Raw genomic sequence first — 144179 nt, 5'->3', positions numbered from 1 at the left:
ACTACAATCAAAAGTTTTTGAACAGTACAATTTTTAATGTTTTTTAAATAAGTCCCTTCTGCTCACCAAGCCTGCATTTATTTGATCCAAAATACAGCAAAAACAGTAATATTGTGAAATGTTTTTTACTATTTAAAATAACTGTTTTCTATTTGAATATATTATAAAATGTAATTTAGTCCTGTGATCAAAGCTTAATTTTCAGCATCATTACTCCAGTCTTCAGTGTCACATGATCCTTCAGAAATCATTCAAATATGCTGATTTTCTTTCATTTCTTTTGGGAAAGAAATTCTAGAAATTAATACTTATATTTAGCAAGGATGTTTTAAATTGATCAAAAGTGATGACAAAGACACTTATAACGTTCCAAAAGAAACTGAAAGAAACTTGAAAAAATTCAGAATTTTTTTTTTTTTTGCTGTACTTTGGATTAAATAAATGCAGGCTTAGTGAGCAGAAGAGACTTTAAAAAACATACTGTCCAATCATACTGGTAGCGTACATTTCGGAAAATATGGTAAAATTCTATTTCTTGACAACTTTAAATAGGAACATATTTGGTTTTTACAAATCAGAAATGAATTGGATAGTAATAAAACTGTCTGTTGCATATTATAAAACAAGTCAGTTTTGCTAAAACAAATAATACTGGCTGACATTACCCAGTACACTACTGAGTCATGTTAGCATAAAACTAAAGATGTTTTTAGAGGAAGAGCAATTTACTACATATTTTTTCATATACATATTAATAACATAAACCATTCAAATAATCTCAGAAACATGCATGAAAAAAATAAAAGGGGACTGTTTATTTTGTTGCTTTTACTCAAGCATACATTTGAACATACTTTTTTCCCACTAGAATCTGGCTAAAATCATAGTTACTGACAGAGGAAACAGAAAATATTCATACATGGATCTGGTCAGAACTCCTAAGATGAGGAGACTGTCTTTACTCACAGGAATCACCTGGTGTGTACTGAAATGTCCAATCAGAAACTTAACAGTTACATCAGGACTTTTAGATAAAACTCATTTTAAATGTTTCTGCTGGGTTTTTCACTGCCAGGTTTGCTGTCGCCACTGTTGCCTACGGAATTAGTTTCAACATTTCAAGCTTTGGACTAAATATGTACTTAACTCAGTTTGTGTATGGGGCTATTGAAATTCCTGCTAAACTGAGCATCTATTATATGCTGGAGAAGTTCGGAAGACGCATAACTCAGAGTGGATCACTGATGTTTGTCGGGATCAGCCTGATGATTAACATATTCATACCCAAAGGTGAGAGACTTACAACTTACTGACCTTTAACATGAAGAATGAAATGACAATGTATACAGTTTCCCCTTAAACATTTAGGCATGACAAGATCTAGTGCAACAATGCTTTCTTTCTCTTGCCATTCAGATAAGTCAGTGGCTCGTACGGTGATTGCTGTGCTGGGAAAAGGCTGCTCAGCCACATCTTTTGGCACAGTTATTTTGTACACCTCTGAGCTTTACCCCACTGTTGTCAGGTATGAATACAAGTTTTGTTCTCAATTATACTGTGGTAAAAATGAGATCTAGTGTCAACAGCTACTTTACACCTGAAAGCTTTGGAGTGTCTTTACTGTCTTGCTGAATAGAACAGAAGAACTTGTGAACAGGAGCAAAGGTAAAGCTGTTGTTAAATTTAAAAAAAACATCTGTGCAAATGTAGGCAAAATGGGGTAGGCTATACCTCCTTTTTGGCACGTCTGGGTGTGTCTGTGGCTCCTCTGATCCTGCTGTCGGATGATATATGGAGCCATTTCTCTCAAGTCATCTTGTCTTCTCTTGGACTTTCTGCTGCTTTTGTGGCGTATCTGTTACCTGAGACACGAGGCAGGTGTCTGCCGGAGACTATAGAAGATATTGAGGGAATCAGGTAAGATTATGTGGAAAAACCATCAAGTTTATGTAATGTGTGTCTGGAAAACTGAACCCTTAAAGGAGAAGTCCACTTCCAAAATAAAGATTCACATATAATGTACTCAGCCCCTTGTCATCCAAGATGTTCATGTCTTTCTTTTTTTCAGGCGTAAAGAAATTATGTTTTTTGAGGAAAACATTTCAGCATTTTTCTCCATATATTGGACTGATATGGTGCCCCAATTTTGAACTTCAAAAATTCAGTTTAAATGCGGCTTCAAATGATCCCAAATGCATTTTTAAACGATCCCAGCCGAGGAAGAAGTGTCTTATCTAGCGAAACGATCGGTTATTTTCGTTAAAATAATAAAATTTAAGTACTTTTTAATCTCAAACGCTTGTCTTGCCTTTCTCTCCCTGAACTCCGTGTATTCTGGCTCAGGACAGAATTGTATTTTCTCCCTCAACTTCAAAAATCATTTCAAAATCATCCCACATCGCTGCAGAAGTACCGACACAGTCTTTGCAAAGTAAATATGCAAAGAAGAACAAACACCCTTAACAAAAAAGGTAAAACAGCAATATAGGACGATTCGAAGTTGAGGGTGAACATGAGATGGGAGTTTTTCGACATACCCTAACTGTCATGAACCGGAACAAAAACAGTCTAGGCAGAGTAAGACAAGATGAGCATTTGGCATTAAAAAGTATATAAATTGTATTCTTTTTATTAAAATTACCGATCATTACACTACATAAGACCCCTTTTTCTCAGCTGGGATCATTTGAAGCTGCATTTAAACTGTAAGTTCAAAATCGGGGCACCACATCAGTCCATTATATGAAGAAAAATGCTACAGAAAGAAGACTGAAGAAAGAAAGACATGAACATCTTGGAAGACAAGGTGGTGAATAAATTTATATTGTTGTTCTGGAAGTGCATAAACCTTTGCTATTCTAAGAATGTACATTGTGTTGTTTTAAATTACAGTAAAGGAACTGATGGTTCGCCACTACAAGATCAAAAAAAGGATGAAGAAGACGGCAGTATGTTGAAACTGAAAGACAATTTAATTGTGCAGAACAACTAAATGTAGTGTTTTTTGTTTGTTTGTTTTTTTTTTAACCATAACCCTATTTATGTCATCATTTAATTAAAACACTTAAAGATACATTTGAAGGGAGATGTTGGATGTTTTGCTCATTGTGATGTTTTTGTAAGAACTGTGTGGACTCTGTAATTCACATATAAAGAAATACTATCCACCTTTTTCCTGAACGCGGAGATCTTGCCCGACTGGAACGATTGTTTAGATTTCAGGTCTCTGGTGTGGCTTGTCAAATTAACGTATTTTCCCAAATAAACCAATGTAACTGGCTTGAAAAAACGTGTGGCGCCATAGTTTGATCACTTAACAGTATCACAATGACCGTCTTTTTACAGTAACTCACCTGTCATAGTTTAATGAGAGGAAGATGAAGTGAATTGTGGTTAACTGCTTTGAAATCAGATGAGGGGACATACAACTCCCGATCGAGATGAAGTTCGCGGGATATTTTCCACAAAATGATAAGAGCACATGTTATTTTAGTAGGCTTTTAGTAGTTTTTTTTCCCCCTTAAGTTTATTGCTGTTACTGTGGCAACCAGCAACAGTTCAGCTTAACCTTTCTTTATATTTAGTTATATAAAAAATGTTTGTTTAATTCAGTCATTTTAACCCCGTTTTAACATGGATTTCTATGAACACAAGAGCAAAACAGAAGTTCGAATCCATCATGACGATGCTCATCGGTTACTCAGGAAGAAGGTAGATAGGAGGAGCTCACAGGCTTTTCACACTCAGTTGTTTTTTTTTTTTTTCTGATAATTAATTAACATACTGTAATTTGCTTTAAAATAAAAATTGATTGGCATCTCACCACAGACGACCTGTATTAGTCTCATAGCAAGACAGTTCCCATGATAAATTACATTTTGCCCCGAGTTTTTACAGGACAAGAAATAATTTGTGCCTGGAAACGTTGTTGAGGAAAGTTACTTTTAAAAGTAGGCTAATGGATTACAATATTGTTACTTTAGCGTTACTTTTTGTCACCTAGGCTGTTATATTTTTGGCAACTGTAAAAGCGCTTTCACACCAGTAGTGAAATTAATAAGTGTCAGGCTGAAAGAAGTGTCTCTGCATCTGCACCTCATTGCCAGTTTCTCTCAATACAGGACAGCAGAGGTGTCAGAGAATGAATTGAAAAACAAAGTAACTCTGAAAAAGTAATTCAGATATTTTGTCATAATATCAAAGTAATGTGTTACTTTACTAGTTACCTGACAAAAGTGATCTGATTATGTAAGTCACCCAACACTGCCTGGAAATGTACACGGATAAAATCAAAGCCGGGCTTGGCACTGGTTTACTAACTTTATATGTTCAGTTTAATCGAGGTGTTTCATCTGGGATAATGGCTAATGTTATGTGACATATTTGATATGTTATGAAACTTGAAACCTGAGTTTACTGTTCATTAACCAGTGATCTGGAATCTTGCCCTAGTGCTTCTCAAACGCAGAATGTAAGTGTTTATGTTTGTGGAGAAGGATATAAATAAAGTGATTTCTGTCTTTGGGTCTGTGCAAACAACATAAAGTGTCAAAATAAAGGCATTTGATTTAATCCTCAATACAGTTTTGTGAACCAAAGATCATTGCACAGCACTCTAAAAAGTGATAAGTTGACTTAACTTTAAAAAAATTGAGGAAACCCATTGCCTGAAAATTATTAAGTAAATAATAATTTTAAAACGTTTTTTTTTTAAATTAATTAAAGTTTAATTATTATTTACTTAATAATTAAGGCATTTTTTTAAGTTAAGTCAACAAATCACTTTTTGCAGTGAATTAACTTGTTGGATACCAGCTGTCTGAAAGGTTTTCTGAGCCCAGATAAGTGCTGACGTTTGTGATTCAATGAACAAAAGTTAATCTGTATAAATGACCATACAGAAAACCCTATCTGTCAGCATCACATAAAATGTGTTTATACTTTTCCACTCATTCTCTAAAGTAATCTATAGGAATTTAGATGGCATATTTTGCTAGTTTTTGTCAAACATTTATGACAAACTTTTCTAGTTTTAGCTAAGAAAATCCTTCTTAACACTAGTCAACAACTCAACATGACAGCTCTAACAAAAGATGTAGTTTTATTACATGATCACAGCTGGAGCTTGCCTTTTTTCTACAAACTCAAGAAATTAGGTTCCTATAAAATGTTTAACAAGAGAAAACTTATCAAAAAGGGATTGAAACTGTTTATAATACACTATCAAAGTTTTCAAACAGTAAGTTTTATTAACAGTATTTTTAATATTTTTTAAATAAGTCTCTTCTGCTCACCAAGCCTGCATTTATTTGATCCAAAGTACAGCAGAAACATTAAAGATGTGAAATATTTTTACTATTTAAAAATATTTACTGTTCAAAAACTTTTGACTGTAGAGTATATTTATTTATCTTTAAGCAAAATTTATAGCCAAAGAGTGCTATGAAAAGATACCATCCGAAAGGTAAAAAAAGTGTCAATGTCCTTGTGAATTACCCACGTGAAATGCACACATGGTTAGACACTCTTTTACAACCAAATCACAAATCATTCACCCCTGCTGACAAGCTACTATGGGTAGCAGATTGAAAACATGAACACACACTTTAAATGCAGATAGACAACCAAAGCAGTTTTTTTAATGACCAAAGTACAAGATGCATCTGACTTCCAATTACCTTAACCTTTGATATCCCATAAAAACGCACCACATAAACAAGGGATTTTGCAGGGAGACACTAAGGAAAGTCTGCGTATCAACAAAAACCATGAAGTTTGAAGATCTAATTACGGAGATCAATGGCTTCGGCAGGTTCCAGAAGATGATTCTTTGCATCAGTTTTGTAGGACGATTCACTATACCGTGTCACTTTTTACTGAGCAACTTTATCGCTGCTATCCCATCTCATCACTGTGATATCAGCGCTCTGGATGCTGAAGGAATCTTGGGGAATCTGAGTCAGGAGCAGAAACTGACTGTCAGTATTCCAGTTCAAGATGATGGGACTCCTGCTTCTTGTCAAATGTTCAGTTATCCTCAGTTACATTTGTTGACAAACTCCTCCAGCAGGACAGATCTTCCAGTAGTCCAGTGCCAGAATGGATGGGAGTATGACAACAGCACGTTCATCAGCACTTTAGCCACACAGGTGAGATTTCAGTCTTCTCGCTAGAATGGGCCTGTGGACTGAAAAATTTCTGAAAAACTTTTTGATTTAAACTCTGTAGCTAAATCTTAAAGAAAAACATAAAATGAAAAATTAACTTGAGCAAGTCACTAGTTGTTAATTGTTAGCTAGCAATTCTGCAATTGCAATCAAAAATATCACTGCATGTGCAGAGTTATGGATTTTCAGTCACTGGTTTGGCCTCAACTTAACCTATCAAATGCATTAAGAAAAGTTTTTTTCTGTCAATTTTTAAGTGGGATCTGGTATGTGATAACAAAGGTCTGAATAAAGCTGTGGCCACCATCTTCTTTGTTGGAGTGATGTTTGGAGCAGCTTTCTTTGGAGGCATGAGTGACAGGTGATGTTTCAAAAACATTACTGTGTATTATGATAAATATTGTGAACGATTTGCATTTTATGAAGACCGCCACCACAAGCATGAAATAAACCTACCTTCTGTTTGGCATGTAGATTTGGCCGTAAGCCAATGCTGCTGGTGTCCTATATATCAGGAATGGCTTTTGCATTGGCCAGCATCTTTTCTTCCTCTTTCATCATGTTTGCAGTGCTGAGATTCTTTAGTGGATTCACCATCACCGGCATCGTTATCGTCTCAACCGTACTCAGTAAGACCCCTATCTCAGGTCCTCAGATTGAATGTGAATATAAAACAGTAAAATGCCTTACCGTATATGCATGTCTTTCTTCAGATGTGGAGTGGGTGGACATTCAGCATAGGAGGCTTGTATGTATAACTGACAGTATGGCATGGGCTGTTGGAGCCACCTCACTGGCTCTTATTGCGTTCTGTATCAGAGACTGGAGATGGCTGACAGTGGCCGTCACGTCACCTTTACTGTTGTGCACAATCCTCTGGTGGTAATGGACCTTGCGTATTCTGTCAAATTAAAACACAACGTTAGTCAATTAAGGGTAAGAATGTTCTATAGAGCAAATGTTTCTGATGTAGGTGGGTTCCAGAGTCAGCTCGGTGGCTGATAGCCAATGGGAGGGGGGAAAAAGCTCATTATTATCTTCATAAATGTGCTGTTATGAACCGCAAGGAGGAAGTTATCTCAAGAATCAAACCTGAGGTGAGAGAAAATTATGTATAATGTTGGACTGATCACTTTTTTTTTAAAACAATTGTCTGTCTGTAGGCTAGTAACTGTCTGTAGGTCTGTAACTACATCTCTGTCTTTCTTTAGGCTCTCTCTATAATAGTTACAGATGAGGGAAAGAGAAATTATTCGTACCTGGACCTTGTCAGAACCCCTAAGATGAGGAGATTGGCTCTGCTCACAGGAACCATATGGTGTGTAAATGAAAGACAGTTCAACTGTGCCCATCCACTTTTTCAGTGGCCTGGAAGTAGTTTCACCATTATTTTTTTCTATAGGGACTTTTAAAGTCTTTGTTAAAGAGTTAAAAGCCATGAACCAAACAACCAGCTATGAGGTGAATCACAACTTTGGTTTAAAGGAGTTATCAGATGCCCATTTTACACAAGCTGATATGATTCTTTAGGGTCTTAATGAAAAGTCTATAATATACTTTGGTTAAAAATTCTCAATTGTTTTGTAAAACAATACCCTTTTTACCTTGTCAAAATGAGCTCTGCAAAAATCATCCCATTCTGAGGGATTGTTCCTTTAAATGTAAATGAGCTCTGCTCACCCCGCCCCTTTCTTCTCCCTGCTGCTCTGAGAGATTGTTTACTTTAGCCGCGAAACTTGCAAACTAGCACGTTATTAGGAAAATTGATTGCAGAGATTCATAAAAAAAAACTTACACTCACTTCTGCTGTAAGTGACGCTGGATCACGAATGATTGGTGCCAACATATATGAATATATGTAGATCAGGACTCGGGAGGCGCATTCCCTTCACAAGCAAATGTAATCCACTGCATCTTCAGCAACTCACATGTCAGGAGTAAATGACGACCACTATGTTCATTTTTACATCCAGCAACACAACACCTCAAGCGCTCAGTCTGAGATGTTCTTATCTAACTCACATCCCTGCTCCAGCATCGAAACAATGGAGGTCATAAAACAACATGTAAAAGTGAAGTTTGCATCCGATGAGCCCTTTAAAGCAAAAAAGTATTTGAAAATCAGACAAAAAGTTACAAGGCTGTCCTTAACGGCTTACATTTTTACATTTATTGTAAAATATGTTTATATTCAGACTGCAGACCTTCAGCATTTGCTTGTTATGATTTGCTGATTGCTGAAGATTTAATTGCAGAATCATCTGCAATCCTGATGATGCTGCTATACAGCTATTTAAAAAAAAACAGTTAAAATTAAAGCTGCAAGCAGCATTGAAAGGACCCTCACACCTGGGCTCTCCGCCACCCGGTGGCTTTAGGAACACAACGAACGGTGAGCAATATGCATTTAAAGTGGCAAAAATAGAAGGAATTTGTCAAAGTCATTTATATGTGCCAAACTTCCTGCTGCCAGCTGGTGGCGCTATGACTGTAACTTGATATTGACGAGTCTTCAAGTCAGGACTTTGATCAAACATATGAAGTTTGGTGCAGACTGAACATGGTATGTTTGCTTTTTTTGTTTTGCTCCGATTCTCGGGAGGGGAAGATCGGGGCAAAATCAGGCAAAAAATCCTGTAGTGTGAGCCCGGCTTAGGTGTAATACAAGTCATTTCCTGTTGCCAGCAGGTGGCACTATGATTATAACAAAATAATTGGCCTTTTGATGTGTTCAATCCGGGACTCTTATGGAACATGTGAAGTTTGGGTCAGATTGGACATTGTATGGCTAATTTACAACAAAATTATTGATGCTCAGGCCCTAATAATGCAGGCTGTTGGCTGCACTAGCCTTTAGTGGCACTAGATTAAAGAACCTGGACTTTGTTTGAATAATAAATCACCTATTAAAAACTTTTTACTTCTTACAGGTTTTGTGTTGCCACTGTGACCTATGGTATAAGTCTTAACGTCACAGGCTTTGGACTAAATATATACCTCACTCAGTTTGTGTATGGAGCCATTGAGGTTCCTTCTAAACTGATGGTATATTACCTGCTGGAGAAGATTGGCAGACGTAAAACTGAAGCAGGATCTCATCTGTTGGCTGGAATCAGCCTCATGATTAACATATTCATACCCAAAGGTAAGAGCGGTAAAACCAACCAATGATTATGGTAACATGTTCAAAAGTGATGTTGTTACTGAATATCATGGAAAAGCAGCATTAGTGGGATGTCTGCAGTCTTAGTGTCTTATCCATCTGTTATATAAAGTAATAATGCTGCTGTATATAACAGATGGATAAGACGCTAAGACTGCAGACATCCCACCTTTCTCCCGCATTTTGATAGCAGCTCCCTGATGCTGTGACCATCTGTGACTGTAGTACGCGCTGTTGTCACTGTTCAGCTTTAAAGGAGGAGAAGTTCGCTTCCAGAACAAACATTTACAGATTTACAGTTTACTCACCCCCTTGTCATCCAAGATGTTCCTGTCTTTCTTTCTTCAGTTGTAAAGAAATTACGTTTTTTTGAGGAAAACATTTCAGGAATTTTCTCCATATAGTGGACTTCAATGGTGCCCCCGATTTTGAACTTCCAAAATGCAGTTTAAATGCACCTTCAAACGGCTCTAAATGATCCCAGCCGAGGAAGAAGGTCTTATCTAGCGAAATGATCGGTTATTTTCTAAACAAATTGACAATTTATATACTTTTTAACCTCAAACGCTCTGCGATGTGCATGCATACTCTGTGTAATCCAGTTAGGGTATGTCGAAAAACTCCCATCTAATTTTCCTCCCCAACTTCAAAATCACCCTACATCGCGTTTTTTTTTTTTTTCTAAAGGGCGTTTGATCTCCTTTGCATGTTCACTTTATAAACACTCGGTCGGTACTTCTGCAGCGATGTAGTACGATTTTGAAGTTGGAGGAGATGGGAGTTTTTCCACATACCCTAACTGTGATGACCCAGATTACACAGAGTTTGCATGTTCATGGCGGAGCATAAAACAATATCAGAACAAAATGCTTTCTGGGATATAAATAGAGGAGAGTATACTTTGGTTAACTACGATTGGTCATTTTAATAAAAATAATACAATGGACTTTTTGAACTGCCTTTTGGAAATTCAAAATCGGGGCACCATACCAGTCCATTATATGGAGAAAAATGCAGCATTGTTTTCCTAAAAAATAATAATAAGAAGAAGAATTTCTTTACAAATGAAGAAAGAAAGAAAGACAACATCTTGGATGAAAAATGAAAAAGGGGTGAGTACATTATATGTGAATCTTTATTTTGGAAGTGGACTTCTCCTTTAAAAATCCTTGTCAGATTTGGTGACCCTGCTGTTTGTCTCTTGCTGTTCATATCAGACCAAAATGCTTTCTACGGTATAAAATAGAGATTAGACATCACCAGAGTGAATTTGGAAAACATTAAAGCTGTTTTAGCCATAATTATTATTACATATACAATCTTGATAATGCACAAGAGCACTTGGAGACCTTGTCCAATAACCATTTATTGATAATTACTGAATTACCTTTACCTTTAAATTGAGTTAGTGACGCTACCTCCCTAAAATTAGTTTCTGCATGGTGGGATGTTTGAGATACGTCTCCACCTGCTGGCGTAATCATGTAACTGCTCTGCAGAAACATCTTGAGACGCTGCTTGGTCGATTAGATTCGTGGACCAACACTAACAGTAACAGTAATTCAAGTCGCATTACAGAGATCGCATAAGCACAGTACAACTTGAACTTACCAGAATGGCCACTAGAGGATGCATTTCATTTGTGTTCATTATTGTCTCTTTCACATTTAGATCAGTGGGTTGGTCGTACTGTGGTGGCAATACTGGGTAAAGGTTTTGCAGTTGCTGCTTTTTCTACAATTGTATTATACAGCTCGGAGCTTTACCCCACTGTCCTCAGGTAACAGTTAAAAAAAACAGTTAACGTGATATTTTTATTATTTGATATAAATGTAAAATAAAGACGTGCAATTATTCTTACAGTTGCATCCCTCATACATTTCCTCATTACATATCAGTGCACTGTATCTAACAACATTTATTTTATTGAATTCTTCAGGCAAAATGGGATGGGCTATAACTCTTTCCTGGCTCGTCTGGGTGTGTCTGTGGCTCCTCTAGTCCTGCTACTGGATAGTTTCTGGGGACACTTCTCTCAGACCATACTGTGTTCTGTGGCACTCATTGCTTCTGTGGTGGCCTGGCAGTTACCCGAGACACGAGACAGGTGTCTACCTGAGACTATAGAAGATATCGAGGGTACTGGGTAAGTCATAACCTATAGTATTTTGTCAAGGCAACTACAGAAGACTTGTATTTAGACACTGCTAAACACTTGAACAATTCTGTTGAGTCAAGGATGTAATACTGTAACCAAAACAGATGTGTGTTCATTAACCAAATCATTTTTCAATCATATTGAATAGGAAAAATCCCAAAAGATCATGACAAGCAGGTGGACGAGGAGAAAATGAGAATGAATAAACACACTGAGGACTACTGAGATTGTGTGTACATTCAATCCTAAATGGTTTAGTGTCATGTTCACATCCCAGGACAGTAAATGCGCACAAAAAAAATTGAAAGAACAAGTTCTTTTAAAATACGTTTTATTAGTTACACAAGGATTTACAACTTTCTCCAGTGCCATGTAATAATTACAGATATTTTCTAAGAGTAAGTTTGAGTGAATAAATGGAAATTGAGTCTGTGTTTGTGAAAGAGAAAAACAGAAAAATGAGAAAGAGCCTATGTATGTGTGCCTGTTTGTCTTTTTCTTTCTTTTTTTTTTTTTTTTTAAGATGCCAGTGGCCTACATGCAATATGCAATGACGTGAATATTCTGACTACGTGAAAATAAATCTTTACACCTTACAATTTGATTCATATGTAAAAAATATTTCTGTAACAAATAAAAAAAAAAAAAGAGATTTTCCTTTGAGACTTAATGTTCACTTGGCATTTCATTCTCTGCATTTTCTTTTTCGTAAATGTAACAGCCCACCTTTCCAATGTTCACACCTTTTGGTCCAAAAAGGTAGCCGTAGCAGGGCACATGGCAGTATGGGTTGCCCTCATGCTGCAGAAAATAGAGAAAATACAGCACATTATTAGGGAGCCTAAGCAATGATATAGCAATCATTATGTTATTATTCTACAAATATTACACAATATATCATTTACATTTTAGATTTAGCTACTGTTTTAATTGTGGAATTTAAAGGTGTAGTTCACTTCCAGAACAAAAATGTACAGATAATGTACTCACCCTATTGTCGTCCAAGATGTTCATGTCTTTCTTTCTTCAGTCGTAAAGAAATTATGTTTTTTAAAGAAAACATTTCAGCAATTATCTCCATATAGTGGGCTTCTATTGTGGGCGTGAACCCACCCGAGGGTTAAAACCTTTTTAACCTCAAATCCTTATTCCTCAACTGGGATTGTGAAGAGCCCATTGAAACTGCATTTAAACTGCATTTTGGAAGTTCAAATTTTCAGGCACCATAGAAGCCCACTAGATGGAGATAATTCCTGAAATGTTTCCTCAAAAAAAAAAAAAAAGACTGTACGACTGAAGAAAGAAAGACATGAACTTGGATGACAAGGGGGTGAGTGCATTATCTGTAACAACTTTTTCTGGAAGTGGACTATTGCTTTAATATTTAATACTATTATAACAAAAACAATAATATTTAATTACAAAAAAAATGCACTTGAAAACATCTTTATCTTAGTAGAGAAGTTGAAGCAGTGAAGACGCAGCAACAGCATATTGTGCTTTAAAGGATTATTTCACTTATAGAATAAAAATTTCCTGATAATTTACTCACCCCCATTTGATCCAAGATGTTCATGTCTTTCCGTCTTCAGGTTTTTTTGGGAAACATTCCAGATTTATCTCCGTATAGTGGACTTCAATGGGGATCAACAGGCTGAAGGTCCAAATTGCAGTTTAAATGCAGCTTTGCTCTACACAATCCCAGCCAAGGAATAAGAGTCTTATCTAGCAAAACGTCATTTTAAAGTTAAAACAATTAATGTACGTTTTTATCCACAAATACTCGTCTTGCACCCGCCTGACTTCAGCCGCCTGATGAAGAACTAAGTACGTGTGACCTATATATATATATATATATATATAGAATTATTTTTTTTTTTAGAAAATGACATTGTTTTGCTAGATAAGACTCTTAAGCTGCACTGAAACTGCAATTTGGACCTTCAACCCGTTGGCCACCACTGAAGTCAACTACACTAGAATGTTTTCCTCAAAAACCTGAAGACAGAAAGACATGAACATCTTGGATCACCTGAGGGCGAGTAATTTATCAGGAAATTTTTATTCTGGAAGTGAACTTCTTTAATGGAAGCAGTAGATTGTACTGTGCATTTGTGAGTACCTCTGCATGGCCACCAGGTGTCAGCGTTTTCTTGCACCTCACACAGCGAAGACAAGGCCTATGCCAGTTGCGACCCAGTGACATCACCTTCTCAGCTGCAGCATTAGACAATGACATCACATTACACCACATAAATACAACACAATGCTGTTTTTAACTGTTATATATTTAAAAAATAATATAAAAATGTATATGTACAATTAATTAGTAATTTTATATGGAGTATTTATGTATGTATTTTTTTTATATAATTATATTATTATTATTTTTATTTTTATTTTTTTACTTTTCTTACATAATTTAAGGCTGTGTGTGGCTAGAAAATAACTACAAAGTCTATAAATGTTACACTTGAATCTAAATGACAAGTAACCATCATAAACAACACACCTTTGACTTTCACCTTAAACTACTTAAAAAAAAAAAAAAAAAAAAAAAAAAAATGAAAAACACCTTTATTTATTTATTTACTAAAAATCTTGCTGTTCCCCTTTAAATGGACTCAGAAATCTCAGAGTGGTCAGACCGAATGCTGCGCATATACAGCAGCACAAAACCATACACACACCAACCACAGACATTCCAGAAAGTTCTCAAATGTCTGAAAAGTCATAGTTTTGATTCACTGCACTCACCGAAATAAACTGCTTTTCCACAGCCGGGACACAGATAAGTCTCTCCAGCAAACATGCGTGTAGGTGCAGTAGAAGCTACAAATAAAAGCAAAACCTTAATACCTTAAAACATACATATACATTTATATGCGTGCATGTTAAAAGCTGCTGAACTATGACTATAATTTCAGCCAAGGAGGACCATAATTCATTCAAACTTACATTAAGGTGCTTTTCTGACTTGTGTATTTTGTGTTTATTATATTTATTAGGAAGTTATTAATAAAGATCTGTCATTACAACATTTAAATAACTTCTGGTTTGATGCTTCTGAAGGCCAGATCCATGCTGGTGTGATAAAAACTGTGCTGTATGATGTGTTTTGATAAGGATCTGCGGCACTTCCTTTCCCAAACCTACAGACTTTAAAATCAACGTCTGTCTCACATCAAAGATGACAGATTGTTACCATTTTTAGATCATAATGTCTTCTCCTTTGTTAATTTTATCATGGTGCTTGCTCTCACGTGTTTAGGAAACGCATTCTGGGACATTTCTCCAGACGTTTCTACAACGGTCCTTAAAACCCTCCCCTAACATTCCTGCAACGTCCTGCCTGTCGGAAAACACCTATTAAGGGGAAATATTTCAGAAAAGGAGCCAATCAACGAAGGCCATTAAAATTCCACAGCGTAAAATCCCAAGGGGGTCACTTTGGAAAACCATCCTCCCACCCCTCCATTACAACACACACGTTTAAGTATTTTTGTCTCCCACTGTGTGAGAATCTGTGTGTTTGTGTGTGTGTTAAAAAGTGCAGAGGAAGTGTTAATGTATAATGGAATGCGTGGAACAATGCAGCTCGGAAGAGTGCGTCTATATATACAAGGGCTAAAAATAGCGTATGGACACATTTGGACAATTAGTCGCACTTAACTATGACTGCACGTTATTTCATTACAAGACAGATGCTGGACATTTTCTCAGGAATAACATCCCTTTTCTAGGCCATTTTCAATTACTTTTAACCGAATTATGTCAAGGTTATTTTAGTAGATGTATGAAGCCAGTTCCCTTCAAGTTCAACAGGTGTCCCAGCAGAGAAACCACAGGTGTAGTTCACCACATTATTTAAGGACATATACCACTAATGGTTGACACTCAAAAAGTGTCCAAATACTTTGTTTTAATGTTAACAGCATATTACGGAAAAGCTAAATTTTCTGCAGTCATTACTCAAGTCTTTAGTGTCACATGATCCTTCAGAATTCATTCTAAGATGCTGGTTTGGTACTCAAGAAACATTTCTTATTATTTGCAATGCTGAAACAGTTGTGCTACTTCATACTGATCAACTTAATGTGTCCTTGCTGAATGCGGTAATTTTTTTCTTACTGACCCCAAACTTTCCAACACCAGGCTGTGTTTAAATGACAGTACCTTTAGGTTGATTAAAGCTGATCTGTGAGTTGGTCCAAGGTGTGGTGGGCGATCCGTCTAAAGGGCTGTCACTTGATTTGCTGACCGGTGTCGGAGGAGGTGTGTCATATATGTAAGACCCTGCCCCTCCAATATTTACACCTACCAATGGGAGGATAGAACAGTGAGTACCATTCCATTACTGCATGAGTAAGTGTCAGTAGTCGATAAAGCCCATATCTAAGAGTTCAGACTCTGCTAATGCAGATAGCATTAGTCAAAAGCCAAAAATATCCTCTTCGGATCCTGATAAAATGCATCTCTCCTGAAATGCACTCTCACTGCAATAGTATATTACAACCTGAAGCAAGCATATTCTAAAGTCTGAGTGTACATTAACATAAGCCATACACCAAAACCTAGCATTTTACCAAACACTACAATTTCCTACGTTTAAACACACATACAGGCACAGACACAACTTCAGTCAGCCACTATGCATGTCTCTTTTATGCTGTCACTGGATCTGTTTTAACTCTTCTGGTGTCTGAAGTGTTATTGTGGATGTATGTGTACATGACCATATTGCATTTGGGCAGATGTTGTTATAACTATTAATGATTTGTAAGTGAAAAACGGACTATCTGCAAGTGTGTCCTCATCTATTCTCATCTGTATGGAAAGAATGGACACTTATCAGATTCCAAAGACTCCACTTCACTAACTGATTTCACTGTTTGCTCTCATGAGGAAATTTAATTAGAGTTTCAAATAAATGTACTGAATGAAATGTCCCTGTAAGTTCTGGTTCGACTTGAAAGACCTGCTTTAAAGGGATAGTTCATCCAAACATTTATATTACCCCATAATTTACTCACCCTGTATATGACTTTCTTCTTTAAGACAAATGCAATCAGAGTTATTTTAAAAAATGTCCTGGCTCTTCCAAGCTAGTGGCAGTGAATGGCTGTTGATATTTTGAAGTTCAATAAAGTGCATCAATCTATTATAAAAAAAAACACTCACATGGCTCTGGGGGTTTAACGAATGCCTTCTGAAGTGATTCGATGCATTTGTGTAAGAAAAATATCAATATTTAAAACTTTACAAACCATAATCTCTAGCTTTCACTAACTGTCATACGTGCATTTACAAGAGAGTGGCATTTCAGCGGATCTCACACAAACGCATTGCTTCACTTCAGAAGGTCTTTATTAAACCATAGGTTTCATTTTTGAGTCATCATGAACTCATTCTCTTGTTCTAAACCCCAAGAAACACCTAGTGATCTAAGGACTGAGCTCTTTAAATTTTAAAAATGTTCTGTAAAATGAAATGTAATTTTTTTTTAATCTTACAGCTTTTTACCTGGGCCGTCTTTAGGTTTTCTTTCTTTTTCTTTCTTTCTTTCACACATACAAACATACACACACACACACACAGGATAAGGTTTCTAGCTGTAAGTGTACTGTCTTTGGTTGGAAGGTTATTCTAAAAGTCACTGAGAGTCATATGTCACTAAATGAGCCCTGATTCAAACCTTTATTTCCTGTACAAGAACACACACCACATAAAGAGCAACTAGCATTAAAGACCACAAAAAACCCAAATACACTTCCCCAAGATTCTCACTCATCTTTGTATAAAAAACATTGCATTTTAAGTGTAAAATATCTCAGTTGTACACACACTCACAACATGGCTTACAAACTCCAGTTACAACTTATTGTACATACCTTTAGGTCCAAAGAGAGTTCCATAGCAGGGCTTATGACAGTAAGGCAATCCATCATGCTGTGTGTGAGAGAAAGAATCTCTTTATTAGTCCATTTCAACTCTATTTTACATACATAGCAGAATATCTCATTGCACTTTGCTGCATACATGAAACAAAGGCTTTATGTCAATAAAACACACTAAACATAATATAGAGAATATTTTTAATTTAAGCGCGTACACAAACTGAACAAACAGTAATATATTGACTTAGCAATTTTAATTATTTTTTTATTAAAACTTTGGAAAGGTTAAAATTTGTTCAAGGCACTCTTCTACTGAAACCTGCATTTTCAGACAAGGTAAAATGATCAGAAGTGTGTGTGGGAGATGGAATAAAGCGGCTTGTGTCGTGCTGGATTCATTAGAGGTCATTGTTTATCCTTCTGTTCCTTCCTGCTCCTCCCAGACTGCATAAAAAGACCCAGTCAGGCTCAAATTGGACTGAAATTCAAGCCTCCTTACGCACACACAAACACATACCTCTATTTTAGTGTGCATGCATTATAGTGTGTGTGTGTGTGCGTACAAAACAGTGCTCTTAAAATAAAGCCAAAATAACATGCTAAACTGAGTGAATACATATTAGGAAAATATGCATTTATTAATTTTCACATTTATCATCATCAGGGATTTTTTAATGTATATTTTATATGTTAAAAGCAACATCTGTCTCAATGTCTGTCTATCTATCTCAATATCTATCTTGTGGCATGAACTAAAAATACAGTTTGTGTTCCCACTGAGAGCGGTTTCCCAAAGAATAGAATTTAAATAAAGCAGTCGACACCTGCAGTTAGCGAACACCAACAACAACACAACCTCCTGCTGTTTTGAACACAATAAGAGAGAAAAAAAAAAAAAAGAGCACACACGCAGTAAAGGGAACACAATAGCTGTAATAAAAGAGTAACAAGCCTAAATATATCATTTAGTGAGACAATAAAGAGCTGTTTGTCCATCCATTTTTATCAACACAAATGAAATCGCAATAGAAAACAAAACCCTCCTTCATTTTAAGTCAGAGCTCACCTTATAATTAAACTAAAGCTGTGTGTGACTGCTCTGTTTGTGTGCATGCAGGCGCGAGCGTGTTGAGAAAGAAAGAGAGAAAGAGAAGGAAGGAGAAGGAGGAAAGAAAAAGAGGGAGAAAGGCAGACGATTGTTTTCTGGTTTGAATGAACACTTATCTTTGTCCCTCTATTGTCCCTGTAATAGTTCTGGTAAAGACCCACAGTAACACTGAGTGTGGGAGAAAAAGAGCATATGCTTACAGATATACCTACTTGTTCAGTAAAATTATTTGAACTGGCGTAACTATATTGGACTGAACATGCGTTTCTGAAAATTACAGATTACTGCCATTTCTCTAGGAATTTCACTGTGGTTAAGAATATTATGATTTACATTTCCTCTAACAGGCAAGTAGCAGTATACCCCAAGACTAAAAGAATCTGTTTCACTTCGTGTTACCACAGCCAGTCAGTTTTCATCCCGCTGTTCTTGTCAATCTCTTTTCTGTTTTATACTGTAAAACTGACTGGATAAAGTAAGGCATACCGGGGATATTTATTTGAACACAATAATTTATTTATTTCTTGTCCTTTCGTTCTTTGCTATTTTGATGTTCAGGGTTCAAAGAGAGTATGGGAATGGGTTTATGTAACAGTTTCAAGAAAACAAACATGCTTAAATGTTCCATCCAATATTAAATAGATAAATAATACATATATTTGTAATTGTAATCTCTTCCTGACAGTCAGAAAACATGCCAGACAGATCCAATGAGGTTACTATAAATACTAATTATCTGTGTTTACAGTTATTGTAGGACTTTCAGTTCCTCCATAAAAATCCACTTGTGATGAGTGACAAGTCTACGGGTGAAGGAATGGATGAATGGAATGAAAAGGAATGAAAGCATTTAACCCAAACAAGGAAACTAGACAGATCACCGAACTGGAAAATGTCCCCTAACGTATTAGACAGGACCCTCACACATGTCAGTTCAATATAAAAGAGAGGGGAAACAAGGAATGCAGAAAAAAAGACAATGAGGGGCACCCAAATGGAAGAGAGGGACAGGGATGACCTGCAATCAGTGTCAGCTCAAAGGACTGAGCTCGTGTGATCGCCTGCTAAACTATGACACTGTGGATGTGCAGCCTTCACTGTGAGAAACTCTGTTGATACATTTAGACCCAGAATTAGGACAACTAGAATCACAGTCTAAAATGTATCTGTCATCAGGGATCCTGTCTGTGCTGTCTGATCAAAGTCATCAGCACTCGAGTCAAACTGGCTAATTAAAGGAGAAGTCCACTTCCAGAACAACAATTTATAAATAATTTACTCACCCCCTTGTCATTCAAGATGTTCATGTCTTTCTGTCTTCAGTCATAAACAAATTATGGTTTTCAAGGAAAGCATTTCAGGATTTTTCTCCATATAATGGACTTCATTGGTCCCCCAATTTTGAACTTCCAAATGTAGTTTAAATGCAGCTTCAAAAGGCTCTAAATGATCCCAGCCGAGGAAGAAGGGTCTTATCTAGTGAAACACTCAGTTCATTTTTTCGGAAAATAAAAATTTGTATACTTTGCACGTTCACGACACTATGAATCACGTCTAATTTTATGTGTACTCCAGCTCAAAAAGGTAGAGTATGGCGAACAATTTTCTCCTACAACTTCAGAATCGTCTGACATCGTTGTACCTTTTTGTTTGTAAATAGCGTTTGACTTACTTGCACTTCCTTAGTCTTTGTGCATTCGCTTTGTGAACACTGGGTCTGTAGTTCCGCCTACGTTTGGCGTGACCTTTCGACGTAATTCAATAGTATGTAGCATGTGGATGCGCATTCCAGAGCTAGTGCTACACAAGCTTTTGTGCTTAAAAAGTACACAAATTTTTATTTTCCGAAAAAAAATGACAGACCCTTCTTCCTCGGCTGGGATCGTTTAGGGCCCTTTGAAGCTGCATTTAAACTACATTTTAGAAGTTCAAAATCGGGGCACCAGTGAAGTCCATTATATAGAGAAAATCCTGAAACGCTCTCCTCAAAAACCATAATGTCTTTACGACTGAAGACAAAAAGACATGAACATCTTGGATGACAAGGGGGTGAGTAAATTATTTGTAAATTGTTGTTCTGGAAGTGGACTTCTCCCTTAACAGATTTTTAAAGAAACTCATCAAATATTTAATGAACTACACACTGAAATTCAAAAGGAAAAAACTCTTGAAGGAAGGTAGAAAGAAAGAAAGAAAGACAGGGAAAAGCACAATGATTAGAGAGAGATTTCTTTAGTGTCATCTCAGTCTGCAACATCAGCAATATCAATATCTGCTTACCTCTGCATGGCCTCCAGGAGACAGAATCTTACTACATCGTTCACATTTCAGACAGAAACGGTGCCAGTTCTTCCCCAGAGAGCTCACTTTCTCAGCTAGAACAGGGAGAGAGTGTAATGGGTTATCTGATCATTGTGTGTGATATATAATGCTGAGAATGACTGCTTTTACTGCAGTAATGTATATCTAAATTACAACCAATTAATAAGATTGCAGTTGTCCTGTAGTGATAAACTTCTGTTTGGCTGCTTTGCATCTCAGTCAAACAGCCTCTTCCTTTCTAAGTGAATGGCTTTTAGAGAGTAAAAGTTGCTGGACCAGACCCAGTCTTTTTTAAATTAATAAGCTTTCTATTGATGTATTGTTTGTTAGGATAGGACAATATTTGGCTGAGATACAACTATGTGAAAATCTAAAATCAGGTTGCAAAAATCATTCAAAACATTGAGAAAATCACCTTTAAAGTTATTAAAATTATATTACTAATCAAAAATTATGTTTTATCTTTTAAATATCTTCATGGAACATGATCTTTACTTCATATCCTACACTGTAAAAAACAATTTGTTGAGTCAACCTAAAATAATTTGTAACCTGGCTGCCTTAAAATTGAGAGAGCCATACAGTTTATTTTTGGCTATTGCTACAAATATACCCGTGCTACTTAAGGCTGGTTTTGTGGTCCAGGATCACATATGTTGGTCAAAAACATGACTTTGTATAACTAGCTTTACGTGGTCTTCTTGTTCTCTAAACTGAAAGAAAGCAAGAAAAACGTATCAAGCATACACTATCATTTAAAAGTTAAGGGTCTGATTTTTTAAAAATAAATTAATACTTTTATTCAGTAAGGTTGCATTAAATTGATCCAAAGTGACAGATCTTTTGTAATATTATAAAAATGTCTTTACTATTTCAAATGCTGTTCTTTAGAACTTTCATTAATCAAAGAAACTGTAAAAATGTATCACACCATGAAAATATTAAGCATTATAACAATTTTCAACATTGATAATAACAATAATAATAATAATAAATGTTTCTTGAGCAGCAAATCAGCATATTTTGATTTCTGAATGAACGTGACACTGAAGACTCAAGTAAAGGCTGCTGAAAATTCATCATAGGACTTTTTAAAAATATATTACAATTTTAATATTTTAAATATATAGATATAATATTAATATAATATAATATAAAATTAAATATAATATAAATTTATATTATATAAAGAGCATAAGAGACTTTCAAAAACTTTAAAAATTTAATGGTATTATTTATATGACTTTTACAGTTACTGTTACTGTAAATTAACAGATCATTACAGCTGTGTCCTGCTCAGCAAATGCTAAAATGCAGTTTAATAAACCAGCTATAATTTAGGGTGTGTTTGTGCATTCATATCCAAAGAGATATCTATAAACAATATTTACAAGAGCTCTGAGAAGACTATCCACTCATATTTTTTTAGGGTGGAGTCTGTATCTGTGCATTTGCAGCTGAACAATTCAGCATCAAAGGAGAGGAAGAACAAACTGGACCATCCAAAGAAGTGCTCCAAATGGAGATCCTGTTTTAATCCAAACCCTGCTGAGTCGGATCTGCTCCTATCAAGCGGATGTCGAAAAGAGCATCTTATCTCTGACCTTTCTAAACTTCACAAGCAGTTTTTTTTTTTTTTTTTTTTGCACAATCAAACAAACAACCATTTTACTGATATTTAAAAAAAATGAGTGATAAAAAACTAGATGCACTACCATTTAAATGTTTGGGCTTAGCAAGATCAATTTCATTTATTTTGTTCTTTTGAACTTTGTTCATTCAAAGCCTGAAAAAAATCCTGGAAGAAAAAAAATATATATATATCACTGTTCTTACAAAATATTGAGTAGAACTGTTTCTAACATTGATAAGAAGAGGAAATGTTTCTTGAGCAGCAAATCTGCATATTAGAATGATTTAGAAGGATCATGTGACTCTAAAGACAGGAGTAATGGCTGCTGAAAATTCAACTTAGCCATCACAAAAATAAATGGCATTTTAAAATGTATGCAATTATAAAACAGTTATTATTATTTGTAATAATATTTCACAATATTACTGTTTTTACTGAATTTTTGATCAATTAAATGCAATCTCTTTCCCACCTCGATTTTTTAAACAATATTGTATGCTGATTTTCAGCTAGCTTCAGCACAAAAAAAACTGCTTGCTGTCTTATTCATAGTCTATCAGCTCATGAATTGAAAAAAAAAAAAAAAAATCAATAGTTGCTATAAGTAAACACACAGTAAACAGTCATGGACTTTGGAGCACAGCAGTGAGAAACACAAGCAATTCAGAGAAAAACACACTGGTCAACATCCCATCCTGCAATCAATCAATCAGCATATTTTTTTGTAGTTACAACATACCAATCAAAAGAGCCATGATATGATATAAAAGCATTTTACACTGACATTGTGCATATTGGGGGCTAAACCCACCTCCCCAAAGCCTAACAAGCCAACATTCTTAAGGTCTGTCTCTCACACACACACATTCCATCAGACAAAACTAGTCAGGTCAAACAGAGAGCACACTGACTCAGACATATTCAGAAGTCTAGGCTCAGCGGGGATATCAAATCATCAAGCTCCTCTTCAACGCAGCCAAAAAGAGAGTTACTCCATCCGCTAACCTGCAACAGTAGCACAACAGATCCGCTCACTTTGTTCAAGAGTCCCTTGCCAAATGCTTACGTAACACCGTCACCCAATTCTCTTTTCATGGGCTATAGCATTTACTAGCCCCACGGATACTGGATGCCGGGACAGAATACTAAACAGGAGCCGACAATAACGGGACAGACTAGAGAACATCCTCTAATGTGGTTGTGGGAGCGTCGGGGCCACTTGTGCTTGACCTATCAATAACAATACTTAGTTCTGCATAGGCTGCAAAATGAACACTCATCTTCTTCTTGAGACTGACAGTTTGAGGTCCCAGAAATCTCTATGCTGTGTGCAGGAAAAATTATAATAGTAATTTTGAAATTAACCTATTATTTTACCCTAAATCTTTTACTCTGTCCCAGTTAAACTCACTAGACACATGCATTTAACCATTTCACAGTCACACACTTTTCATGCTTATCAAGGACAGCAAGACCACATTTGCACAAAATAAAAAAAAAACATTAAATCTTATACAAATTCACTATTGGCATGATTACTGACGTATACAGCATACGAATATGGAAATTAATTACATTTATGTATATAATTCATTGAGATCCCAAAGTGAAAAAGAACATTCATGGACTTTTGTTATAAAGCATATAAACACACACACACACACACACACACACACGCGCGCAAACAACAATACCACATAAATCATAAAGTAATAATCCGATGTGTTTTTGAACTATTAAACTCGATTTAAGACCCCAAAAAGAAAACAAAGTGTTCAAATCACACTGCTTACAAACGAATGACTCTAAAACAAACAAAAACTCTTTTCAAACCCTTGTTATGTAACTCTGTCAAGATTTGCAGAGGATTATTCCTTTTAAAAAATAAATTACCTCTGACCTTTCAGCACATATTATAAATACCCTGCAGTTTAAGTCAATTAGTCCAGTCCAGTGATACAATAACAAACAAATGAACTTTGCTTGCACTTCTGCTGAGTGATAAATCGAGTGGGAAAACTCTCACCGAAAAACACAGTCTTATCGCATCTTGGACAAATGGACGTCATTCTCTAGAAGCGTCTTCTTGCCTCGCAGGTTCGGTTCGGTTCTGTTCGTCTCGTTCCGTCCCCTGTCCCTCAGCGCCGCTGCACACTGTGTGCAACACGAGTCGCGCCGCGGCGTTTATTTAACTTTAAACAGCCTCCGTGCTTGTCTCATGAATATTAAATACGTTGAGTGACGTTCGACCAGTAAACTCTGATTGACTGAAAAGTAACAAATCCTACTATGCTAAAGGTTGACTTGTAAATATTAATTAGGAAACGTGACTGGACGCCCCAGGGTTACCAAGCAACGTCAGCTTGACCTTGTTAATATTCATAGCCTTCGCAGTAGTGGGATGCTCAAAGAGCTGCGTGGCACAGTTACGTCACGCCTTTGGCTTGACCAATGAGGAATGTTTCTTACACGTCAATCAAAACAAAAACTCACAAGCTAACCGTAACAATTTACAATCTTGTCACAAAGTTGTTGTCAGTCTGTTATGTCTTATCAGCAGCTGATGAAAAGGATTTAAGGGTTTATGTGACAAGAATTAAACGAATGGTATTTTAGGCGCTATAATGGATGTATTTCAAAGATGATATGAGTGTGTTTTCATTTTTATTTTCATCATCTTGACAGGGTTTCATACTGCCACCTGGTGTTTTTAGATCTAAACCACAGCACTGGTCGTTCTTTTACTCTGAAAGATTTTTAGCAACTTAAATGAAGACGATACAGTCAAAAAAAAAATCGTTTTATTTATGTATTTATTTAGGTCGGTTTTGGCGTCCAAAAATGTCTTCTTTAAAGCTAGTGGAAAGAAAACATCCAAAATACACATTTATCACACTTTATCTATATGCAACTGTAGATTTTAATAACATTACAAATCTTTTTATTTTGAAAGACTGTTTTTTAAAAATGAGTTTCCAGTTGTTACCTTATTTTTCCCGTAAGGGTGGGCACGGCTGTTTGTGAATTTTATGGGTCTGGCTTCTGGTCTCATCCGCATCCAGCTATTTTTAGCTGTACAAAACAGTTTGTTTTGCTTCTTGATATTGCAAATTGGTGTGTCTTATCATATGATTTTGAATCATATTGAAACAGGTTTACCGTTTACTGCACGTTGTTATTCTTCTCCTTATTTCCCTATAGCGAATAATGAACTGGAAGTCTCACCCATAGGCTTACTTCCGCGTTTAAGAATAAGATGGATATTCTGAAGGGTTTTTTTTACAGAGGGGTTTGTTCATATGTGACCATGGACCACAAAACCAGTCATAAGTTGCACGGGTATATTTCTAGCAATAGCCAGGAATACGCTGTATGGGTAAAAAAAATTTATGCCAAAAATCATTAGGATATTAGGTAAAGATCATGTTCTATAAAAGATAGTTTGTAAATTTCCTACCGTAAATATATCAAAACTTAATTTTTGATTAGTAATATGTATTGCTAAGAACTTCATTTGGTCAATTTTAAGGGTGATTTTCTCAATATTTATTTTTTTTTTTTTGCACCAGATTTTGAAATATTTGTTTGTTGGCCAAATATTGTCCTATCCTAAACCATGCATCAATGGAAAGCTTATTTATTTAGTTTTCAGTTGATGTATAAATCTTAATTTCAAACTTAATTTGACCCGTATGACTGGTTTTGTGATCCAGGCTCACTTCCACTTTCTTTCTTTCCATGGAATACAAAAGGAAGTGTTAGGCAGAACAGGGAATGACAGCCTCAGGCAGCGTTCACTTTGTTTGCTACTATTTTCACATTGAATGGTGTCATTCTGTTAAAGGCTGTCATTCCACCTAACATCTTCTTTTGTGTTCCATCAAACAAAGAAAGACATATGGGATTGGAACAACATGAGATAAATAACTAACGAAAAATAAATAATTTTAATTTACGGATGAACTCTAGTAAACCCAAACTTTGTTAAGCTAATGTTTACTGGAGTAGAAACTCTGTCCATCAGCGCTCTCATTCATTCTTCAGACTGTTTATAGTAAAGATACTGTAATTAGTACAGTCTAAACAGATGCATGGAGGCATCAATGCACTTTCAGCTACTGGCATCACCACTGAGATAACAGATGATCTCATTCTTGCGTCCTTAGATGGGGTCATAGGTCACCTCATGAGAGACAGCAATCCATGGTACCAACTGTTTAAGACACAACTCTCACATGGTCTATTACATAACACTGTGCATGGACCTTATACTGTTAAATAGTGTTAATAGCCATCAGTATTACAGTATTAAACAAATAATATATTGTATTATAGTGTATTTTATCTCCTTGCTTTTTGCTTTATTTATTTGTGTTTCTTATTATTAGCATTATTGAAAACTGTTATAATATTTCATGGAAACACTGATACATTTTCAGAATTCTTTCATGAACAGAAAATGTAAAAGAACAGCATTTATTTGAAATAGAAATCTTGTAACACTAAAAAGGTCTTTACTGTTACATTTGATCAAACAAATGAATCCTTGCTGAATAAAAGAATAAAATCTTTCTGTCTTTCTTTCCTTCTTTCTTTCTCACTAACTCTCACTGACCCCACACTTTTCAATGGTGATGTACATAATTTTTTTCCGATACCACACGTACATCACAGAGAGACGTCTATTTGACGTCTGCATTTACATCTGCACCTACATCAATACGTCTATAGGAAGTTTCCTATCAGATGTCAAATAGATGTCTATTAGATGTCTTTAAGATGTTTACGATTTAGAATGTACATAAAACTGACATCTGAAAGACGTCTATTAGACGTTTGTACACAGCAGATGCTTTCCAGATCAAGAGATCTTTAACAGACATCTGCAGACGTATGTTTGCTATCTGGGTTTTAAAATATACGTTTTATTATGATACTTTAAGCAGAAAAGTTACCAGCTGCAAGTTGCAACACACTACTTAAGAACAGCCTTAGTTAAAATACTCAACGGAGAAGCAAGACATATAGGATAACTGAGAAATGCTATGCTAAAATACTGCTTAACTTTCACTCATTGAAACATTTCCTTTGGTCTGACATCACTGTGAAATCATTATGACGTCAGTGAATGGATTCATCTGTGGTAGGCAGTGGGATGAGGACGTTTGACCTCTGAATGAGCCTGTGTTGTTCCCCGCTCTCGCCTTTCACTGTATTATAGCGCCCCCTACTTACTATTTTAATATGTAGCTTGTCTTGTAGTTTGTCTGTTGTCTATGTAAGGGTTCATGTGAATGTTGTTACACCCTATCACCGCTAGATGGCACCAGTGTTAACCAGAGTTTACTGAATACAAAAAAATCAAGGCAAATCTGTGGTTCATTTGGTTTATTACTGAAAAAAAACAAAGGTTTAACTAAGGTCTGCCAGTGGTTCTCACCTCTTTTCGATGTCACTGTGATTTTCCAATCAATGCATGTGTTATATATTGTATATACAAAATCAGTGATTTCTACATCAGTTGTTACAGCACTTGCCTAAACAATTTAGAATGTTTCTGAAGTGTTAACTTGCTCCATGATTGTTATAAAACAAACTGAAACTTAATCAGATTTTTCAATTATTTGCTCATGCTGTACAGCAGTGAACATTCTGGCAGTACTGGCAAAGGCTCTGGACTTTTTCATAACAGGCCTGATTCCTGACCCTTTCTTTTTATTTTTGGCATCTGCTAGTGCCAACTGGAGGGTGTGTGCCATGTATGACGTACACCGAAAGCTCGTGATTCTAGCTGATTCTGTTATGTGTACAGAAAATGCATCTGATTGAATTTTATTTTACTTTGTTTGAACCGTTGGAGTTAAGCTGAGCAGCTGGAATTAATAAACAATAAAAAATATTATTCAATAAAAATATTAAATAAAATATGTTCTATCTGTGCACAAAGATGTGCAAATACATGTGCACTACCATCCAAAAGTATGGGGTTGGAAGAAGAATTTTCAGGAGCCATTACTCCAGTCTTTATTGTCACATGATCCTTTATTTTAATAAATCATTTTAATATGTTGATCTGATGCTCAAGAAATATTCCTTATTATTATTATTGAAAACAATCGTGCTGATTTATAGATTTTTTTTTTCAGTTTCTGGTACAAAAGTTATCACCAATGTATCGTATAAACTTTTATTAAAAAAAACAAAAACAATTTTACTCTGGAAAAGCGTAATATCAAAAGGTTTTTAATCTTTTAAACAACAAAAAATTTAATTTATTTTACAAAAATGGTTAGAAATTCCAATCAAGTTGCTGTGCACTAAACTGTTGGGTAATGAAAGAGCAAATCTATATTCTGGAAAATCTAATTACGTTCAATGGCTTATGTTGAACAGTAAACAGTAGTAGCATGTTCTAAATCGATCATTATGATTAAAATAAAAACATTAATAAATGTGAATCTACATCACTGTGCTCTGTACAGTCTAAAATCTCAGGGTGAGCTTTCACCCTGCTTGTCATTTCAAGAACATGGACAATTGGCCAGATGTTCCTCGTAAGGTGCGGTGCAGAGGACACACCCGGCAAGTTCATTGGTGGGGTCGATGAACACCAGCTCTGTTTAGGGTCAAGGGTCAATCTCCATGGGAATGATAGTGAGGATGACGTCCTCGTTGCCACGTCGAACCACCACGCGTAAACTGGTGTCTTTTTTGATGGCTGCGCTCACATCCGTCGCTGTGGAGATCTGCTGACCATTGATGGAAATGATGACGTCGTGCTCTTTAAGTCCACCTCTGCAGAAAAGAAAAGGCATTTGAGGACTAAAGATGACCGAAATAATTCTTTTTGATTAAGCCCTAATCTTTGGCGTTTACATCCCAGAAACTGAAACCTCTCCAGTACAAATCAAATATTGCTGGATTTCCCAGAATTACTTCAAAATAGCTTCCAAAACAAACTCTTAAGGCTGTGCGTAATGTATTTTTACAGTTGTATGCTTTATCAAAACATCAACATTAAAAGCGTAATGACTCTCAGACCTTATAACTGGGCTTTTAAAAGCAAATTACACACCTACACAATACACACCTACATCTGTATTAGGTCAAACAAAACACATTCACATGCCCCGAGTAACCACCTACAGTAAGTTATATACTAGACTTCACAACTACTTCCTGTTTGTTGGACTGCAAGTGTGACATTTGGTGATCATCTGTTATTCAATTGTGAATCATAAGCGTAGTGGTGTCATGCAGAGAGAAAAGAAGCAGTCGTTTGTGTGTCTGGGTGCCATGTGAGCTTGTTCTTAACATGTATAAGCTTTCAGGAAAACTAAAAATGTCCTGAATCAGGATGTGGTGGGCAGTGGATTGGACTGTGGTTGTGGAATAATATGAAAACAACATTTCATGCACAAAGAATTTCATCATATGAATCTGCAAAACCTAAATTTGCCCTTGAGTCTGTGTTTGCGTTTATTTTTAACAAGTATATAATAAAGACAAGACACCATAAAAATGTTCAAGGATATGATGTGGCAGTGACTAGGCCTGAGTCATAGGATTTGGGTGGCTAATGAGAAATCGGTCCACATCCTGACTCACAGGATATGGAACAACATTGGAACTTTCATTTTTAGGTGAACTATCCCTTTCATTTAAATGCATCTTCAGCACTCTAGATGCCTCTCGCGCTTATGCACATTAATACAGAGGAAGAGGTTTTTGTGCGAGTCAATAAACACGATAGGCTGAAATTATGAACATCAGCAGGTTTTTGTGTGTGTGTGTGTGTTGAGTGTGTTTTGATAGGTGGGGGTCAAACATAAATTTAAAACATGTGTAGATAGATGGAGCCAAAGACAATATCCTTCCAAGCATGACGGCAGAGAGCATGTGGCCAGTAAAAGCAGCATGAATTCTGGCAAACAACTTGACCTGTACTCTTGACCTGCTTGGCATTATGGGATTTTGAGTTTTGGTGACTCACGCTGCAGCTGGGGTTTTAGAGATGACCTCAATCACATAGGCTCCTGACGTGATGTCAGGGAAGTCGTGCAGTCGACCTCTCAGCTCTTTGGACAGTCTGTGAACGGGAATGAATAAAATTACATCAGATCTGTTTTCAACAAAGAATTAAAGCTGTAAAATATTTTACATCCAAAAAAAAAAAGCTTCAAATTATAATACGGCACTATAAACCACACAGAGTGTAAAAACAGAATTAAGATCTTCCATAAGGTCATGCTAGTAACCTAAAATTTGTTCACCCAAAAATGAAAATTCCAAACCCATAAGACCTTTGTTCATCTTCGAAACACAAATGTAAATATTTTTTAAGAAATCTGAGAGTTTTCTGACCTTGGGAAACAATTTAAGGCCAAGAAAGGTAGTAAGGACATCATTAAACAGTCATAGCTTCATAACAGTAAAGTTGAACCACTGATGTCACATGGACTATTTTAATGATGTCCTTACTGCCTTTATAGGCCTTGAACATGGTAGTTGCGTTGCTGTCTATGCAGGGTCAGAAAGCTCTTGAATCCCATCAAAAATATCTTAATTTATTGTGTTCTGAAGATGAACGAAGGTCTTACGGGTTTGGAACGACATGAGGGTGAGAAATTAATGACAGGATTTTCATTTTTGGGTGATGAATGGGTGATGCATGGATGTGCTTATGTACTCACGAAGGAGTGAGGGTCATCATACGAACACCAATGTATCTTTTCTTTGTGGCTCCTCGACCTGTAAAACAGCCAGAAGAACATAATCAAAGTTACTCTACAGCAAATAATGAGGTAAAACACTCTATCTCATATATCATTTCTGGATATGAATATACTGTGTCGTACCTCTGGCCAGTCTGTCATATGACTCAGCAAGAAACTGCCGTATCTTGTCTGATGGAATAGCGAAGGAGATTCCGGCCGTCACCTTCAACGTGTTGATCCCAATCACTTCACCATCCTACAGGAAAAAGAAAAATATGTTATTTAATATGACTGAATAAACCTGACAATATTGGTAAAATATTAAATGATTTCTAAAATTAGTTTTTAATTATGTATATTTGACTCTAGTATACCAATAAAGAACACATCAAGATCTTTCATTTCTCTTGCATCACTACTATAATATATTCATATATGTGACCCTGGAGCACAAAACCAGTCATAAGGGTCAATTTTTTAAAATTGATATTTTTACATCATCTGAATTTAAATGCATTCCATTGATGTATGGTTTGTTAGAACAGGACAATATTTGGCCGAGATCTGAGGGTGCAAAAAAAAAATCAAAATATTGAGAAAACTGCCTTAACTTGTCCAAATGAAGTTCTTAGCAATGCATATTACTAATCAAAGATTAAGTTTTAATATATTTACGGTAGGAAATGTACAAAATATCGGCATGGAACTTGATCTTTACTTACTATCTAATGATTTTGGCATTAAAAAATAAGAACCAATAATTTTGTACAATGTATCACTGTCTATTGCTACAAATATACCCATGTTACTTATGACTGGTTTTGTGGTCCAGAGTCACATATGATAAATATATATTCTTCCATAATATAGCCTACTAAATTAAAACAATTTGAATAATTTAAAATCGAATTAGTTTTGATATTGTTAACTATAACTAATAGTAAAACTATTAAAAATAGTTTTCAGTAATTAAAAAAATTCTATAATAAAACTAAATATAAAAAATGCAAACTTACTGAACTAACTAAAATAAATAAACTATATTAAAGTACTAAAATGAGTAAAATTAAAACATAAATAATACAAATTAAAGGTAAATAGAAATTTAAAAAAACTCAAACTGACAAAAGCACATAAAATTAATAAAACCTAAATTAAAACTGAAACAGAAAATATAAAAATAACTCAAAACATTAATAAATACTATAATAGTACATACATTTAAAATAGAATATAATTCAGAATTACTATTTAATGTCCATTTATTCTTTTTATTTGCTTGGTAGCCACACAATACTGTAAGTGGTATAATGTACGGTCAAAAGGTACATCACAAAATAATCACTCCACTCAGTGTTTATTAAGACCCTTTCATATTCACTCTTGACTCTTTTAAACTGGGTCATGAATTTAAAAAAGACACCTTTTTTTACACATTTGATTGATGGCTTGACTTCCACCATGTCAAATTACAGACTCACTGGGGTAACATTACTGTAACACCAGACACATGCATTCTGGGAAAATAGGCCCTGGTAATTACCACACAGTCAAGCTCTGTGCAAATATAAGTAGTGTATATGAATGTTCATATGGGATTTATTCAACAGTTTTGGAATGAGAAAATGCTCACCAGATTGACTAATGGTCCTCCTGAGTTGCCATACTGTAAAAGAGACATTTCATGTGTTAAGACATGCTTGTGTTTTGTGGCTTGATTTGTGCGAGCCCCGTGTTAAGACCATCATATAAAGAGGCACACATTAAAATAATAAAGTATGTAACAAATAACTAATTTGCTTACGTTAATGATGGCGTCCGTCTGAATGTAATCCATATCCGAGTTTCGTAGACCCAACTCTTTCCCGCCTCTCTGCGTGGTGCTTACGATCCCGGTGGTAACCGTATTCTGGAGGGAAAACGGGCTGCCGATAGCAACCACAAATTCTCCTGGTCTGAGGTCAGCCGATCGGCCGAGCAAAAGCACAGGAAGCTTACTCTGTCGGGCAGAAAGAAAGAAAAAATCAAGTCTGTTACGTAGAGAATGTGACCTTTATTTTAGCATCTGCTCGTAAGACAGAAATATCCCAACACTTCACGATCCTAAAGCTTGCAAAAGTTTATAAAAGAACTTTAAATGAAATCCAATAGTGGCCACCCCACACAGCTGGTTTTGACATTCTAGCAACTTTATGACATTGCAAAGTCAGTCATGTGATAAATGCTCGTATGCAGGCGTTCCATAATTCTAGCCTTCGATTTCCTGAACTGCCCAGAACTGCCATACAAACAGTTCTATTCTAACACCTCTGTGCATCCGCTATCAAGTGTCTGCCAAACAGGAGTTTGGATATTCGATTCATATCTTTGAAACCTTATCGCCATGCAACCTTTATGACATCACGGAAAACTAACCACTTAGGACGGGACGGGACGAGTCGGAATGCTGTTTTGCCCTTCCTGTGGGGAATCATTTATGGAATCTCCCCTCTCAACACAGGGGCTTGATTAGAGCGCTCTCTGTGACAACAGAATATGCTTGTTTAGCCATTGCACTGGTGTCTATTTTGTTTACCGACTGTAAAAATAGAGTCAGAGAGTGGAGAGCAGACACTCTGAGCTTGATAAACACACCAGACGCCCTTACGTTCTCATTTTGCGCGTATGTATGAGCTCTGTATTTTAGGGATAGTTCAGATGACAGCAGTGTGAGCTGTATTTACCAAAGAAAGCTTCAACTGAAAGGTTAACTAATGAAATATTCAGTGTTAAACCTTATATTTTTAATATTACATGGTTCACAATGTCTGTCCGAGCTCTCCAAGCTGTAATCTGAAGATTATACAACAATTTTCTACAACACTACTGCTGTCTTACTTTAAAATGTCAGGCTGTGAACAAGTTTGGAAAGAAACAAAATGGCTGCCTTGCTGCTGTACAGTTTCAACCCAAGCTGTGTACCTGCCTAATGGAGAGGACGAAGCTGTAAAATGATCCTAAGCTTTTATCACGAGGTGAACTCTCAGCGAACTCGACCTGCGCTTACAGCGTTTTAAAATAGAAGAGGATAAAGATGACGATGACTGGCAAACTAGACAAAAAATGTAGCACTCTCTTCTCCCTATCCTAGGGTCCAACATGTGCAGAGATGGACTAGATTAAAGTTATATCAACATGATTCTGCTTTCTTTAAATGTGGCCTTTCTTTTCAAGCAAGCTTAAGTACTAAAACTTAATTCACATCTCTTAAATGTAGTTTATAAATGTTTACGGCACAGTTATAATGACTATTAAAATGCATTAACTAAACCCTCAATCAGTTTCATTCCAGTTCTGTGGAATCCACCCTAATCAAGAATCCCACAGATGCAATATACATCCTACGATTATGTACGCGTTCCACAATCAAAGAACTCTAATAAACTCCTGGTGGGAACGTCAGCGCTCTATTGGGTTACCATTGCAAAAAGATGAGATCATGCGTCAGACTCAAAGTCCACATCTCACACCACTTATTAGCCACAGTGAAGCTAAGTCAGCCATTTTGTGTCAATGTGGCATGTTAGTTAGCCATTTTGTGTCTGTGAAATTATACTTTCCATTTAAAATCTACATGGAAAAACCACCCTAAAAGCCTCCCACTCTATTTCTTGCTCTTTCTCCTTACCACAAAGATGACTCATGTGTTCAGTGTTCATGTCCGAACTCAAAATATAGGCTATTATCAGTATATTAGAGCAGTGATTATACATTGGCAGGATATGAAAAATGGCCGTCACTGGAGCCAAAACCTAAAAGCTTTGTAATGTACTTGATATATCAATGGAGGCGCAGCTGCAAACAAAACAAACAAAAACGTAAAATTTAGATGCTCATTTCAGCAGGTTGTGAGGTTACCATAACAGGCCGTGAACTCTAATAAACCTCTACTATGTGAGACTACAGGTCAGCAGTTCCTTATAAACATTTACCAGCAGAAACACCTGCATCCATCTGGTCTATAAAAGCATGACAGCTACCCAGGTGTCTTTGTTATTGATACTGCAGTCTGAGAATACCAATATGGGACATGTAAAAACAGTCTCACTCTCACCCATTGCCAATGAAATACTAGAAGAACTTTGAGAAAGAAGATTTTGTCATTCCCATTAGATGTTCAAGATAAGGCTAGGATAGGAATTCCCACTGAAGACGTGTCTCGAGGAAAGAGCAAAGAAGACAGGAAAGATTTAATCTACTTTCAATAGAGATGTTCTATGCACATACCAACCAGAATCGTGTCAGAAAGAACAACACAAAAACAACAATTAAAACAAACACCACTTGTTTTTCTTTAAAGTTTAAGGACATCTCTTAAACCTTTATGTGGAGAAAGCTATAAAATTGGTAGTGATGTATTTTATTTCTTTAGGTGATTTTAATTTCCTTTCAGGTCAAATTTAATCAAACAGCAGTTTGTTGAGCTGGAACAGACATTTCCCCTGCCCACAACCAGTAGTTAACAAGCACTTATGCAGGTGCAAAACGGGTAACAGTCTCTCGAAGGTTTAGATTATTATTATATGGTTGTTGTGGAGCTACACAGAGTTTCCACAGGTTGACATTCCCATGCACTACTAAAAATGTGTGTCTGGTTTTAAACACCAGTTTGCAGTTACAATTTGAACAAAAGCAGAAACAGCAGAATTTAAAAGACATCATTAACTACTTGCAGTAAAAGTGACTATAGGAACTGGAGTTGGAACTGAGCTCACCGTCCCGCTCTGTCATCACTGTGCCCGTCAGTAGGCACCTCGTCCCACATTGTGCCTCTAATTACTGCTATGTGAGTGACTTTAAAAGATAAGCACCAGTTTAATTGCAAGCAAGAAGTTCTCTACTTGGTGGGTTTGTGTTGGATGTGGCTGTAAGATATTTTCAGTGAGTGAGCTATTAAAGGTTCTTCCCATAGGAAACCTCAGACGTTTCTTCTTTAGAAGCTCAGTAGACTTAATAGAGATCTCAATTATGTTTCATTTAAGTATAGGTTAATCTTTGTCTTTGGGATTTCGCTGAAAATTCCCTATGAATAATAAAAACAGACACAGATAATACAATTAGTGACACACAGTAAGAGTGTAGAGCTATAAAATGAATGCGGGGAGCTTCATTCATGTTCAGATGCAAAAGCCTCTAAATCCATCTAATGTTTTTCTTTAAAATGAGCACTTCTTTCTGGCTACTTTGTATATGTTTCTATGTAAGTACTGGTACTTCTGATTGGGCTGAGGCTGGAATTCACTCATTCACTCAGTATCATTATCTCATTTTTGACCAAGATGGCTTTTAGCTGGTTTTGCATCTGAACTCTTCATATATATATATATATTTGAGGAGGCAAGAAAAGAAATCATAGTACAAACATAAAACAACACCAGTATTACAAAACATATCATAAAGTGTATAAATCACTAGTTTTTCTAAAGTAAAACTGTCCAACCAGCAGGTGAAGATACAATGGGAGTTCGCATCTCTCTTGCCTCCCCTGAGCCCACTGAGTTTTAACAGACCCCCTAAAGGGTGCAGTCGGTTTGGTGGGGGGTAATTGAGAATGAATGGGGGAAAGTCACATGAGAGGAGACAACGCTTCCATTGCGATATGATTGGATATGGCTGGTTATAAATCCCGCCTCTTGTGTTCGTGCGCATTCCGCATTCATTACTCAATATGAATGAACAATATAATGCCGTTAATGGGAAGGCTAATTTAAGAAAGTAAGTAAACAGCACACCTAGATAACCACTTTGTTACATCAAAATAAGACTTAAAATGGCATAAAAACATGATCTGTGAGTTTTTTGTGAATAATCAACTTGGTGAAATTTAAAGTAAATTTCCATGTCTGTGACCAATATTTACTGAACTATTAAAAAGAATATCAAAAAATCAGAGATGTTGGAAACTTCTTGGCTCCACTTGCATTTTGTAAGAAGCAACTTAGATATTAAAGAGACCTTAATTGTGATTTTTCCTCCTTCCTATGTGTTTTTTTCTGTATTCAATCACAGAACAGCTGGAAATACATTAGCACGTAACCAGGAATGATACCGTATACTTTAAACCTGAGACAAGTTCAGACCTGTGAGTTTCGGAGTATGTATTTGGAGGGGAGTTCAGTGACATACTATTTCCCACATAGTAGTTTATACCATGTATATCCTCTTCTCATTTGCACACTTCCACTTTTGCTTCCACATGGTCAAAACTGCTTTTCTGTTCCCACGTGTGATTCACATCTTTCCCTGTAATATTAAATGACTCATTTTGGCCCAACCAGCAGTCAGCCACATTAGCAGTCTGGACTGCATTTTAGGCCACTGGAACATCGATAATCCAAAGAAAACCTGTTTGTGTGCACGCTATGTGTTAGCCTTTAAGCTCCTAACCTAAACGGGAAACTTTCTCTTTGCCTTGGCTCACAACCAGAGCAGAGGAATGGAAAGGAAGACATGGAAGATTTACAAATGAGTTGACTGTAAGTGTGATGGGCCGAGACATGAAAATGATTCATTTTTTCTGGAGCTTCTGCGTTCGGGAACAGGAATGATGGGAAGTTCAACAGATCATGGAAGGTTGGACCCTCAAGAGCTCCCCATTTATACAGCTTTGCCTTGAATGTGGGTGAAATTTGCATCCATGTTCACATACATATGGATTCATTTTCAGTCCCCGAACCACATTTCCTCTCTCTCTCACTCTTTCTGAGAGGGAAAACACTTTCCTCTCTTTTCTGTTACTAATGTCTGGCTGTTGCAGACAGAGTAATGATTTCCCAAGAGACAGACAGCCACCAATAAAGGGAGAGAGAAGGAACAAAGACAGTGTGAAGGACAAAAGATTGGGAAGAAAATAAATAATCTGCTCTATGACTCCCCTCGAAGTTCATCCACCATGTGCTTGCCATTTTCTGCATGAGTGAAACTGCGTTGTGTGATATATATGCTTATTTCTCCCTCGTCAAGTCAAGGCATGAGTATGGGTGTGAGTGAATGTAAGTTTAGACTGTAAAGTTTGCAGCTTTGGGGAGTCACTTATGAAAATTAGTTGTGGAACTAACAGTGAATACATCAACAAAAAAATAGCAGCATGACAATAAGCTACAATGAGTTTTCTGCTATACAGCAAGAACTTGATTGATGATTACAGCTCCATATGTTTCGCTTTCTGGATGGAACAAGCTAAAACAGCATGAAACGTCACAGAACATTAGGGTTATATCGCCACTCAACTGACATTTCAAGTCAGAACTGCGGTGACATACAAAACCAGTGTCAAATAAAACATACCATATGCATGTTCATCAGTTCAAACAAAAAAATAAACACTCTTTTAGCACCACTCAGCAGACAATTCACATCTAATATATCACAAAACTTTCACATCTAATATGTCTAAAGTACACAGTACGTATTTAGTTGGTTCTGTACCTCATACAAACTCTGTTTGTTCAGTTTGATTCAGTTTGATTCACTGAATCATAAGAGCCTAATTTATATTAGAAAATCCACTCATTTAAATAAATAAATGTAAATGTTTCTTTCAAAATGTATCAGTTTTCTATACATCTTTTTTGTAATAATTTCTTCTTCTAATTTTTTGGTGCCGTGACCCGGTAGCAAAAAATGTAGTTAAAGCAATATTCCGCCCAAACATTATAATTCTATCATCATGTACTTACCAACATGTTGTTCCAAAATTGTATGACTTACTTTCCTCCATAGAACATAAAAGAAGATATTTTGAGAAATGGGCTGTTTGCCTATGCAGTGGAAGTCAATGGGCTCCTAAATTGTGTGGTTCCCAACGAACTTCGGAACCTCTTGCGAAAAAGTTCCCACAGGTACATTTTCGTCATGAGAGAAGGTTGGTTCTGTCCCTCTCAGTTTGTTCAGTTTGAATAATAAGTGCCTGATTTATATTAGAGAATCCATTCATTTAAATAGTTTCAGTTTTCTATACATCAGCCCCTGTGTGGTATCTTTTTTGCAATAATTTCTTCTTCAAATTTTTTAAGCAAAACATTTAGTTAAAGGAATGTTCCACCCCAAAATTACAATTCTATCACTGATTACTCACCAACATGTTGTTGAAAAACTGTATGATGTCTTTTCCTCTGTAGAACATGAAGATATTTTGAGAAATGTCACAGGGCTTTTTGCCCATACAGTGGAAGTCAGTGGGTACTTCAAAATACATTCTTTTTCATTCCACAGACGAAAGAAAGTTACACAGGTTTGGAACGATGCATGGGTGATTTTGGGGTGGAATACCCGTTTAAATTCTTAAGTATTTCGATTAGACTGCCTCTAGTTTCACGAGGGCAGGTTCACTGCAACTACTGAAACATTCCTGTAGCTCAAATAGTACAGCATGGTGCTAGAAAAACCAAGGTCAAGGGTTCAATTCCCAGAAAATGCATGAACTGACAAATATCATGAAACACAATGTAAAAAATGTAGAAACGGTTTCAAAGTAGCATCATGTATGTTTACATGCAGTTCGATTTCAATCTGTCCAAAGCAGTAATTTATCTTCTTAAAATGCTATACTTGTTTTATTCTAACTGTACACATTCCAGAACTGTTTTGAAAAATCAGTCTACCAGACCTAAATAATCTGACTGTAGCTTGGTTTCATCCAGCATGTAGCTGGACTACTCAAAAACTTGATTATAACTGTGAATGTAAATGCACTTACTGAAAGTTTGACAGTACTGACCTACTTTAAACCTTTCAGCATGCATCAGAAAAAGGGAAGAAATTGCAGTAATTGCTTACAGGGATGCAGGCACACACAAGTTCTCTCAAACACACACATACTCAGTTTCCCCAGGGTCTTTATGGTGCCTGATCCTTTTTTCAGAGTGTGACCTCCAGCTCACTTGTGCCGTTCAAACCAATGCCCTTTTCTGCCTCCCTTATTGCTTTTCCCAAATGCCCTTTTAGTTAGATGCGAGTCTTAGAGACAAGTCTCTCTCAAACTCTCTCACTATTGCTCGCACATACACACATGACCATATGATGTCATTCAAGATCACTCAGTCAAAGTGGGGCAAACTCTTTAGCAGCTGGGCATTAAAGAGCCCACTGATTCAATCCAGCAGCATCAGAAACACCAGCTAAGAGAGAGCTACATAAAATATCTCAGACTATAGGCACTATTGTGGGACCTGTTTTGACTACAGGGATCGGGATAAGAAACAGTTGAGGAATCTGATCTTGGAGCAGTATGCATTCTTTGGGAACACCGGATCAGATTAAACATGCAGTCCGGGTTTGCGTGTGCTTTATTTCTCTGGAGAACATATGTTTAAGAGTCTGAGTGATTGCGAGGTTAGGATTGTCAGCCAAACATGCTGCCTGGTGTCTATCAGCCAGCATGACATATATTTAAGAGTTTGCACAGTGCACTGCACTGACCTGAGTGAGTGGGGGATTTTGGGTAATAGAAAATTTCATCTAAGATGCCTTATAAGGATTGCGTTGGTCATTCTGTATTTATGGGGTCAGTAATGTTCCTATTTTGGTTACATGAAAAGTCTCCTTTCCAAATACTACAGAGCTGCATGAATGCAGTAATTGCTGAAATATAGACGCCAAGTTTGAATTCCTGCAATCTTTAGCTTGGCCATCTGTTTTTTTCTGTTAATGAAACACTCTTGCGTTATTTGGACTTGGTTTTTGATGTTGCACTAATAGTAACTATATCCTAAAACAGAGCTTGGCGTGTTTAATGCATTGCAGGTCGAATTCAGGGTTGAACCTCTTCGGTATAAACAATTAGGATCAAAAATAAAACTTCAGTTTCCATTTCTAAACTACGGTGAGGTGGCTTCCTGTGTAAAAAGACATTATAAAACTGTACAATCTGTCCACCTCAGTACACAAACCACACAGATGTTTGGTCTGTGGTGGGCTAAACATGCTAAGTGCCTGCTGAGAGATTAATGGTCATTAAAACAGTTTAGCAAACTGCTTTCTGGAGCATTACTTCAGCCTTCAAGTCACTGTGTGAAAACACTTTTATGCCTGATGAAAGTACAGCATCTGTTCCTGAGGCCTGATGGTAAACTTTCCCTCTCTCTGTAAGTATTTATATCCTCAACTGTCTTTACCTTCCTAACCCTAATTTACCCATGCATCTAGTCAAGTTAAAACTGGAGAACAGCTAAAGGAATGGAAATCATTTCCATATGTCAACCTGAATGTTGTCATATAGTTACCTGCTATTTACCAGCTCAGATTTGTTTATATATAAGTATATATATATTATATATAATATACTATATATATAGTATATATAGCATTGAATAGGGTATAAAATAGAATCTAAAACTCTTAAAGGTGACATATCTTGAAATTCTGACCTTTTCCATGTTCAAGTGCTATAATTGGCTCCATGGTGTCCATGCATCTACCAACCCAAAAAAAAAAATGTAAAAAAGAACAACCAAGTACATTTGTTTTGGTAAGCATTCTGGTAAGAGGAACTTTTTATAATATCACCGCCCATTAATCTGCAAGTTTCCACTTATTTGCAAGCGACAACGGTGTACCAGTTCTAACGTAATGGTAAAGGTTCAAGCAAAGCATGCTAACTAATTCTATTATTGGCTGCACAGACAAGCACAGAACACTATTTAGAGTCCCAGCCTCGGAGGAGACAAGAGAGCAGTGGATTTATTGATTTATTTACTTACTGTATATTACACTGCTGCCTCACAGATCTAACATAAACATGCGATTTCTTTCCCAGCTGCTTACCTTCACAGATATAACTGACTGTTTTTGTAACTCATGTGTTTTTAACATAAACTTTTGTGTACTTTGACAGTTTAAGTGCAATAAGAGATGAAAGAGAACTTAGTTTAGTACTCACATGTCATGTGACAGCCGCTTTCTGTGCGTGTGTTTCGGATGTGTGCACTCAGAAAAACATCAGAAGTTTAAACTGATATGACTTTATAACATGATGTAAGTGCGATAGACATGATAATCAAAACCAAACAGAACAGTATCTGAGGTACCAGCTATAAAGGCACAGTTCTATTCTGGAAAAGGGGGTGGACAGCAGCAGGTCATTTGCATTTAAAGAGACATGCAAAAAACAGTGTATTTCTGCTTTTACTCAAATAAGCATTTTCAAAATGATCTAATAAATTATCTGTGAGGTATTTTGAGCGGAAACTTCACAGACACATTCTGGGGACACCTGAGACTTATATTACATATTGTAAAAATGACAGCATATAGCATATTAGGTCTTCTTTAAAATATAAATGAATGAATGAATGTCAACATCAGGATGTCAAATTAAAACATGTGTACTCTGTGTAATCCGGGTCAATACAGTTAGGGTATGTTGAAAAACTCCCATCTCATTTTCTCCTCCAACTTTTAAATCATCCTATATTGCAGTTTTACCCTTTTTTGTAAAGGGCGTTTAAACTTCTTTGCATGTTCACTTTGTAAACACTGGGTCGATACCTCTGCAGCGATGTAGGATGATTTTGAAGTTGAAAGAGAAACTGAGAGGGAATTTTTCGACATACTGAGCATACAGAGGTAGACTTTGAAGCTGCATTGAAACGGCATTTTTGATGGGCACAATTGAAGTCCACTGGAGATAATTCCTGAAATGTTTTCCTCAAAAAACTATTTCCTTACAATTTCTTTCTTTTCTAGAAAGGCATGAACATCTTGGATGACAACGGGGTGAGTATATGATCTGTAAATTTTTGTTCAGAAAGTGAACTTCTCTTTTAAACAGGCAAAATATGTAAAGTAAAAAACGTTGTCAGAATGTGTATCTATTAGAAGTGCAATATTAGTCTAAATGAAGTCTAAATTAATGCAAATATACATTTTTTAGATTATATACAGTTATTATATATAGTATAGTACAGTTATTCTACAGTTTTTTCTAATGCTAAAAATGTAATGTGTACTGTATTCATGGAATGTGCTATATAACAGCATTGTTGTGTTGGTTCCTCTTACCGGTGGATCGATCTTTATGAGGGCAATATCTGCTTTTTCATCAACATCTTTGATCTTAGCATCATACGAGGCTCCGTTTTTAAGCTCCACCTTCACTCGGTTTTTATTGGCTACCACGTGGGCGTTTGTCACAATGAGGCCGTCGTCTGACACCACAAACCCTGATCCACTCGCCACTGCCATCTCACGCTTTGAGTACACCATCCTAAACAAGACAGAAAGAGCATGAAATAAATGGAAACAGAGATAAAAACACATTTGGTCAAACAGTCCTTACTTGCGATACAGTTCAATATGAACCACGGCAGGGGCGATCTTCTCTACAACATCTGCAATGAAATTGTACTTGTATCTCAGGCTGTTGGGGTTATCATGGAGAGCTGAAACAAAAGAGATATAATGAGAATGTATAATGGAAGAAATTGACAGTTGGGGACAAACATCTGAAAATATCAAATGACATCATTTAAACAGGATACGGAAAGGAGACTAGTTGTTAACTAAAAAAAAGACAAGAGGTGGGATTTTTTGTGTAAATATATATGGGACTTCTGTTGCTTACGTAATTCAGCATCACACACACACACACACACACACACACACAGAGAGAGACACGTGAGGGGCAAGATCTGAGGAGTCTCTTGGAGGACGTGTCTGGAAATGTTGACTCTCGTCCTCTGTAATTTCAGCATGAAGGAAAAGAAGTGAGAGATATTTTTTCCCCTTCAACCAAAAGAGTTTATCATCAGCAGTCAAAAGCTCATGATATACATAAAGTGTACGAAACTGCTCTTTTAATTTCACTCTTTCGTTTCATCACCCCCAGGGTTGGAGTGTTTTGGTATGTATCACAGACTTAACCACGCAGACGATAGCAGCTGTCATTTGATCCAATCAGTAAGACACTCTCTGCCATGATAGATGGGCCCTTTTAATTATACAGGATCACAGGGACCCCAAGAAGACCTGGGTGATGGAAAGCATGTAAGTTCAAAAGATAAATGTGTCTGTGGCCAGATGGGTTTGTGCTAAGTGAGGGAACATTAAAATGAAAGAGTGCAGCGGTTTATGAAGAGTTATAATGTTTTCTCAAGTGTAATTAAAGTCATATCCAGCGTGGCGCTGGCATGCATTCTGACCTGAGAAAATTCAACCTAATTATAGTTTTAACACCAAATCTTCTCAGTTTTGTGGAAGAAAATGTCCAAAATCACTTTCTCATCCAACCTAACTCTCTTTTAGCTTTCTGGTGTAAAAAAATATATATGCCAATAAATGCACTACTGTTCAAATGTTTGGAGTTCACTACTTTAATCTTTCAGAAATTATTCTAATATGGTGCTCAATTTTCTTCTTATTAAAACAGTTGTGCTGCTAAACGTTGTGGAATAGAAATGTTTTGTGGCAATATGTCTTTACTGTGCTTTTGACCAATTTAATGCGTCCTTGCGGAAAATAGAAGTATTGTGGCCAAATTTACTAACAGCTTGCAACAGTGCAAACCCTGTTTTGGTGCTAAAAAACTACTGTCAGTATTTACTAAAGATACGCAGTGAAACATCACATCAGCGTGGACACAGTCTTTGCATCTGACCTTTGTATTTTCCTTTTCAGATGTAAATTCATGGGAGGAGAGTATTTAAATGAATCGTGCAAGATGATTTGCTAAGGTCTGCAGTAGTCAGTGTATTGGTATTTGCACCATTATTTAACACCCAAAAAAGCATGTCTTAACCCATTTTATTATTAGCGGCTGTACGCAAATTTGAACGCTGCTCTTGGTAGATTGCATAGGTCATTATGGAAATTATTTGGCTGCGTCTACTTTAATTTGCGCGTTGTCAGGAGATCAAATGCAGAACTTTCCACTCCCATCGACTTTAGGATTGCGTTCTTACACTAGTTTGTCCTGTTTAGTAAATCTGGCCATTTAAAATAATAGTGCACATCATAAAATGTGTCATTAAATAAACATGTAAATTACATTTTAAATGTAAACAAATAAGTAAATAAAAATAAGTTTAGAAAAATTAAGTAAAAGAAATAATAGTGTGGCAGTTTAATTATTGTTTATACACTACCTCTCAAAAGTTTTTGATCAGTAACATTTGTAATGTTTTTTAAAGAAAAAACATTCTGCTCACCAAACGTGCATTTATTTGATCCAAGGTACAGCAAAAAGAGTGACATTTTGAAATATTTTTACTATTTAAAATAAATGTTTTCTATTTGAATATATTTTAACATGTAATTTATTATTTATTATTCCTGTGATTTCAAAGCAAATTTTTTTAGCATCATTACTCCAGTCACAGATTCCAATATTCTGATTTGCTCCCCAAAAAGCATTTATTATAATTAACATTATTACATTTATTTATTATTAACATTTATTATATTATATTATTATTATTATCATGTTGAAAACAGCTGAGTATGATTAGAATTTATCTGCATATTATAGCGTTTATCATTACTTTCGATCAATTTAAAGCAGCCTTGCTAAATAAAAGCATTAATTACTATAACTTCTTAGGATTATGTGACACTGAAGACTGGAGTAATGATGCTGGAAATGTAGCTTTGATCACAGGAATAAATTAAGTTTAAAAATATATACAAATAGAAAACTGTTATTTTAAATAGTAAAAATATTTCAGATTTTTTCTGTTTTTGCTGTACTTTGGATCAAATAAATGCAGGCTTGGTGAACAGAAGAGACTTCTTTAAAAAAAACATTACAAATCTTACAGTTCAAAAACTTTTGTCTGGTAGTGTATACCTATTATTACAAATTCTGACTTGTGTGATATGTATATGAGTGGTGATTGGTATCGACTGTATGTGAATATTCATGCCTGTATCTGAATACTGGTGATGTAGTGGTTAAAAATCTGGCTGAAGTTTGGGAGTTTGATTTCCAGGGCTATTGTTTGAATAGGAACAAGCAGAAACAGGTTGCTGAGGTCCATTCGGCTGTTTTACTTTTGAGTAAACCGTATAAAAAAGAACTCAAGATCCACTTTGGGACTGCATCTATGTGTATTCTACCATAGAGAGTTTAGAACACTGAAAGGTACTCTAAAAGTTCAACCGTGCTTGAATATAAGGAATGCAAATAAACTTCAATCACTGAATGTCTAAATTCATTTTACATTTAACGTATAACAAACTGACTGGAGTGGAGATTTACTCTGGGAAGTTGAAGGCCAAAGAATTCAAAACAAATCCTCTCTTTAGCCATGCGATGAAAAAGTATTTGTTTTTTTTTCCTCTTTGAAAGAGAGACCTATGATTAGGTCAAACGCACTGGCAGAAACAATAGAATCAGACACGCTTGTCTCATCTTGGCCCACGCTCAGGTACTAAAACCCAAGAAGATCACAAATCCATAACCTCTTATCTCTGACAGAACAAAACCTTTCTGGACATTCGATGAATTACTGGTGCATATTCTGGCCACAGCACCACTACCTTCGAAATGATTTAACCAGTGCTACTGTTGATGCATTTATGCTTTAAGACTCCATAACCTTTGCTCTCACAGCTGCAAGACTGTAACAACCTTGACAGAACCAAAATCGTTGTTGACTTTCACACATGCACGGGTTTGTGCATTTGCTGACGCATTTCATCCAATGAAATGTTTGAACACACAGTACTAGGCACAGGATTCAAACCGTCACAACCAACCATCCTTCACAGATCAACAGGAAAAAGGAAACAAAAGTTTATTTTATGGCGACAAAATATCCAGTGTGGTAAGACTGACCAGCTCCAGACCAACATTAAACAAGGCATTCAATCGAAAATCACATGTTTTGAGAAAGGCTATCAAAACAAACTAAATTAAAAAAAAAAAAAAAACAGCTAGTTAAGATGGACAAAGTATACCTTTCACATGACGATTCTTTCACGTTGCCAATCTAAAATAGCACATCAGTTATCCAATAATGTAAAACCTTATTATAAAATGGAAAGTTCTGACTCTGAATTCTGATTGGAAGAGCCATGGTTAAACCCTCTGTAAGTAGCTCAATCACTGTGGCACAAAGCTAATTACTTCAGTAAAATTTTAGTAAAGTTAATTTTTTATGAATTATTGGGCTGGTATCCATACCCGCCAAGAATGTGACCGGCTCTGAACTAAGTACATCAAAGCCTACGTTTAGTCTGCATAAATATGAGGCCTTTGTGTTTTCACTGAAACACTGCCAGATTACAACATATGGTTTGAGAGAATGAAACTACATTTGTCCTAGAGATCCTGGATGTCTCTCCTGGGGAGGTGGAGACATGCAGCCTGTGGAAAGCAGGTTGACCCACCAAAATGAGCACTACTCATCATCTTGAAATTTAGTGTATACATAAAACTGTTCATACTGCATGTTTATAAAGAAAAAGCAACACTTTCAGACACAGATTAAATACAGCACGTTACAATAGCTTTTCTGTATCCACACTTGGAAGACTCCAAGACAATCTTCTAGCCAGATGTTCAAAGAGTTTGCATTCAATCAACTTAGGTATTTTACCAAAGCCAGGACATTTGTGACCCTGGACCACAAAATCAGTCTTAAGTAGCATGGGTATATTTGTAGCAATAGCCAAAAATACATTGCATGGGTCAAAATGATCGATTTTTCTTTTATGACAAAAATCATTAGGATATTAAGTAAAGATCATGTACCATGAAGATATTTTGTAAATTTCCTACCGTAAGTACATAAAAACTTAATTTCTGATTAGTAATATGCATTGCTAAGAACTTCATTTGGACAACTTTAAAGGCGTTTAAATTTAGATTTTTTTTGCACCCTCAGATTCCAGATTTTCAAATAGTTGTATGTCGGCCAAATATTGGCCCATCCTAAAAAACCATACATCAATAGAAAGCTTATCTATTCAGCTTTCAGATGATGTATAAATCTCAGTTTAAAAAGACTGAACCTTATGGTTTTGTGGTCCAAGGTCACATTTTTACATTTTTACAAAAATTTGGGGTCAAAAAAAAAAAAAGATAAATGATTTTTTACTCAGCATGTGATATTGTGAAATTAAAATAATATAATGTTAGATTTTTATTTGAAATAAATGCTTTTTTAACTTTCTATTCATCAAAACAATAGATCAAGGTTATAATAATTGTTATACATTAGAATGATTTCAGAAGGATCATGTGACATTGACGTCTGAAAATTCGGAAAATTCACCTTTGCCATCATAGGAATAAATTACATTTTTAAAATATATTAATATAATATAAAATCATTGTTTTAAATTCTAATGACATTTCACAATATTACTATTTTTGAATGCAGCCTTAGTAAGCAAATGTATGGAAGCCTGTTTCTGCCACTGAACAAAAAAAAAGGTAATTGCGACTTTTCTCGCAATTGACTTTACATCTCGTAATTATAACTTTTTTCTCAGAATTATGAGATATAAACTCGCAATTCTGATCAATTAATTCAGAACTGCATGATATAAACTTGCAATTCTGATAAAATAAAATCAGAATTGTGAGATATAAACTTGCAACTGTGAGAAGAAAGTCAGAACTGCAACATACAAACATGCATTTGCAAGGAAAAAAGTCAGAATTGCAAAATACAAACTTGCATTTGCAAGGAAAAAAGTCAGAATTGCAGGTTATCTCACAATTCTGATGTGATTTAATCTCACAATTCACAATTCTGTTGTGATTTCATATCATGCAATTTTGAGAAAAAAGTCAGAGTTGCAAGATACTAACTCACATTTGTGAGAAAAAAGTCAGAATTGCGAGTTTTTATTACAATTCTGATTTTATTTCTTCCAGTTGTGAGTTTATATCACACAATTCTGAGAACAAAGTCAGAATCGAGTTTATATCTCATAAGTATGACTTTATGTCATGAAATTGTGAGTTATTAAGTCAGAATTGTAAAATATAAACTCGTAATTCTGAGAACATACAAGTCTTTTATTTCCCGTCAAAATGAGACTTGTTTTCTTGCAATTACGAGTTTATATTTCAAATTCTGAGGAAAACAGTCAGAATTGAGAGATACAAACTTGCAACTGCAAGAAAAAAAGTCAGAATTGCAAGATACGAACTCGCATTTGCGAGGAAAAAAGCCAGAATTGTGACTTGTGTTCTGAGAAATAAAGTCACAATTGTGAGAAAAAAAGTCAGAGCTGCAAAATTTAAAATCACAATTCTAAGAAATAAATAGTTCTGAGAAATAAATGTGCAATTCTGAGAAATAAAGTCAGAATTGTGAGATATAAACTCGCAACTGTGGAAAAAAAGTCTGAATCGCAAGATGCAAACTCACATTTGTGAGAAAAAAAAAGTCAGAATATCCCTTTTTTTATTATTTAGTGTTGAAAAACGAGCTTCAATACATAGAAAAAAATCTTACCACCCCAAACCTTTTGAACAGGAGGTGAAGAGTAAATTGAGGTAAATTGTTCTATTCTATTCTATTCTGAAACATCTTCTGCACTGTTCTGGCATAGGAAGAGCTCACTTCTGGCTAGAACAGTTCTCACAAAAGTCGGTGAGGGATGAAACCTTGTGAACATGATGAACAGGTCATGCCTGTGGCTCTGACCTATAGTTATGGTGTCCAGTTACAGTTGTGTAAGCTCTGTCTGAGGCCTCTCTGCAGGGTTTGTGAAGGATTCAGACTGCAGAAGTGTGTTTATTTGAGTTCAGGCGAGGCCTATGTAGGTGAGCAGAGAGCAGGAAATGAGTCCTTACTGTGGGAAAGTCCTACTGGCCTATATTATACTACAGAAGCACAGAAACTATGAAGGAGAGGTGGCTGGCGAAGAAAAGGGACTGGAGAAAATTTATTTGCAAGAGTTTGCAGGAAGGGAGAAGCTCTGCGCTCCGGGGCAGTGAGAAAGAGACATAAATGAATTCAGCGATTCATTAATAATGAGTCCCTTCTTGTTCTTTTCATGATCCAGTCATAACAAAATTCATTCACACTTATGTGCCTGTCTGTTCTTGTTCTCATAAATAGCTAATTTCTGGACTGAACATCCACGTGTAGATCTGTGTGCGTGTGTGTGTTGGTATCGGTAGAAAGCGTTCAAGCATTTGACAACACTCATAAACAAACATGTCTTTCATATCATGCTAATTGAAGAGAGTTAAACAAAGGCCGCTTCTGCACAAACAGAGCACACACACAAAAATACACAAAGGACAAAACCTTACTCAGAATCTAAACAATACACATTATCAGAACAAAGAGACAATGAAAGGATGAGATACTTCTCTAACCATATCAAACCATACCAAACACACACACACACACACACGTCACTGATGTTTAGCTTTAGAGTGAAATCATTAGCAAAAGACTTGAGAAGCTAAGATTCATTATTTGTGAGTTAGAAGCAGGATATGAGGGAAAGAATCCACAAATAAACAGGAACGGATGAACGCAGACCAGACCAGAGGCAAGTAATGAGGAATAAAACTGCAAAAAAAAACACAGGGTAAAGTATAAAAGAATAAGTGGAAAAAAGTAAACAGTGAATCTCACTCTCACAGAATATGACCAGGTCAAACTATTCCACTCAAATCAATTATCTAGAGACAAATAGGAAATTACATTAGCACTTTTGTATAATTGTACAGAAAATTAAACCTAATAAGCACAAATTTGTATTAATATTATTATTAAAGCACATCACCTTCCACATTATCATTATCATCAAGCAAAATGTAATGCAAAAACAACTACAACAAATGATTTGTTCAAAATGTATAGCATTCATACGTCATGGAAGTTTTGATTGTACTACCATTAATTTATGCAGAATTACAGTTACAGTCTAATATGAAGAATCACTGTATGTAAAACAACAGGATTAATTGTCATGAGAATGCAAAAAGTGCAAAAAGTCAAAGTGCAAAAAGTAATATATATATGTGTGGTGATTTGAAAAAAAGAAAGAGAAAGAGAAAGAGATAGAGAAAGAGAAAGAGAGAAGCCATAGAGACCAGAGAAATATGTGCCTCATCAGCATTTGTAGGGTTACTAAACAAATCTGCAGAAGTCTGGATGGGACAAACCTCTAAGCGCTTATAAAAAGCACAGAACAAACACACACACAACATTACAAAACAGATAAAACCACATAAACCAGTGCACACACTACAAAGAGCAATTAAATGCTTGAAACAAACATACACATATGCTGAGAGAATTTCAATTCTATAGTTATACATAACATTGCAATAAAGAACTGCGATTCTTTGTTCTTAACATACATAAACAACTGAGAATGAGCATGAACACAGACAATTCACAATGATGAATTGGCAGTAGAAAAAACAATGCACAAGACACAAAATACAAAAAGCTCTGGGAAACAAGCCTGAAATACTTAATGAAAACCATGCAAAGGAGAAGAGAGTACACTGCTATAAACTTATACACACATACACAAACACACACACACACACACAAACACTGCCCACTACTCTCTCCAGCTCAGCGCCCGTATAGAGATTTCAGGATTACAGCTCATCCCAAAGATCCAATATCAATAAATCTTTCACATAATACAAGTAAACATTCACTTCATCTTTTTCTTACTAAAACTTGCTTTGTTGGCAGCTCATTAGGCTTTGGAACATTTTTAAGTACATTTTAAGATGCTCAATTCTGCTAAATGTTCATTTTAAGATGCCCATTGCAGTGAAGGCAATCACAGAATCAAGCTCAGTGAAAAGAATAAACCCAAGATGGCAAACAAAGATTAAAACATGAGTGTTGATGATAACTCCTATTTTAATTTTTTTAAGTTTAAAGTGTAAAAACATATTACTTTATCCTATATTTGGGTGCGCTATGTATTTTAACAGTTCACCTAAGAATGAATTTTTTTTGGAGAAATTTCATCACCTGCTCACCAATGGATACTCTGCAGTGAATGGGTGCCGTCAGAATGAGAGTCCAAATAGCTGATAAAAACATCATAATTATCCACATTATGACTTAAGCTGCTTTTTTGTAATAAACAAATCCATCATTAAGACGTTTTCAACGTCTTTTTCATTTTTTTTTTATTGCACTGAAGGAGATTATATATAATGCCCAGAAGCAACGGTTTAAAAATGTCTTAATGGATTTGTTTCTTAAAAACACTCAGCTTTCAGCTTTTCACTTCACAAGACATTAATTGATGGACTTAAGTGTTGTGGATTACTTGCGATCAGCTGTTTGGACTCTCATTCTGTTCTGACAGCACCCATTGACTAAAGAGGATCCAAAGGTGAGCAAGTGATGCAATACTAAATTTCTCCAAATCTGTTGTAATGAAGAAATAAACTCATCTACTTCTTGGATGGCCTGAAGATGTACATTTTCAGCAAATTTTAATTTTTGGGTAATCTATTCCTTTAAATTACTGTGGTTTTCTCATATCATGTCACTTTGCTAGGTTTGTTAGGATAGGACAATATTTGGCAGAGATACAAATATTGAGAAAATCACTTTTAAATTTGTCAAAAAGTTCTTAGCAATGCATATTACTAATCAAAAATTAAGTTTTGATATATTTATGGTAGGAAATTTATAAAATATCTTCATGGAACATAATCTTTCCATGAAAGATGCCATAAAAGAAAAATCAATACTTTTCGCCCATACAATGTATTTTTGGCTATTGCTACAAATATACCCATGCTACTTCAGACTAGTTTTGTGGTCCAGGGTCACATATAATAGCTCAAGGTGTGATGTGAGTCTGGAAAGCATTTGGTGGCGTCACTTCCATTCCCCTCCTTGGGATAGGGGTGTGCAGGCCATTTCCTTCAATCACAATCACAATCATCCAAAACCCAAAACAGACTGAAGCACCTAGTCTTGCAGGAGGGCGGCTGGCTGACTTTCTTTCTTCTTCAGTAAAAATCTGTTTCCTAATGAATGCATAAGACTCACAATATGACCTAAATCTGCAGCCAGGCAAGGAGAAGTGTGCAGAGATGCAGGCAGGCCTTCAGATCCAGATGCAAATGACATCATGAGCTCTGCGGCACAGTGTGTTTTCTTTAGGTGAGGCCAGGACTTGGAAGCCACAGACCTCTTGCAGCTTGGCACTTTGCTTAGAGCCTTTATTAGGCCAATATGCAGAGACTAGACACATGTCAACGGTTAAGCCAAACGGATCCTTAATATTTAAGCTTCTGAAGAACAGGATTTGGAGTGCTGATACTCAACAGCTGACGTGAGGAGCTCATACTATTGTAGCACAATTGTTTATGAGCCAACAAGTGCGTAAGGATTCACTATCGTAAATCCACTATCCAGACCAAGACAACTATCCACTTTCAGCCACAATTTATGAGTCAGTGTCTGCCAAAATGAACACATTGAGGCTCTTTCAGTAAGAATAATGAAGTAACAAAGAACAAGATAAAGACAGACCACATTTCAACTCATTTAAGGATATAAAATGGGAATTTTATCGTGCTTAATGCAATCTCATAATGAGAAACCTGCTCAAATTCATCTCTAATAACCTTCTATCTCACACAAATACAGAAAGATGCGGAGGCTTCATTTTAAAAGGTGAAACTGTATATTCTGAGGGCACACATGCATATACTGTATACACAAGCTGGTCTGGTTTTTGTCCATTCGCAGTGGTCTTGATGGGTCAGACTTTGTTTGTGTACCTAATGAGCAAGTTCTATGAACAAACTGCACGTGAGGGTCAAAATGCATTAAAATAACTAATTATGACTGAGTGCAGAGACTTACGCAATAGATGCATGGCTAACGATGGGCCTTTCAATGCAGAAAGAATGGCCTCATGTTCAACACAAACATGATGAAACAGGCACAAACATATGCTTGACTCAAACATATGTGAGCCTGAACCACAAAACCAGTCTTAAGTAGCACGGATATATTTGTAGCAATAGCCAAAAATACATTGTATGGGTCAAAATGATTGATTTTTCTTTTATGCCAAAAATACATTGTATGGGTCAAAATTATTGATTTTTCTTTTATGCCAAAAAACATTAGGATATGAAGTAAAGATCACGTTACATGAAGATATTTTGTAAATTTCCTACCGTAAACGTAAAAACTATTTCTGATTAGTAATATGCATTGGTAAGAAGTTCATTTGGACAACTTTAAAGGTGATTTTCTCAGTATTTTAATTTTTGTTTTTGCACCTTCAGATTCCAGATTTTCGAATAGTTGAATCTCGGCCAAATACGGTCCTATCCCAACAAACCATACATCAATGGTAAGCTTGTATAAACCTCAATTTTGAAAAATTTACTCTTATGACTGTTTTTTTTTTTTTTTTTGGTCCAGGATCACATATAATTTCTGTTACTGCTAGACAGAATTTTGATGTTTATCCAATTTCCAATTAAAGGCATTTTCCTCCTCGCATGCCTACCAAATATGACCAAATCGATCTGTCTGCTGTTTAATTGAATGAAAAGAACCAACATTCCCAAAAGGAAAAAGATCATATAAATGGGGTGCACTGCACAGTATTGCAGACGGTTTTGGCCGATGATGAATATACCATCCGGCAAAGATGTCATCTGCATCTGTTGCCAACATCTGGACTCTCTCTCTTTCACAAAACCAATCCATCATTCTTTCTCTCACATCTATCTATCTATCTATCTATCTATCTATCTATCTATCAGTAGTAGTACACATTGTTTATTAGTAGCCCATTATTTAGTACTCATACTGTACCACTGTAAAGAATGTAAAAAAAACAGGTAAACTGTGCTCTGTTTGTTTGAGTGAGGTACTCACCCGCCGTGCCACAAGCTCCCCGCTGTATGAAGAGCACCGGCGGCTGCTGCAGGCTCTGCGCTCGGTTACTGACCCGCTTCAGTTCGCATATGTTCCGATAGGAGACCCCATCGCTGCCGCACACCGGGTCGCTGCTTTTACACACGCAGACGCCTTGTTTTCCTCTCCTCCTGACGGTAGCAGAGTAGCCCACTCCTCCGGTCACGGAGCACTCCAAACTCTCTCCACACACCGGGTCCCCCAGCTTACCCACCCCGCCGCACGCCTCTCCCTCTCCGGACGCGCACACCAGGCAGCAGTTACAGTGATCCATCACCTGTCCTGTCGAACAGTCCTTTGGCATCGACGGACACATGGACTTATCACACTGACTCGGACATCCGCCGATCACATAGCGTTTAGTGAGGCGCGCATCAGCTTGCAGCGATGTTACCAAGACGCAGAACAGAGTTACCCAAATCATACTGGTCAAAGTTTAATAAATATGGAATGTAAAGTGAGAACTACGCGGTGTTTCAATTCTAACGAGACCAACTGAGCTGCCTCCAAGCGGGGAATATTCTTTGGACCGAGCTGTGTAAATTTGGTGCGCCGCGGGAGCGAGCACAATGCGCCTCTCTTGAGTTTCTGCTGGCGCAGCGTTTATAAAAGCGCCCCGGATTCCACGCGCACACTTCACCACAATGACAACAAGCGCTGCGATTGGCCTGGATGTGGGAAAACTCTCTCAGACTGATGTGCAATCAGAGCAAAGCGGTCTCTGATGCAAATTTAGTTCCTGAAATTGTAGTGAAACCCTACCTCTTTACCAAAACGTATAGTACCATGGCAGTACATAAACGTACACTGCCGTTCAAAAGTTTAGGATCAGTAAGAGTTTTAATGTTTTTTTAAAGAAGTCTTTTATGCTCCTCAGCGTTCTATTTATTTGATAAAATAAAATAAAATAAAATAAAATAAAATTATAAAATATTATTGCAATTTAAAATAGTTTTCTATTTTAATCAGTGTTGGGGAGTAACTAATTACATGTAATGGAATTACGTAATTTAATTACAAAATAAATGTAATTGTAATTTGTTACAGTTACTGAGAAAAAATGTGTAATTCAATTACAGTTACTTTTGAAAAATGTTTATGATTACATAGGGGGGTTACATCTGATTTTTTTCACACACACACACACACACCCACATACAGATTTAGTTGACTTCTTTCATAAATTGCACTGACCTCTAAAATGAGGCTTGGACACAGAATAGGACACATGCTGATTTGATAACTCTTTTATTTTCTATTTGGGTTTATGCATATACTTTATTTTTTAAGATTAATTGTTTTTTCCAAGGCATTGTTAGATGCCAGTGTATCTTGTCATCACTATGCAAACATTGATTTCAAAACCAGTATCATAGCTATTAAACTATTTCTTGTTATGATTTTAAATCTGTATTTAACCTCAGAATGATCTCAAAGTAAATAAGAGGTGTTAAGTCTGAATTTGTGTGGCTGTGCTTTAAATTAAATTATTACACGGCTCTGTGGAATGCTTGATTCTGATTGGTCAGTCATGACATTCCAAGGTATGTTACGCCCCCGATAATCATCAGGGCAACTTAAGTCGGCACTATATATGCTTGATAGTTTTTCTTGGCGGAAGCTTTGCATCTGGTTAGCTAATAAAATATTAAAACTCACTTCAATATTATGTTTACAATTTCTTAATTCTGTCATCTGGCCACTTGCTAGCAACTGATTCCCTAATGGAAGCTTTGTGTTAAAATATTTCACCTCAGATCAGTGTTTTGTGTTTAATTGTTTACTTTTGTGGCAAGCAGCTGTGTAATAAGTGGGATAATGTACATCCAGCCAGTTGTTATCACAAAATAAAGATGTATATTACATCTTACTTATTATAATCTTAATGCAAATTATGAATTTTGAAAATCTGACAGTAATCAGTGTTGAGTGCTACTGTAGGCAGGCAGGTTAACTCTGCCTGGTTTAAATGATTAACAGTTGAAAATATTGGAAAATTAGAAAAGTAATCAAAAAGTAATCAAATGTAATAAGTTACATTACTTTAATAAAGTAACTAAAAAGTTACACTACTTATTAAATTTTAAATAGGGTAACTTGTAATCTGTAACCTATTACATTTCCAAAGTAACCTTCCCAACACTGATTTTAATATACTTTAAAATATAATTTATTACACAGTCCTTCACTAGTTATTGTAATATGCTGATTTATTATCAATGTTGGAAATAGTTGTGCTGCTTGATAATGTTTTTCGAACTGGTGATATTTTTTTCAGGATTCTTTGATGAATAAAAAGTTAAAAAGAACAGCATTTCTTCAAAACAGAAACAATTTCCTAACAATGTAAGTCTTTACTATCACTTTTTATCCATTTAACATATCCTTGCTGAAGTATTAATTTGATTAAAAAAAAAAAAAAAAAAAAAAAAAACTTACAAAAAAGGACATTTATGTAATTTTATTTGCCTTTTTTTTTTTTTAACCACAGTGATATCTAATATCAACTAAAGGTAATAACATCACAATAATCACTGATAAAAATGTCTCAATAATTCATCCGGGACTGACACGACTCAAGTCTATCAGATGACATAATGTGTGTTTGTAAGAAACAAATCGATTATGTTTTTTTAACTTTAAACATCTGGCCAAAATATGGGTCCATAATCAAACATAATTCTTTCTACAGTGAAAAAAAAAATCTAGATACCTATAGTCCTCTCACATCAATATCCACAGACATTATTAGTTTATGACTGTCAAATGGTGCTTAATCTGTGCATATTTCTCTCCTGATTCAGACAAGATGACTTTTCACTGGACAAAAATGCCTTATGAATATGTTTATCACAAACACGATGCAAAAATTTGGTTGAACTATTCTTTTAACCAAATTTTTAATAATGAGATGTTTTATGAAACAATAAAAATAGGGAGGTCAGAGTGTTAACAGTTTCAATGTCTTTAAATATTATCATATAGCAGTTATATTAATATTATTAAGCTGTTATTTAGAGTTGTTTACCTTATTGACAATTCTCCCCATCTGGTACAGAAGAAGAGGAATTTTAGAAACAGAGTGAGAAGTAAAATAAAGCAGCAAAAAACATGTTTAATGGAGTTCTCTGATTTTTTCTATAAGTGAAATCGCCTAAAACCTTTTACGCTTTTTCTCAAGACTATCAAAAACGTGTCAAAGGACACCGAATTCTAACGACTCAGGTGTCAGTGGTTAAATGTGTAAAAAAAAAACCCACAGGAAGACAAATAAACTAATTCCTATCCACCACAAACATGCACAAACAGTCAGAATGTGTATCCGGGCCTCTTTCTATGCGTTTCCATTGTTGTTATGTAAAACGATCACATTTATGAACCTAATGGTAAACAGACCCCATCCTCCAAATAGCGAATTAATTGAACCCATAATTAAAGCTCGCAGCAAACAGAGTCATTTAGTTGTGGCAGGCTGAGCTTCAGCTTCCTGCTATAATTTACAGGCGCTTGAATTAAGCCTGATAAACATTTTTGTGGTAACACATGGACTGCAGTGTTTACGAATGAGAGTAAGTCCAGGAATTTTACAGGCCTATAATGCGTCTCGCAGAGCTTGTTCGCACACAAACTACATGTCTGAGATTCTAGTGGTAGGTCTATATTTACGATGCTGTGTGCCAAAAAATTAATTAAAAATAAAAATAATTAGACTAAATACTGACTTTAAACACTTTCACTGACCAGACCCTCGAGTTTTTTAGTGCTAGCCTCTTTACAAGGGGTTTTGCCATGGGAGAGGCCCCTGGCCTGCAGACTATAAGGCTGGGTTGTTTTTGTGGTTAAGTGGAACAGAGAAAATCAAAAAGGGGAATTTTATGGTTTTCCTCATGAACAAAGACTATTAAATTGGACAGTTCTGACTAATGGCATAGTTATCTCTTCAGTTTCAATGACAACACTGCAACACAGCCGGCATTATACTATAGGCAACTTGAAAAACTTAAGTGAACGAGATATGTTGCCTGTATCCCAGTAAAATCACTTTTCAGGCACTTTGAATCTGTTAATTGACTTAACAGTGGTTTTAGAAACTTATGCATGAGACACTAAAATAATTATTATAACAGAAAGTGCTTGAACTACCCAGTGTTACTTTAGCATTATACTATACTATTGTAGTACTGTATCTATTAATATTTTGAATAAGCTTTTATATTTTCACTTTAGATTTTTTTAAATATTACTATTATTTGTTTACTTCATTTTTAGTTACTTTAGTACTTTAACGTTGCAAAGAAAATTTCTAATATTTATATTTTATTTTTTATTTCAGCTTTATTTCAATTAACAAAAAATTATTTTAACATACACTACCAGTTTTTGAACAGTAAGATTTTTAATGTTTTTTTGAAGTCTCTTCCTCTCACCAAGGCTGCATTTATTTGATCCAAAGTATAGCAAAAACAGTAACATTTTGAAATATTTTTACTATTTAAAATAACTTCTATCTTTAAGTTTCTATTTAAATATATTTTAAAAATCCTGTGATTTCAATACTGAATTTTCAGCATCATTACTCCAGTCACATGATCCTTCAGAAATCATTCTAATACTCTGATTTGCTGCTCAAAAAAAAAAAAAAAAAAACATTGAATATTATTATTGTTAAAAACAGCTGAGTAGAATATTTTCAGGTTTCTTTGATGAATAGAACGTTTAGAAGAACAGCATTTATCTAACATATAACTCTTTTGTATCACTTTTGATCAACTTAAAGCATCCTTGCTAAATAAATGTATTAATGTAATGTAAATACATGTAAATACTAATAATATTTAAAAAAAAAAATAAACAAAAGCTTTTTATTTCAGATAAATGCTGATCTTTGGATCTTTCTATTTATATAAGAATCCTGAACAAAATGCACTCAACTGTTTTAAATATTGATAATAATAATAATAATAATAAAAAAGAATCATTTCTGAAGAATCATGTGACACTGAAGACTAGAGTATTGATGCTGAAAATTTAGCTTTGATAACAGAAATAAAATACATTTTAAAATATATTCAAATATAAAGCAGTCATTTTAAATAGCAAAAATATTTCAAAATATTACTGCTTTTGCTGTATTTTGGATCAAATAAATGCAGGCTTGGTGAGCAGAAAAGAATTCTTTAAAAACTGTTCAAAAACTTTTGACTGGTAGTGTATATTTGTTTATATATTTGTGTTAGTTATCAACAACACTTTTTGTTAAATAACCTGCATTTATTGACAGCCAATAACAACAACAGATCTGTAAATTTTTCTGAAAAATGAAATTTCACAATTAATAAGTGTAGTTTATAAGTACCTTAACCTGGTTTCCTGACATGTTTTTGTTCCTGCAAAAAGAATGCAAAAAGTTAATAAAGCATGAGGTCAAAAAAACAAACAAAAAAAACTAACTTTCCATAACATAACTTTGCATACATGAATGAACATTTACTCTACAAATTAAAGCCAATGAATATGACTTTAAAGGGATGGTTCACCAAATAAATATATTTTACAGAAAATTGCAAGACTCAAACAGATTTGGAACGACATGAGGGAAAGTAAATAATGATAAAATTTTAATTTTTGGTGAACCACCCTTCTAAAACGGTTATTCTGACTGCAGAGCTCTACCTTTTCCCAAAGGCCTTGTGAAATCTTGACAACAAGAGACAATCTTGATTCCAGCTGATGCCATTTCTGTCATGGTCTAATAGTAGGTGACATCATCTCCTTAATATGACAGTCTTAGTGAAGTCACTGCATATTTAAAAGGGACAAAACGCACAGGACATGCAAAACCATGCCTGTATTTTGACAACTAGACATGTTATAGAGCCAAGAACAACAGTTTTGATAGTTTGGTCAAATTACCCAATCAATTTGAATAGTATTACAATTAACAAGTCATGCCTACAGCTATTTACAGCAGTTTAACAGGTGTTTTCAAAGCCGCAATGAGCAATAAAATGATTTAGCAATTCAACAGTAGCTTTACATGTCCAACAGAGGGCAACAGAGGGCAACAGAGAACAGATGAAATAAAGAACAAAAAAAAGATACCAAAACATTTTACATGTCAATTCATTGCATAGAAAGCTAAAATGTGATATTTAAAACCAACAACATAAATTCAGACTTGGTTTATTGCTTTTTCTTATAATAAATAATATAAACAAACAAGATTAAAACGGTTACAGCACAAAACAAGACAAAAAAAAAAAAAAAAAAAAAAAATTTGAGGGTTAAAACTGCCGGACCTTTAAGGGAAAAAAAGACACAGGCACTTTTTTTAGACAAAGGGCAAAAATGAATCAGTGCAAATGTAAAAATAAACATACACTGAAAAGCATTTCATCATAGTAGTCATACTCAAATCCCAACAACTCACAAAGAACTAAATGAACAACTCAACAGCAAACTCTCACTCATATGACCAGACAAGTACAGTCATATCCAGAATGGCAGAAAATGACAGGGATGTGGGCAGATTATTTAGCATCATTCTACTTGGGCTTTACTGTATCCAACCCATTGAGTTATTAAATAAACTACGGATTTGATTCATCATTTAGCGGAGCAAAAGACAAACAACAGTATTACAGCTACAAGAATTCACCCATATGTATAAGAGTGGATAAAAGATGTCAGTCAAAATAAACCCCAGCTTAGTCCACAGGATCAATTAGTCACATTAACAGCACATAGAAGAATTTTTAAAAATAGGAAACTGTACAGAAAAAAACAGGAAAAATGAAGTATGTTCTGTAATGCTCAGTGAAGGGGATTTTTCTGGATATTAAAAGTAATCACAAGCACTCAAACAGGCTTTTCCAACCTCCAATCCATGGGATAGCGCAAATCTCCACTTCCTCTGACAGTCACAGAAAAAAAAAGTTTCGTTTAGGTGATATATAATCCATATTCCTCATTTTTTTTTCTCTTTTTCAGCACTTTTCAAGGTACCTGAAAAGAATCTTTGGTGTCTGAATCATTGTGGTAGTGTTCCTTATCTACACGGACGTGAATGAAGCTCTTTTATCTGACATAACCTGTTTTAAAGTTCAGAATTTGGTCAACAGGTCAAATCAGTTTGCATCCGAACGGCTGGTCATCTATCCTCCAACGATCCTTCCATCACCTAAACTCGGCACACACATCTTAACGGGTAAAAGTTTAAGGTAAAAGCATCAGACCTCGCTGACAGGAAGATCTGCATTATCCAGATCAAGTTGGGGCAAAGGAGCGTCACACATTCCAAAGCTGCTACGTCGCCGCCACGGCGATTCGTGAGTCACTTGGAGAGGCGGGTCTCTTGTAGTGACAGGCGGGCGTGTGGGCGGGGCAGGGGCAGCAGGCTCATGAAGTGCTCGCTGTCCCATGCCAGGCCGCGTGGGACCACGGCATTCTGAGTTTGCTGACACGGCAGGGCTGGGCGTCCAGATGCCGTGACTCGTGTGCTGGCGGTAGAAACAGGAGCCGCCAACAATGAACTCCTAAATGGGAAGAACGAGGGAGAAAGCACATCTGTGTAAGTTCTGGTCTGGATGAAGTGTTTTTAGGAAAGCGTTAAGATCGATGCAGTGCGGTAATGATCGAAAGCTGTCTCAGCTGTGAGTGAGAACATCCAAGAAACGTATTAGAAGTTTTAGACGAGCTTAGCAGTAGCAGTAGAAGATGAGAAGTACCAGAGACCAGAGCCAGCAGAGCACCAGATCAGAAGTGTTAGTACTCAGAGAGCCCAGCTGTCCCACTCACTGGAAAACACAACATGAGAGAGAACGTGAGAAGTAGAGAGAGGTAGAAGCTGGACTGAATGATAGAGCATATTCATTTTATGTTTGCAATGATTTTGCTGGCAATAAAAACCAAGAAAGATCTGGAAATGTGCTTTCATTGGGTCAGTAAGATTCCTAAAACCAAGGTGTCTCACTCACTGATAATTGCATAGATTATTCATATTTATATACATATACCTTTTTCTCACGAAAACGTTCTGCCTAATTCACAACACGTGCATACGCACACGCATTTGTTCTTAACCTCTTTCTAAATGAGTGGCAATGTGCATGAGGTTAATCATTGGGGCTGCCCTCTAATAGTCGACCAACTGTTAGTTGACCAAAATGTTATTAGTCACAGAAACAAAATTTCCACGTGACGGACAGATCATTAACGATGGGTCTATGTAGAAATATAGTAAACCGGGCAGGACATCCAAACGCTCACCTATCATTCATCAACCTCAAATATGGCTTTTCATCTAAAAGATGTAGTAGCAGCAACTTTACATGGTAGATCTAATGTTAACCTAGAAAAAAGCGTACTATTCGAGTGTCTGTGCAGAGTGTGGAAGCTAAATAGTAGCACGCTCATTACATGATAGATGGAGGTGTTGGTGGAGACACTTCCTCTTAAAATACTCCATTTTTGGTCATACAGATAAAACGACGAAACATTGCGCTTTTGTAAAATAATTAAAGCAAACAGGATGCGCTTTCTGCCGCCTTGGTCTCTGTGAACTTCAGCGCAAAACTTTGAAACTCTGTGTATACTTGCCTTACAGACATGAAAACATATCTATAGAGAGCGAAATGTCTACTTTTCTAAATGAACCAGTTCAAATGAAAAACAAATATTCTCAGATTATCCAATCCGTATGAAACATCCAGGCGCATCGCTACTGCTGAGATGACGAGTCTTAAGCCGAAAAAAAGAATTTTATCAATAAATTATTAAAATGTTAATGCAGTCTCCTTGCTGTTTTTCCCTGACACATTCATAGTTATTATATCTTGCCGGTGCACTGTGGCAAGCTTTTTTTTGTGTGCGCTTGAGAGCTTATTAGGCTATGTAGGCAATTACAGGCTCATTATGATTTATATGGGTTATTAAACAAGCGTGCGACTAATAGTCGACTAATGCTTAAAATGAACGATTACTAGTCGACCAGAAACATCTTTAGTCGCGGGCAGCCCTAGTCACTTGGATAAAACACGGCCAGACCATCTCTACATAAGGACTTTCTGCACACGCTTTCCTTCACAGCCTTTTGTCACTCAAGTCATAGATATTCCACGTGATCCATATGATGTGTCTATCATCTTTGAGCAATGCCATGTGCGCAGTACTCAAAATCAGTTTACACACAATAAAACACCTTTTACACAGACCCAGTTTATAAAGCCTTCATTAGCTGGCTGTACATACATTGTTATTCAGAGATGTATATTATGAAATGATTTTTAAAATGAAATATATATTTTATCCTATATATATATATATATATATATATATATATATATATATATATATATATACACCTTATTTACAGATTATTACTAGCAGGCAGAGTGTGATTTCTGTGTATGTTTGGTTTCAGCTGTTCCTATATTTTTTCTTACATTTCTATTAATTAAAGAATCCTGAAAAAAAGTATCACTGCTACCACAAAACTATTATGGAGCACAATTGTTTTTAACGCTGATAATAAAAACTGAGATTAAAAAAAAAACAAAAAAAAAACGGCAAAACGGCATATTTGAATGATTTCTGAAGGATCATGCAACATTTTGGTGAGCATAAAAGACTTCTTTCAAACACATTAAAAAATTCTAATTAAGTTAAAACTAAAAACATTTGAACTGTAGTTCATGTAGGTAAACAATGTTGTTTATTACTATGGATGGACTGCAATGCTGATGCATATAAATCAAAAAATAATAAAAATAATCAAAACAAATATTCTTCCTTGTGTTTAATTAGTTAAAACAGTGTGGAAAACATTACATATAAATGGATGTTTACAGTTCTTCATAGTACATTTAGTTTCAAAACTACTCAATAATATATCTTTAGTAATATTCTGAATTTACAGCTATGGCCATTTTGTGCCAATTATTGTTGCTCTAATAAAAAAATAAAAAAATAAAATAATAAATACTTTTTAAACAAATAAAATGACCTTTAAGTTTCTATTTGAGAAAAATAAGAAAGATGCATATTAAATATCAAAGCTTAAAAAAAAAAAAAAAAAAATGAAGAATTATTTTAAAGCTACATTGCCCAGCCCTAGTTGGAAAGTGAGAGACAGAAACAGTTGAATGACAGAATGAATATAAGAATGGAAGTAAGAAAAAGAAAACAAATACTGAGACAGGATTAGAACTGCATTCTGTGTTTAGAGTAACCAATTAATCCACAGATTTAAAAAATATTATCATCAGTTTGAGAACTGTAACACAGCAGAAAAAAGTCTTAGTCATTGCTTTAGACTGTACAAAACATTTTACTTAATCTTGTGAGAAAGCACAGACATGTCTAATCTAATAACAGCAGTGATTGAGGACCTGATGTCTGAGACTTAAGAGTTTACCTCACAAGACTAAAAGCTTACTCCAAGTCAGTACTGAGAAGTACGGATGACTTGTATAAAATACAGACACCAAAATGCAACTCTCAAACACTAAAGCACACATAACCTCATCATAAAAACTCATACACACACACAAACCTACACTTTATTCAAAACAGTGCAAAATTTTTTTGGTTTGGAAATGTGTAAACTACATAACGCATTAATATGCTTAAGTTGGGTGTTTATAACTTAAAATAATATAAAAATATATATAAAATAAGAAAAAGATATAATGGTATAGATAAGACAACTGAAAGTTTTAAAGGTTTAAAGTTAAAAAAAAAATATTCAATCAATTTCCTAAGGATATAGTAAAGTTGTATTTTCTCATGTAATATGCTTTTTCACTAATAAATATCACATAAAGGAAGCAAAACGTGCTATGAATAAGGTTATGTATTTATTTTAATCAGTAATTACCAGTTTGGATCATCATTTAGGACGGTTAAAATAAGCAATAAATAAACCATGTTGCACCAATGAATGTTACAACAATAAAGAATAAATACAGATGAGTAACTGAAATGTGTGAAACATGCATTTTGGGTGTGTAACAGGAGACTGCAGTGGGCTGGCAGAGAGGCTGAAGCATTAGAAATGGAGAAGTGCGTCAATATTAACCGTTAGTTCAAATGAGGGAGCCACAGGGTTGAGAAGAAACAGATGAGAACAAAACAAAGGTAGAATTAGCGGGAAAACAATGTCAGCGAAAAACTGAATGTATTTCTGGAATGAACTGTTGAATAAGTTTATTTCTGCATTTGAACTGTTAGGTGTGCGTATGTGTGTCAAGTTATTCTGGAAAAGCGAAGTGGAAAAGATTAAGCTATGTGAGTACGTCCGCGTGCGTATGTGCGTTAGCGACTCCTCTAAAGCAAAGCGAGGAAGAGGAAACAAGGGGCGGATCAAAGGGGCGGAGCTCACATACGTGCTGCCTTGAGTGACACGTGGTGTGTATCTCTGAATACAGGGGCTCGAATGCCTTCTGGCCTGACGCATCTGAAACAACAGTGCAAAGCTACATTAGAGGAAGAAAGGGAGAAAGAGATACAGGCGCCCCAAAGAGTATTTGGACACTTCATGTACAAATTTCATTGCATTTACATATATAAACAAAATATCAAACCAAGTGGTCTGCAAGCAAAACAAACAAACAAACAAACAAACAAAAAAATTCTATTAATAAAAACATCTTTGATTTGGAACAATACATCCAGAATGAAAATTTCCTGATAATTTACTCACCACTGTGTCATCCAAGATGTTCATGTCTGTCTGTCTTCAGTCCCAAAGAAATAAAGTTTTTTGAGGAAAACATTCCAGGATTTTTCTCCATATAGTGGACTTTAATGGGGATCAGCAGGTTGAAGGTCCAAATTGCAGTTTCAATGCAGCTTCAAAGGGCTCTAAACGATCCCAACCGAGGAATAAGAGTCTTATCTAGCGAAATGACCTGTCATTTTCTTAAAAAAAAAGTTAAAAATATATACTTTTTAACCACAAATGCTCATCTCGCACTAGCTTCGCGATACACAGTTAGTTCTTCGCCTGTCCAACATCATTGTTTTACCTTTTTTTGTAAAGTGCTTTTAACTTTCTTTGCACATTTACTTTGAAAACACCGGGACATTTCTGCCTACATCATGCATGTGTGACATTTCTGCATACGTAATGCATGAAGTTGAGCTAGTGCAAGATGAGCATTTGTGGATAAAAAGTATAGAAATTTGTATTTTTCTCAGAAAACGACAGATTGTTTCACTAGATAAGACCCTTATTTCTTTGGCTGGGATCATGTAGAGTCCTTTGAAGCTGCACTGAAACTGCAGTTTGGACCTTCAACATGTTGGTCACCATTGAAAAATCCTGGAATGTTTTCCTCAAAAAAGATTCCTTTCGACTGAAGAAAGAAAAACATGAACATCTTGGATCACTTGGGGTGAGTAAATTATCAGGAAATTCTCACTCTGAAAGTGAACTTCTCCTTTAAAGTTGGCTTGAAATGGAAATTCACCCTATCAAGTTTATAAATGCATTTTATTGTTTATGATTATTATAATTATCCATGATTCATTTTTTAAGTTTTTTCAAACTAGTAATTTCTAATTAAAATGCTGATCTTCCAGTGAAACAGAAGACTTCTTTCTGATAATGCTTGACTTTGCTAATCATTTAGTCCACTTAAATGCTGCCCTTTCCTTATAAATGACTGTGAGCTCTCATTCAGATATGCCTTCATCCATTCAGCAACCAATAAACAGAACCAAGCATCCACCCTACATTTTTAGATTTTTCAATAATCCGTTTAACTTCAATGTCAAAACACAGTAAAAGATTTGTTGCTAGTTCCATTTAAACGTAAACGTTTAGCACAAACGTGCTTCAATAAATGCTACTTGAATTGTAATTCTACAAAATATATATATGACCTTTATACATTACGTGTGACTGAAGTGTCCACATATTTTTGGGGTCACTAGGTTCAGAGGGGAATGGGAGAAAAAGTATGAAACGAACAGATTGTGGCCCACACATACTGAGCATACTCTCTGATTCCAGAGTGTAATAACACTTCTGAGCCATTACCAATCTTAAACCCAAACCACTGCAGTCATATTATTATTCACTCGTGTGTTTGTACGTACGTGCATATGTGCATGTGAGACAGAGAAAGAAAAAGGCACATGATTAAATGATATATAAGCAGATAAAATCTTGAGGGATTTTTTTGGAAAAAATTCACACACTCTCCACGTGTTCTCGGCTTGACTCATGAATACATGCTCCATTGTTCTGCTCAGAGGCAGAGTGACTACCTGCTTTTGAAATCGTGTGTGTGTGTAGGTGTGCGTGTACATACAGAGGCTGCGGACCGGCCTGGGCCCCTCTGAGCCACAATGGCTCCTGAAATAGCCTTGATCCAGCTGTGCATCTCCTCTGGACTATCAGCCTGAAACAGAATGGTAGAAAAGGATTGAATGTTTTTACATATTTTAAACAAAGAGATGCTATAAAAGTTAGAAATGCTCAAGATCTGAGCCTACTTATGTCTGTAAGGTTCTGAGCTACTGTGTCAAACCTACATACAGTACAGTAATAATTATATTCTCAAAAGACAGAAATACATTTCAGCCACCTTTTTTATTAGATCTTGATATCTTTGAATTGTCAGTGCATGCTGACGCTTAACAAGACTTCTCACCTGGACAAAAAATGTTCTGGAGGTTGTGACGACTTCAAAGAGGTTGTCTCGCATCATTATTTCACTGAAAGTGAAAGAGGAAGAGATTAACTTGCATATTAAATCTATAGCTATAAATACAAACCTGCAAATCTAAATATACACTACCCTTCAAAAGTTAGGGGGTAATAAGTGTTTTGAAAGAAAGAAAAAAACTTTTAATCAGCAACAATGCAATAAACTGATCAAAAATGAATGAAAAGATATTTACAATGTTACAAAAAAAATAGCTAAATCCTGAAAGAATTCTGGAAGAAATATATATATATCAAGGTTTCCACAAAAATATTAAAGAGGTCATTGGATGCCCATTTTCCACAAGTTGATATGATTTTTTAGAGTCTATAACATGCTTTAGTTAAAATTTCCCAATGGTAGTGTAAATGACACCTTTTTTACCTTGCCAAAATCAGCTCTGCAAAAATCATCCTGTTCTGGTCGAGGTTGCTTTAAATGTTAATGAGCTCTGCTCGCCCCGCCCCTCTCCACTCTTTGTGGAGTGACGAGCCTGTTTATTTTAGCCGCGTTTAGCCGCTAAACTTGCTAACTAGCACTTTATTAGGAAAGGCGATCGCAAAGATTCATAAAAAACCCTTATACTCACTTCTGCTGTAAGTGAAGCTGGATCATGAATGATTTGCGTGAACATAGACGCATTTATCGGGAGGCGCATGCCCTTCACAAACAAAAGTAACCCACTGCATCTTCAGCGGCTCAGATGTCGGGAGTAAATGACAACCACTATGTTCATTATTACATCCAGCAATACAACACCTCAATCGCAGATATTCTTGTCTAATTTACATGCCTGCTCCGGCATCGAAACAATGGAGGTTGGATTGTTACAGCTGATTTAAGGCGGTCTGAGGTAATGTCAATCAACTATCGTGGGACCGGTTTGACAGGCATCTGAGAATGTCTTGATTTGAAAAGGGAATATTATTTTTACAGATTAATTAAAAACCACTCCATGGATTTTTATCATTATAGGGTAAATGCATACATACACTGCCAACACACATTAAACAACATGTTCAAACAACATGTAAAAGTGAACTTTGTATCCGATGACCCCTTTAAGCAACAAACCAAAAATGTTTCCAGCATTCATAATACTAAGACATGTTTATGAAGCATACATCTGAATATATGAATGATTTCTAATGTGACATTAAAAAAATACATTTTTAAGTTATTTTAAGTTATATTTTAAACGGTGGAGAAAAAATTGCTCAAATCGATAATTTTGACCCATACAGAAGGATCCATATTCATAGTAATGTTCAATCAAACAAGATTTCAAAGCATATGATCGGCAGATATTTGTACCTGTGTTTGCACTCCTGCACCTTATTGACCTCCTTTAGAAGAATAATCCGCAAAGGCTCCTTCTCCTGAAGGAGAAATTAAGTGAGAGAAAGACAAATAAGTCTAACAGAACCAAATCTATTGGCATGGAGTGACACTTTACAGCATACTCTGGCCAAGAACCACCTAACTAAGTTCTATCCTCTAACAGCCAGACACACATGTACATAATGCAATTGAATAACACACAACTGGCAGCTGCCTGGGAATTTCTCAGGTATAGCACTGTTCATGTTGAGACAGAGCACTGGTATTTGCTTTATCTTTTGTTCAGATTAAAAAAAAGAAAAACCCAAATGCAAAAGAAAATAACTCTTCAATTCATATTCTTTCTTTCATTAAACAGCAGACTAAAGCCAGAAGAAAGGCCTATTCCTTCAATAAATAAATATGCTAGTACAATTTAGCGTACATGTCAAGATCAACACAACATGAAAAAGTAGCAATTCATCCTAAAATTTAATCGTATAAGGCACTGAGCAACATTTAACACAAAAGATTAGATGTAACTGCTGCATGTGTCTAGAATAAATACACAACATACCAGATCAGACTTGAAGTAACTCATTGAGTTCTGCTCCAGAACAAAGTATCTCCTTTTCCAGTTCTTCATCTAAGAGGAAAAGAGCAACCTGTAATCAATTTTCTCCAGTAGTAGCCCAGTTTCTTACGTTTCTCAAATTATATTCAAAATATTATATTTCTTTTGGCATTTTCAAATACACAAAACTGGTTCCACAAGACCCAGTTTTAAAAAGTATTTTAGACTCACAAGAGCCCCCTGTTTGACGCAGTATCCTGCTTTAATTATGGCCTGATCCTGTCCTGCTCTGGTGTGCAAATATGGCGGATGGTTTTGAGCCTTTCTCAAGCCCACCTTCTCTACTGCAACACTGTGTCCCACATCTCCATCCTGCTGAAAGAGGGGAAAAGGAAAAATCAGACATATAAAAACAAACAAACAAACAAACAAAAAAGCAAAACACACAAATTCAAAACTAGGCACAGGGTTTTATTTCTTTGTTCATTATGTCAATACAACTGCTTACTTGAGAAGTACTGGGAGGCCATTGTTTTCATTTGATTTTGTTAATATTTATAACAACTTATTATTATTATTATTTTTTATGTATTTTTTTAACACGATTTATGTGTATTCAAATAAAAAATAAATAAATAAATAAAAATAAATAAATATATAAATATATAAATATATATATATAAATATAAATATATATAAATATAAATATAAATATAAATATAAATATATATATATATATATATCAACAGCATAAGTTTTTCTGATGTGGTGTTAAAATTACATGTCATTGTTTTACAATTTATTTGTTAATATTAACATTTAATCATATAATTATACTGTACTGATGTATTGTTATTATTATACAGTGGTGGCCAAAAGGATAAGAACACTATTCTTATAAGAAAGGATAAGAATAGTATTTTCATCAGCTAAAAATGGTTTTAAGTCAGTTATTTCTATCTTTTGCTGCAGTTTGTTAGTAGGAAATATCAGTTTACATTTCCAAACATTCATTTTGCCTTTAATTGTAATAATCCAGTGAGATTTTTGTTTTCACAAGGAGTCTGACAACAGCCAGTGCTACACACAGAGATCTGATCTCATCACCATCATCATCTAGTCTGTCTGGAATGACAAAACAAACTGAGACAGACTAAATCCACAACAACTGTGGCAACGTCTCTCTCAGATGTTTTAAGAAACCTACCTGCAAAGCTACTTGCAAAAGCACCTATGGCACGTAGGGCAAAAGCTCCTTTAAATGCAAAGGATGGTCACACCAAATATTGATTTAATTTAGTTAATAGAAGTTAACTGATAAAGAAAATCTATTTATGACATTATTTTTAACAGCATCCTCATTTTACAGCATTTTTTACACAAGTGCCTAAAACTTTTAACAGTACTGTAGCTTTGCAGGGGGACATTGGATGCCCATTTTCAGCAAGTTGGTATGATTCTTTAGGGTCTTCATGAAATGTCTGCAAAATACTGGTTAAAACTCCTTGTGTAAAAGCACGGTTTTCTGGAAACTAAAAAAACAAAAGTACTAATATATAGCATATCAGTTTTTGAGGTGGTCTTAAAACAGTTACAGATAACCTTTAAATTTCTGATATTGGTATAATTTCTGATATAATCATGACAGCCCTAGTCAATTTGCGTTTAAGCCTATATGAGTGAGAATACCTGAGTCTGTGTGACGACAGCCACTCCTGCAATGATCTCGGTCTTGTATGGAACCTGTTTCTTATTTCCGTTTGAAGCCTGCTTCTGACTCTCAGAGTGAACAGCATCAGAGGACTTGGGAACCTGGGAGAGACAAAAAAAAAAGAGAAAATGACAGGGAATGAGTGAAAGGGCGTTTTCAAGGATGAGGAAAATCATAGCAGCAGCAAAAGACTAAAAAAAATGAAAGGCAATGCAACAAAAAGACGGAGGGAAAAAACGTGAATGGAGCACAGACGAATTAACCATCAATTGTGAGACTCACAGGATAACTCAACAACGGCTTATTGTGTAGCCCTTCAATCCATCAGCCCACGCTCCAAGAGTGTCTGGCCTACAGTGAGAGCCCTTCCTGCCATTGCATGTGGAAGTGTGATATATTAGTGACACAGAGAGAGTGCAAAAGTGTAGAAGCGAGACAGAGACATTGTAGGGTACGTGTGCGTGCGTGTGTGTATGTGAAGGCATTCTGAAGCGCTGATGACGCAGAGGTGAGGGTCGTTCAAACAATACAACTTCCCATTAGTCAGCCAAGTGACTCACACACGGAAAACGCCATCAGGATGAGGAACGCAGAGCTTAAACAGGATAAGGTTTTTTTTTTTTTTTTTTTTTTTTGGAGAAACTTTCAACTTCCCGCGCGTATGTACATATGCATTTGCCTGCAAATGTACTTAGAGTAAGAAGACTCCAATAAGGAAACTTAATGTTTAATTGTGAGGATGTGTTTTCTTACTGTAATTTGCTTGTAAACTGCTTGAACTTTAATGTTTGGATTACCTTTAATAGATAAACTGCCAGAGAATACGAACTAGAATTTACCTGCAAGTGAACAAGTCTGTAGTGTTGACAGAACCACTGACACTGACTGAATGAACTTGCTGAATGCTTTCATTGTTTCTTTAAATGTTCCTATATGGGATATCATATTAGCATGTGAGCTTTTTTAATAGCTAGATAGCTAATGCAAACAATCCAGGACTTAAGGATAACTTTTAATATATTTACAGTAGGAAATTTACTAAATATCTTCATAGAACATGATCTTTACTTAATATACTAATGATTTTTTATAAATGAAAAATCTATCATTTTGACTCATACTTTTGGCTATTGCTACAAATATACCCGTGCTATTTAAGACTGGTTTCATGGTCCAGTGTCACATATTTGCATGCAATAAAAACAGAATACAAAGGTGAATAAACACTGTTGTTCAAAAATGATCTCCCTTTTTTATATATATATTTATATCCAACAAGGACACAAAAAACTGTTACACTGTTACGAAAAAAATCTAATAAATGCTGTTTTTTGACTATGTATTCATCAAAAAATCTTGAAAAAATACATATATCACAGTTTTGACAAAAATATTAAGCAGCACTAAGTTGTTAATGTTAATAATAAATCTTTCTTGAGCCAAATCAGCATATTAGAATAATTTCTGAAGGATCATGTGAGACTAAACACAGTAATGGCTGCTGAAAATTCAACTTCACCACAGATTAAATAAAATATTAAAATATATTAAAACAGTTTGTTTTTATATTTGCTTTTACTTTATTTTTGATCAAACAAATGCATCTCTGCTAAGCATAAAAATCTTTTTTTAAGCATTACGGTAGTTTTACTTGTGTACTGCCTTTATTCTGACGTAATTAAATTATATTACAGTACACTTTAACTGCAAAAAAGTCAAATTATTTACAGCCATGAGAATAAGGGCAGCACACTTTCAATTATTCCTTTTGATTTTGTAATCCCACTTCATAATAATTCTGATAAATATGTTATTGATTACAATACACAATTTGTTTTATTATTTATTAGTTTAATTGTGTAAAAATGAAATTCTGAAATTTTAGGGTGGTAAATTTCTCTATAGGGTTATAAATGGATATAGATGCACGTGCATGCTCACACTTGTGCATTTTGTGTGTGTACTCACTGTGATTTTGGTTGCATTATTGAGCGCGTTGACCCATTCCACAAGATCCTGCTGATCATTAGCCTGCAGAAAGAATTTCCTCATTCCTGCATTGATGACTGCACACAGACAGAGAGAAAGAGCTTAACCCCATTTTCCATAACACAACAGCCATAACTCTAATTTTGCTGAGTAGTTCTGAGAAATATCAGTGTATCAGAAAGAAGGTCTCAGTGTATTTTTAAAATGCCCATAAATCCTAAAAGCCCACAGATAGCATGTTTTATAGGCAGCTGACTTTATGGATTATCTGCTCATGCCCAGTCAATAAAGCAGCGCAAATCAATTTCAGACTAAAAGGCTACAGCAAAATGAAGCTCAACTCAATTTTTCGTGATTAATTCAGTGACTTTCAGTGGTTTTCTGGGATGAAAAGGCGAATGCTAGAATTCACTGCATCACAATAAACTCCATTGTGCATATGCAGTGTTCATTATGCACAGCTGTACTGAAAAGTTTGCCTTCTACCAATATTTCTTACACATGCAAGTTATATCATTGCCCTCGTATGGTTCAAATTTTGCTGATATTGTGCATTTCTAGGTGTTTATGTAATATTTTCCTGACAAAGACATTTTCAAAATGACTGCTTTGTGTTTTTTTGCAATTCAAACCTAAATAAAAGTCAGAAATCACTGATAAGCCATAACTCAAGTGAGCTGTTGCAACTGGATAACTGAGTGAGTTGAACCCGAGAACCAGATCAGACTGGTTTAGTGAACTGAATCAACTGATTCATATGTCCCAAAAGAAGTTTTTGTCATTTTAGAGTGTCCCAGCCACAGATTTTGCTTTGTTTCTTTGATTTGTGTTTCATGAAAGAAATATAGTCATATGAGCTTGGAAGAAGATATAGAAATAAAACATCAATAATAAGTGACTGAACTGGATAAAACCAACTGTTAGAAGGACTGGTAAGAAGACAGTACTGGTGGTTATTTTTGAAGAACTACACCAATAAACCAGATTTCATAAACGCTTCAGTATGAAGTTCAGATTACTACAGAAGCATCCTGCAAAGAGCAAGATTTTAGAAGCACATCTGCACACGTACACACATCTATCAAGTGACCAGACCACCGTTTCCTGTTTCCACTCATGTTGTGCAGAAGGTTACCATGTGCACTGCAGTAACCGTACATGCAAAGCAACACAAAAGTTTGCGCGTATAAGCTGTGAAAACGAGTATGGGCTCAAAATCAACTTTAAGCGTGTGTGAAATAGAATAGCAGATGTTAGGTGGAGCACCATCGCAAAAGTACAAAAGCAATGCTTACAGTAAAAACACTACCTAAAACCAAACGCTTTCTGTATAGCACCTAGCCAGGATTCAAACCACAAAACCTTCAGTCAAGAACTGAGGCTTGAGCTGCAACTCTCAAGACCTGTTCATACTATATGAGATCTTCAGAATAACATGAAAGTGCTATATAAATAAAATATTACAAATTTTTGTCTGTTTTCTCATTTCCAAGCAATTAAAAAAATACGTAAATGTATATACTAGTTATGGAAAAAAATAAAACTTGAAATACAGGCTTACACTTTTATAATTAAACTACATCTAAAGCATCATAACATTATAAAAACACCCACTTATATTAAAGAATAATAAAATTATAAGAAATATGATCATTTGAAACCAGAATGAGTGTGAAGTAAAAGTGAGTGTAGATGTGAGAAAGGCTTACCAAAGCAGTATTCCGCTTTTGGCCTCTGCTTTGTGGCATCACTGACCTATGACAAGAAAGGGAGTGTTATAGCAATTTCTCAAAAAAGCAATGACGCAGACATGCCAGAATGTGTGAAAAGTGTTTTGTGTGTGAAAAGGTGGCAGCTTACCTTGGATATGTAGGTGAGACTGAGAGAACCCACGTGTTTGGCACCTACAGGCAGGTTCTAAACGACCAAGAAACAATATCTCAAATAGTGAATCGGAAATACATTACCCAGTATGCATTTAGACTTCAGTCAGATCATACCTGTGGGTTGTCCATGTACCAGACCAGACTACCCTGCTGCGTGTCCAGGATGAAATACCGCCGCAGGAACTTGCCGCTGTTCTCCAATTCTTCGATGTCCAGGAAACCGCAGATGCGGTTCTGCCGGTCCACGTAAGGCATGTCCCCCTCTCTTCACACTACTCATTCCCCCTCTCTCTGATATCAGTAACTGCTGAAGACAGAGACGGAGATGGAAAGGGAGGAGCGTGGGATAGGATGCAAAGATTGGGAAGAGAGAAAGCAGTTAGTCAGACTAACAGTAAATGAGCTGATGCCGTTATGCGGTCGTAAAAATCCCCCCCCCTTTCCTCGATGACCCCTCTCTCTTCCTTTCTCCTCTTTCTTGTGCCCCTTTAGTTGAATAATATTTTCTTTCTCTGGTGTGTCAAAGTCTTCAGCACAGGATGTGAATCACAGAGCTGTGTTGAATTAGTAACTGACAAGACCATAGATTACATTAGTCTAGTAGTTTTTGTTTTCTATTCAGAGGAAGAACAAAAAAAATATAACCATGGTAAATGACCAAACAAAAACAAAACAAAAAAAAGGTTGTGTAAGAATAAGACAATTAGATTTTGGGAGAAAGAAAAATTGCAATTTAAAACAACAACAATAAAAAAATATAATAATATTTACAACAATAATATATATATATATATATATATTATATTAAAATTTACTGGTACTACACTACTACGTTTCTGAACAGAAAGATTTTTATAATTTTTAGTAATTAATTTTTGTTCACCAAGCGATTTGTTTGATCCAAAACACAGTAATATTGTAAAATATTTTTACTATTTAAAATAATTATTCCTATGATCAAAGAAGGGATGCACCGATACCACTTCCAGTACTCGCCCGATACTAGGGCTGTGTAAATAATCGCATGCGATTATGATGCGCATCTCTTCAGTAATGCCGGTTAATGCCGGTCGCAGGCGATAATGAACGCAATATTGCGCGGCTTGTCAGTGAATTTCGGCTCTTTGTAGTGAGTGCCGCTCCATAATGAATGCGTCTGACTGCACGTGATGGAAATTTACGACTAATCACGGAACCGGCATTACTGAAGAGATGCGCATCATAATCGCATGCGATTATTTGCACAGCCCTACCCGATACCGATACTTTTATTTTTGGTACTTGCTGATTCCGATATTTTAAAATTTGCCAGTAAATTTGTAAAATATTGGGTACAGAAACTAAAAGAATATGTATTAGCTGGTTAATTTTTATTTATCACATTATTTTACATATCACATTATCATAAACTGTGTCCTATATATATATATATATATATATATATCAAAAATTAGGTGGTGTATAGCTGGTGTCTGAATAATTTTAGTTTGACTATATATCCCTTAGTTATTTTTTTTTTTTACACTTAATTATGCCCATTAAAATGTGTTTTGTTACTTTCACTGTTTTTTTTTTTTCTTTTTTGCTCTATGGTACATCATCTTTAATTTAATTGCATTAAACTGCTCCATTGCAGCGGCTTAGTACTGTAATCATGAGTTTTGTTGTAATAATGCAGGGAACCACTCATTATGAATCTCCTAACTCTGATATTTTCAGAAATATTAGTCGCGTTTTTTTAATCTGAAACATGCTGCTATTTGGGCTATAATCTAAAGAGACTCAAATAATGGCTTAAGGTTGAAAATGAATGATGTTTATAGTGAATGCCTCTATAATTTTTGTTTCATATTTACGAATTTGTTTTAATCCAAAAGATGCGTGTGCTAAATATGCGAACATCAATAAAGATCACGCAACAAAAGTGCGCTCTCTCTCTTCTCTGTCGCTCTCCCTCTCCCTCTCTTTCCCTCTCTCTCCCTCTCTCTCTCTCTCCAGTTAAATAATCTGTGCATTGCTTTACTTACTTGTTTTTGACATATCCGACCAAACTACAAACTTTCCAGTGATGTGACGGCGGGATCTTAACTCGATAAGCTGTGCATCTCAGCTCGCGCACACCAGCTATACAAGCGTTGATACTGAATGTTTAACATTATGTTATTTGCATACATATACTTCGTAGACATCCTTAATCTCTAATGACTCCATTCTGCTGTCTGTTGTTCTGTTGTCGGTGTTTCTTTGCCTGAATAAGCACTTGTCACATGCTGTGTGGTATCGGCCTTTGGTATCGGGGCATTTTAACGAGTACGAGTACGAGTACGAGTACGAGTACAGGAGCTCAGTATCGGGCCCGATACCGATACCAGTATCGGTATCGGTGCATCCCTAGATCAAAGCTAAATTTTCAGCATCATTACTCCAGTTTTCAGTGTCACATGATCCTTCAGAAATTATTCTAATATGCTGTTTTGCTGTTCAAGAAACATTTTTTATTATAATTAATTAATTAATTAATTATTACTATCAATATTTAAAGTAGTTGAGCACATTTTCAGCATTTATCTGAAAAAAAGTTTTTGTACCATTTTACACTACCATTCAAAAGCTTGGATGCAGTATAATTTTTTTTTTTTGGGGGGGAAAAATGATAGAAATTAATACTTTTATTTAGTAAGGATGCTTTAAATTGATCAAAAGATGATAAAGACATTTCTAATGTTTAATTTCTATTTCAAATAATTGCTGTTCTTCTGAACTTTCTATTTAGCAAAGAATCCTGAAAAAAAAAAAATGTACTGAGCTGTATTTCAGGAATAAATTACATTTTAAAATATATTCAAATAGAAAACAGTTATTTTAAATAGTGAAAATATTTAAACATTTTACTGTTTTTGCTGTACACTGGATCAAATAAATGCAGGCTTGGTAAGCAGAAGAGACTTCTTTAAAAAAACATCTTACTGTTTAAAAACTTTTGACTGGTAGTGTATAAGCAGTAGTTCATAATTCACAATGCATCAGTAAGATTTTTTTTTTTTTTTTTAAGAAATAAATTCCTCAAGGAGGTATTAAATGAATCAAAATAACATTCTATGCATCAAAGAATCCTGAAAAAAAAAAAGCTAACCATAGTTTACAAAAAAAAAAAAAAAACCCAAAGCACCAAATCAGCACATTAGAATGAAATATTCAGCTTTGCCATCAAAAGAAAATAACAAAATTTTAAAATACAATAAAACAGAAATCAAGGCATTTTGAATTGCAATAATATTTCACAATATTACCGTTTTTTGTACTTCTGATCAAATTTAGTGTGAATAAATACACATTTTGCAACATGCATTCTCAAGCTGTATTATGTAACATTCTGACAACACGTGAACATGGCACATAACGTGTCGGAATGGCAAAACCAAGAATAAATCAACCATTCTCCTCTTGTATTCCGAGGGCCGGGGCATTAATGGCATGAGTGTAAGTCATAAACAGACAAAGGCTGTGAAGGAAGACAAGGCCTGCTGTGTCATCGCCCTGCAGAGGCAACAATGACCATGAGTCACTTGACCAATTAGCATGAAGCGCTGTTCAACCCCGCCCTGGGTTCCAGAGCACAGAATCAGCCTTGTGTTCTGGAATGCTCACAGGTTCTAGAGAGAGCCCTGTTCTTCTAAGTCTCAGAGTATGCAGGCCTGTACCGTCAAAATCAAAACATGACATATAGAGCATTCGAGTTTGAACAAAAGCACACAGATATCTCATTCTGAGCTGTTATCTGCTGATGCACTGCTTATCAGAGCCGGCAAAAGCAGGGTAACAGCTGGTGAGGATTCAGATCCCTTATTCTCGCTCTCCTCCTGATTTTCATTTTAGATTGGGCAGATAGTCTCCAAGACAGGTCTGGTCATGTTCTAGACAGGATTCATTTTGTTTTAGACTAGACCAACCACATTAACACACACACAAAGAAGTTGTGAGGCCAAACTCCTTATCTCTAGATCTTAGGCGTGTGTGTGTGTGTGTGTAACAAGGTTAGAATTACATGTTGAGCTTAATTTGTTTATGTTATATGTTGTGCTGTAACACACACACACACACAGGAAGACACTTGCTACACAAGTTCAGGTTGGTTTGCATGCACATATCCTTCTTTGAATCCCTGATTAGAAAACAAATCTGCCATTTCACTGACAAAGATCAACGTCAAAGATAAGGCACATGAAACACCACCTTAACCCAGACTGTGTGTTTGCATGTGCACGGCACAAGACATACTCACTGCGACCTAATTCGCTCATATTGTTATAAACCAAAGGTTGGCATATTTGTGCAGCGATTCAGGCAAAACAGACAAGCACATGCACCTCACACATTTGTTTTGAACCAAAGTTGTACCAAGCTATTGCCCTTGAGCTAGTTTCAGCAAATGCAAACGTGCATACACATTAAGGTTATTATAGTTTAACATTTTTAAACATTTTAAATACTTAAAGGGTTAGTTCATCCACAAAACGAAAATTTTGTCATCAGTTATCTTCACAATTACCTGTCACCATGTCATTCCAAACCCAAAGACTTTTTAATGTCGAAACTTAAGTGACAATATTTTTAATAAAATCTAGTTCTGTCCCTCTATTAAAAGTCCATCCAACCAAATGTTAAAGCGATCAGAAAAACTCTATTCACTATTATTATTATTATATTTTTTTTAGTATAAGCTATATTTTCAGAATGGAAATGGTGTAAAAAACAACAACAAAAAAAAAAACAATTATTTACTATACTTCGAATTTTACATATATTCAAATGGCAAAAAATATTTCTTTCTCTCTCCTTTTTCTTTACATATATTTTTCTTTTTTTATCAATATTAGCAGTGTGTACAAACTGGAGTTGCATATATTATATGATTATTATTATTATTATTACCACTACTCCTACTGCTGTTATTATTATTTGTTTATACAAACCTTTTCTTACATGTATTAGAAGGAGTATTGTTGCACAACACATTGCATGTTTGTCCGTATGTTTGTCTTTGGTTTTGTGTATATTTCTTTTGTTTTTCTACAATCTTCTGTGATGTCTACTTTCAATCATAAAAAAATGCATAAAAAAAAAATAAATAAAAACTCTATTCATAAGGCTTGGATTAAACAGTTTTGAACTTTATGATGTCAAACATTTTGATGGAACAGACTTATAGTGGATGGACAAAAACCTTTAAGATTTCATTAAAATATCTTCATTTGTGTTTCAAAGACAGAAGGAACATCTTATGGGTTTGGAACAACATGAAGTTGAGTAACTGATGACAGAATTTTCATCTATTTCATATTTCAGTTATTGTTGTACCAATTATAGTAAAGGAATCAGGAACTAACACTGTTGCTAAAAAAAAGCAAAATCTTACGAGGTTTCTTCTTAGCTTTGTTTCACTTTGGTTTTCTAGTTTCCATTAATAATTTGTATTTGTTCACAAACTTGTCTTAGTATACAATAATAACCCTGACATGAACATACCAATGTGTATTTAGACATGCACATCTGTAACAGATCTGTATTAAACCAAAATCTCAGGGACATGCACAAGAAAAATATTGGTCGCTCCCTCATTCGTTCCTTTATTTTGCTGTTTATCATAACTAACCATTGGATAAACTTCACCAACATAGTGGAAACAAATGTAGACTAGAGTAAGCTAGCAAAAATATGTTGAAATTAAAGAATGCTTCTCTCAAATGTAAAATTAATGCATTAAACAAACAACTCTGCATGTCAACTAAAACATGTAACAACAGCTCTATCTGCAAAACCATGATCATGGAAAGTTTAAGTGATAGATCACGTTGGATGTGGTCAATGTGCCGTAAAACCAAACCCAAATGTTTGCTGACCGATCCATTCATCATGCCCGTTTACAAACACACCAACAAAAAGTGATGTCCTCAAACAATGACATGCTGTTACGCAACATTTCAACACATTTTAGGTCAGGTGGCCATTGGTTGGTCTGTGGTAAAGGCAAGCCAAAAACAACGCTGATAATAACACAAAACCATAATGCAGTACAACAACAGAGATGTTGCCACAGTGGTTAATTTAAATAGTTGAGTTCTTCTACCCAATTCCTAAAAATGTTTTCAGCTGTTTGTGGTCACAAGATAAGGATTTAAAAAGATAAAATAAATTGACAAGCAAATACATAGATTCGCTATGCAAATTTTAGTTTCAAAAAAAGACCTAGGTTTTCAATGAGTGAGGGTACCCTTATCTTTTATATCCAGACTTTTTTATCATGCTAACTTACGTGCATATACACAAACTGAAAGAATGTTCACTTTTACAAGGGTTTACATAAACTGCCGTCTTTAAACGATAAAGTAAATGTAAACCTACTGTTTAAAAAAGAAAAATCAGAAAAGCCAGATGAGATTAGACAGAACGAAGACTGACAATCAACCCATCAACACATACATGAGACTCAAATCTGTCCATGCTTAAACAGATCGACATTTACGATGTGATTTTAATGATATTACTATTATGGCGATGGAAGCATGCTCACAGTTACAGTCGAATTCTACATGATAAATATGATCCCTGATATATTATTTCTATTTGGATAAACACTGTTATTATATTACAAGGATGATGTGTCTAAAATCCACGTCTGTCAGTTAGCAACAGCGCGGAAAAGCCCAACCTCGCCCTGTCTCCATTTAATCCTGCCTTGAATCTACAGCAGGATCCGTGTTTACACTTTTACATAACTCCATATCCATAAACACACTCACACAGAGACAGATGTACTAATAAGGGTCATTTCTCAAGCTACTCACTCGCTTTATTATCGCCGAAGTGGTTCGGTTCAGCCCATCTCCTGCTCGTGTCCCCGTTCACAAACTTCACGAGTGTTTTTCCTGCAGGAGCGGAAGTGGCCGTATACGTCACTGCGTCAGGTTAATTTTTTTTCTCTTTCGGTTCTCTCATTTTCATTCTTTCACATAGGCACTTTTAAAATAGTAGTATTTATATATTTGTCCTGGTCAGGTACGTGGCCCACGTAATAAGGCAAATAGTTTTATTAGGAAAAAAACAAATACTCATTAGAAAAAAAAAAAAAATCGCCTAGTTACTCTAATAAAACTAGCAATGATAGTATATTAGCCCCAAAAATAAATTAAACAAAATTTCTTATAATATTTATGTAGTATTGTTTTATTTTATGTTTGTGTCTCATATGGCTCCTCAGTGTTTATTAACCCTCTATAATCAAGACAAATGTAAAAACAAAACTATTTCGTTTATTTATTTATTTATTGATGTTAAATGCTATTAATACACAGATTCTTAACACATGGGCCAATCAATCTGCAATAAATAAATAAAAACAATTCTGTCTCAAATAATAGTGTAGATTGATCTTTGTTAACACATTTATAGGTACACATGCATTAAATGCAAAAGCCATTTTGGATAGATACAATTAGGAGAAAAATATGAACAGGAAAGCATAACAAAATCATAAGTGTTTCCAAACTGTATAATATGTGACCATGGATCACAAAACCAGTCATAAGGGTCATTTTTTCAAAGTTGAGATTTACATCATATAAAAGCTGAAGAAATAAGCTTTCCGTTGATGTATCGTTTGTCAGGAATCTGAGGGTACAAAAAATCAAAATATTGAGAAAATTGCCTTTAAAGTTCTTCAAATAATGTTCTTAACAATGTATATGACTAACTAATCAAAAATTAAGTTTTCATACATTTACAGTAGGAATTTTACAAAATATCTTCATAGAACATGATCTTCACTTAATTTCCTAATGATTTTTGCCATTAAAGAAAAATCAATAATTTTGACCCACACAATGTTTTTTTTTTTTTTTTTTTTTTTTTTTTTTTTTGGCTATTGCTACAAATAAACCCCAGCGACTTAAGGCTGGTTTTGTGGTCCAGGGTCACATATGATGTACACAATATACACAGTAATCAAAACATTTATGTGCTGACACTCTGTCTTAGATCTAACAGCCCTACAGGAAAATCAGTATTTAATTATAAACACAAAAATAGGTTTAAATAGGTCTGAGCACTTAGGGAAGTGCAGCTATAGTAGGTCATTTTGGCCACATCGTCTATGCAAATTTGCACCAGACTTTATCAGTCAGTTGACAACAGGATCTATTTTACAACATAGTCAGCTGTGTGTTTTCCATCCTTATACAATTATGTTCTTGCCAAATGCATTTTTTTTACCGGTGTCTATGGTTGTATAAACTTTTATGAGGTGCACAAAACTGTGAACAAAACTGAAACTGTTTTTCTCACTGAGTAAAAGTCTAAGTTGTTTTATGTGTTTTACTTTTTTCCTCACTAATTTATATATTTTATTTTCTAAAAACTGATAGTCTTAAACCTTGGATTTTTAAAGTGACCTTGGGTTTTAGAAAGATGCTATAGATGCAAAATACATTTGTTTATAAGACCCAGTTGTATTATACTCCAGTGAGTGTCCATGCTTAGTGTGAGTAAATGATGACACTGTAAAAAAAAATTAAGAACACCTATGCATTTTTCATTTACTCTGTGTATGTCAACTTTTATGTGTATCCTGATGAACTCCTCATTCTCACAACTCACAAGTTTTGATAAGGAAAATATCTGCACACAAATTACATATTTTGATATTCCCTAATCCAAATGCCATAAGGAATGGGAAACATCAATGAGATTTCAGTACTAATTAAATTAAATGGAATATGTGTGCAAATATTTAATTTGCCTATACTTTCACCACTGCAATTTATGATCATTAGGCTATCTCAAACAACTGTGTCAACAAGTAAAGTCCATAAATTTATAAAGAAAAGGGTTTTAAAACACATCCAGCTGTGTCTTTTCCACAGTTATGCTGCTTTATAGGTTTTTTCCATCAAATGCTCCAGGATATTAATGTGTCATAAGGAAATCTATCTTAGGCTGGTTTGGACTATATAAGTGATAACTGAAAGTTTGAAGACAAACTTGATCAGAAGAGAAAGATGGAAGCTCTAAACATCCTTCTCTTTCTGCTTCTAACTGCTTTTCAGGGTAAGAATATAATTTACTGTCAATGGAAAATCCTTTGAAAACCTGACAATTTGTGGAAAACAACTGCTTGAGTTGACTTTGTAATTATTGACTTAAAAAACATTTAATACATTGCACATAGATAGGCTTTACATTACATTAAGTCTAATGTCTGTTTTTCATATTACAGCAAAAACCACTGTGGGATGGTATTGGACAACAGGTAAATATCCTTTAACATTTTATCTATCTATCTATCTATCTATCTATCTATCTATCTATCTGTTAGATAATATACGGTTAATATCATATTTTATATATTTTATTTTATACATATATAAACCAGGTCATCTTATGAGGAAGTTTGGTCAGCATTACACCAGAATACTAACAGCATAGTTTTTATGTCATTACATGCCTGTAAGAATATCATACTGACAACACAGAAAATGATCTAATTTATGGAAAACAGTTTCTTGTTGGAACATTATGTTTTACTGAAATGATATATAGTCATAAAGCTGACATGAATAAAAAAAATAGTATGTTGGGCATACAGAAAGAAAGGTTTATACTAAATAACATGTATGTCACATTACAGCAATGAATGTTAGCACATTTAATCATTTGCTAATATAACTGCTTTTCTGATTTCTTTTTTTTTATTTCTTTCTCTGCTAGCTTCCTCATGCATGTATAACTGTGGATACGACCTCGGCAGCTGCTCATGCAACTACGACTGTCAGTACTATGGCAACTGTTGCTCTGACTACGACAGTGAGTTGATCAGACACTTCAAGACAGAGAAGGATGCAAATATCTATTGTGCTGAATAGATGATCCTCTGTGATTCCAGAAATTTTTAATGCAGTTTTATTTTTCCCTTATTACAGGCTACTGCTCTACAGTAACAACTGAATGGCCAAGTACAACAGGTGCATGCACCTATTGATGGATTTTATAGTCATATATATTTTTAAAACCTTTGTTGCTAATATGTTTCTCTTTTTTAGATTCTCCGTCCTGCATATATAACTGTGGATATTACTTCGGCAGCTGCTCATGTGCCTACGACTGTCAGTACTATGGCAATTGTTGCCCTGGCTACTACAGTGAGTTCCTCCTGATCAAACACTTCAAAATCAATTACTATACACAAATCTCTCTTGTATTGAGAATGTGGTTCATTTCACAAAATGCAGTTAATATCTGTTTACTTTATACAGGCTACTGCTCACAGATTCAAACGTTTTTGGCAGCTACAACAGGTTTATCTCATCTGTTTGTCAGATTTGAAACATTTCCTGGTTTCATGGATTTTGTAGTTATACATGTATTAATGCCTTCATGGATAATATATGTTTTCCCTCTTCCAGATTTACCCTCCTGCATGTATAACTGTGGATACCACATTGGCAGCTGCTCATGTGACTATGACTGTCATTATTATGGCAGCTGTTGCCCTGACTATGGCAGTGAGTTCCTCTTGATTCAGACACTTTAAAAAATTTGTAAACATAAATACAAATCTTTTGAGCATATGGATCATTGCATTTCCTGTGAAGAAATGAATTTTGCTGAATCAAAAAACTTGGCTTTACTTTTCTTCCTACTTCAGTTTGATCTTTCTCTTTACACAGGTTACTGCCCAACACAAGCACCACCAACAACTTTTGATCCAAATACAGCAGGTGCTTCTGCTGCCATTCATTTAAGTGACACTAATGACATTAAAAAACATAGCCTATACAAAAGCATCTATCTATCTATCTGTCTATCTATCTATCTATCTATCTATCTATCTATCTATTTATTTATCTGTTTGTCTGTCTATCTGTCTATCTATCTGCATCTATATCTATCTATATATCTATAGCATGTGTGCTAACAGCTGTTATATCACATTCTAATCTGCTTATAGCCTGTATTTGGTTGTTTTAAAATGTATTGACTCCTATTGACTCATATTTGAATTTGATGTTTTTGATTAGACACATTTTTTTCCTCAAAATAAAGATGAGTTTAACCTGTTTTATTCTGTTTTCAATCCATTTTCCACCAAGAACCATGTGGTGGCTACATGACAGATTGGATGGGTGAATTGTTCAGCCCCCGGTATCCCAATAGCTACCCTAATAATGCACGATGCACATGGACCATTCATAGCACAGGGAACACAACTGTGTCATTGATCTTCATCGATGTAAAGTAGGACACTTTTTATATTTTACTTCTTTTACTTTTACTTTTCATATTTATAATGAGTTACTGCCAACATTTTCACAGAACATTGAAATTGTGTAACTATATCTGTTTAAATGTTAAGTATTCAATGTTTTCATATGTTCTTAGACAAAATATGGTGGAAAAAAAAAAAAGATGCATTTGCATTTGTTTTCTCTCTCCTCTGTACTTGCTAGTTTGGAAACATGCTGTGATTACATCAGAGTGTATGATGGTCCTTCTACCTCCTCCCCCTTACTGGGAGACATACGGGAGTACAGGAACCAGTCTTTCAAATCCAGCAACAATGATCTGACTGTGTTTTTCTACACTGATGGCAGTGTAACAAATAAAGGATTTCATGCAGAATGGATCTCTGTAGGTAAGCGCAAAATTACATTTGAATCACACAGGTATGTGTGTGTGTGTGTGTTTATATTTTCTTACATACAGTACACACATATGTGAACCTGGACCACAAAAACAGTCATAAGGGTCACGTTTTTGAAATTGAAATAAGCTAAATAAGCTTTCCATTGACATATGGTTTGTTAGGATAGGACAATATTTGTTCAAGATACAACAATTTGACAAACCTGGAATCTGAGGGTACAAAAAAAATATTGAGACATTCACCTTTAAATATCTTCATGGAACATGATCTTTACTCAATATCCTAATGATCTTTGGCATAAAAGCAAAATCTATCATTTTGACCCATACAATGTATTATTGGCTATTGCTACAGATATACCCATGCTACTTAAGACTATTAATCTCAGCTCATTTTACAGCCCTAATTAGAAAGGTTGATCTCCCTGTTTCTCTCTCTACTAGCTTTACCTTCCTGCAGGCATAACTGTGGATACAACCTTGGAAACTGCTCATGCGACTACGACTGTCAGTACTATGGCAACTGTTGCCCTGATTACAACAGTGAGTTCCTATTGATCAGACAGACGCTTTATGATAAAATATTGGGAACATACATACAAATCTTTCCTGTAGAGCACATGGATTATTGTATTTCCCATGATGAAATGCGTTTTGCTGAATCAAAGCTGAATAGTTGCTGAATAGTTACTTTTCTTACTACTTCAGTTTCATCTCTTCTCTTTACACAGGCTACTGCCCATCGACAACTGACATTCCAGTAACAGGTATTGCTGCCATGCATTTGAATTTAAGTGACACTGATGAGATTAATGATCAGTTTTAATGTACAATATCAGTTAAATTCTGTTTTAATATACAATATTTTTTAAAGCTGTCATGAGTCCAGTTTGGCTTTTCTAGCTAAATATACACCAATATTTAACACAACAACATATATATCACAAACCTGATGACACTATTAGTAAAAATCTGTTTCGTCTCTACTATAGCAGGTCATTCTTGCATGCATAACTGTGGACACCATTTCGGCAGCTGCTCATGCACCTACGACTGTCAGTACTATGGCAACTGTTGCCATGACTTTCACTGTAAGTTCCTCAAAAACAGGTGAAACAGCCCTTAACCAGTCTAACATAAAAAAAACTGTGCTAAATGATGAACAGTATAATGTATAATATGTAATGCATAAATGTACAAATGATGTTTTAAGGAATGTTCACTACCAGGGACTTTTTATCTCTTTCTCTTTTTTTCAGGGTATTGCCCATCATACACAACACAAGGTACTGCTGTCACTAGTTTTTTTTTTTTTGTTTGTTTGTTTTGTAATGCCTAAGGCATTCACACAGCATTTGTACCTGATTCTAATGACACTTGTTTTTGTAAGATACACATTTCATAAGTATAAGTAACACATTTCTTTCTTTAGATCCTCACCCTCATTGTGGAGGACACCTGTATGGTTCTGGACTGTTTTCCAGTCCAAACTACCCATACTATTATCATGACAATGCCTACTGTGTGTGGTATCTCTCTGCTCAGCAAGGACAGAGGATCTTTCTGACATTTTCTGATGTGCAGTAAGTGAGAGATCAGTGGTGATTAGTGCAATACTGGTGGAATAATATTTGCTCCTTGCTAAGCTGATGAAACCATCATATTTCTATTTACTATAATTTAGTAATTTTATTATCTAATTTATAATAATAAAACCATAATTTATTGTAGTGTGATTATTGAAGATTTTTTATTTATGCAGTACCACTAAAGACCTGCAGGTGGAACCCAATACAAATGACTTGTTGAGTTCTAGTGTGGCTTAAAACGTTTATCTTGGATCAGGTACCATTTTGCCTGTTTCTTTCAGATTGGAGCGCTGCTGTAATTGTGACTACATCACAATATACGACGGCTCTTCCACTGGTTATCCACAGCTGGGAAAGGTCTGCTTCAATGACACCACACACCAGGTGTTTCACTCTTCTTCACGATACATGACTGTTGTCTTCAGGAGCGACTACTCTGGTGTCAGCCATGGTTTCAAGGCCCTTTTCACAAGCTCTCTGACTGCAAATCAAGGTAAGGCCATGTAAAAAGATTAAGTAAAGATTCAATGAAGTTCTATGCTGAATAGCTGTCACATGTATTCCATCCTTCCTCTGACCATATTTGAGTTTTCTCTTCACAAATTAAATGTATTTTAAAAACAAATATACACAAGCATTTTAAAAATGTAAGACCTTTTTTTTCTGAATGTAAATAAATACTTGTAAAAAAAAATTAACTGAAGGGATGAAATTTTTTGCTCTACAGGTCGTGTGGATTGTTCCTCAGACAACATGGTCATTGCCATTCAAAGGTCTTACCTGAACTCAGTTGGGCTGAGCCCATATGACCTTTATGTGGATGATCATGTTTGCAGACCCTCTGTTAGCAGTAGTGAGGTTGTGTTCAGCTTCCCACTTGACACATGTGGGACTGTCAAAGAGGTATGACCTACACATGTGCCAGATCCAGCATGGCTCCAGTACTGATATAAGAGGTGGTATCTGTTTTTTTTTTTTTTTTGCCAAAACTGAAAATTATCATCTTTACCACACAACATCACCTGTTCTCTCTTGCTTCCCTTTAGATGATGAATGGTTATGTGTCCTACACCAACAATGTGCGGGCCTCTCAGTCTCAATCGGGTGAAATCACTCGTCAGTCACAGTTCCTACTACATGTGGGCTGCCGAATGGAGCCGGACACCATGGTGCAGATATTCTACAGGGCCAGGGAGATCATCAATGCCAACATCACAGGAACAGGCCGCTTCAATGCCAGCATAGCCTTTACACCTCCAGCAGTTTCTACTATCAAATTTATGACTCTCCATATGAGGTGAACCTGAATCAGTATCTGTACGTTCAGGTCAAGCTAAACAGGCCTGACAACAGCCTGGATCTCTTCCTGGACACCTGTGTAGCGTCTCCAAATCCCAATGACTTCAAAGATCGCTCCTATGACCTGCTGCGTAACGGGTAACACCTTTTTATTCTTAAATGTGACTCTTTCCAACATCATATCATATGTGACAGTGAAATCAGTTCAGATCTAAGACAGTATTTTTAGTCAGAATTCTGTTGTTCCTACACTAAATATGTTTTTGTGCTCATTTGCACTAATAGTTTGACTGTAGATTAAACTGTATCCAAATTGTCTCTTCTTTTGTCTTTTGTAGATGTGCCAGAGACAGCACATATTACTCCTACACCAGTGGACATCACTATTACGCTCGATTCAGATTCCAGGCTTTCAAGTTCCTCCGGACTCACGCCTATGTGTTCCTGCAGTGTAAGGTGATCATCTGCCCCGATAATGATTACAACTCTCGCTGCCGCCGAGGTTGTCTCTCACGTCGCAAGAGATCCCTTGACAGCAGCACCTACCACACCAATACTGTGATACTGGGGCCAATCAAACTCAAAGGTCAGAGGGCATTAACAGGTATCATTTCTAATGAATTTACCTGTCAGTGTTTGATGTGTTACTACTGAGATTTTCCTAATGTCTGTCTATTAATTTCTCTATTTGTCAAGGACTAAGACGTGGTGGGAAGGATTCTGAGTCAAAGGAATGAACTGGAGTGGAAGGAATGAATAAATCATCTACTGGATCATCACCTTAACTATTACTATTAATCAATCTTTATTAACCACCCAGCAAATTAATCTAAACACAAGTTGATTTTTTGTAATTCAATAAAGAATTTTTAAACAGCAGTTCTGATCACTGGTGTCTGCAGTTGTTTATATTCTCTTGTATTCTGTTCATTGTTTTTATATCAAATCAGACCACGTCATAAATCTGGCGACATGAGTCTGAAGCAAGCCCACCAACTATAGCAGCTTTGAACAGCTTGCAACATTAACACAAAAGAACACTTACTGATAATTCCAACTAAGGAAGGAGACTGACAGTTATGAGACAAGAAACCCAAAATGATGGTTGAAGACACCTTATCACAATCACAAGTATGTGATTGACACATGACAATCACAAGTTAAACCATAAGGAAAATCATTGGTTGAGACTTTCTTGGGTTTCCCCCCACTCAGTATGAAGATTAGGCTCCTTCTAGACCTTTTGACCTTTAGTTCCTCACAGAACACATCTTCACATTCACAGAACGGCACAGAGCCTTTACAGATAAATATGCACCAAAATGATCTCAAAAGGACTTATAAACGAATATTAGTACATTGCATAACTCCATATAATGTATGTAAACCACACAACTGACTATCATGTTCTAATCACTCATTGTGTATGCCATTTTGAATAACTATTGAATAGTTTATAGGATTATAGGCATGTTTAGTATGTGTATGTTTGAATATTCTTGCTTAAGACGTTTCTATCAATCAATTCTTTGTAAAATGTTTGGAGCATTAAACTAGAGACTAAAACATATACTGTAGTTATTCTGTCTTCAAATTCATCAGAGAATATTATTAACTGGCAATATAGAAAATAATAGATGTTATTACATTCCTGCCTGCTAGTAGCCAGTATTAAATTATTTCAAATAGAATTAAATAAATTCAGCTTTTTTTCAATTTTTGATTGGAATCTTCAAAATAAGTTTATTCTGACAGAGAGATTAGAATACCTTAATTCACTGATTATCTGATGCTTTTAGATATTTTTATTCTCATTTTCCAAGTTTATGTGAAGAACCACGTGGTGGCAATATGACAGATTGGATGGGCAACTATTCAGCCCCCAGAACCCTAATAACTACCTGAAGTTTATATTCACTTGCATTCCTTGCAGTGTCCTCTCTGAAATGAAACAAGAAAATGTAAGGTAAAAAAGACAATGACAAATGTGGAATTTCTCATTCAAAGCATGTTTGTTCAACCCCCATTGCATTTAAACGTTTTGGGAGGTTTGGATGCTATTTATTTCTATATTAAATATCTATATTAATTGTGATATTTTTAAAGAAAAAAAATGTGAGGGTGATACAATTGTCCCAAGATAAGAACAAATCATTAAAAAGAAAACCTGGCATAATATTTTATTATTTTCTCATTTTTGACAAAAAACCTTTGCTGTTTATCAGTATTTGAACAACTGCTAAATCAACTATCATGTCCTACATCCAGCATGCAGAAACATTCATAGAAAATGTATTTAAAACATAAAAACTATGATTAAGATGTTTGCACTTACCTGTTTCAAGGGTGTAAGGAAAATTCTATTATTAATTGATGGCTGCCATAAAACTTGAAAATAATATAAAACTACACCAAAGGTTCAAAACCACTGGACATCAACTTGAATACAAAGAGCACTTTTAAGAACTTACCACTAGTATTTTAAACCTTCCAAGTAAGTAAATGTTGATGAAACAGAGTGGACCTCAATAGAATTAGACAGGTTTGGCACCATACTGAATTTAACATGACAGGACTGAGTCACAAAATAAAATTGCTATATATATATATATATGTACACACATATATATATATATAGTCCTGGACAATATGTGTATATGTAAATGACATATAAATTAACGTGTTTACCTGACAAAAGCAAAAGTAGATGAGCAAAAATTTAAGCTATTGTGAGCTGATTTAAAGAAAGTGCAAACACTTCCTCAATAAGACTAGGAAAGAAACTACATAACTGTGGAAACAGCACAGCTGAATTGTATTTTATATCTGTTAGCACAAAGTTTGTGGTAGTTGTGTGATTACAGAATGCAGTACAGATAGTTTTAATGGTGCAACTGTATTCTTTTTAGTGCAAATAAGGCTGTGGTAGTGCTTTGTTGCTTCAAAACACATTTTTATAACTGTAAATACATTTCAAAATTTGGGTCAAGAGTGATAATAAAAGTTGCATAAAATTCAGCTGTATCGTTTCCACGTTTATACTGTTCTATAACTTTTTACCAGCAGAAGCTCCAGGATATTGATGTATCATAAGGAAATCCTCCTTAGGCTGGTTTTGACTATATAAGTGATGATTGGAAAGTTGAAGAGAAACTTGATCAGAAGAGAAAGATGGAAGCTCTGACTCTCCTCCTCAGTCTGCTTCTAACTGCCTTTCAGGGTAAGATTTTAATTCATTGGAGAAAACTGTTCTACATATGGAATAGCTGCTAGCTTGAACATCATATGGTTTGCTCAAATGATTTATCAGTTCTGTGAGATGACTGTAATCATAGAAAAAACCCAAAAACATTTAATACATTGCTCATACAGAAAGACAAATATTGCATGACATTAAATGTTATGCCTATGTCATATTACAGCAAATGTCATTGGGTCACAGACAACAGGTAATTATCCTTCAGCATTATATATTGTAAAACATATTTTTATGCATATATTTTATATAACTTTGAAACATCATTTGATAAGATATTTTGTTTTTATAGATGACTGGCTGTATTCCACTGAAGGTTTTTCAGGTATCTATCTATCTATCTATCTATCTATCTATCTATCTATCTATCTATCTATCTATCTATCTATCTATCTATCTATCTATCTATCTATCTGTCTGTCTGTCTGTCTGTCCTAATTTTATAATTTTTTAACTGGTAACACTTTATTTTAAGGACCAATTCCCATTATTGACTAGCTGCTTATTAGCATGCATATTACTAGAATATAGTCTATTTATTAGTACTTATAATGCACATAGCAATGCCTTATTCTTCATAAACATATATAACTATTAATATAGGCAGCAAATAAGAAGATTATTGAAGGAAAACTCTTAATTAATAGTGAATATGTGTTTCCTATTCTAAGGTGTAACCAAATAATTTTATACACTGATTACATTTTTTATTCTCTTGAAGAACCATGTGATGGCTATATGACAGATTGGAATGGTGAATTTTTCAGCCCTTGGTACCCTAATAACTATCCTGATAACGCTCAGTGCACATGGACCATTCATAGCACAGGGAACGCAAGTGTGTCATTGACCTTCACTGATGTAGAGTAGGAAACAGTTCTTTCATTATATTTGTTTGTCGCTAGTTGCCATGGTTAAATTAAAATTATATTAATTTATTGAATATATCTGATTTATACTATAAATGATCCTTAAATATTCTTGGAATAAAATGTTAGTATGGTTTTACAAAAACAAAACTAATACATTTGTGTGTGTTTCTATCTCCTTACTGCTCGTTATAGTTTGGAAGAATGCTGTGATTACATCAGAGTGTATGATGGTCCTTCTACCCTCTACCCCATACTGGGAGAAATACGGGACTACTGGAACCAGTCTTTCAAATCCAGCAACAATGATCTGACTGTGTTTTTCTACAGTGATAGCAGTGTAACACGTAAAGGATTTCATGCATACTGGGTCTTTGGTATGTGATTAAAAGACATGAATACAACTTGATATATGATATAATGACTTTCAACCTCTGCCATTGTGCTATGTTAAATTTCAAATAATTCTCTCAAAATTACTGTTGCTGTGTCTGTCTTTTTATTCTGTTTCCATCTCTATATGAAGAAACATGTGGTGGCTATATGACAGATTCGATGGGTGAATTTTTCAGTCCCCGGTATCCTAATAACTACCCTGATAACTCATACTGCACGTGGACCATTCATAGCACAGGGAACCAGACAGTGTCATTGTCCTTTAATGACATTAGGTATGACATTATTTAAATTTTCTAATTTTGGAATTTAGACTGTATACTGAAAATGAATTACTTTTCTTTTTTCCCATTGAAACATTACAAAAAATACTAATATGATGGTCAAAAAAACAAAAAAAAATATATATATATATTTGCATTTGTTATCTCTGTCTTCTCTGCTTGCTAGTTTGGAAGGATCCAGTGATTACATCAAAGTATATGATGGTCCTTCTACCCACTACCCCTTACTGGGGGAAACAGGGAACTACTGGAGTTGGTTTTTCCAATCCAGCAACAATGATCTGACTGTGCTTTTCCATACTGATGGCAATGCAACTAGTAGAGGATTTCATGCAAACTGGGTCTTTGTGGGTATGCAATTTAAAGAAATGAACAGAACTTGATTGATATAAATTTATTAATGTATTTAATAATGTATTAGGACGTTTTGATGTTTTTAATTTATTTCTGTATTTATTTTTGGACACAGAATCAAAAAACGTCAGGGTGATACAAGTATCTTATATCATTATGAAAAAGAAGGCCTTTTTAAATAATGAAATTCTTGAAAAGTATTTTGGCATGAATGTTTATTGTTGTTTCTCTCTTTTTAACCAAACTCTTTCAACTGTTAATCAGTATTTGAAAAAAATGTGTTTTTATTCTGTTTTCCATGTTCCATCCCTATGTGAAGAATCATGTGGTGGCTATATGACAGATTCGATGGGTGAATTATTCAGTCCCCGGTATCCTAATAACTACCCTGATAACTCATACTGCACGTGGACCATTCATAGCACAGGAAACATGACCGTGTCATTGACCTTCAATGATGTTGAGTAAGACACTGTTTGAATTTTTCTTATTTTGGAACAGAGACTGTATACTGAAAACTTCTACATTTCTTAGTAATAGTAACAGTAATATAGACAAACAAATATATTTAGATTTGTTTTCTCCGTCTTCTCTGCTTGCTAGTTTGGAAACATGCTGTGATTACATCCAAGTATATGATGGTCCTTCCACCCACTACCCCTTACTGGGAGAAATACGGGACCACTGGAACCAGTCTTTCAAATCCAGCAACAATGATCTGACTGTGTTTTTCTACAGTGATCACAGTGTAACAAATAGAGGATTTCATGCAAACTGGGTCTTTGTGGGTATGCAGTCAAAAGAAATATCTAGAACTTCATCTATATGAATTTCAACCTGTATCATTTTGCAAGGATTATTTTACATGCATTATTAAATTTAAGTAAATTTGCCAACTGTGCATTTTTCAAATATTTTATTCCATAAAATACTAAAACAATTGTTCAGAAACTGAAATCGTTAAATGAAGCCTGATCCAGAACCGGAAATGTTAAATACCTTATGATTCACTTCTCACCTATAAAGCCGTCCTCCACTTTCACATCAACTATATGAAATCAAATCTTTTTCCACAATTTTCTATTTCAAATCAGTGCTCATCATCAGTTTTGAGATAAGATATGCTGCATGATCCCCATTATTCATGCACACTCATTTATTATTGGCATTGTGGATGAAGAAAAAATATATAATAATACATTATCTCTTTTCTCTAGGCTCCTGCAATGGTAACTGTGGCCTGTTTATAGGCCACTGTGCATGTGACGACGTCTGTCATAGGTTTAGGGACTGTTGCCCTGACTATGATGGTGAGTTCCTCTTGATCCAACACACATTTCAAAGCAAACACATGACTCTTCTGTATTAAGCACAGGTTAGGGTATTGCTTGTTTTTTCTGAGATTAATAACTGTGCCAAAGATGCCTAAAAGTGACAAAAGAATTTGTAAAGCACTGTTGGCCTACATGATCGTTAGTAAGGGTTCATACTGACAAGTTCTTTCCCCTTTTTCTTAGACTACTGCACAGTGTCCACAACAGGTACAGCTGTCACACAGTAGTATAATCAACACCTGAAACTAATATACATACTGTTTATAATATAACTGATTGTAAAGGTAAGTCCGACACTAGTTTAACAATACTTTAATTTCCTTTTTCAATAATTATTTGAATGATTAAACAGAGGCTCCCTCAGATGACCCCTGCTACAACTACACTGTATTGGACGACCCTTGGAGAGCCACCGACTATCCTCAGAATGACTCAGTCTTAATGTGTGATCAGGATATGAATTGGTTTGGCTGGTATCGTCTCTTCATTCATGGCCAGAGTGTCCAGATGCCAGACACATGTGTTGATATGAACAAATGTGGCACTCATGCCCCACTGTGGTTAAACGGTGGACACCCAAATGTCAATGATGGAGTGGTCACCCGAGATGTCTGTGGTCACTGGGACTATGACTGCTGTTTTTTCAGATCTACTCCCATCAGAGTGAAAGCCTGTCCAGGCAATTATTCTGTCTACGAGTTTGTTAAACCAAGTTTCTGTTCTTTGGCATATTGTGCAGGTAATCAAATTTACATATGAAACAATGTTCAAACACATACATCCTTGTGTCTCTTTATTAATAACTTTAAAATATTTCTTCCAGATGTGGGGAGCAGCAACACCACATATACAACTGCTGCAACAGAGACCATCTCATCTGGTAATGGCCATTTTCACATTTGATGGCTACTTACATGTACAGTCAACATGACCTACCTATATCAGCCTCTTGTCGAGGACACCTTTATGCATTCATAAACACTGATTTCCACAGTATCTATCATGCCAATTTTGCAATTTTTTTCTCCTCTTTTCCCACATGCCTGGACAATGTTGATTGCATTTCATGTATTTTGGGGAATCACAATCTTCAGTTCCTCACCCAGAGTGTGGAGGACACCTATATGGTTCTGGACTGGTTTCCAGTCCAAACTACCCATACTATTACCATGACAATGCCTACTGTGTATGGCATCTCACTGCCCACCAAGGACAGAGGATCTTCCTGACATTTGCTGATGTGCAGTAAGTGAGAGAACATGTGATTGATTTAACTGTGGTCGAACTAGTTTCATTATTAGCAATCTTTGATCAATGAAAACCTCTTATTTATAACATATTTAACATTTTTATCTCATTTTATTTTAGTCTTTCATATATACAGCAAAAATGTTATTGTGTACTGCTAGAAGCAGTGTTATTATTGAGAGGATTTTTGTGCAATACCACGAACAACCTGCAGGTGGACCCAGTTAAATGGCTTGTTTAGTTCAGGATAAAATGTTTCTTTCAGACTGGAGCGCTGCTGTAACTGTGACTACATCACGGTGTACGACGGCCCTTCCACTGGTTATCAACAGCTGGGAAAGGTCTGCTTCAATGACACCACACACCAGGTGTTTCACTCTTCTTCACGATACACGACTGTTGTCTTCAGGAGTGACTACACTGGTGTCAGCCAAGGTTTCAAGGCTCTTTTCACAAGTTCTTTGACTGCAGATCAAGGTAATCTACTTTGAAATAATACTAAAATGCAACAACTTTTAGATGCTAAAAGCTGTAGTTATTCTAAAATATTAATACATTTTAATAAATACTTTAAATGCAGAAAATTACACTGAGGGGATGAAATTCTTTGCTCTGCAGGTCGTGTGGATTGTTCCTCAGACAACATGGTCATTGTCATTCAAAGGTCTTACCTGAACTCACTCGGGTTGAGTGCATATGACCTTTATGTAGATGACCATGTTTGCAGACCCTCCATTAGCAGTACTGAGGTTGTGTTCAGCTTCCCACTTGACACATGTGGGACTGTCAAAGAGGTATGCCCTACACATGTGCCAGATCCAGCATAGCTCCAGTACTGATATAAGAGATGGTATCTGTTTTCTTTTGCCAAAACTGAAATTCACCCACTCTCTGTCTCTCTTTCCCTTTAGATGATGAATGGTTATGTGTCCTACACCAACAATGTGCGGGCCTCTCAGTCTCAGTCGGGTGAAATCACTCGTCAGTCACAGTTCCTACTACACGTGGGCTGCCGAATGGAGCCGGACACCATGGTGCAGATATTCTACAAGGCCAGGGAGATCATCGATGCCAACATCACAGGAATTGGCCACTTCGATGCCAGCATAGCCTTTTACACCTCCAGCAGTTTCTACTAAAATTTATGACTCTCCATATGAGGTGAACCTGAACCAGCCTCTGTACGTTCAGGTTGAGCTAAACAGGCATGACTACAGTCTGGATCTCTTCCTGGACACCTGTGTAGCATCTCCAAATCCCAGTGAATTTAAAGATCGCTCCTATGACCTGCTGCGTAACGGGTAACACCTTTTCATTCTTAAATGTGACTCCCTTCACCATCATATCATATGTGGCAGTGGAATCAGTTGAGATCTAAGTATTTCAGTATTTCAGAATTCTGAACTGTATTTCTTTTTTTTATCTTCTGTAGATGTCCCATTGACAACACATATTATTCCTACACCAACGGTCATCAATACTACGCTCAATTCAGTTTCCGGGCTTTCAAGTTCCTCTGGACTCACGCCTATGTGTACCTGCAGTGTAAGGTGATCATCTGCCCCGATAATGATTACAACTCTCGCTGCCGCCAGGGTTGCCGCAACCGTCGCAAGAGATCCCTTGACAGCACCTACCACACCAATACTGTGACACTGGGGCCAATCAAACTCAAAGGTCAGAGGCCATTAACAGGTATCATTTGTGATGAACTGTATTACAATTGACGCTTTTCTAATTTTCTGTCCATGTACTGTCATTCAAGGCATGGTGTGAAGGAGTTTGAAACTTCGAAGGAACAAAGTGATCATCTTCTCAATCATAACTTTAATCATTACTATTAATCAATTCTTATGAACCACCCAGCAAATTAATTCAAATACAAATTGTATTTTTGGAATTCAATAAAGCATTTCTAAACAGCAGTTCTTGTCACTGGTTTCTCCAATGGTTTATAGTCACTTTTCCATTTAATTTGTTTATATGGCCATTCTGATGGTTCTAATGGTGCCACCAACATGCAGAAACAACTCATTTATTATTAATGATTACTGCATCAGCACCTAACGAACAGTAATCAATAGACTGTTATTAGATAAATGTGTATTAATTCCCTAATAACATGTTATATTAACTAATGATTTAAATTCATATGTTAATTACCACAATCGTCAAAGCTATGTACTTTAATTTCCAGTTGTCTGCTTTTAATTAATCATTAGCTAATGATTTGCAAAGGTAGATACTTAATTGAGCAAAACTTTTACTCAGTATCCATACTTTCACTGAATTAAAAGAGGACTCACCTTTCAGAACAACAATTCACAAATAATTTACTCACCCCCTTGTCATCCAAGATGTTCATGTCTTTCTCTCTTCAGTCATAAAGAAATTATGATTTTTGAGGAAAGCATTTCAGGATTTTTCTCCATATAATGGACTTCATTGGTGCCCTGATTTTGAACTTCCAAAATGTAGTTTAAATGCAGCATCAAGGGGCTCTAAACGATCCCAGCCCAGGAAGAAGGGTCTTATCTAGCGAAACGATCTGTAATTTTTTTGGAAAATAAAGTTTTTTAGACTTTTTAAGCACAAAAGCTTGTGTAGCACAGGCTCTGGGATGCGTGTTCACGACACTACGTACTATTGAATCATGTCGAAAGTCATGCGGAACGTAAGGCGAAACTACAGACCCAGTGTTTACAAAGCGAATGCACAAAGACTAAGACAGTGCAAGTAAGTTTGTAAACGTTGTTTACAAACAAAAAGGTACAACAATGTCCTTCTCTCAAGTTGTAGGAAAAAATAAGATGGTTTTTCGCCATACTCAGTACACGGACGATGAACTTACATGTGAGTCGTAGTAGTGATGGGAAGTTCGGATCATTTTACCGACTCAGACCTTTGAGTCTTGTTTAGCAAAATGAACAAATCTTTTTTCGAGTCATTTCATTCATTTTAACAAAATATAATTAAAATGTTACGTGCTACTTCAATAACACATCTACTGCTTACACAAACGTTGATCACACTACAAACAAGACAAAACTATAATGCTATAAGAAACAGAAAAGTTAATTCATTGTTTACCTGGGTCTTTAGTCTATGATTAGCTCACCTCACCTCTTATCTGACAAGTTTTCCGGTTTGAGTCGTTTGTTCATCACGTGACAGCCCCATAAGATGAACGAATGACTCAAAAAACCCGAAGACTCAAAACAGGTGAACTAATTTCAGTACAGAACCTAATAGGATGTTGCACATGCGCAACTGAACGAATCACTCCCCTAGAGACTCGTTGCTCCCGAGTCATCATTAAAGATTCATTCAAAATGAAAGAATCGTTCAAGAATGACCCATTACTAATTCGTAGCATTGAGGACGCGCACCCCAGAGCCTGTGCTACAGAAGCTTTCGTGCTTAAAAAGTATACAAATTTTTTTCTAAAAAAATGACAGATCGTTTTGCTAGATAAGACCCTTCTTCTTCGGCTGGGATCGTTTAGAGCCCTTTGAAGCTGCATTTAAATGCATTTTGGAAGTTCAAAATCAGGGCACCAATGAAGTCCATTATATGGAGAAAAAATCCTGGAATGTTTTCCTCAAAAACCATAATTTCTTTACGACTGAAGACAGAAAGACATGAACATCTTGGATGACAAGGAGGTGAGTAAATTATTTGAAAATTGTTGTTCTGCAAGTGGACTTCTTTAATTTCTGAGTACTTTTACACCCATGTGAATGACTTCAGGTCCATCAAACTTCATTTGCTGTGCGCAGTGAAAAGGTGGATTGGCTATGGCTGTTGTTTTTTATTAATTTGACAGTTTGTTGCTTATTAAATAAGTTTCTTACTTTGAAAGATTTTAACAGATAAAAGCATACAGAGAAGGACAATTAGAGTAGGATATCCTTATGACAGATCAATATCCTGGAGCCTGAAACTAACTGTGGAAAAGACACAGCTGGATGCAGTATCTGCTGACACAAAGTTTGTGATAGTGGTGTGATCAGAGATTGCTGTACAGATAATGTTCATGACGCTATTGTATACATTTCATTTAGTTCAAATAAGACTGTGGCAGTTCTACATTGTTCTACACATTCCACTTTTTTTTTTTATCCAGGTAACTGAAACTAGCACTACTTTCATATCTCTTGTTTTATACTAGACTTGCTCTCTCTTGTTTCATGTATTCATTTTTACATTTTTGTAGAACTGTAAATGTTTGTTTGATGTCAAATAAGACACTATTTAAATTTCTTTATTTTGGGAATGGAGACTGTATACTGGAAATGAATGACTTTTACATTTCATTTTCCAAGTAAACATTACAACAAAATACTAATATGGTGGACAAACAAAGTACATTTGTTATCTCTTTCTGCTCTGCTTGCTAGTGTGGAAACATGCTGTGATCACATCAGAGTGTATGAGGGTCCTTCTACACGCTACCCCTTACTGGGAGAAGTACAGGACTGGGGCCAGTCTTTCAAATCCAGCAACAATGATCTGACTGTGCTTTTCTACAGTGATCACAGTGTAACTAACAGAGGATTACACGCAAACTGGGTCTTTGTGGGTATGCAATTAAAAGAAATAATAAATACGTCTATATGAATTTAAACCTAATAGTTTGCTATTTCAAATTCTGTCTCTATTTACAAGTACTGTTTTAAGTGTATAAATTGATTGACCAAATAAATTGAATTGATTTCTTTTTTTACAAATATTTTTTCCATTTTTAAATTCCCTTTCCCACCTTTTGTTATGTAATGGTGATAACATTTCCTATAAGTAAATGTTTACAGATGAATTAACATGATCACTCCATAATCATAAACTTTGTGTAAACAGACATAAAATAATACAAAGCCTAGAGTAATTATACAAGTTTTATAATATTCAGCTGTGTCTTTTCCACAATTATGCTGCTCTAGTGTTATAATTCCATCAGAAGCTTCAGGATATTGATGCGTCATAAAGAAAACATCCTTAGGCTGGTTTTGACTATAAAAGTGATGACTGGAAAGTTGAAGACAAACTTGATCAGAAGAGAAAGATGGAAGCTCTGACTCTCCTCCTCGGCCTGCTTTTAACTCCCTCTCAGGGTAAGATTTTAATTTAGTGGAAAAAACTGTTCAACATGTTCAAAAGCTGCTAGCTTGAACATGTTTCCCTTAAATTACTTCTTAGTTCAGTGAGATGACTTATCATAGAAAAAAAACATTACCATTACTCATACAGAAAGAGAAGTATTACATTATAATAAATGTTATGCCTCTGTCATATTACAGCAAATATCATTGGGACAAAGAAAGCAGGTAAATATTCTTCAACATTATACAACTCAAACATGACTTTTTATGCATATATATAACATTGAAACTTCATTTGATAAGATATTTTGTTTTCTATCTATCTATCCTAATTTTATAACAGTAGGACCAATTCCCACTATTGACTAGTTGCATATTAGTATGCCTATTACTAGCATATTGGCTGTTAATTATTGGCTGCTTATTAATTTAACTAACTAGCACTAATTTAACTTTTTAACTTACTAGCAAATAAGGACATTACTGAGTGGAAATTCTCAATTTATAGTGAATATGTGTTTTCTATTCTAAAGTATTACAGAATAACTTTATACACTTGTTATCTGTTTTTTTTTTTTTTTTTTTTTTTTTTTTTTTTTTTTTTGTGAAAATGCAACATTTTAAATATTTTTAATTCTCTTTTTTCCATCAGTATTTGAAGAACCATGTGGTGACTATATCACAGACTGGACAGATATTCTTTCCAGCCCATCATACCCTCGAAACTATCCTGATAGCACTCGGTGCACATGGACCATTCATAGCACAGGGAACACAAATGTGTCACTGATCTTCCTCGATGTAGAGTAGGAGCAGTTCTTTCATTATACTTGTTTGTTGCTACAGTAGTTCATTGCCACAGTAAAATGAAATTATCTTAATTTATAGAGTAAATATGACTTTTTGTTAAATATTTTGTGAACACCTAATGTATATCCTTAAAAATTTTTGGATGAAATATTAGTATGGTTTTACAAAAACAAAACTAATACATTTGTGTGTGTTTCTATCTCCTTACTGTTTGCTAGTTTGGAAACATGCTGTGAATACATCAGAGTATATGATGGTCCTACTACCCTCTACCCCTTACTGGGAGAAGTACGGGACTACAGGAACCAATCTTTCAAATCCAGCAACAATGATATGACTGTGTTTTTCTACAGTGATAAAATAGAGGATTCCATGCAGAGTGGGCCTTTGGTATGTGATTAAAAGACATGAATAGAACTTGATGGCCTGGTTTCACAGAGAGGGCTTAGACTAAGTCAGGATTAAGCTATAGTTCAATTAGGACATTTAAGTTGTTTTATAAATGTACCTTAGAAAAAACAACAACATTACTGGTGTACATCTTGCAACAAAACAAAGACACTGATATATTTTAAGAACAGTCAGTGCAAGTTTCTTTCAGTTGAAACAGCTTAGACCAGAGGTGGTGAACTCCAGTCCTGGAGAGCCGCAGCCCTGCAGAGGTCAGCTCCAACTTAGTCTGGGACTAGGCTTAAGCCTTGTGTGTGAAACTATGTTGTATTCTAACTTTCAACCTCTCTGAATTTCTAGTCATTCTCTCACAATTACAGCTGTATCTGTCTTTTTATTCTGTTTTCCATCTTTCATTTCTATGTGAAGAATCATGTAGTGGCTATATGACAGAATGGATGGGTGAAATGTTCAGTGCCCAGTATCTACAAAACGGTAACTACACGGATAACTCAAACTGCACATGGACTATTCATAGCACAGGGAACCAGACCGTGTTGTTGACCTTCTTCGATGTTGGGTATCACAATATTTGAATTTTGGAACTGAGACTGTACTGAGACTTTTATTTTTTATTTTTTATTTTTTTTCCAAGGAAACATAACGACATCTTTGTCTTGTCTACTTGCTAGTTTGGAAGAATGCTGTGATTACATTAGAGTATATGATGGTCCTTCTACCAACTACCCCTTACTGGGAGAAATACGGGATGTACCGGACCAGCCTCTCCAATCCAGCAACAATGATTTGACTGTGCATTTCTACAGCGATGACAGTGTAACAAATAGAGGATTTTATGCAATCTGGGCCTTACTGGGTATGCAATTAGAAGAAATAAATAGAACTTCATCTATATGAATTTATTAATGCATTTTATAATGTATTAGGAGTATTTATTTTTTGGAGGACACAGAGTCAAAAAAATGTCAGGGAGATAAAAATATCTTATATCATAATGAAAGTAAGCCCTTTTTAAAGAATGAAATTCTTTAAAAAAGTATTTTAGCATAAACATGTATTGTTATTTCTTTCTCTTTTTTTAACTAAACACCTTCAGTTGTTAATGAGTATTTGAAAAACTGTGTCTGCCTTTTTATTTTGTTTTCCATCTCTATGTAAAGAACCATGTGGTGGCAATATGACAGATAGGGTGGGTGAATTATTCAGTCCCTGGTACCCTAATAAACACCCTATTTACTCATACTGCACGTGGACCATTCAAAGCACAGGAAACATGGCCGTGTCACTGACCTTCAACGATGTTGAGTAAGACACTATTTGAATTTTCTTATTTTATAACAGAGACCGTATACTCAAAATTAATATCTTTTACATTTATTTTTTTTTCAAGGAAAACATTACAACAAAATAGTAATATGATGGACAAACAAATATATGTACATTTGTTATCTCTGTCTTCTCTGCTTGCTAGTTTGGAGCCATGCTGTAATTACATCAGAGTATATGATGGTCCTTCCACGCTCTCCCCCTTACTGGGAGAAATACGGGAGTACGGAAACCAGTCTTTTAAATCCAGCAACAATTATATGACTGTGCGTTTCTACAGTGAATATAATGTAATAAGTCGAGGATTTCATGCAAACTGGGTCTTTGTGGGTATGTAATTAAAAGAAATAAATAGAACTTTATCTATATGAATTTAAACCTAATAGTTTACTATATCAAAGTACCTATTTGCGAGTACTGTTTTAAATGTATTATCAAACTTAACTTGATTTGCCAATGTAAGGTCATTTCTTTTTTCCATTTTTTTTTTTTTTTAATAAATACCTTATGATTCCCTTTCCCACCTATAAACCCATCATTCGTGTGTCTCTTTATTAATAACTAGCCATTAAAACATTTCTTCCAGATATGGGAAGCGTCAACAACACATATACAACTGTTGCACCAGAGACCATCTCATCTGGTAATGGCCACACATAAGTGCTATAATACATGAATATTTGCTGCCAATAAATGGAGAGTCAACATGACATTCCTCAAATGTTTCAGCCCTTTGTCAAATATACATTTAAGGATTGATCAACAACTGTATTTATTGTGCCAATTCTGCTAACTTTTTCTCCTTTTTTCCCACATGCCTGGACAATGTTGATTGCATCTCACGTATTTTGCAGCATCACAATCTCCAGTTCCTCACCCAGAGTGTGGAGGACACCTGTATGGTTCTGGACTGTTTTCTAGTCCACACTACCCAAACTATTACCATGACAATGCCTACTGTGTGTGGTATCTCACTGCTCAGCAAGGACAGAGGATTTTCCTGACATTTGCTGATGTGCAGTAAGTGAGAGAACATGTGATTGATTTAACTGTGGTGGAACTATTGTAAATATGTTTGCTATCTATAAAGCTACAAACATCTCAGGGGCAACTTCCTTAAGCTTGAGGGAGCTGGTACTTAGTGCTTGCCTCTATGATGGCATGCACTCCCCTCAGCATGGCAGCGTGGGTATAACCATTCCCCATAGCAACCCCTAGAGGACGCAGTTCGATTCATCGAAAGGGAACATCTCAGGTTACGTATGTAACCCTGGTTCCCTGAGATGGGAACGAGACACTGCATCCTCTAGGGGTCGCTATGGGGAATGCTATCTCAGTGGCCCGTGTCTGAAGCCTACATATAAAAACAACAACAATGTTGGCTGGCGACAGCCTATGACGTCACTTCCGGCGCAACTCGTTGCTGCCGGTGCGTCACTACCGGTGTGACCATAGTATAAAAGGATGCCGGCAGAACACAACATTCACTTCTTTGTCTGAAGCTTACGTCTGAAGCATGGCGACGAGACTAGAGAGCGCAGTGACTCGTTCCTTTCTCAGGGAACCAGGGTTACATACGTAACCTGAGATGTTCCCTTTCGAGGAATCGAACTGCGTCCTCTAGGGGTTGCTATGGGGAATGGTTATACCCACGCTGCCATGCTGAGGGGAGTGCATGCCATCATAGAGGCAAGCACTAAGTACCAGCTCCCTCAAGCTTAAGGAAGTTGCCCCTGAGATGTTGTGATGGCTGTCAGTGACATTATCCCCTTCAGCCAAAAGCCTGAGCTGCATACCCAAAGACTTACCTGAAAAGGATCAGAAATGCTGGACCCAGGGTAGAGCTAGGAGCTTGGAATCAGAAGACATTCCTTTAAGGGGATATGGCCAAATGCCTAGGGTTTCACCTAGGTTTGGCCGGTCACCCAGGGGGCTACCATGGGCTCTGCATAGGTTCACTTAGGAACCGTCCTACAGAACATAGGTAGCAACACCCTGCTCAAGGATGCGTAAGTAGAGTGGGGCCCAAGGTGACCGGGGACAACCAACTCCGAGAATGGGCATGAGATTGAGCGTGAAACCCATATCATAGAGAGCGTGAATCCCTACCATACAGGATTTTAAAATGGACGCAAAATCTAGGTGCATTCCATATCACAGTGTGAATTTAAGAAAAGTGTGCGCACTTGTGTGTGCACTTAGCATAAACATGGATTTAAGAAAGTGCCCAAAGGTTCCTGCGGGCACTTACCATAACATAGATTTTAGAAATACCACTTATTCAGAAGCGGTGTGCTAGTAGATAACCCTCTGGAGAGGGGAGCACTGCTAGGCATTCCAAACAAGGCCCCAAGGGGTAGGCAGTAAGGGTGAACCTCAGCTGCCCAGTTGGGGCAATGCTCAGAGCCAACCCTCAAGGTGAGGGGAGCATCGCTACGCCAAACAGACAATTAGCCACAGCTAGCTGCCTGATAGTGCTGCCATGGAGCCGATGCACTTGACCAACGTGAGAGGTCAGTGCATCAGGACAGGCGTCTAACTCCTGAGAGACAAGGAGAAACACCGGATCTGCCCAGGGATGACAAGCTCTTAAGAGACCCTCCCGCAGCGAGGCGAGCATTGTCATGCCCTGTCAAAAAGGCCTTGGAAATGTGATTTGATCACAGGAGACCAGACATTTCAGCGGTGACAAATCCGGTTCAACTCAGTATGGCTGCACAGAGAGCAGCTGCAGAGTGCTGTAGTGGGGAACTGAAGGCCAAGAGTGGCCACAACGTCCAGGTAGCTATGTCAAAGGCAGATCCAAATAGACAAGCATGCCACAACCATAGTCAAAGACCAGAGGGGGGCGTGCTCAAAGAGGACCTACCTAACAGAAAGAAAAACGCAACAGACAGGTCCCAGAAATGCAACAGAAGAGGCTAGACGCATAATAACAGGGTCATACTCACCCACCGTGGTTCCTGCACATGACTTCAGTTAGGCCAGGTAAACCTTCTTGTGAAGCTGCCCAGACCACCATAGTGGGCCATCAACTTACAACCCTAGCAGGGGAGATAGCACTGTCTAGGCAGGGGCACAGGGAGACCGCTGCTTAAAAACTCTAAGAAGGGGAGCAATCACAGTGTTAGCAAAAAGGTATCCCAAGATAGTCAATGTGCCTAGGAAGGCTACCAGAAGGGGACCAGCTGAGATCAACCTGACCACAAAGAGTGGGCTGTCTGCTTACAACCCTAGCAGAGGAGACAGCGCTGTCTGGGTAAGAGCTCAAAGAGACCACTACTTAAAACTCTAGGAAGGGGAGCTATCACTGAGCTATCAGCAGCTAGCAGGGAAGATAGCACAATCTAGGCGAGGGCTCAAGGAGACGCTAATAATAAAGATCCTAGGAAGGGGAGCAGTCATAGAGCTAGCACACAGATATCCTCGGATGCCTATGTGTGTAGGAAGGGCTACCAGAGGTGGAACGGAATAAAACCACCCAGATTACAGAGAGTAGGCTGTCTACCTATATTCCAAAAAGGGGCGACAGCATTGTCTCGGTGAGGGCTCAAGGAAAGGGGACCATGCAACTGCCGAGACCACCAGCAGTGGGCTGTTTAACTATAAACCTGATAAGGGAAGACAGCACCATCTCGGCAGGCTCCAGGGAGGGGCTATTAAGAACACCAAACAAGGGTCTTAACTAGCACAAAGCTATCCTCAGTCAGCTATGCTTCCAGGAAGGCTAACACACAGCTAGCCTCAAATAGCTGCACTTAAGTAAGTCTGTCCCACCATAACCATGGCTGAACTATAACCACCCTCAGATGGCTATAATAAGGAGGTCCCCTTTTTCATGTTCTGTCCATAAACCCAAGTACTGGCAGATAATTAACACCACAACACGCAGCATGGGAGCTAAACATGCTCAGCCCACGCACTAGATTCCCCCGAGAATCAGGCAATAACGGAGCCGCCGCCGTGAATGCGTTGTTAATGCCGCGAGAGGCAAACACACTCATGCAAATTCAGGTATTACAACTCGGGTAAACAGTGAAGACCTCCATTCTTTGTGAATGCATCGCGAGCACCTCCAGTTCCCTCGAGAGCTGGACACACTGCTCTTTACTACACGCACACAGCCCGCAAGCTAGTGAAAGTGAGTATGAGAGCATGCCTGTCTCTCTCAAGAAGCAAACAATGAATGCGATGATCGCATTCAACTTTTTTGTGTCCTCATTTTATTTAAATCTTTAACATATACACAGCTAAATAATGATTGTATACTGTTATAAGAAGCTCTGTTATTACTGCAATTTTTTTTGTACAGTACCACTAACAACCTGCGGGTGGAACCAGTTATATGGCTTGATAATTTTGGATAAAATGTCTGTTTCTTTCAGATTGGAGCGCTGCTGTAACTGTGACTTCATCACAGTGTACGACGGCTCTTCCACTGGTTATCCACAGCTGGGAAAGGTCTGCTTCAATGACACCACACACCAGGTGTTTCACTCTTCTTCAAGATACATGACTGTTGTCTTCAGGAGTGACTACACTGGTGTCAGCCATGGTTTCAAGGCTCTTTTCACAAGCTCTCTGACTGCAGATCAAGGTAATGCCCTGTGAAATAATACTAAAATATAACAATTTTCAGATGCTAAAAAGCTGTAGTTATTATAAAATATTATACATTTTAATAGATACTTTAAATGCACAAAAATGCATTGAGGGGATGGAATTTTTTGCTCTGCAGGTCGTGTGGATTGTTCCTCAGACAACATGGTTATTGTAATTCAAAGGTCTTACTTGAACTCACTTGGGTTGAGTGCAAATGACCTTTATGTGGATGACCATGTTTGCAGACCCTCCATTAGCAGTACTGAGGTTGTGTTCAGCTTCCCACTAGACACATGTGGGACCATCAAAGAGGTATGACCTACACATGTGCCAGATCCAGCATGGCTCCAGTATTGATATAAGAGGTGGTATCTGTTTTCTTTTGCCAAAACAGAAAATTAGCATGTTCACCACACAACATCACCTGTTCTCTGTTGCTTCCAACTAGATGATGAATGGTTATGTGTCCTACACCAACAATGTGCGGGCCTCTCAGTCTCAATCAGGTGAAATCACTCGTCAGTCACAGTTCCTACTACACGTGGGCTGCCGAATGGAGCCGGACACCATGGTGCAGATATTCTACAAGGCCAGGGAGATCACCAATGCCAACATCACAGGAACGGGCCGCTTCAATGCCAGCATAGCCTTCTACACCTCCAGCAGTTTCTACTATCAAATTTATGACTCTCCATATGAGGTGAACCTGAATCAGTATCTGTACGTTCAGGTCAAGCTAAACAGGCCTGACAACAGCCTGGATCTCTTCCTGGACACCTGTGTAGCATCTCCAAATCTCAATGACTTCAAAGATCGCTCCTATGACCTACTGCGTAACGGGTAACACCTTTTCATTCTTAAATGTGACTCTTTCCAACATCATATCATATGTGACAGTGGAATCAGTTCAGATCTAAGACAGTATTTCAGTCAGAATTTTGTTGTTCTTACACTAAATGCTTTTGTGCTCATTTGCACTAATTGTTTGACTGTAGATCAAACTGTATCCAAATTGTCTCTTCTTTTGTCTTTTGTAGATGTGCCAGAGACAGCACATATTACTCTTACACCAGTGGATATCACTATTACGCTCGATTCAGATTCCAGGCTTTCAAGTTCCTCCGGACTCACGCCTATGTGTACCTGCAGTGTAAGGTGATCATCTGCCCCGATAACGATTACAACTCTCGCTGCCGCCAAGGTTGTCTCTCACGTCGCAAGAGATCCCTTGACAGCAGCACCTACCACACCAATACTGTGATGCTGGGGCCAATCAAACTCAAAGGCCAGAGGGCATTAACAGGTATCATTTCTAATGAATTTACCTGTCAGTGTTTGATGTGTTAATACTGAGATTTTCCTAATGTCTTTCCCTTCATTTCTCTATCTGTCAAGGACTAAAGCGTGGTGTGAAGGATTTGGAGAAGTCAAAGGAATGAACTGGAATAGAAGGAATGAATGAATCATCTACTCGATCATCACCTTAACTATTACTATTAATCAATCTTAACCACCCAGCAAATTAAATAAAACACAAATTGTATTTCTGCAATTCAATAAAGTATTTCTAAACAGCGGTTCTGATAACTAGTGTCTGCAGTTGTTTATATTCTCTTGCATTGCATTAATGGTGTTTTTATGGCCTCTGTGAAATGAATCAACATAATGCAAGGTACAAAAGACAAAGACGAACATATCTTTTCTTGCTCAAACTTGTTTTGTTCAAAACCTGTTAGATTTAAAGGTTTTTGGAGGTTTGGATGTTATTAATTTCTATATTAATTAATAGTAATATTTTTGGTTTAGACAATTCTCACTATACTATTCTTACTAACTAGTTGCTTATAATCATGCATATTACTAGCATATTGTGTGTTTATTAGTACTTATAAAGGACATGTTAATGCCTTTTTCTGCATGACCATATTTTAGATCCCTGATATGCACTTAACTTATCAACTACCTATTGACAATTAGTACACAGAAATTTAGGCATGTACTGAGGCAAAAGTAATAGTTAATAGTTAGTAAAAATTGAGAATTGGACCCCAAAATAAAAGTTAAAAAAAAAAAAAAAAAGTCAGGATGAGACAACTTTTCTAATATAAGAACAAATTCTTAAAAAGAAAGCCAATATAAAAGATAACCCATATTAAACATTTAAAATCAAAGGTTTCAAATGCAGTTATAAGAACTTAACACATGTATTTTAAAATAGATTTTAAAAAGATTTTTCCATTTCTTTGTCATGGACATCAGTGCCAAGGCCAGAAAACTCCAAGTAGGTGGATCTTGGTGAAGAGCAGACCTTTATTCTGTGCCTCTATCCGATGATATTATAATTACCGTATATATATAAATAAACTAGAATACTTCCAAATTAAATCTAAATCCAAGATATAGTCCTACTGAGAAAAAAAAAAAAATCACATCTGAAATCACATGTTCTCTGGAGCAGGTTGCACTGTGTCATTATTTACTTAACAAAAATAAAGCCAAAATGGAAAAGCCATGTGTGACAAAGTTAGGACACCCTTACTGTTAACATTGGAATTAAGAGGGTAAATAACAGTCAAGCACTGCTAATCAAATACCTTTGATTAACTGATCATCAGCAAGTCTGAGCACATCTATAAAAGCATGAGCTTTGGCAGTTTGCTGGTCTGGAACCTTCAGGTGTGTGTTAACACAATGCCAAGGAGGTAAGACATCAGCAATCATCTTAGAGAAGCAATTGCTGCTGCCATCAATCTGAGAAGAGTAATACGGCCATTTCCAAACAATCTGAAGTTTATTCACAAGTGGAGGACATTTAAAACAGACACCTCTCCTTCCAGGAGTGGGCGTCCCAGAAAATTCACCCCAAGATCAGACTGTGTAAAGCTCAGAGAAATGGCAGACAACTCAAGAACTACACTTTAGACTCTGCAAGCCTCAGTTAACATGTTAAATGATAAAGTTCATGACAATGGCATTAGAAAAATATGGGACAAAAATGGCATGTTTGTAAAGCCTGGCAGAAAAAAAAAAGCCTCTTCTATCTAAAAAAAAAAAAAAAATTCAGCACGGTTTAGGTCTGCAAAGTTGCATCTGAACAAAACACAAGTCTTCTAGAATAATGTCCTTTGAACAGACGAGGCCGAAGTGGAGATGTTTGGCCATAATGCACAGCGCCAAGTTTGGTGAAAACCTAAAGAGCACATCAGCACAAACACCTCATACCAAAAGACAAGCATGCTGGAGGAGGACTGATCATTTTGGGCTTGTTTTGTACTGGGCATCTCACAGTCATTGAGTTGGCCATGAACTCCTCTGTATATCAAAGTATTCTAGAGTCAAATGCGAGGGCATCTGTCCGACATCTAAAGTTGGGCCAAAATTGGGTCATGCAACAGGACAATGATCCCAAGCTCACCAGCAAATTTACAACAGAATGACTGAAAAGAAAAGAATCAAGGTGTTGCCAAAGTCCAGAGCTCATCCTGACTCAAATGCTGTGGTGAGAGCTGTGCATAAGCAAATGTCCACAAACCTCAATAAACTGGAGCAACGTTGAAAAGAAGAGAGGTCCAAATTCCTCCAGAACGATGTGAGAGACTTATAAAGTCACACAGAAAATGAATGCAATGAATCCAAGTTATTGCTACTAAAAGTGGATCTACAGGCAGTTGAATTATAGGTTGTCCTAACTTTGTCACACATGGTTTTTCCATCTTGGCTTTATTTTTGTTAAATGAATAATGACACTGTGTAATATGTCATCTGATGATGTTTATCTGAGGATTTATTTTCCAAATTTTAAAACCTGCCAAGGACCAGATATTTTTTATTATGTCCTGATACAGAAAACTCTGGAATTTAATAGGGTGTCCTAACTTTATCACATGACTTTATGTTCTATATGGTATAAATGAGTAGTATGACTATATTCACCACATTGTCATTATCATATGACTTTCAAGTGTCAGTTGCATGACTTCACTGCCATTCAAATTTTTTTTTTTTTTCCAAACCTTATATGTGACACTGGACCACAAAACCAGTCGTAAGTAGCACAGGTATATTTGTAGGAAAAGCCAGCAATACATTGTATGGGTCAAAATAATAAATAAAAGATTAGTTATTGGATTTTTTGGGTGCACCAGAGCCATCCTGGCCTTTATGTGGCCTCATTACCAATTAGAGGAGGATATCCCACTCTAAAAATAATGGGTTAAAAACAGTCCAGACAACTCTCTAGACACAAATCTAGGGACTGTTGTTGTTACCGTGAAAGAAAGTAACTTTAAAAAAAAATTATGGAGCGTGCATCAGCAACGGTGCTGCATGCTGTGCAAATCATGTACAATTTGTACTGCGTTACTGCATTTTGTTTTGTGTTTCTGTCATTCACTTTCCATTGAGAAAAATATTCAAAATGTTTGAATAAGAAACTTCTCTCGTTTTTATTTTTTCTATGTTCTACATTTTAACATTTACAGTTTCAAGTTAGACATTTGTAACTTTAATTGAAGTATGTTTTTTGTTAGATACTAGGACTTTTACTCAGTATCCACAGTCTGAAGCATAATTTCTGACTTTTACACCCTTGTGAATGATTTTAGGTCTATTAAACATCATTTGCTGTGTGCAGGAAAAAGGTGGACTGGCTATATACCTGATGCTGTTGTTTTTCATGAATTAAAAAAATCAAATAAGTATCTTACTTTGAAAGGTTTTAACAGATAAAAGCATACAGAAAAGGACAATTAGAGTAGGATATCCTTATGACAGATAAATATCCTGGAGCCTGAAACTATGTGACTGTGGAAACGACACAGCTGGGTGCAGTATCTGTTGACACAAAGTTTGTGATAGTGGTGTGATCAGAGATTGTGGTACAGATAATGTTTATGACGCTATTGTACACACTTTATTGTGGCAGTTCTACGTTGTTTCAATACACTTTTTTTTTTTTTCATCCAGGTAACATTACATTAGAGCTAGTTTCAGTATCTTGTGTCACACCATTGTTTATTTATAGTTTTTATGTAAAGGTGGTAATGTTGCCTAAGAGTAAATGTTTCTAGATGAATTAACATGATCACTCCATAATCACAGACTTTGTGTAAACAGACATATTCATAAATTAATACAGAGCCAAGAGTAATAATACAAGTTGTATAAAAATTCAGCTGTGTCTTTTCCATGATTATGCTGCTCTATTGACATTATTCCATCAGAAGCATCAGGATATTGATGTGTCATAAAGAAAACGTCCTTAGGCTGGTTTTGACTATATAAATGGTAGCTGAATAACTGAAAACAAACCTGATCAGAAGAGAAAGATGGAAGCTCTGACTTTTCTCCTTTGTCTGCTTATAACAGCTAGAACCTCTCAAGGTAAGAATATAATGAACCGGTTCACAATTCATAATTTTCTGCATGAAAGTTGTTGTTGTGAAAATTTATTCATTCTCTGTTTTTCATCTCTATGCGAAGCATCATGTGGTGGCACTATGACAGATTGGATGGGTGAATTTTTCAGCCCTCAGTACCCTAATCAATATCCAAATGACGCACGGTGCACATGGACCATGCATAGCACAGGGGCGACAACCGTGTTATTGAGCTTCACTGATGTTATGTAGGAAATTTATTTATTATTTATTAAATAATGTAATTTCTTTCTTTTTGTGACAAAACATGAATTTGTTTCTGTCTTTTTGCTAGGTTGGAAGAATGCTGTGATTACATCAGAGTATATGATGGTCCTACTACCCTCTACCCCTTACTGGGAGAAATACGGGACTATGAGAACAAACAGTACAACTCCAGCAACAATGATCTGACTGTGCTTTTCTACAGCGATGGCAGTGTATCAAGAAAAGGATTTCATGCCAACTGGTTCTTTGTAGGTAAGCAATTAAATGAAATTAACAGAATTCATTTCATTTTTTAAAAACAATTTCAGACTGAATGTTCAAATCTGGCAATGTTTTTCTGCACATGCATTCACTAAGCAGTTCAGTTTCCTATATCTTCCCTGTGCTTCCAAATCACTTTTTTGACCCGCCTTTTATTTGAGTCAAAATCATGCAGTAAAACCGTGTGGTCTGATCAACAAATTACTTGTGTGAGCCACTTCTTTTTTGAGAATCAAAAATACTAAAATCAAAATACAAAATCAGCCTACGCAGGCAGATTCCCGCATGCAAGTCTCCTATGAGCCGCTTGTTTTTACTGTATCAGAAACATACCATATGTCACGTATCATGCGAGGAAGGGGTGAACGAAATCAAAGATAAAGCCTTAAATATAATCCACAGGAAAAGTCCAAAGCAGGTAAATCCACAACAGGAGGTTAAAAACAAAAATGTACACATTGATGAGACCAGACAACAAACACAGTACTAAAGGCAACTTAAATAGACAGGATAATCATACACAGACAGGTGTGGGTGATTAACTAATAATGACTTGACAAGGACAGGAACAGGAAGGACCAAATACGGGCAACAGAGGGAGAAACCAACTCAAACAGTCCACAGGGGTGTGACACCATACAGTTTATTTAAGGCTTAATCAGTGTAGTTACCGACTAGTTTATATAACAATGTTTCAGTGTTGGGTAAGTTACTCTAAAAAGTAATTATTACTAACTATTTGTTACATCTTCAACAGTGTAATAAGATTACTAAAAAGTAATGCATTACTTACTAAACTTTCCAAAACCAAAATCAGCATCAAACAGCTGAATACAAGGATAGACATTAAACTACTTTTTTAATTCTTTCAAATAAACAATGTTTTGATGTTTAATGCACTATTGTTTATATAGAATTACATAAGTAACTGTAATTACAGAAAAATAAGAGTAATCCCTTACTTTACTTAGCATTACTAGTAATGGATTATCAATCCAACAGCACTGTCTAAAGATACACATGAATATTGTCAGTCAGTGTTGTGTTTTTGTTTTTTTTTTTTTTTTTGTTTTTTTTTTAAATGCATTTTTCAAAGTTAGCACTTGGAAATGGAACAAAGTTCCAACACACTTTAGAAATACTAAAGAATCTTTAATATAATCATTGAGAAAGTGAATTTCTTAAGAGCAACTGGAACAAGGGATGTTTACTGTGATTCCCATTATTTTGAATAATGGTTCAAATCTATTTTTTGGTTTGTTAGATTCCAATTCATGTAAGAATAACTGTGGATTCTCCCTTGGCACTTGTTCATGTGACGACTCGTGTCGGGACAACAAAAACTGCTGCTATGACTACAATCGTGAGTTCCTCTTGATTAGACACTTCAAGATCAATCATTATACCCTGATCTCCCCTGTAATTTCCAGAATGCAACTGAAATAATTCTCTGCTGTTCATATAGGTAATTTTAAAATTACAATACAAAAATGTACAAAAAAAGCTTTTCTATTTCTTCCCTCTCCCCTTATACAGGCTACTGCTTACCGACAACAACAACTTGGCCAACTACAACAGGTTCACTTACATCATACCTGTCTGACAGATTCAAAACTCTCGCTGGGTGTTTTTGTAGTCGTACATGTATTAATGGCTTCATGGTAATATGTGTTTTTCTGTCTTCTAGATTTACCCTCCTGCATGTATAACTGTGGACACGACTTCGGCATCTGCTCATGTGCTTATGACTGTCAGTACTATTACAGCTGTTGTGAAGATTATAACAGTGAGTTCCTCTTGATCAGATACTTCAAAATCAATTATACACAAATCTCTCTCGTATTTTGAGCATACGGGTAATTTCCAGAATTTGAATTGATTTTCTGATGTTCATATATGTAACTTTAAATTTACAGTGTAAAATGTACAACAAAATGGCGTTTTATCTCTTCACTTTATACAGGTTACTGCTCACAGACGACAACGACAATGACAACAACAGAACCAACAACTACATATGGTATAATAGGTACTGCAAATTAGCTGGACTCACCTGACATCATAATGACATTAAATAATAAGCTGAATCAACAACCATTTATGTAAGTGGAGTCATTTCAACCTGTCATTTTAAAATAAATGTATACATTCAACAGTAGATGAAGGCTCCTGCGAGAATAACTGTGGCGAAATGCTTCCTATTTGTGGTTGTGACGACCTTTGTCAACAATATGGGGACTGTTGCCCTGACTACGAAAGTGAGTCCTGATGGATCAGACAAACATGATGGAATGCATTTTGTTGAATCAAAGCAGAATTGTGGCATTACTTTTCTTCTACTTCAGTTTTATCTCTTCTCTTTACACAGACTACTGCTCAGCCTCAACAACAACACCACCACCAACAACAACAACACCACCACCACCACCACCACCAACAACAACAACAACACCACCAACAACAACAACAACACCACCAACAACAACAACACCACCACCACCAACAACAACAACAATAATAACTCCTTCATTCTGTGAGTTGAATTTAAGTGACACTAATGAAATTAAACAACCTTTGTAAAGGCAGCAATTAGTCCATCTTTGCTCTTCTAACTAAATGTGTACAGTAATGAATGAAGTGACCCAATAATGTGTGCATTAAACATACACAGATGACACCAGTGATTAAAATCTGTTCCTCTCTGCTAGCTCCCTCCTGCATGTATAACTGTGGACAAGACTTCGGCATCTGCTCATGCGCCTATGACTGTCAGTACTATTGTTGTGAAGACTATGACAGTGAGTTCCTCTTGATCAGATACTTCAAAATCAATTATTATACACAAATCTCTCTCGTTTTTTGAGCATATGGGAAATTTCCAGAATTTGAATTGATTTTCATATATGTAACTTTAAATTTACAGTGTAAAATGTACAACAAAATGCTGTTTTATCTCTTCACTTTATACAGGCTACTGCTCACAGACAACAACAACAATGATGACGACAATGACGACGACAGAACCAACAACTATAATAGGTACTGCAAATTAGCTGGACTCACCTGACATTATAATGACATAAAATAATAAGCTGAATCAACAACAGTTTATGTAAGTGGAGTAATTTCAACCTGTCATTTTAAAATAAATGCATATATTCAACAGCAGATGTAGCCTCCTGTGAGAATAGCTGTGGCATTGTGCTTCCTATCTGTGCATGTGACAACCTTTGTCAACAATATCTAGACTGTTGCCCTGACTACAACAGTAAGTTCCTATTGATCAGACAGACATGATGAAATGCATTTTACTGAATCAAAGCAGAACTGTGGCACTACTTCAGTTTTATCTCTTCTCTTCACACAGACTACTGCTCATCAACAACAACTCCAGTAATGGAAACAACAGGTATTGTTGCCATTCATTTGAATTTAAGTGACACTGATGAGATACTGATGCCATAATGGCATGAAATGGATCAGTTAAATGGACAACAATTTCTGTAAGGGCAGTAATAACTCCAGTGTGGCTTTTCTAAGTAAATATACACACCAATATTTAACACAGTAACATATATATATATATATATATATATATATGTAAATAAAAACACAATGGACTAGTACATACTGGTATTATTTGCCATCTCTAGCTGTTCAAGTTTGAGTTACTAATATTGTTCGCATATCTGCTATGTCTTTATCCCTATACTGTGCAGGAGGGAGACGTGCTTTCAGACAGCGTGAGAAGACTGAGGCAGCAGAGTGATCTGATCATCATCAGCATCTTTATTTTTAATGTGTATCTTTAATCAGATCATATTATACTTCCTTATCCTTCCTTAATCCTTAAGCAAACTGAAATTCAAATTAATGTTTCTTTAATTCATTAAAGCAATCCTTCTTCAAATGCACTTCATCAACACTTTGTGTATTTTTATTTCACCATAACTGAACCAACACAATTGCTGCCTATCAAGAGAATGTTGTGTTAATAAAATATTAGTATAAATCAATATGAAACATTTTGCATTACTTTACAAATTAATATGGAAAATCATATGGTGTTATGGAAACAGGGGTGACATGAAGGTTTACAGATAAAATTACAAGTTACAAGTTACCAATTCTAATACGACTTGAGTAAATGTCTTAGATGTGAAGGATCTTACTTATACTGAATGAAGGGTCAAAGATGCACTAGTAAAAAACAAGAACAGCTGATTGGTGAGGGGAGCCATGACATTTATTTTCTAAAATCAAAATAAAACTGAACACCTCAAAATTGTAATAAATCAAGGTCAACACAACAGCTGAAGTCTCAGTTTAAGCTGAAGTGCTTAAAAGGAGTGTAAACAAACCAATATCCTTTAAAATGTTCTCTTCAGTGTAACAGATAAATAAAATATTGCTAAGTGAAATTAAATTGTCAGAGCCTACTTGTACAGGATGCACCTGTTTTTGGCCTCATCACCAGCTACAGCCATATCCTATATGAAACACCTGTGATTCAAAACTACTAATACTCCACTCGCATTTGTGTAAAGTAGTCTTATTGACAAGTTTGGGTGCCCTGTAGATGGTGATATCACTTCCTTTGTAGCAGAAATAAACTACTGCATTGCATTCCTCATCACAAATGTATTGGAGTGAAGCAGGGATAGGCAGCGTTGGTCCTGGAATGACGATGTCCTGCACAGTTTAGCTCCAACCCTGAAAAAAAAAAAGGCTTGCCTGTATGTAGCCCTAGTAATCCTGAAGAGCTTGATTAGCATGTTCAGGTATGTTTGATTATGGTTAGAGCTAAACTCTGCTGGACAGTGGCACTCCAGGATTGACATTACCTACCCCTGGAGTAAAGAGTACATACACTTACCTATTGAAAATTGTAGTCAAGTAGAGACTAAAAGTTGCCAGAATCTAGCCAAGTAGCCAAACAGATACTTAAGGGCAGCAACTAATTACATTTACATACTGTATGAAGAGCTATATAAATAAAGGTGATCTGTAGAAATATGTGCATAAAATACCATCTATGTTTGCTACTGTCCACCATGTTACCTTTACTAGGTAACACAGTTGATAGGTAACTTAGTTGACATTTTTAGTGTTTTGGGCCTATACTCAACATGGAAACTTAGAACTACTGAGCATATGGTATGTTTAGAAATATATTTTCATAAACAAAATGTTTTAGTTAAACTGTCTTGTTGAAATTTGCAGCAATAATGCTGTGTAACACTGTTCAAAGTCAATTAATCCACTCTTGACAGGTTTGCTAGTTTAACCAATATTAGGGGAAAGAGAGAGAACATAACTAAACATTCTAGTGTTTCATCCATGTGCTTCTAGAGGAAATATCATAATACTGTGCAAATTATGCAAGATTGGGACAAACCATTCTTTTATTGGTGGGGGGGCGGTTCTAGTGGGTAACGTAGTTGACAATGGTTTTTCGGACACTAGTTATATCACAATAAACACATTATTTTTGAAGCACACGCCCAAATGTCTTGATAACCTAATCTAACTAAAGGCAAAACTATGAAATTAATTTATATTTGAGGTCATTTTCATGCTTAAATGCAGAGTAGAATAAGCAACTTTACAAAATCGGACAGCTGAATACCAGGGTTGTACACTCTTAAAAATAAAGGTGTTTCACAATGCCGTAGAAGAACCTTTTTTGTCTAAAGGGTTCCATAAAGAACCTTGAACATCTGAAGAACATCATCTTTGTGGCAAAAGAAGGTTCTTCAGATTATAAAAGGGTAAGAAAGAGATGGTTCTTAAAGAACCTTTGACTGAATGGTTCTTTGTGGAACCAAAAATGGTGCTTCTATATGGCATTGCTGTGAAGAACCTCTTAAAGCACCTTTATTTTTAAGAATGTATGTGATATGAACATAATTTTTGAACAAAAAAAATGGCAACATATAGTAGTATGATTGGGAAAAATATAATTGTGTATTAGAAAATTAAGCATTGGGGCTTTATATTGATGAAAATATATTAAAAATATATTTCACGGCAGATTTGCTTTCTTTGAGAACAGGAAAATGGGTGAGTTATTTCAAGTGTCAAAAAGCTTTCAAAAGGATTTGTTTTCCCAGTTGAAGATTAGATTAGCAACCTACCCCATAATGAAACAAATAGCAATTGTAAAAAAGCAAAAAAAAAAGTTGTTTAAAAACAGTCTGTACCACAGCCAAAGCCAGTGCAAAATGGAATGAGCAGGATGGAATATGCAGAAAACCACATCAACATGCAAAAGTGTATGTTTAAAAGTGAAAGTAAAAGTGTATAAATTAGACTTCTTTCAAGTCTTCATACCTGTATGGTAAGTACATCATTTGGAATGGGGCACTTCTGTTTACTGCTTTATGGTTTTTAATTTAAGTTTTTATCTACTGTCTCATGTACACAAGATGGGTGCTCTTTAAGCAATTTCTTTAGCAAAACTTTGGTATTTTGATAACTTTAGTGCATGGGTATGCCCCAAGAAACACATTTCCTCTAAGTCAGGAAGTATTTCTGTTATCAAGTGTTTTTACCATTACAATTTTCATAATAAATACTTTTAAAAATACATGTTCCATATTCTTGAAATATGAAGTTTACTGTTGTTTAATAACAGTTTAAAGACATTCCATGTCCCAAAGTTTAAATCTTTTAAACACCTTTTATTTTGCTGCATTTATTAATCCTAAAAAGGGCAAGACCATAAGGAAAAATCTGAAAATTCATTTATTGCTATTTTCCATCTTCATAGGACACAAATAATACAATTTCATGATTTTTAATATTTTTTGCTCACATAACTTACACTAAACATTCTTTGTAACATTCTGTTGAACACTAAGTATAATGCTAATTTATGAAAATAGCCTTCATACTGTATTATATTTATTATGCAAATATCTAGGGCCTATAAATTTTCAATATGACCAAAACTTGTTAAACAATCTACATCATGCATTCTATCCTCCGAGTGATACTTTTTATGAAGTAAAGTATTGTTTTGCTCAGAAATCTTTAATGACTTTTATAAAGCAAATGTAAGATAAACATTTACTGGACTGGAGCAACTTCAGTTTACTTGATCATTCATACACCATTATTTTAATGGTAAAAATTCAAACGTCTTGCAAAAAGTCTGCAAAACTACAAGCACAATACTTGCTTTAAAATCAGTTTTCTTTTGTAAAACAAACTTTTTGCTAAATAAACAATTCTATAAATTATATACATCAATCGAAACTAACAGCTCTTTTAAGTTTTTTAAAAATGCTTTCAGTTTTTTTAAACTATGGCTCCATTTCTCAACTCTACACACAAAACCACAAAACACACACACAACATGCAAACCCTCAGATACATCTTGCGAAAGCAAACACTTTTTTGAAAACTATTTTAACTCTTCTAAAAGTGGTATTTTTCTGTAGTAACTCTACACACAAACATATATACATTATGTATATACAGTATGTATGTGCAACTAATGAATTTTAGTTATTCAACTGAACTGAATCAATACTGAACTGACTTGAGCTATATAATGACACTATCAACTTTGTTACATTATCTGTTTGTTTTTCAGCCATGTGTATGGTTTAGTTTGTTTTATTTTGTTTTCCTTTGCCTGTCTTGCCTATCTGCAACACTCACAGGCTGCAATTTATTTTTTACATTATGTCTTCAATTGTTTCTTATAATCTTTCTCATATTTTGGTCTCATTTAGTATATCTTATACAGTTTTCACTTACATCCTTACGTATTTATTTTGGTTTTGGTCAGCTTAAGTTAAAAAAATGGATCATGTGTATTGTATTGTTTAAATCTGCTTTGTGTCTGCTCTAACTCTACAACTTTAACATTTCCCCCTCATATTTACTTTCAGGGAAGACTCTTCTAAAGTTTTATTTTAGACAGTTTGCATTATTCAGAAGAAATGGGCAACTCAAAATCCAAACTTGGTGAGTCTCTCATTTAACAAAAATCAGTCACCTGCTTAATTAGAACAACAGATAATAAAGCGTGGAAAACTACTTAAACAGTTATAAAATAATAATAATAATTATTATTATCTCTCACAGAATTTGAAAATCCATGGAGAGATAATACTTTGGGGTTCGTCCAATGTGATTTTTTTAACTTTTTAAAAATTGTAGTGAGCTAACTTTAGTATCTTACATTGTTTAATAAAATTACTGTACTGTCTTTTTGTTCAGAAGGAAAAAAAAAGATGCCTTAATAAAAGGAATTAGAGAGATTAAACCATGCAAAAAAGATCTGAAAGGCTTGAGGATCTTAGTTGCCGGTCCCTGTGGTTCAGGAAAATCAAGTTTCATAAACTCTGTGAATAATGCCTTCAAAGGCCGGATAACCAGCGGTGCACTGAGTGACAGAATTGGTGACATAAGTTTCACAATTGAAGTAAGTTTATGATGTATGCATTTGCTAATATATTTATTTATTTTTTGCTTGGACTAATTAAATATTTGTTTGTTTTATTTGTCATTTGTCATGCGTTTGTTAATGTAGTACAAACCATTCGAAGTTGAATCTGGAAATTCCAGTTTGCGTGTTGTCTTCAATGATATCATGGGCCTGGAAGCAGGATCTGGAAAAGGATGCCCTGTGGAGGACGTCATCAAAGCCATTCATGGCCACATCCGACCTGGTCATGTGGTAAACAATTAAAAAGCCTTGAAATACTCCCTTGATAAAAGTCTTTAAACAAATTTTACACTGATATCTGTTTGGTCTTCATCAATCTTAGTTTAATCCAGGAAAACCACTATCTTCGGAGGATGCAAACTATATTGAGGATCCAGTGATCTCTGATCAGGCCTTCTGCCTAGTGTATATTTTACCAGCTAATAGAATCCAGTTTGCAGAAGACAGTGTTTTACAAAAGATGAGAGACATTCGAATGCAAGTCAGATCTCTTTGTAAGTGAAAGTTATATGTAAACTATATAAGGCAGATTATTGACTGCAGTTTGCACTTCTCCCACTTTAAACTTAAATTTGTTTTAATTATTGGAGTGATAAATAAAAGACATTTTAAACACTTACAAAGAGCACTTTATAATATTTTACATTATTTTAAGTTAATACAACATATATTAAAAATGTAAATATCATATCTTTTGCACATTTTGCAGCGTTGCCTCAGGTCATTGTCTTGACAAATGTGGATGAAGCATGTCCATTGGTAAAGCGTGATTTGCAGAAGATCTACACTAGCAGAAAAATCAAAGAAAAGGTAAATACTATGTATTCAAATAATTATTTACAAGTCTTAGACTCCATATTATGTTGTTGACTTGCTCAGTGAATTTAAGTTTGAGTTTGACCTCTTGATTCTCCTGATTCTCTTGGTTCTCCTATAGATGGAATGGTGCAGTGATAGACTGGGTGTTCCAATGTGTCACATCTTTCCAGTGAAGAACTACCATGAGGAAATTGAAACCAATGATGACATGGATGTTCTGATTTTACAGGCATTAACTCAAATTATACATGTGGCTAATGATAATATGAAGAGCCGCATATCTCAAAAATTAAACATTTAAGAACTGGGATGTGAGCAAGAAAACTATGCCTCATCGTGATTTAAACAATTGGGATGATTTTGTTAACATCCACATGATCAACTATTTTGAAATACCATACGGTTTTATGTAAATGTTTAGTGTTGTATATCTAACTCTTTTAAGTCTTTGTCTTTACATTTCTGAGATTGCCAAGAGACATTTGCTCTGTTAGGATGACGCACTGTTAGGATGATGATTGTTGAAAATAATTTGTAATGGCAATGATACGGTACAATAAAAATCTACTCAACAAAATTTCAGACTTTAAAAGCATGACTGCACTCTTCTATTAAGTTTTCTGTAAGCTAAATAAGCAAATAACTTATATAATATATTTACATATCTACTTTTATGCGCTAGATCTGACTTGCATGTTTATGTCCCTCTGGAAAACAGAATGACACACTAATATGGTGGGGTTTCTACGGTATCTCATAGCTCATAAAAATCATTTACTAAAGACTGAAACTACTTTTTTGTACCTATTCTTAAGTCACTATTTGGTCAGTTACCCGGATGCACGGCCATATTGGCGATACTCTGATGTACACAACAGCATGGATTGCACGGTTATTGTACAACTGAATATGTTGTTTTGCTAATTTATGCTGTCTAAATAATGCCTTCAAAGACCGGATAACCAGCGGTGCACTGAGTGACAAAATTGGTGACATAAGTTTCACAACTGAAGTAAGTTTATGATGTATGCATTTGCTAATATATTTATTTATTTTTTGCTTGGACTAATTAAATATTTGTTTGTTTTATTTGTCATTTGTCATGCGTTTGTTAATTTGTTATTGTCATGCATGTTTATGTCCCTCTGGAAAACAGAATGACACACTAATATGGTGGGGTTTCTATGGTACCTTATAGCTCATAAAAATCATTTACTAAAGACTGAAACTACTTTTTTGTACCTATTCTTAAGTCACTATTTGGTCAGTTACCCGGATGCACGGCCATATTGGAGATACTCTGATGTACACAACAGCATGGATTGCACGGTTATTGTACAACTGAATATGTTGTTCTGCTAATTTATGCTGTCTAAACCATAAAAAAAAAACGTGTGGAAGCCGCTAAATCATAGTTAATAGATGGTAAAGATACATACCAGCAGTACTAATTAAGGTATTAGCCTAATATTTCCCTTACCTGATTGGAAATGATAAGAACAAACACAGATGTTGTCAAGATTCTTGCCCTGGAAATCCTGATTCAGTTTGGCCAACCACAAACGCCTCCGTTCCACGTTACTCTGAATGTTTTTCTTGGTTGGACGATTAGTACAGCCCAAAACATGACAATAATTGATCATTTGCAGTGCCGTCAGTAAGGCCGATTGATGACGCATCGAGAAAACACTCTACATTAACGACTGGCGAGAAAACAATCTATACAATAAGGTTAAGGCGACTGGTAGAGGTCTGTTGGCATCTCCGTGTGGTCCTATTTGATATTGCAGCTTGACTTATTATAGAAAATGCTTTGAACAACTGTGACATTTTTTCCTCAGTTTTTGCTGTTGCACTGTATACATAAATTGTGAATTCTGAACATTAAAAAATGTTTTAATTAATCTTTAAAAATCATTGCAGAAAATTAATTTTGTGAGAATCATCCTCAAACTAAATTTTGAACGGTAAACAATTTTTTTTTTTTTTTTTTTTTTCAAATCTTAATATTTTTCCTTTTGTTATACCAGGATACATCTAAATACTGGGATGTATGCTAAAATTGTTGGATGTGGCACCCTACCTAAAAAAAATTCTACCAACCGCCACTGTTTTTAATTAAAATTATGTAAAATATTAAAATGACTATTAGTTTAAATGAGGTACAAATGTAGCAGGTACTCGTCTTTTCAAGTAATTTCATGATAGATCTGAGATAACCAAGAGACCATTTAGGTTCTCTTAAAACTGTTAACAGGATGAAATTTAGGCAGCTCACCAAATGAAAAGAAAAGGAAAGCTCCCTCATGTGGACCAGACAGAATTGCAAGACGTACCTTTTTCAGTTTCAAGTATGAAATGACAAGACAAACAATCATTCATCGCTTAAGTCAGGTTTATTGACATTCAACATCAAATCCACCAAAACATGTTATACAATACTTATCTGATAATTTAGTTCATTATGCAGACAGGCATATGAAATGTTTAAATAGTAGCACCACAGACGCTTCCAAAAACATTACAAATAACATCTACAGCATGGCACTGGTGGTAGCGATGAGGGAGAGAGAATGAAAGAGAGAGAACAGTGTGCTCACACTGCCCAAAACACAATCATCAACACTGCTTTACAAACCCAGTGTATACAGCCATGTGCGATGGTACTAATTAAGGAATAGACCTGAGGCCACTACAGTAAATTTGGACAACAATCCTACAGGACACTATTTCTCACTGCTAAACAGTCAACTTACCTGTGCTAGAACATTTTCATCTTCAATCACAATCTTGTTGATTTAAGTTAGGTTTAAATAATGTAGCTCTCTCAACCAAGAAACAAGTAATAATTTGTGATCATTTTAAATTATAAGAAGAAAAAAAAATAAATGTGGCAATGTCATTATACTACATTTCAACCCAAAGTGTAAGAATAGCCATAACATTTACTGTCGGTCATGTCACTAAATTCCAAATGTAAAAAATAAAAATAATACAAAATTTTAAGTGTCAGCTTTCAGAAAATAACTGTAGGCACTGATAACTGAACTCTGGCACTTATACAAGAGGCAAAATCTAAACATTTGAGAAAATTCTTAAGATCTCAAACTGGAATAATCTGGGATGATAGATTCTTGATGCGAGGACACCATTAGCATCAACATCTCTGACCTTTTCCAAGATCAAAAAACGTACACTCTAAATTGTGGATTACTGACTTCAGCATAACATACCAATAACAGTTCAAATACAATAATTACAAAGCAGAGATTCTGTCTTTGGAATGTTCCAGATACTAGAATTGTATTATTATGGAAAACAGGGCAAAGAAGAGGCCAGCAACACCCATGTGTCCTTATTTGTGCTGACCTCTCGCAAAGTGACAAGCAAAATCATAGCTGTTTCTGCACCTGTGTCCGCATATGTTACACTGGAAAGGGTTCTCATAACCATGGCAGCCCATGTGGATGGTGTAGAGGATGTTGTCAGGGAAATATATGTGACAGTGAGGGCAATGGTGGAGCATCTGGGGGTCCTGCACCGGGGTGGGCGTCCCTGGCTGGCTATTGGTACCGCTCGGAGTGCTGGTTCTCTCACTGCAGGGTCCAACTCCTGGGCTACAGCCGCTGTGTGCAGCCGGTCTGGGCTCGGGGGTGATGGGAGAAGAAGCTTGAGCCGTGCTAACAGAAACGGCGGCGGGTGCCGTCACAGGCTGTTGGACGAGGAACGTGGGTTTTTCGTCAGGTAGAGATTCCGCTCCGGGAGATACCGGTGCACCTTGGGCTTCCGGTGGGAGGCTGGCAAGCTGACCGGCCAAAGTCGAAAGCTGGTTCAGCGGGTTGTCCAATGCCATGTCTTGCTCCTCTCTGGAACCACTTCCAATTCCTCCACCAGCTTGTCCATCCTTTCCTAGACCGTTATAAGCCTCCTGATGGAGGTGGGCGTGAGGAGGGAGGTCATGAGGGAAGTCACCTAAGTGGTGCTGCTCTGAGCTGGGCTTTTGCAATACCATGGATGGCGGGCTGAGGTTGATGAGCAGCCGACGGCCATAACTAAGTGAGTTACCTCTCTTCTGCAGGACACTGAGCATCTTTCTGTGTGAGAGAGCAGAGCGTGCCCCCTTCATGGGGAGGAGTTTGTGTCTGCGTCGTCGGTGATGAGAAAGGTTGCTGCGATCGCTGCAGCGGAAGGAGCACAGCTCACACTTATAAGGCTTCTCGCCTGTGTGAGAGCGCATGTGCGCTTCCAGGTGGCGTTCGTACGCTGAGGCAAAAGGACACAGGTGGCATCTATGAGGTTTTTCACCTGGAGAAGGAGATGGAGAACATCTTATGAATTTAGTAAGCTGATGAATAGACCAAAGAGCATGTATATAACAGAGTGTACATGAGCTGAAAGATCAAATTTATCAGATCAGTCTTACCTGTGTGGATGCGAATGTGTTCGATCAGCCGTGCAGTGCCTCTAGTGGCGTAGTTGCAATAGCGGCATTTGAGTTTACCATCATATGTTCTCTCAAAGCCATCCACCAACATCCCGGAACTATCTTCTAAAGACATGTCCACTGCTGGGTGCTCCAGGCCATTCTGACCAAGTTCTGTAAGGTAAAAAAAAATAAAAATGAATAGACAGAAAATATCTAATATTAAGATATGGAACACCTCAAGATATGACATTGTTCTACTAGAAATTAACCAGTGTGGAGCTCTTTTTAAGCATTAGAGGCATAAAAGCACAGAAAGAGTAACACGTTCTACGGAGCCACTGAAAGGACATGGTTAGCCACTTGCTAGCAGTAGCCTGTTAAATGACAGTACATCAAATTTCACTTCTGAGATTCTGAGCACTACTGACAAACATCTAATCTTGTAAAATATGTGTTAAGTACTGCCGCTCCATAGTATACACAGGGTATGTGTAATCGCGAATGTCGAAAGTGAAAGTAAAAAAGTGTGTGTGCATTCAAAGGCGATTACAACGCACCACATATTAATAGTGGTTCCTTTATATACAATATAAATACCCAAAGATATATTGTGAGAGAATGTATTAAAATATTGTTTTTCCCTCCCATTTTGTATTGATTCCCTTTAGGGGTTACATAGTATAAGTCAGTTCCTTTCCGAACATGGTATTCGGCATCAGCAGGACATATAATGAAAAATAAAATGCCATTTTACTTCTCAACTTCTCAACTCAATAATAGTATATATATAACAATAATTAAATAAATACAATAAATATATAAAGAATTAGATCATTTGAATTACAAGTAAAGTTCTATTTAGCAAGGATGCTTTAAATTGATCAAAAGTGATGATAAAGACATTTATAATGTTACAAAAGATTTCCATTTCAGATAAATGCTGTTCTTCTGAACTTTCTATTCATCAAAGAAACCTAAAGTTTTTTTTACTTGGCTGTTTTCAACATAATAACAATAATAATAAATGTTTTTGAGCAGTAAATCACAATATTAAAATGATTTCTGAAGGATCATGTGACTGGAGTAATGATGCTGAAAATTCAGCTTTGAAGGCTTGGTGAGCAGAAGTGACTTTTTTAAAAAAACATTAAAAATCTTACTGTTCACAAACTTTTTGACTGTTAATGCATAATGATTATCAATAACTACAAACCAACATTTGGTCTCAAATTACCCAGGACCTACAGACTGTGGGCTTAATTTAGGATGTTAGAATCCGCAAATCGTTTACTCATGCTGGCACAGTTCTCATTTGAATTAATTTGAATTATATTTTTATTTTAGTTAACAAAATAACAATGGGGGAAAACATGAATTACTACTAAATCATAAAAAGCACAAATTCATTCAGATATATTTTGTACATTTTAGACCTAAAACAAGTAAGGCTTTCTAAGCAGTACCTCCTTGCAGATCATCGCCATCTTTCACTCCGATGACAGAGCCAGATATCATGTTGACATGTTGGGTCTGCTGACTCAGGTACTCCTGAAAGTCCTTCACAAAATCCAGTGGTTCTGGCTTCTCCTCGCCCATTGAAAGATCTACACCGTCGTCCTCTGCTTCTCTTAAAACTGACCAAACAGGCTGTAAATAAAATCCAAAGAGATCATAAAGATAAAACCGAATGACAATATACACAATAAAACCCTTGTAGCATCAAACAGCAACAAAATAAAACTTTACAAGCAATCTTTAAAGTGTGAATACAGTCGATTCAGCTACAATAACATGCATCCACAGGCCAACGGGTACAGTAAACAACATCTCAAGCTTATAATGTATCGTAGAGCTTGTGACAGTTGTAAAACTAATCAGTTGTATTAATCTGGCTGTTATCCAGTTGACAAGGTAACAGGCGTTGCTACGATAGCGAGTGAACGTTGACGTTGCTAAGCATTCCCAACCATTAAAACAACAACTAACAACATTTACCTTTTCAAGGGCGTCGGAGAAATTAAAACCACACTCGGCTATTTGGATGTTCTGACTGACGAACCTTTATTTAACGAGATATTAGAAAAATCTGACTGGAAAAAGCTCCATGGTGATGCTGAGCAGCTAACGTCAGCGAGTTAGCACGACTGATTCAGTTAAAAAACGAGCTTTATATTTGACCGACAGTTGGATCGACGTATTTCAAACATACTCCGTGTGTCATTCAGGACTGTGTCACTGATAAACGGAGAGTAAAAACCCAAGTTTGGTGGGCAAAAATAATGCTCTGCGACATCAAAACAAAAGAAAACGCAGAGGTGAAAGTTCAACCAGGCGGTGCGCCGCTGAAATGATTCCGACTTCGTTGCGATGGTAGAACATTTAGTTCCTGTATGTCACTGTGATTGTACAGGATCTGTAGAGCAAACCAGGCTTTTAAAATTAATGTATATAACACAGTATCCCAATATTAAGCGAATATAGGAGAGAACTATACATAATTCACACATTTTGATTTGAGATTTTAGATGTTCAGTCTCTAGGTGTTATATGTAGGCTACAATTATTGTAAATCAAATGTTTCCTACAGAATATTATTTTTAATTGACATTAGTTTTAAAAGCTTCCCCGATATTCCTAATGATGCAATCATTCAGGACAGGACATCATTTTAGTGTGAACAGCACAAATATCTGTAAGTATTTACAATAGAGTTTAACTTCATGTATTGTATTTTTAATTCCTTTCACAATTCTGTAACGTCTGATAAAATGACAAAAAACTGTGATATAAAAAATTTCAAAAGATGATTAAACATGTTAAATTAAACTTGATACTCTCACCCTCATCCTCCACTTAGCAATGACTAACTAGCTCTGTAATTCCATTGTTGATTTGCATTGTCAATGCATAAATAATTTAGTTAAAATTAATAGCATATTTCTGAAAGTCTTGTGTGCATTTTAAATACAACTTAGTCATATTAATTGACATTCATATTCAAAAGGTACTGCATAACAGCAATGATCCGATTATTTTTGAAACCTTTTAGTATTCTGCATCAAGTGCATTGATGATTCATCATCTTTTACCAGATTAGCTAAATACATGGATAATTTCCATATTCAAATGTCATGAGCAATTTGATGAGTACTTGAGCCAATTGCATTACTTTAAATAGCAGGATTGGCTCATTTATGTTTCATAGCGTTTAATATTTAACTAGAGGGGAAGTTAGCCGAAGATCGCATTGCCCCATTTGTGTCAGGGTTGTAGGAAAACCATTGAAGAGGGTGTGACAAATGACCAGTTAGAGCGAGAGCTTTGGATCCTTATGACACTCTTCAGAGTTGTAATGAGAGGCTTCTAGTATAACACTCAGCAATTCATTGCCTGTGATCATGGTTCAGATGACCAGAGAACAACCTGCCAGGCTTCCATTGTGGGTTAAAATGTTAACAAACAGACCTTTCATAGCCTTGTTGCAGAGTTAGACTTTTACCCCTAAAATAAAACAGTTGTTTAAGGTCACAGCAAGAAAAATCTGATTTTACCAAGCTATAGCATCTAAAATGATGTTTATATTTATGTATTATTCCATACCAGCCCAAAAATTTCATTTTTAAGTTCTCTTGAAATGAAGTAAGATTCTTCACTCATAAAAGACACTGCATTTGTGTTGTGATCTCAAACAGACAACATATATCTTTGCTGTATGTGTCTAATCCTGCACTCTGCTATTAATAGGGCTGAGCCAGCTTCATTTCACAGTTAGGACACTAGATGGCGCAGGATGTCAAGTTGTGATAAAAATAAGATAGGCCTGTATGGACAGACCTGTACCTTTTAATATCCAAATTTACGTTCAGTCTTTTGCCTTACATTACACACAAAACATAATAAGACTGTTCGGTGTCAGTATCTGTTTGATGCATATAAATGAGCAAAGAACTTTTTGTGAGGATGCATCCCATTAATTCAAAGTGCACTATTATAGTGTTATTGAATGAGAATTTTAAATTAAGTGAAACAATTACTATCAGGTGCAGTATTTACAGCCTGTGGGTTTTCCAGTGAAAAGCGGTGTAAACTGATCCAAAGGCAGGCACGACAGCCCGACCTTGTGGGGTTTGAACTACGACCCCTGAAGCAGTCAATTACAACACTTCCTAATGGCCTGTCCACACTAATGTTATTTTATAGCAATTTAATTATGCTCAGGTTTCCCGTGAAGCCACTTCCCCTTAAATAATTCAAGCAGGGTGACAGTAATTTGTCAGCTGAAAAAGATTAATTGAGGTTTCAAGTGGGCTTCTTTTCATGAAGCGTTATTGTTTTCAAAGCTGGGGTGCAATAGTACATGCAAAAATTAGTTGCATAGATAAGAGATAACATGTATCATGTGTTTGAAAGAAAGGTTATTATCTGACTACAAATGCCAATATGATCATTCTCGTTCATTCATTCTTTCTCTTTCTTTCTTGCTTTCTTTCTTTCCTGTAATAATTTATATATTTACTTCCAATTTTATTGCTATCTATCTATCTGTCTATCTATCTATCTATCTATCTATCTATCTATCTATCTATCTATCTATCTATCTATCTATCTATCTATCTATCTATCTATCTATCTATCCATCCATCCATCATCCATCCATCTATCTATCTGTCTGTCTGTGTCTATCTACCCATCCATCCAAAAATGTTGCAGTATGACTATAAATGCCTGACATCTGACATTTCCTTTCTTTTTCCTTCCTGTAATAATTTATATATTTACTTCCAATTTTATTGGATCTATCTATCTATCTATCTATCTATCTATCTATCTATCTATCTATCTGTCTGTCTATCTATCTACCTATCATCTATCCATCCATTCATCCATCCATTATCTATCTATCTATCTATCTATCTATCTATCTATCTATCTATCATCTATTCATCCATTCATCCATCCATCATCTATCTATCTATCTATCTATCTATCTATCTATCTGTCCAACCAGGTTGCAGTATGACTATAAATGCCTGACATCTGACATTTCTTTCTTTCTTTCTTTCTTTCCTTCTTTCTTTTTTGTACAATTATAGTATCTAAATATTTGATCATAGCTTGATATGCATTCAAACTCGGCACAGACGTCATGACATGAAGTCATTCGGTCACAAATGAGTATCAGTTCGTTTTGTTTGTCCGGCTTATGGCTTCCTCCCTTCTCACTCTCCATTTTAATTTAGCATCTGCAGAGTGTCTGAAGCCGCTCCGTCTACACCTGCTCGGGGGTAAGTCAGAGCAAGTTCCCCCGCTGCCCTAATTCACATTTAAAAGCCTTTGAATGAGCGGGCCCCCTTCTCTCCTCCAAAGCGCTTGATTTATGTGCTGTTTGTGGTTTTATAGAACGCGAAACAATTCATTTTGTCCTGAAAAGGAATTGGGTATTAATTTGGAGAAGGCCCCTGAGCACTTTTTTAAGACTCCAATCATATGCTGGAGTCATTTAAAGGCTGCCGTGGACATTAGCCCCTGAAGAAAGGCTTTTAATCCTGCCTGAAGAGCGCAGCTATAGAAACGGCTGCCCCAACGCCAAATCATTACTGCTAAAGGGTGAAGGAGGACCACGGCTGGATTTATTCTTCACGCCCCCAAGACTATTTATTTCTGGAGAGACCCTATCTTACGCCCCCCACCCTTGTGCGACACGGGGTGTGTGTAGAAGCAGAGAAAGGAAAAGAAATAGGATAAAGGAAGTACATATTAAGCTTTTCATTTTCCTGCCACTTAATTTCCTCGCGGCCGCCTGTGTAATGAATGTAATTGCTGCCTTTGATGAGAACACTATTATCTGAATCACACTTTAAATGGGCAAACAAGGCCCCCTCCATCCTCTCTCTCCCCCCTCACAAAGCGGGTATGAGATCTCTAATTATGCGACAGAACAAGTGGTTTTTCTCAAAGCCGTGGCGTTGCGCTCGATTGCCAAAGAGCAGCCCTGGTTACATTTGCGCAAAGGCGCAGATTAGTGGCGATACGCGCGCCACACACAAAGATGCCCGTTTTTATCATTAATTTCCTGCGTCAACCAATGAATGTCTCCGTACAGGAAATTCTCATTTAGTCGAATGCCAGATCTCATTTTCTAAAAATCTGGTCCAATCTGGCTGATTTGGAATATGCACCAAAATCTAATCAATAGGGCCTATGGGAATAAAAGAAATGCCAGCATACAAAAGCAAAGCGTAGAGTAAACTTTATTTATGAAAATAGACAGCAAAAATATATCTATCTATCTATCTATGTGAATATGTTTAGCCAATGCTCTAATTTAAATGACGCAATAAAAAGTGCTATATATCCTAAAAAGCAATCATTTTACCCCCTCCTTGTATATGTGCTGCTTGGATCACGTTCTGACTTTAGAATGACACGCCGATCCTCAAACAGACAGTTCAGTTATTCATGAGGATTTATCTTTGCACATCTCTCGGCGCGCACGCGGTGAATAGCTGTTTAATAAAAGTGTCGGGCTCGTCCTACAGATGACGTGACTTTACGAGGCGACGCACGATAAAACCGCTGTCACCTTATGAAGTCTGAACGCGCGCGCGTCCCCCCGGTAACGTATTAAAGCGTCGCCGGAGAGATTTCCAAACGTCACAGGTGACAGCGCGCTTCCATTCGGTCGAGCTCTTTAGATGCAAAAAACTATAAAGCAACGTCACAAATGACGAATTACGCAATTATTCTTAAATGGCTGGCGTTTTGAGCTATATGCAAAGCCATTTGGCACCTTAAACGTGAGTTATTATTCTTCAAAGCAAGCTATACTGAAATGATAAAGTGATAATCAATTCCTTTGACTATGATGCCTCGCTTGGAGCCTGGGGGAAAAACTACTGATCACTTCTATTGGTCTGCAAATGATGGTACTTACAGCATGACAGATGGCTGGCAGGAGCGCTGTGTGACTTCAGAAAGGTTTATAATGTCTGAAACAGGCTGCCATTCGGGCCCAGTCAGGCAGCAGAGGAATGGGCCAATATTTCTGAGTGAAGTGGCATTTTAGCTGTATTTATCTGAGGATCTCTACACCAAAACCATAGGCACTAATAAAGAAGATGCTGTAATAGCTTTTGACTGGGTCCAGTCGCTCTGGATGGGGAATGAACTGTCCTTTGCTGAATTATTGTGGCCAAATGCCATTTGTACAGCCTGAAAAGTGGGGGCATTTATCCTGACTGTCAGTGCTTGGCCATAGCTCATAGTCCTGAATGATATCTCCCAACGCACAGTTGCCCCAATACTCGCATTTCATGCTCGGTGCTGAGAGGGGAACTAATGGATAGCACTGTCTGAAGGCAGATAATTTAGAGCATCTTCTGTCAAATCTTTAAAACACACGGCTCTACACGAGCCAGCGGACACGGTGGAGCGCATCCGGCGGCACCACCCCTGCGCCTCCCTGCCACATTGGGCCACTGAACCAGGGAGATTCATTAGAAATGCCTTTTGAATTCTCAAAAAGCAGGCAGGGTACGGGTATTAGCTGATTTAATGCTGAACAAGTGTACATGGTGAAAATGGTTTTCTCCATGAAATTTGCAAGTACACCGGCAGATTAGGATTTTTGTACTAGCATATATTACTTTACCCAGTTTATCATTTACTCACCATCATTCCAAACCTGTATGACTTTCTTTTTGAATGGTAAAACACATACACACACACAAAAAAAAAAACATCTATGGTAAATCCTGTGTACAATCCCTTACTCTATATAGTGAAAAACTATGTAGACATAATAGGACATTTCATGTAATTTTACAGTAAAATAATGGCAGATGTACAATTTTTGTAAGTGAAGTTAGTTTTGGAATTAATCTCAAACAAAATAAAATACTGACATACTGATTGACAAAATCTCGGCGACAGCTCATATTTGTGACCCTGGACCACAAAACCAGTCATAAGAGCAAATTTTTTTTGAAGTTTGTTAGGGTAGGACCATATTTGGCTGAGATACAACTATCTGAAAATCTAGAATCTGAGGGTGAAAAAAATGCTACTTAAGTGGTCCAGGGACACATTTGATGGTTTTTCACTGAAATTACACTATTAATTACCAATTAAAAATATGTTAGGGCTTTGTTATGTTTTATATTATTTAATTCATGTTTACTGTATTATTTTTATATTATGGATAACCGTGATGGTGTTTTGTGTGCATGACATTGTTAGTATTTAACTTGTGCTTGTGTATTACATAGATAAAAAAATACCATTTTCAGTCAATGATTTTTTTTAGTCTTAAATGTTGAAAGCCTATTTTTTACAGTGAAGTACTGACAACCATAGCTGCCATTTTTTTACTGTAAATTTTTACAGATTTGGGGTCTAAACACAAAAGCCAGAATTTAAAATGTAATGTAAATATATCTAAAATGATGTTCTCCTAATTGATTATTGTGTGAACACATGCTGTTTGACTGTGTGCATTACAAAAATTAGACGGCATCCAGACACAAAGGGCATCTCAGGTTAATGAGAGCTAATGAAAAGAACAATCCAATTGAGTATTGATTATTGATAACAGCTTATCATTGGCATAATCATGTCTAATAGACTCCTTATCTCTTTTTCAAACTAGAGCAGAAGTTTTGCACCTCCAAACCTGCTCATTTTTTTCTTCTGGGTTTCAGTTACTTCTGTTTTACAAACTGTTTTCTGTAGCACCACATGATATTTTACCATGGAGAAATGACCTCCGCCCAATGTTTTCTGTAGCCCACTCTCATTTTTTTTACAAATGTCCAGGTTGCTTTCCACATCACAGTGGTTTAGTATGTTTTATTTATACTCCACACAAGTTGACGCTGTAACAAGGAAGTACTCCATTACCTCTGTATTCTGTTTCTGAATGAATAGCCCCTCTAGTATTATTCACTTTCCCTGAACACTGCTCTTATCTGGCGCTGTACCCAGTAGGCCTCGTTAGTCACCATATGAGGTGAGTGGCCAGGTCATAATGGGAGGGAGGAATGACCCTCGACCTCCTTGACCTCTTATCGATCTCTAGGCCTAGTGCAGCTGGGCCTCTCTGTTTCAATGCATAGGGGGAGGAATTTAAACATGACACGCACTGTACCATGCCAGTGTGCAGTTGGGGAGATCATTAATAACATGCATTTTACCTGTACAACACTGACAAACCAACCGGGCTGCGAAGCAGCAGAGAGTTTGTGAACACAAACATGAGGCTCATGTAAAGGAGCAACAAAAGAGAATGGATAAAGAGCTGTAGATGAACAAAAGCCAATAAATCAATTTATCTGTCTGAGTTCTCAGTTGACTGACATTTTTGGAGACTGATGAAGTGATGAATAGATTATGAAGTGGACTTAATGACAACAGAATCAAATGCCATGATGTGTCTTAATCACAAGAACAGTTTGGCTTACACAGGTGTGTGTTTGTGTAATTATTTAAGTGAGTAAATGCTGCAATATTTGACCTTTATCTTATCATATTCATCTTCATATATAAAACAATATTTAAAAAAAATCCTGCTTTTTCAGTACTTTATAGTCAATATTTAAGTCTTCAGTGCCACGTGATCCTTTAGAAATCATTTTAATATGCTGATGTGCACCTCAAAAGAAAAAAAAACAATCATTATCAATGCAGAAAACATTGTGTTGCTTTTTTTTTTTTCAAAATAGAAAGTTCAAAATAACTGCAGTTATTTGAAAAATAAATTTTTCACTATGAAAACAATTTTTTAAAATTTTCAACAATAGAGATAATTGGAGTACATTTTACAAAACAAATCCAGTCTACATTCAGTTCTACTTTCTAAATTCAGTCTATATTTGTGAAATTTACTGTTAATTTCTGATTGAAAATTGTGTCTATTTTTTCTGTGTAAAATTATGAATGTACTTCATGTCACTTTTGATAAATTTAATGTGTCCTTAAACGTGTTCTTTAGTGCATAGTTCATGTGATATATATATATATATATATATATATATATATGTATGTATGTATTCTATACATATACATCTATATTTTTCTAGTTTCTTTGATGAATAGAAAGTTATGTAGAAAGTTTACAGAATTTATCTGAAATGGAAATCTTTTGTAACATTATAAATGTCTTTATTATCACTTTTGATCAAAAATTAATTAATTAAATAAATAAATATTATACTAACTCCAAGCTTTTGAATGGTATAGTGTATAATGTTACAAAAGCTTTTTATTTCAGATAAGTGCTGATCTTTGCATCTTTCTATTCATTGAAGAATCCTAAAAAATGTACTCAACTGTTTTAAATATTGATAATAATAATAATAAATGTTTCTTGAACTGCAAAGCATCATATTAGAATGATTTCTAAAGGATCATGTGACACTGCAGACTGGAGTAATTTTATCACATGAATAAATTACATTTTAAAATATATTCAATAGAAAACAGTTATTTTAAATAGTAAAAATATTTCAAACTTTTACTGTTTTTGCTGTACTTTGGATCAAATAAATGCAGGCTTGGTCAGCAGAAGATACTTAAAAAAAAAAAAACATTAAAAATCTTTTGACTGGTGGTGTACATTATAATAATATTAATATTTGTTTATTTTTAAAATTTCACATTTACCCTTTTTCACCAATTCCGTGTCTGTCTCTGTTTCTCCCTTTTATTTTTTTATTCTGGTGTCTTGTGAGGCTTCTTTTCTTTGGCTCTATCACACAGCCTCTTTCTCTTTTCTAGATCCTATCACTCCTTACACTTTCACAACTCCGCTTCTTCTTTACATCTTCTGCTATCACGCACATATGCACTTTTCTTCACCCTGATCTTTTGGTCCGGTGAAGACTACAACAGCAGGCCTGTAGACCTGTAAAGAATTGGCTTTGTGGTTTTCTAAAAAAAAAAATGTTGTAGGCCGCATGGGGGAAGTAAGCGGCTAATGTAAGCATGTAATAGTTTTCTATAAATAATCGAATGACAACATGGGCGCAATGGCATCTGGGGACTGTAAAAGAATATGTAACCAATTTTAGTGCTATTAAAGCGAAATAGAGAACAAAATATATAAGAGGTCGAGAGAAAGCTTTCATTTGGAGCCGGGGAATAGGGGCTTTATGGCAGCATCGGATATAGTCGCTGCTGCTGAGAACAGAAAAGAAAGAAGGGTCTTAACACTGAACGAATAGAATTAAAGCAGGGGGGAAAATGGGCAGTGCATAAAATCAATCGGTCGATAATTGGCTCACTTCTCATGTGTGTGCAGGTGGGTGGCCGTATATCTTTTCCTAGGAGCACTGATTTGATTTGCACTTATGTTTTTACAAATAATCAATGCTTCATTTTGACCGCATAACAGATCGCGCCTCGTATAGTACACTTTCATTTGGAGACACTGACAGCTTAAAATTGACACACAACAAGATAAATATTATAAAACATGGCCTGGATTCATTCCTGGGTTTGTGAAAACAATATCAGTGGGATTTTAAACCTGTATTACCCCTGTTGCCTGGATAGATTTGTTTTTGTTGCAGAAATATGTAATGTACTGTAAGAAAATACACAATTACAAAGATTATTGTCATAGTCGTCATCATTATCATCCAGCAAGTCATCATTATCACCACCTATCAGGGCTATCATCATCACTTATTCCCATTCTAAATTAAGGTAATTAAAATAAGTGCTTGTGTCTGATTCACACACCCATGTCTGTAGCATCCCCTCGCTGTAATCAGTAGTAGTTTAGCATCTAACCTATGAGATGTCATATCTTTCATAAAACTGTTAATTACATTCTTCAGTGGTTGTGTGTGTGTGTGTTTGATAGTTATAGCGAGGGGACAGAACAGCATTTAAATTTGTTTGCCATTGATTTGTGGTCCATGTGGGGCTAGACTGATATTTATGGGGAGAAAATGCCCCTCTGCCCCCAGGACTGTGGTACAAATCAGATGTGAGACCCAATATGGCCGTCATGAAGAACGGATGATGTGAGGCGAATAAAAAGAGTCTTATCTCAAATGGATTTGTGTGGTGACACTAACAAGGGCTTTTAATCTTTAATTCAAGATGAATTCTATTCTGCTCTGGATCTCATTCGATTTTTCTATTAAGCAGTACAAGTGTAGTAGGCTTTATTTAGCCAGTTTCATTTTTAGTTTAGGATCCCTGTGAATGTCAATCATGAGTACTTTTCCATAGAAGTCTGTCTGTGTCTTTTATTTCTCTCTTTCTCTCCTCTAAGACGGCCCCCTCTCATTGCTCTCTTTGAGCGGTGGCAGTAGCTGCTTAATTATGTAGGGAGGTAGGAGATCTTTATTCTCTGTGTCCATGCTGATAGCATCTCATTCACTCTCAGTGTTTGAGGTTTAGATTTTATCTTGACAGGCTGGCTGACAAATAGGAGTCATCCTACACCTGCACTGGGAATCTGTTCTGGTGTTCTGAACAAACGTATTTCTCTATAATGTCACTGGGCCGCTGATGATCATAATATGTTGACTGTGTAAATAAATAAATAAATACAATTTTTAATTATTTTAATACAGCAAAATGATAAATATAATAAATAAATAAATATATATTTTTAAACTCTATGTATGTATGTATATGTATGTATTCATAATTTTAAATTCACAAATTAGGTTAAATTAAATATTAAATTCATAAAATTTGGGGGAATAATTAAATTTTTTTCTTTTAAATATATTTGGCCTTTACTGTCATATTAATAGAAAAATATATATATGCATTTTAACTAGCAGCTGTCATATTCATGGATATAAGTGCATTTAATTTTTTATTTACTAATCAATTTTATTATTTACATTCATTAATTTATGTGTACAATATTTATATATGTGTATATACTATATCTACATATTAATATTTATATTTATACATATTAATATAATTTACATATAAATTTATTTTTATCAATACACATGCACACACACACACACACACACATATAATTCATTTTAGTGTTTGCATTTATTAATTTCATGTCTTCAACGTTATATATGTATATTTTATATAAGTATATATTGATATTTATATAATACATATAAATGTACATATATATAAATATATACATGTAAATACTTGTAAATATTTCCATGTTAATTTCAAATATATATATATATATACATACATATCATATAGCTATAATACATTTTATTTACATTTAAAAATAAAAATAACTAAAAATAAGTGTGTGTGTGTAGGATTTGAGCACATATCATATAGCTATATTTAATATTATTTACATTTATTTATTTTAAGTCTACAATATTTATACATGTATATATTAATATAAATATAATTATATAAATATTATATATATACATTATAATTATATTACATTATATATTATATATATATATAGTAATATAATTATAATGTATAATTATAATATTTTATATATATTGATGTATTCATATTGCTATACATAACTATATATATATATATATATATATATATATATATAATTTTTGTATTTATATACACACATTTTAATATGTGTGTGTGTGTAATGATATCTATGATAACAACAATAATAATAACAAGTGTAATAATAATAATAATAATAATGATGATGATGATGATGATGATATAATGATATTTAAATCTATGATATTCCCTATGAACATCCCTTTCCTGAGCATGACAGCTGCTATTAGCATTAGTGCTCATTTTAATTAAAATGCATATTTAAT

The 144179-nt window shown here is 35.8% G+C and overlaps 10 protein-coding genes across 19 annotated transcripts; 6 read left to right on the top strand and 4 right to left on the bottom strand.

Moving 5' to 3' along the window:
• The first annotated feature begins 5622 nt into the window (after positions 1-5622).
• On the top strand, positions 5623-12022 carry slc22a7b.3 (solute carrier family 22 member 7b, tandem duplicate 3). The gene is made up of 9 exons (XM_051133894.1): positions 5623-6149; positions 6425-6528; positions 6642-6796; positions 6881-7049; positions 7141-7264; positions 7379-7485; positions 9098-9312; positions 11002-11110; positions 11270-12022. Exons 1-9 carry the CDS (start codon positions 5769-5771, stop codon positions 11478-11480), a joined length of 1575 nt encoding a protein of 524 aa, XP_050989851.1. The 5' UTR covers positions 5623-5768; the 3' UTR covers positions 11481-12022.
• crip3 (cysteine-rich protein 3) lies at positions 11974-24643 on the bottom strand. Its single transcript, XM_051133896.1, has 7 exons — positions 24475-24643; positions 20774-20868; positions 17380-17437; positions 15665-15805; positions 14246-14320; positions 13611-13705; positions 11974-12289 (listed from the first exon to the last, which is right to left on the bottom strand). The coding sequence occupies exons 1-7, from the start codon at positions 24515-24517 to the stop codon at positions 12155-12157; spliced, it is 642 nt and encodes a 213-aa protein (XP_050989853.1). The 5' UTR covers positions 24518-24643; the 3' UTR covers positions 11974-12154.
• Positions 24644-27830: 3187 nt separating this feature from the next.
• Positions 27831-55696, bottom strand: htra1a (HtrA serine peptidase 1a). The gene is made up of 9 exons (XM_051134212.1): positions 55009-55696; positions 43482-43584; positions 43205-43409; positions 32970-33164; positions 32799-32831; positions 31307-31421; positions 31142-31199; positions 30442-30537; positions 27831-29243 (listed from the first exon to the last, which is right to left on the bottom strand). The coding sequence occupies exons 1-9, from the start codon at positions 55469-55471 to the stop codon at positions 29075-29077; spliced, it is 1437 nt and encodes a 478-aa protein (XP_050990169.1). The 5' UTR covers positions 55472-55696; the 3' UTR covers positions 27831-29074.
• A 5518-nt stretch (positions 55697-61214) lies between these two features.
• Positions 61215-83185, bottom strand: plekha1a (pleckstrin homology domain containing, family A (phosphoinositide binding specific) member 1a). 6 transcript variants are annotated; one of them, XM_051133417.1, is made up of 13 exons: positions 83085-83185; positions 76354-76546; positions 76214-76270; positions 76063-76108; positions 74333-74430; positions 72343-72465; positions 70885-71028; positions 70657-70725; positions 70074-70138; positions 68706-68769; positions 68364-68453; positions 66432-66502; positions 61215-62582 (listed from the first exon to the last, which is right to left on the bottom strand). In XM_051133417.1, exons 2-13 carry the CDS (start codon positions 76492-76494, stop codon positions 62381-62383), a joined length of 1170 nt encoding a protein of 389 aa, XP_050989374.1. In that variant the 5' UTR covers positions 76495-76546; positions 83085-83185; the 3' UTR covers positions 61215-62380. The 6 variants fall into 6 exon arrangements, with proteins under 6 accessions (XP_050989374.1, XP_050989375.1, XP_050989371.1 ...); XM_051133418.1 differs by having other exon boundaries at positions 70885-71025; XM_051133414.1 differs by lacking the exon at positions 66432-66502.
• Positions 83186-85222: 2037 nt separating this feature from the next.
• Positions 85223-86660, top strand: LOC127179631 (uridylate-specific endoribonuclease-like). Its single transcript, XM_051133293.1, has 7 exons — positions 85223-85341; positions 85511-85543; positions 86002-86097; positions 86214-86255; positions 86334-86432; positions 86547-86575; positions 86646-86660. The coding sequence occupies exons 1-7, from the start codon at positions 85293-85295 to the stop codon at positions 86658-86660; spliced, it is 363 nt and encodes a 120-aa protein (XP_050989250.1). The 5' UTR covers positions 85223-85292.
• A 39-nt stretch (positions 86661-86699) lies between these two features.
• Positions 86700-112106, top strand: LOC127180203 (deleted in malignant brain tumors 1 protein-like). 4 transcript variants are annotated; one of them, XR_007829600.1, is made up of 14 exons: positions 86700-86795; positions 86961-87011; positions 87384-87528; positions 87741-87925; positions 88381-88479; positions 88668-88703; positions 88929-89027; positions 89196-89222; positions 89369-89519; positions 89807-90018; positions 90253-90428; positions 90572-90962; positions 99998-100161; positions 112015-112106. XR_007829600.1 is itself a non-coding variant. In XM_051134195.1 (13 exons), the coding sequence occupies exons 1-12, from the start codon at positions 86711-86713 to the stop codon at positions 90824-90826; spliced, it is 1521 nt and encodes a 506-aa protein (XP_050990152.1). In that variant the 5' UTR covers positions 86700-86710; the 3' UTR covers positions 90827-90852; positions 99757-99866. The 4 variants fall into 4 exon arrangements, 1 of the variants encoding a protein (XP_050990152.1); XR_007829598.1 differs by lacking the exons at positions 99998-100161; positions 112015-112106 and adding exons at positions 91163-91410; positions 91521-91696; XR_007829599.1 differs by lacking the exons at positions 99998-100161; positions 112015-112106 and adding exons at positions 91163-91428; positions 91521-91696.
• Positions 93997-112380, top strand: LOC127180202 (deleted in malignant brain tumors 1 protein-like). Its single transcript, XM_051134194.1, has 19 exons — positions 93997-94044; positions 94247-94273; positions 94373-94405; positions 94802-94946; positions 95145-95326; positions 95476-95620; positions 95796-95980; positions 96303-96447; positions 96587-96771; positions 97201-97293; positions 97501-97524; positions 97670-98056; positions 98141-98197; positions 98412-98562; positions 98831-99042; positions 99184-99359; positions 111262-111653; positions 111851-112116; positions 112209-112380. The coding sequence occupies exons 4-19, from the start codon at positions 94819-94821 to the stop codon at positions 112250-112252; spliced, it is 2772 nt and encodes a 923-aa protein (XP_050990151.1). The 5' UTR covers positions 93997-94044; positions 94247-94273; positions 94373-94405; positions 94802-94818; the 3' UTR covers positions 112253-112380.
• A 3755-nt stretch (positions 112381-116135) lies between these two features.
• LOC127180037 (deleted in malignant brain tumors 1 protein-like) lies at positions 116136-120572 on the top strand. Of its 2 annotated transcripts, none has more exons than XM_051133932.1 (14): positions 116136-116195; positions 116295-116439; positions 116526-116710; positions 117984-118082; positions 118256-118297; positions 118407-118505; positions 118683-118739; positions 118876-118977; positions 119088-119252; positions 119428-119517; positions 119690-119758; positions 119886-119987; positions 120087-120128; positions 120439-120572. In XM_051133932.1, exons 1-14 carry the CDS (start codon positions 116141-116143, stop codon positions 120486-120488), a joined length of 1302 nt encoding a protein of 433 aa, XP_050989889.1. In that variant the 5' UTR covers positions 116136-116140; the 3' UTR covers positions 120489-120572. The 2 variants fall into 2 exon arrangements, with proteins under 2 accessions (XP_050989889.1, XP_050989888.1); XM_051133931.1 differs by having other exon boundaries at positions 118683-118748.
• Positions 120573-123032: 2460 nt separating this feature from the next.
• Positions 123033-126555, top strand: LOC127180073 (interferon-induced protein 44-like). Its single transcript, XM_051133990.1, has 8 exons — positions 123033-123059; positions 124621-124696; positions 124817-124850; positions 124952-125156; positions 125265-125411; positions 125503-125674; positions 125890-125990; positions 126118-126555. Exons 2-8 carry the CDS (start codon positions 124672-124674, stop codon positions 126298-126300), a joined length of 867 nt encoding a protein of 288 aa, XP_050989947.1. The 5' UTR covers positions 123033-123059; positions 124621-124671; the 3' UTR covers positions 126301-126555.
• A 1825-nt stretch (positions 126556-128380) lies between these two features.
• On the bottom strand, positions 128381-132777 carry ikzf5 (IKAROS family zinc finger 5). The gene is made up of 4 exons (XM_051134231.1): positions 132421-132777; positions 131889-132072; positions 130423-130596; positions 128381-130304 (listed from the first exon to the last, which is right to left on the bottom strand). Exons 2-4 carry the CDS (start codon positions 132019-132021, stop codon positions 129355-129357), a joined length of 1257 nt encoding a protein of 418 aa, XP_050990188.1. The 5' UTR covers positions 132022-132072; positions 132421-132777; the 3' UTR covers positions 128381-129354.
• Between the last annotated feature and the right edge of the window lie 11402 nt (positions 132778-144179).

This window comes from Labeo rohita, chromosome 17 (assembly GCF_022985175.1).
Source record: "Labeo rohita strain BAU-BD-2019 chromosome 17, IGBB_LRoh.1.0, whole genome shotgun sequence".
Lineage (NCBI taxonomy): Eukaryota > Metazoa > Chordata > Actinopteri > Cypriniformes > Cyprinidae > Labeo > Labeo rohita.
The sequence above is the reverse complement of the archived record's forward strand: the minus strand, read 5'-3'. Positions and strand labels throughout refer to the sequence as shown.

Bases quoted from the DNA above. Each gene is read 5' to 3' on its own strand.
- slc22a7b.3 (XM_051133894.1), top strand. From the start codon at position 5,769: ATGAAGTTTGAAGATCTAATTACGGAGATCAATGGCTTCGGCAGGTTC. The intron at 7,050-7,140 runs GTAATGGACCTT...TTTCTGATGTAG, and splicing joins TTGTGCACAATCCTCTGGTG to GTGGGTTCCAGAGTCAGCTC. The intron at 9,313-11,001 runs GTAAGAGCGGTA...TTTCACATTTAG, and splicing joins TAACATATTCATACCCAAAG to ATCAGTGGGTTGGTCGTACT.
- crip3 (XM_051133896.1), bottom strand. From the start codon at position 24,517: ATGACGTCCATTTGTCCAAGATGCGATAAGACTGTGTTTTTCG. The intron at 20,869-24,474 runs GTGAGAGTTTTC...TCCCTGTTCTAG, and splicing joins CGATAAGACTGTGTTTTTCG to CTGAGAAAGTGAGCTCTCTG. The intron at 15,806-17,379 runs GTATGTACAATA...TCCCATTGGTAG, and splicing joins AACTCTCTTTGGACCTAAAG to GTGTAAATATTGGAGGGGCA.
- htra1a (XM_051134212.1), bottom strand. From the start codon at position 55,471: ATGATTTGGGTAACTCTGTTCTGCGTCTTGGTAACATCGCTGCAAGCT. The intron at 33,165-43,204 runs GTAAGAGGAACC...TCTGCCCGACAG, and splicing joins TCATAAAGATCGATCCACCG to AGTAAGCTTCCTGTGCTTTT. The intron at 32,832-32,969 runs GTAAGCAAATTA...TCTCTTTTACAG, and splicing joins AGACGGACGCCATCATTAAC to TATGGCAACTCAGGAGGACC.
- plekha1a (XM_051133414.1), bottom strand. From the start codon at position 76,494: ATGCCTTACGTGGACCGGCAGAACCGCATCTGCGGTTTCCTGGACATC. The intron at 68,770-70,073 runs GTACAAATATCT...TTTCACTTTCAG, and splicing joins GTGCAGGAGTGCAAACACAG to TGAAATAATGATGCGAGACA. The intron at 68,454-68,705 runs GTGAGAAGTCTT...ATTCTGTTTCAG, and splicing joins CCAGAACATTTTTTGTCCAG to GCTGATAGTCCAGAGGAGAT.
- LOC127179631 (XM_051133293.1), top strand. From the start codon at position 85,293: ATGGAAGCTCTAAACATCCTTCTCTTTCTGCTTCTAACTGCTTTTCAG. The intron at 85,544-86,001 runs GTAAATATCCTT...TTTCTCTGCTAG, and splicing joins GGGATGGTATTGGACAACAG to CTTCCTCATGCATGTATAAC. The intron at 86,433-86,546 runs GTGAGTTCCTCC...TACTTTATACAG, and splicing joins TTGTTGCCCTGGCTACTACA to GCTACTGCTCACAGATTCAA.
- LOC127180203 (XM_051134195.1), top strand. From the start codon at position 86,711: ATGTATAACTGTGGATACCACATTGGCAGCTGCTCATGTGACTATGAC. The intron at 88,704-88,928 runs GTATTGCTGCCA...TCTCTACTATAG, and splicing joins AACTGACATTCCAGTAACAG to CAGGTCATTCTTGCATGCAT. The intron at 89,223-89,368 runs GTACTGCTGTCA...TTCTTTCTTTAG, and splicing joins CCCATCATACACAACACAAG to ATCCTCACCCTCATTGTGGA.
- LOC127180202 (XM_051134194.1), top strand. From the start codon at position 94,819: ATGACAGATTGGAATGGTGAATTTTTCAGCCCTTGGTACCCTAATAAC. The intron at 96,772-97,200 runs GTATGCAGTCAA...TCTTTTCTCTAG, and splicing joins TGCAAACTGGGTCTTTGTGG to GCTCCTGCAATGGTAACTGT. The intron at 99,360-111,261 runs GTATGCCCTACA...GCTTCCAACTAG, and splicing joins CATGTGGGACTGTCAAAGAG to ATGATGAATGGTTATGTGTC.
- LOC127180037 (XM_051133931.1), top strand. From the start codon at position 116,141: ATGGAAGCTCTGACTTTTCTCCTTTGTCTGCTTATAACAGCTAGAACC. The intron at 116,196-116,294 runs GTAAGAATATAA...CTCTATGCGAAG, and splicing joins AACAGCTAGAACCTCTCAAG to CATCATGTGGTGGCACTATG. The intron at 119,518-119,689 runs GTGAGTTCCTCT...CACTTTATACAG, and splicing joins TTGTTGTGAAGACTATGACA to GCTACTGCTCACAGACAACA.
- LOC127180073 (XM_051133990.1), top strand. From the start codon at position 124,672: ATGGGCAACTCAAAATCCAAACTTG. The intron at 124,697-124,816 runs GTGAGTCTCTCA...TATCTCTCACAG, and splicing joins CAACTCAAAATCCAAACTTG to AATTTGAAAATCCATGGAGA. The intron at 125,412-125,502 runs GTAAACAATTAA...CATCAATCTTAG, and splicing joins ACATCCGACCTGGTCATGTG to TTTAATCCAGGAAAACCACT.
- ikzf5 (XM_051134231.1), bottom strand. From the start codon at position 132,021: ATGGGCGAGGAGAAGCCAGAACCACTGGATTTTGTGAAGGACTTTCAG. The intron at 130,597-131,888 runs GTACTGCTTAGA...TTTACCTTACAG, and splicing joins TGGCGATGATCTGCAAGGAG to AACTTGGTCAGAATGGCCTG. The intron at 130,305-130,422 runs GTAAGACTGATC...CTCCTTCTCCAG, and splicing joins ACACATTCGCATCCACACAG to GTGAAAAACCTCATAGATGC.